At 40.8% G+C, this 118,461-nt stretch overlaps 2 protein-coding genes and 1 pseudogene across 3 annotated transcripts; 2 read left to right on the top strand and 1 right to left on the bottom strand.

Moving 5' to 3' along the window:
* The first annotated feature begins 29,652 nt into the window (after positions 1–29,652).
* ERMAP (erythroblast membrane associated protein (Scianna blood group)) lies at positions 29,653–65,881 on the top strand. 2 transcript variants are annotated; one of them, XM_012519207.3, is made up of 14 exons: positions 29,653–29,790; positions 50,036–50,210; positions 52,237–52,298; positions 53,188–53,277; positions 53,477–53,815; positions 54,888–55,169; positions 56,633–56,749; positions 57,292–57,324; positions 58,371–58,403; positions 60,809–60,829; positions 61,633–61,653; positions 61,750–61,776; positions 61,867–61,893; positions 63,964–65,881. In XM_012519207.3, the coding sequence occupies exons 2-14, from the start codon at positions 50,206–50,208 to the stop codon at positions 64,686–64,688; spliced, it is 1,782 nt and encodes a 593-aa protein (XP_012374661.1). In that variant the 5' UTR covers positions 29,653–29,790; positions 50,036–50,205; the 3' UTR covers positions 64,689–65,881. The 2 variants fall into 2 exon arrangements, with proteins under 2 accessions (XP_012374661.1, XP_004477452.1); XM_004477395.3 differs by lacking the exon at positions 52,237–52,298.
* Positions 65,882–67,062: 1,181 nt separating this feature from the next.
* On the top strand, positions 67,063–72,792 carry ZNF691 (zinc finger protein 691). The gene is made up of 2 exons (XM_004477390.5): positions 67,063–67,208; positions 71,273–72,792. Exons 1-2 carry the CDS (start codon positions 67,080–67,082, stop codon positions 72,134–72,136), a joined length of 993 nt encoding a protein of 330 aa, XP_004477447.2. The 5' UTR covers positions 67,063–67,079; the 3' UTR covers positions 72,137–72,792.
* A 7,147-nt stretch (positions 72,793–79,939) lies between these two features.
* LOC111760226 (peroxiredoxin-6 pseudogene) lies at positions 79,940–80,446 on the bottom strand (annotated as a pseudogene).
* Between the last annotated feature and the right edge of the window lie 38,015 nt (positions 80,447–118,461).

Here is a 118,461-nt window from a genome sequence, read left to right as displayed (position 1 = left end):
ACTTGAGAGAGCAGGGGTTAGCTAGAGACATTCCCATCCCAATAGGGAAGATATAGTAATTTCCAACTTGGAACAGTAAAGGAGGTGGTAGTGTTTGGCTCTTTTGCTCTCTGTGAGTGATGTACCTTATTTCTATATTTATTTAGCTCTCTGAAATCCTTCTCCTACCCAAGGAATACCAAGGAAAATGATATATACTGAAAAAACAATCTTTCCTTTTTCTCAGCATTAAAATAATTTTGCTAGTAAGGTTTAGGTATGAATAACCATTCTTGATACAAACGCCTAAAAAAGAAACTTTACATTTCTAAAAAATGGCAGGTGGATGGGTGGGGGGCTGGTTCCTGAGGGATCAGTCTGAATATTTCCCTCACAAGTCCATTTCTAGGCCTGATAAAGTAGCCCCCAAAATTAGGGGAGGAAGGACCTGCAATCCCCTTTCTGTCATTGCAAACCTATTGCCAGCTATCCACAATCATGAATGAGGGGAATCCTAGCGCCAAGCTGTAACCTTGACCAGTGACTCATCTGGGAGTAAAGGGTCATATATTTATATCTTTGTGGCTAAAAACTTATGATCAGCATGGGCTGCAGAACTTTAGCCCCAGGAAATGAAACCTTGAAGCAGCCATGTTCTTTCTCTTCTCCCCACCAACCTCCTGAAGTTTCCCTCTGCTCACCTCAACTTTTCTTACTTAGTACATTCCTTTTTTACTCCTCATTCTATGGCTAGGCATCCCTAAGCTAAAGCATGGACAAATAAACATTTTATTAGTATTTTATTTGTATTTTTGGAGAAGATACAGTTTCATAAGCAATAGAAAAATGTTCTGTTTTGTTTTTAAAAAAGAATCTATTGTCTTAGAAGAAGAAAACAAGACTCTTCAGCAAGGATTGGGCCAATTCAGACTGAAGGAACCAGTGAAGCAGAAGTTATTATAGGAAATCAGTTCAGATTTATCCAGTTTTAAGGAAAACACAAATGTCTTCTTGTCTAGTTCTGCAGGGCTCCAAATGAGCCATCTCAGCTTAAAACTGGTAACAAGGCTCACAAAGCAAGCCTCCAGGATCCCATCTAGTTTGAACACAGGGGTGGCTCACTCTCCAGGAGGTTGCATCTGTTTACAGAATTCATCAAATTGCTGTTGCTCCAGTTCTGTCATGACTCTGTTGAGGGCATAGATCTAAATGGGAGAAAAAGAAACGTTAACAATGGAAGCAGGTGCCCAACATATCTTCAGACACAACAGGTTGTGTCATCTGACAGTTCCAGAACTAAGCCAGTAATGCAGGGGAAGTGAGGTGGGAATAGGAAAGGTAGATATTAATTTCATTTAAGGAGTCAGGAAAGAAGCAGTAAGGCAGGTGCTTTGATCTGGCCTTTAAAGGATCAGTAGTATTTAAACAGATAGAGGGAAACGGACTTGGCCCAGTGGTTAGGGCGTCTGTCTACCACATGGGAGGTCCGCGGTTCAAACCCCAGGCCTCCTTGACCTGTGCGGAGCTGGCCCATGCGCAGTGCTGATGTGCGCAAGGATTGCCCTGCCATGCTCCCCGGTGTAGGGGAGCCCCACGCGCAAGGAGTGCACCCGTAAGGAGAGCCGCCCAGCGTGAAAGTGCAGCCTGCCTAAGAATGGCGCCACCCACATGGGGAGCTGACACAAGATGATGATGCAACAAAAAGAGACACAGATTCCCGTGCTGCTGACAACAACAGAAGCGGACAAAGAAACAAGACACAGCAAATAGATACAGAGAACAGACAACCGGGGTGGGGTGGGGGTGTAGGGGAGAGAAATAAATAAATAAATAAATCTTTAAAAAAAAAAATAGAGATTGAGGATGAGACATGATGGGCAATACAGGGAGGATAGTATGAGTAAATAAATATACAGTAATAGAAAAGTATAGAATCAGTTCTGGAAAGTTAAGTAAGCTAATATGAAGGCTATTATAGAATGGGGGTTGGAAATCTGGAGAAAGCAAGAGAAGTATTACTGGGGCCTTAAATGCCATGCTATGAAATCTGGACTTTATGTGGCAGACCATAAAGAGCCAGCAAAGATAAATGAGCAGGGGAGCAACTTGATTATATCCATGCTTTGAGAAAGATAACTGGAGGCAGTGCAAGGAATAGAGTGGGGGATGAGAGATTATAAATCAGCTAGGAGGCATCTATTACAATAGTCCACGGAGGAGACAGTGGGAATATGACCCAGGGTAGACAATGGGAGTGGAAAGAAGATGGCAAGAGACATTCTATGGCAAAAGGCAGAGTATCTACCTTATTTCTCAGCTATGTTTTTATTTTTATTAGAGAAGTTGTGGGTTTAGAGAACAGTCATTCACGAAATACAGGATTCCCATACACTACCCACCACTACCACCTTGCATTAGTGTGGAACATTTGTTAGAATTGATGATAGCACATTTTTATAACTGTCCTAGTAATTAAGGTCTATGGTTTAACTTAGGGTTCCCTGTTTGTGTTGTGTAGTGTAGTTCATGAAACACCATGAAACTTCCCAACTTGTAGAAGAAAAAAATGAAGCTGGAGGAATATAATTCAATTAATTGAAAAGACAAGATAGGGGAAAAAAGAAACTGAGAAGTATGACAAACAAAAAATACAATATAGTAGTAATTAATGAAATAGCAATCAAACAAAACAAAGAGGACCATCCAAACTGCAAGATGGTTCTTTGAAAATTCTAAAAAAAACTTCTAAAAACCATACAAACCTCTGATATGACTGACCAAGATAAAGAGAAGGTAGGCAGGGGATGTGGTGGGTAGTGGGGACTATGGGAACCTCTTATATTTTTTAATGTAACATTTTGTGTGATCTATGTATCTTAAAAAAAAAAAAAAAAAGATAAAGCAAAATAAAAGAGGATAGGCACAAACATTATTAGTAATTAAAAAGAGGAAAAACTACTGATATAAATGAGATGAAAACAAAACATTATGAACTTTGTGCCAATAAATTTGAAAATTTAAAGGAAATAAATTCCTAGAAAAAGAAAATGATCAAAACTGACTAGAACAAGTAGAAAGTTTGAATGATGCTATGATCTCTAGGGAAAATGGAATTTCACACAGTGATAAAAACAATTAGTTACAAACAAAACAAATAATTCTCAAAAAACATAACCTGGCAGAGCAGGTTTAGCTCCATGGTTGAGTGCATGCTTTGCATGCACGAGGTCCTGGGTTCAATCCCTGGAACCTCCTGAAAAACAAACAAAAATTTATAATTCTGTGGGAAGGGAGAATATAGTAACATATGTAAAATTTTAAAACATGCAAAACTAGACAATATACTGTTACATTATTGAGGTACACCTACAGAGGTGATGAACTATCACAGAACAGCCGAGGAATAATTAGCACCAAATTAAAGAGGTTACTTGTATTTGGAAGAGTTGGGGTATGCAGAGCTTTGAAGTTGGTTGTTATGTTCCATTTCTTTAATTGGGTAGTAGGTACAAGGATTGTCCAAGGTCACACTGGCAGAACTGGGATTAGTGCTTTATTATTTTTCTTTAAACTGTGCATACACATTATGTATACTTAAAATATATGTTTTTAAAACTCTGCTTCATTCATTCAATAACTATACAATAACTATACAATGTTGTGCAATTACTGTGTTAGAGACTGAAAAGGGATATTAAATTGCTTCTCAGATACATCCAGGTGAAGAAGGTAGGATGGCAAGAGAAGGGGAAAAATGCTGCTAAAACTGTCAAATGTGCTTTCAGTTCCCATTATCCCTCACATCTCTCCTTCACATCTAATTTTCTGGAATGTGGTATCTTTGCAGAACTGAATGGAAACTGTCTCTTCTTCCCTGCCAGGGGTCTTGTCACATTCCTATTTTAGGTGATTACTTGTCAGGAAATACAGATAAAAAAAAATAGTCTCAGGCAGCTGGAGGGCAATGGAAATAGCAGTAGATAAGGGGCAGAAGATCTATGTTTAGATCTTGGTTCTGCTCCTCTTAACTATGGGACTCTAGACACCTCTGCTCACTATAAAATGAGGATATGAATTAACCCCTACCTCACAGGGTCACATATTTTACTATTTATATCCCTATCTTATTCCAAGAAGGATTTAAGGTTTATAAAGATACATTACAATTCAGCCAGTCAGCATAAACATGATCAGTTGTTCAATTTAGAGTACAAGAAATAAAGGCAAGCTACCTACTTCTGGAAGCACAGTGATTCTTGATGACAACTGCTACCATTTATGGAGTGCTTTCTTTATGCCAAGACACTATGCTAAGTGCCTTACATATAATATTTCTATTCCTTATAGCAATCTTGTGAGGTAGATAATATCATCCTCATTTTACAAAGAAGGAATTAAGGAACTTAGGTTCAGGGAGGTTATGCATCTTGTCTAAGGTCACATTGGCAGAATGAGGATTTGAAGTCAGCCAAATAAATTTGATGTGTAGAACCTTATAGGAAGGCCACAGAGACATGAACAATGTCCTCAACAACATCTGCCTTAACAATATGCATAAAAGATATTTCATAGGGCTGTTTCCCATAGCAGCTCTCAAGCTGTTCACTAAAATGCAACTCAGTATGGGAAACGGACTTTGGCCCAGTGGTTAGGGCGTCCGTCTACCATATGGGAGGTCCGCGGTTCAAACCCCGGGCCTCCTTGACCCGTGTGGAGCTGGCCATGCGCAGTGCTGATGCGCGCAAGGAGTGCCCTGCCACGCAAGGGTGTCCCCCGCGTGGGGGAGCCCCACGCGCAAGGAGTGCGCCCGTGAGGAAAGCCGCCCAGCGTGAAAAGAAAGAGCAGCCTGCCCAGGAATGGCGCCGCCCACACTTCCCGTGCCGCTGACGACAACAGAAGCGGACAAAGAAACAAGACGCAGCAAATGGACACCAAGAACAGACAACCAGGGGAGGGGGGGAAATTAAATAAATAAATAAATCTTTAAAAAAAAAAAAATGCAACTCAGTAAAATCATCTGGGGGCCTGGGTCAGGTGGGATTGGGGCTGTGAAGGAAAGGGGAAATCAATCTTAGAATTCAGGCTCACAGTTCTCAGATAGTTTGCCTTAATCCAAATGTAGATTTCAGCATATAGAGTAACTTCTAACACACTATTAAATTTATTTATTATGTTTATTTTCTGCCTCCCCTGACTAGAAAGCACAGTCTACGAAAGCAGGGATTTTTTTCTGCTTTGCCCAGTCAGGTGTCTCAAGTTCCTAGAACAGTGCCTGGAAAATAGCAGCAGCTCAACATTTGTTTAATGAATGGCTGAAGGTGGCAAAAATTTCTAGTCTGACCATATCAAGTGTTAGAAAGGACATGAGGATTGAGAACCCGCATATACTATTAGTGGAGGTACAATTTGGGAATATCTACTAAAATTGAAAATGTATATATATATATACTATAACCCAATAATTCGACTTTTAATTATATACACTACAGAAAATTTTAGCCCAGCTGCCAAAGGACATCTAAAGAGTTTTTTATTGCAACAGAGTAACAACAAAACAAACAAACAAACAAATCTAAAAGCCCATCACTGGAGGAATGGGTAAGTAAATTAAATAAAGTGTATTCACAATATAGACTACTATAAGCAGTTAGGAAGAATAAACTAGATTCCCCAGTTTAACATGAATAGTTCTTAAAAAAAAACAATGTAAGCAAAATACAGAATAATACATATGAAATTTTATTAATGTCAACTTTTAAAAGAATACTGTATATTGTTCAAGGATATCTGTTAATATATTTGAACGTAAAAGTGTTAAAAAAAAATGGCTGCCCATGGGGAGGGGGAAAAGGATATAAGACAAGAAATGGACAAAGGGGACTTTAAATGTATGTATAATGTTTTACCTTATTTTTAAAAGACTCCAAGCAAGTAAGACAAAATGCTAATCACTACCAATCTGGGGTGCAGAATACTCAGGTATTGGCTATAATATGCTATTTTACAGGGGGATTGAACCCAGGACCTCATGCATGTGAAGACACTGCTCACCTATTTTTTTTCTTTTAATTTCTTGAAGAACATAAAAGGGAGAAATAGATCAGAAACCTTTTCCCTGACATTAAATACTAAAATTAAAATAAAATACATGTTTGGAGGAGGCTCAACATAGGCATTGTAATGGTTTTTTATTCTAATTGATTTTAAGTGTTGTGAGAACAAGGAACATTTTGGTGGGTTCAGAGTTTAGGCTTTTACTTCCTAGTTATAAACAGCTACCTTCCAGGTCAAATCCAGGATATCTGTGTGCAGGAATGTCTGGCACTTGCTTTCTCCCTACAACATCCACTTCCCTTACAAACCTCTCCCTTTCTTCCTTCTCTCAGGTCCCTACCACAAAAGCTCTGCATTAGGTGACCTGGTAGTGGTTGGGGTTCTGAACTAATTTGGCATGTGACTGTAGGTTGCCTCCTCACCAGCAATCTTCTCTCTAAACCTAGGAGAATACGTCCCATCAGCAGGCAAGGAAGACTTTCCATCAGTTTTCTCCACAATTTCTCTAATCCAGCAGACTATAGGTACATAGACGTTCCCCTCCTTAATCTCACCTCTGCTCTTTGTCTTTGTTTCAGCTCCTGCTGGGCTGATTTTTGCTTGGCCTTCTCAACTCTGCTGACAGGTTCTTTAACTTTAGATTTTTCTTTTCGTGCTGGTGGGTCCATGGTTTGTCTTCTGAATACCTGTCAGCTCTGACCTGGATGGTACAGAAAGAGGCTGAACTTTCAAACAGAAAACAAAAATGCCAGTCACTTGCCTATCTAATCCCTAGCCCAGCCCTTTCCTTTGACAGATTAGGCAGAAACAAAGTAGCCTGGTGGAAAGGGACCTAGATTTGGAGAAGACCCGAGTGTCACCGCCACGGCCTTGATGGGCGGCGCTGGGCAGTTGCTTTTCCCACTCTGCGCCTCACTTTTGTCTGTGGGCACAATGGGACAATAGCCCCTTCTCCGACCTTTCTCCAAGAGCGGCTATGTAAGCACCAACTGAAAAAACCAGTGTGGAAGCGTTTCATACACTGTTGAGTACTGTCCCCGGTGAGGGGCTGTTACTATGAGGACACTCCGGTCCAGATTTGCAGCGGGCAGGCGCGAGCCTCGCAAGCGCTTTCCGGCCTTCGGGCGAGAACTTTCCCACCACTGTCGGAACTGAGAGTTACCGACCCTGCTCTTCCCGCACGGCGCCCCGCCCGGATGCCGTCCACTCCCCCAGCCTCCTGGCTAGTCCCGCAGCCCGCCGGGGCCCGCCTGCCGCCTCCCGACCCCGCCCCGGCTCGCCCGGGGCCGCTGGGCCGCAAGAGCCAGCTCCCACCTCCCGCCCTCTTCAGGTGCAAAATGGCGCGGGAGGCGGGTGGCGTGGAGCCGCCGATCGAGGGTCTCGGGAATCGATGGCTTTCCCTACCCGGTCTCTGGCCTGCGCGGCCTTCGCGGCTTCGCGGACACCGCCCCACGCGGATCTTCAATCCGAAGTTCGGAAATCTATGCCTTTGTCCTACCTCTGGATCTAGCTTCCGGAGCCTCGGGCTCCCAGGATTGGACGGGACCCCGGGCAGGCTGGACTCCTCACTGGGGAGGCAGAGGACGGTCCGCGCTCGGAGCACTCACATCCCCGCCCCCCCGCCCCCCGCGGGGATGGCTGCGCGTGCGCAGACAGGCTGCGTGGAACCCTGTGTTGCGGGTGGGGCTAGGAACGTTTCCTCTAACAAAAGCTTTTTCCCGCAAGAATTTTCAGGGACAGCTGCTAGTCGTTGAAGGATGAGGTCTGAAACCTCGGACTAGAATGTAATCTTTCTAAGCCCCGGTTTTTTAATTCAAAATTGGAGATGGCGAGTGCGACCTTCTTAATTCAGTTTAGGAGGATCTTGTTTGCCACAGTTCTTTGAAAGAGGAAATGGTGACAAAAGTACAAATGGCCATTAGATACAGAAAAACGTTCACGTTCCACTGGCAGTCAAGGAGAAGTAAATTTAAATAATTGGCTACCTTTTTTTTCATTTATTAGATTAGCAATGCTGGGAAAAAATGATGAACACTTTGACAACAGAAATCCTATTCAATGTTCTACTGCTGCTAATAATAGCTAATGCTCATCTGGCCTTACTATGTTTTAGGCATTGCTGATTGTTATCTCATTCCTCACAGTAACTGCATGAGGTGTATATTATGATTATACACATTTTACAGATAAGGAAAAAGAGGCACTGAGAAGGTAAGTAGTGACTTGTCCAAGGTCATGCAATAGTTGCTGGAGCAACTATTTCAACCGGGATTTGCAGGACAATGGCCTGTAAAAAGGAAAGCATACTCAGGTTCACTACCTTTGTTTCTCATCAGCTTTGACTCAGTAATTCCACTTCTAAGAAGTAACACAGAGAAAATAATTACAGATGGCCATAACACTTTCTAAGAGTAAAAATCTGGAACAATGGAAATACACATCATAGGGATTGATTACATAAATGATAAGATAGCTATAATAGAATTCATAAAGAATATTTATTAACATGATAAAATGTTCTTAGTATGTTAAATTAAAAGGCTACAAGAGAGGAGATGGTGTAGCTCAGTGGTTGAGCGCCAGCTTCCCACCACATACAGAGTCCTGGGGTCAGTCCTGGTATCTCCAAAAAATAAAAAAAGCTTACTATGTTTCCAAAGATGATTACTGGGGAGTGGCTGTGGGTCAAGCTTTTGAGCGTCTGCTTCCCACATGTCAAGTCCTAGGTTCAGTTACCCATGCCTCCTATAAACGACAACAACAAGCAAAACAAATGAAAAAACCAACTTGGGAGCTGATGTGGCTCAAGTTGTAAGAAACAAAGATTAGTTTAGTTTTCACATAAAGGAAGAAAATATTGAATAATGTAACCTGGCAGCCTACTGCCTCAGTCTTCCACTCCCAGGTTAAATAGCAACAAAGGAAACCAGCTTAAGCCAGTCCTATAGGCAATAAAAAGGATGCCCAAGAAAGAGCTAAGTCAATACCAATTCAGCACTAAATTCCATTCCTTATTTGACAAAGGGAGCAGGTAAAAACTAAAATGGTTGGAATGTGATGGGGGAAGCAGTTAATCACAAACTTTCGCGCTGGAAAGTTAGATATTCTCCGATAGGCTGTAACTTCTGAAATATCCAGTCTATGGAGAAACAAAGGAAGGGCTTGCGTGCTAGGCTTAGGGGTATAAATTGTGTCATTTTTCTTTGTTCAGGGCGCCAGCCATGTTTTCTGGTTGTGCGCCCCTTCTTGCAAGATTGAAAATAAATTCTTTTCTTCTCCACAATTGGGTGAGCCTCATTTTCTTCCAGAAGAAGATTTCTTTCTAACAAAGTTGAGTGCCAGCTCCCCACATTTGAGGTCCTGGTTTCAATCCCCAGCCCTGGTATCTGAAAAAAAAAGACTTACCACACATGAAAAGAAAGTGGATGAAAACATGCCAAAATGTTAGTCCAGGTTTCTGTAAGAGTAGGGGTTATTTTTATCTTCTTTGTACTTTTCTGTATTTTCCAAAATTTCTACAATGAGCATTTATGCTTATGTAATCAGAAGAAAGTACAATAAATGTTATGTTTGAATTGCTAGACACAAGTTAATTAGATTATTATTATTAATAAAAGGCAAGCCAGAGGTGATTCCAGAAATTTTGACATAATCATAGTATTTTACAATTGTGTCACATTGTTCAGTTTATAAAAATATGTCATATAAACTCTGAACTAGATTACAGATGGAGATGGACAGGGACCTTTGGAAGGTTTTAAAAAGTCAGTTAAACATGCTCGATATAGGGAATGCAGGAGTGAAAAAAGTCAATCTGGAAGTCTGGAAAAATAGCTGTCCCTGATAAAAGTAGAGAAATTGTGAAGAGTTGGCTTGGGAAGGGGTGTGGAAGAGAATAAATTAGGTGTGTGTGTGTGTAAGAGAGAGTTTATAGTAGGAATGGCGTACAAGCATGAGGAGTTGTCCTGTAAGCAACCAGAGGTATAGGACTCCAGAGAGCAATAGCTGAGAATGGGAATACTGGTCTGAGTTTTTTAGCAAGAAGGTGAAGGTTGGAACCAGAAGGGAATGAGTGCATAGTGTGAACACTACCTATGAAAGTTCCCTCCATCAGTTTATGCCCACAAGGAGAACTATCAGTGGACTCCTGGCCAGGTTTCAGAATTCTGATTGGTTGAATTACTAGTTAGTGCTTATATTAATACAACTATGGAATATTTTTACAGTTGTGGTATATATTGTACTAAGTAAGATTCACTTTCATAACTCTTTTTGGGGGGAGGAGTAAAAAATTGCCTATTTTTTCCATTCATTTATTTATTTATGTACCTATTGCTAATTCTTCCACAAATTCCCCATCAGGACTAGAAGACATTTCTTAATCTCATCACACGAATCAGATGATCTGTGTTCCAGTCCAGCTCCTGGAGGGCATGGGTCAGGGAGGCCACAAGATCAAAGAATGCACACAGCATTGAGTCAGACATAATCTTTATTGGGACTTACGGACAGGAGAGGGTCTCTGGTGACAGCAGGCTGGAAAATGAAAGTAGCATTCTGCAACGAGGTGGGAAAACGAGGGGTAATATAAAGGGTCTCAGAACAAAGATATTTCATAACAGAGTTTATTTCTGCTAGGGTCACATGAAGCATGTAAATGAGATTTGGTGATGTTATTGTAGGAAGGAAGTGTACAGCCTGGAGAAAATTGTGGTTTACGATACCATCTCTATGTTCTTTTCCCTCTGGGGAGAGTTATTAATCTTTAGTGTATGTCCGGATCTGCATGTAGCTACATGCTACAGGCTCTGTTTCATTTAAGGAGGGGGAGCCCAGGCCCACCCTCACGTAGCAACTTACGCTGACCATAGGACATGCGTTGCATCCACATTCCACAGCAACAGTATAAGAGACGGCAGAATAATAAGAGCCCTCCACTAAAAGCTAGCAGACCTATAAAGACATGTCACCACGATCAAGAAGGGGAATTAAACAGTTAGATAAGGCATCAATAGCTAATTTATGAATGTGCTATATGCACTCTTGCATATGATTTAAAGCTTGTGAAATATTATGGGAGTGATCAGGAATATATACACAACATTGAACATTAATGAGTTTCATTATAAGACAGAAAAGATCATGTTCCAAACTTGTTGATGGGTCGTACTCTGCCCTGTCAGCAAGGTGTTCCACATTGTCCAATTCGCAGGAGTGACAGTCTGAGGACGGCCAGTAGCACCTGAGGATGGTAGGTCTGTGCAAATTCAACATTGGGTTTGATTGTGAGCGTGGGTTACTGTCAAAGCCCACTGTAAAGGTATCGGCTAGGGTGCTATGGGCGAAAAGAAAGATGTTTATGGGGAACAATAACGGGGTGATTGTGCTGGTCTAACTGTATATAAGCAACACTTCCATTAGTATATAACAAAGTACCAGGTGGGGGAGTCCTATGAGGAGGCTTCTAATACCATACATTTTCCCCTTCTAAAAAGTCTGAGTTTTCTACAGTGACATCAAAGCTAATTTAGCACTTCCGGAAAGAATGGCAGATTAGAATGGCATGGGACTCTCTTCTCTCCCAGAAAGTAGCTAGAGGACAGTAAGAAATGGCCTGGAAAAAAAAATTTCTGGGGTTTAGAACACCCAGGGAAGGCTGGACATCACCCAGAAGAGAGAGAAGGAAAAAAGGAAAAGAATCAGGGCAGCAGAACTACAAGCTAAAGCAGCAGCTGCCTGCAGGCATCCTCTTCCACATTTAAGACGCTTTTGAATACTCAGGCCTCTAGGCTGGCTACAGACAACGGGGGACCCAGGCATCCACCTCTCCAGGAAAGGGGAGAGAGAGGCACACAGCCTAAAGCTGACTCCGTTTTTGAACCACAGATTTGGTCTGCTGTGTCCCAAGAGCCCTTCTGGGCAGGATGGGGTAGCACCACCATTTGCCTTGGGAGCAAGCTGGAGACTAAAGAGATCCGACCCTCTCAATCTCCCTCCCTACGAACCAGGACTCGTTGTTGAGGGCGCAGAGGGGAGTGGAATTATTTCCTACCTGGGAAAAGGCAGGAAGCTGTCAGCAAAGGTTGGAGAACTGTCTCTGAGAAAGCTTGAACTAAAAGGCTCTAAGCCACCAGGCAGGAACCTATACCACACTGATCCAGTCTGAGTTCCAGCAAATACAGGCAAGCGTTGAAGTGAGAGTGCTGTCAATGAGCGCCATCTGCTGGAAGACTAAGGAAGTGCATATGAGGAAATTAAAAGTAAATAAGTGACACTTTTCCTGACCTTTATAGTTTCCCTCCCCAAGGCCCTATGAAGCTGGTCTGTAACCCATTATTGGGTCCAGAGACCAGTTTTGAGCAACTAACCAGAACAATCATAAAAAACTAGGTTGAGGGAAGCAGACTTGGCCCAATGGATAGGGCCTCCATCTACCACATGGGAGGTCCACGGTTCAAACCCCGGGCCTCCTTGACCCATGTGGAGCTGGCCCATGCACAGTGCTGATGCGCGCAAGGAGTGCCCTGCCATGCAGGGGTGTCCCCCGCGTAGGGGAGCCCCATGCGCAAGGAGTGTGCCCCGTAAGGAGAGCCACCCAGCGCGAAAGGAAGAGCAGCCTGCCCAGGAATGGCGCCGCCCACACTTCCTGTGCTGCTGACGACAACAGAAGCGGACAAAGAAACAAGATGCAGCAAATAGACACAGAGAACAGACAACCCGGGGGGGGGGGGGAGGGGAATTAAATAAATAAATAAATCTTTTTTAAAAAATCATAAAAAAAAGTACTAGGTTGAACAAAGAATCAAAGAACAGTAATAACACACAGCCTCCTGCCACTAAATCCCTATGAAAGAAAAATAGAGCATCCAAATAAACTCACCATTCTAATCAGATGCGTAGACATCAGCAAAAAAATTACTAAGCTTACTAAGAAATAGAAAACATGGCCCAAAGAAAGGAATATATCAAAACCCAAGAAAAGACACAAGATTTGAGACAACTAATTAAGATGCACACAAACTTCTGAAATAAAATAATGAGTTGAAAGACAATATGGCTAAAGAGATAAATGATAGCAAGAAGATATTGAGTGAGCACAAAGAAGAATTTGAAAACCTGAATAGAAAAGTAACAGCTCATGGGACTGAAAGACAGGATTAGTGAGGCAAAAAACACACTAGATGCATAGAACAGCAAACTCGAAATAATAGAAGAGTAAGTGATACCAAAGACAGAACAGCTAAAATTGAAGGGAGAAAAGAACAGAGAGAGAAAAGAATGGAAGTAATTGAGCCAGGGCTAAAGGGGGTTGAATGACGACATGAAATAAAACAACATATGTGTCATGAGAGTTCCAGAAGGAGAAGGAAAGCGAAAAGGGGCAGGAAGGGTATTTGAGGAAATAATAGCTGTAAATTTCCCAATTCTCATGAAAGAAATGAATTTATGTGCCCAAGAAGCTCACTGAACCCCAATTAGAATAAATCTGAATAGACCTACTCCAAGACACATACTACTCAGAATGTCCAAGGTCAAAGATAAAGAGAAAATTCTGAGGGTATCAAGGGAGAAGAAAACCATCACATACAAGGGGTACCCAGTAAGACTTAGTGTGAATTTCTCATCAGAAACCATGGAGGCAAGAAGACAGTGGTATGATACAATTAGGATACTGAAAGAAAAAAACTGCCATCCAAGAATTCTTTATCCAGCAAGATTGTCCTTCAAATACGAAAGTGAGTACAAAATATTCACAAACAACAAAGAGAGTTCATGAAAAAGAATCCACCTTTGAAGGAAATATTAAAGGAAACCTTAGACCCTAAGAGAAAAAGACAGGAGAGAGAGAGGCTTAGAGGAGAGTATAGAAGAAAGAATAGCAGAAAGGATAACCGAAAGAATAAGAAGACAGATAAAACTATTATATGACCTACGAAAAACAAAGAATAAAATGGTGGAAGTAAATAATGCATTTACAGTAGTATCATTGAATGTGAATGGAGTAAACTCCTAATCAAAAGACACAGGCTGACAGAAAGAATTAAAAAAAATGAGCCATCTATATGCTGCTTACAAGAGATTCACCATAGAACCAGGGATAAAAAAAAACTGAAAATGAAAGGCTGAAAAAGATACTACATGCAAACAATAACCAAAAAAGAGCAGGGGTAGCTATACTAACATTGGACAAAAGAGACTTTAAATGCAAAAAAATTATAAGAGACAGAAGGCCATTATATATTAATAAAAGGGACAATACACCAGGAAGATATAACAGTTATAAATATCTATGCACCTAACCAGGGTGTCTCAAAATACATGAGACCACCTCTGGCAAAATTGAAGGGAGAAACAGACATCTCTACAATAATCGTTGGTGACGTCAACACACCACTCATATCATTAGATAGAACCACCAGACAGAAGATCAACAAGGAAACAGAGAACTTGAACAATATCATAAACGAGTTAGACCTTACAGACTTATACAGAACATTACGTCCGAACTCAATGGGTTACACATTCTTCTCAAGTGCCCATGGATCTTTCTCCAGGATAGACCACATATTAGGGCACAATGCATCTCTCAATAAATATAAAAAGTCTGAAATTATACAAAGCACCTTCTCAGATCATAATGGAATGAAACTGAACATCAGTAATAGATAAGAAAGGTAAATTCGCAAATGTGTGGCAGCTAAACAACACACTCCTAAATAATCAGTGGGTCAAAGAAGAAATTGCAAGTGCAATCAGTAAATCTATTGAGACTAACGAAAATGAGAACACAACTTACCAAAACTTAGGCAGTTTATAGCCCTAAATGGGTATATTAAAAAAAGAAGGAAGCGCTAAAATCAAAGATCTAACTGAACAACCCGGAGATACTAAAAAGAATTGCAAACCAATCCCAAAGCAATTAGAAGGAAAGAAATAAAGATTAGAGCAGAAATAAATGAAATCGAGAACAACAACAACAAAAAAAAATAGAGAAAATCAGCAAAACCAAAAGCTGGTTCCTTGAGAAGATCAATAAAATTAACAACTCCCTAGCTAGACAAGCAAAGAAAAAAGAGAGAAGAAGCAAATAAATATAATCAGAAATGAAAGGTGGGAAGTTACAACTGACCCCACAGATATAAAAATGATCATGAGGGAAGCGGACTTGGCCCAGTGGTTAGGGCGTCCATCTACCACATGGGAGGTCCACGGTTCAAACCCTGGGTCTCCTTGACCCATGTGGAGCTAGCTGATGTGTGCAAGGAGTGCCCTGCCACGCAGGGGTGTCCCCTACGTAGGGGAGCCCCACACGCAAGGAGTGTGCCCTGTAAGGAGAGCCACCCAGCGCCAAAGAAAGTGCAGGCTGCCTAAGAATGGCGCCACACACACGGAGAGCTGACACAACAAGATGACGCAGCAAAAATAAACACAGATTCCCGTGCCGCTGACAACAACAGAAGCGGACAAAGAAGACACAGCAAATAGACACAGAGAACAGACAACCAGGATGGGAGGGAGGGGAGAGAAATGAATAAATAAATCTTTTTTTAAAAAATGATCATGAGAGGATATTATGAGAATCTGTATGCCAAAAAACTAGATAACCTAGATAAAATGGACAAATTCCTAGAAATACACAACCAACCTACACTGATGCTACAAGAAACACAAGAACTTAACAAACCAATCACTTTATTAATTTTTCTAACATGTTCTTTCAATTTTATTCAAATCATCAATGTCCCAGAAGCATTTACCATTTTAAAAACCAATTTAAGGAAAGTGGACTTGGTCCAGTGGATAGGGCGTCCGTCTACCACATGGGAGGTCCGCAGTAGAAGTGGTCGTAGAAGAACACACAGCAAATGGACACAGAGCAGACATCTGGGGGGAGGGGGCTGGGGGGAGGGGAGGGAGAGAAATAAATCTTTTTTTTTAAAAAAAACAATTTAATATTATCAAAAGGTGATAGTCACTTTAATCCTGTTTACCTTCCTGCCACTGTCGTGAGCCTTCATTCTGGGCCATGTACACAAAGAAGGCCAGCACCACATGGACAGCTACCACTGCAACGATAGCAGCATAAAAATAGCTGTCCCTATTGGACATCCCCAAGGCACCTTCAAATAGGTAAGATTTAGTTGTGAAATATAACCCACTTGGAACAGTGATCATTAAAGCAGTGAAGAACAGGAGCGTCTTCAGTGTAGATGCTAATGAACTTTTCAGTACTGAATTTGGTCGCGCTCACCGCCGCCTTATCAAAACGCTCCCTGACATCGCTGCTCTGGCAGCAGGAGCTCGGCGGCACCGGACTGAGCTGGGCGCGGCGGGGCCAGGCTCCCAATCACTTAGAATCCATCATCAGAAATCTCCCAACAAAGAGAAGTCCAGGACCAGATGGCTTCACAGGTGAACTCCACCAAGCATTTTTTTTTTTGAACATTTATTTTGTTTATTTATCCCTCCCCCCTTCGTTGTTTGTGTCCTTTTGCTGTGTGCTGTTTCTGCTGTCTTCTCTTTAGGAGGCACGGGGATTTCCTGTGTGGAAGGGAGGTGCTCAATCACCTGAGCTACCTCAGTTCCCACCAAGCCTTTTGAAAAGAATTAACAGCAATCCTGTTAAAACTCTTCCAAAAAAATTGAAAAGGAGGGAAAATTACCCAACACATTTTATGAGGCCAACATCCTCCTAATTCCAAAGCAAGATAAAAACACTATAAGAAAAGAAAATTACAGATCAATCTCTCTAATAAACATAGATAGAAAAATTCTCAACAAAATACTTGCAAATTGAGTCCAACTGCATATTTAAAAAACACTGACATCATGACCAAGTAGAATACATTTGTGGTATGCAAGGCTAGTGCAACACAGGAAGATCAATCAATGCAATATACTGCATTAACAAATGAGAGGGAAAAAACCACATGATCATCTCAATCAACACAGAAAAAGCATTTATCAAAATCCAGCATCCTTTCTTGATAAAAACACTTTGAAAGATAGGAATAGAAGGAAAATTTCACAATATGATAAAGGACATATATATGATAAACCCACAGCCAACATCGTACTCAATGGAGAAAGACTGAAAGCTTTCCCTCTAAGATTGAGAACAAGACAAGGATGTCCACCATCACCATTGTTATTCAACATTATACTAGAAGTTCTAGCTAAAACAAATAGAAAAGAAAAAAAAAAAATTAGAAGCATCCAAATAGGAAAAGAGGAAGTAAAACTCTCACTATTTGTAGATGACATGATCCTATATTTAGAAAATTCTGAAATGCCTGCAACAAAGCTACCCGAGCTAATAAATGAGTTCAGCAAAGTGGCAGGATACAAGATCAACATGCCAAAATCAGTAATGTTTTTGTACCCTAGTATTGAACAATCTGATAAGGAAATCAGGGAAAAAATTCCATTTACAAAAGTAACAAAAAGACTCAAATACCTAGGAATCAATTAATCAAAGAAATACAGGACCTATATGCAGAAAACTATAAAAAATGCTAAAAGAAATCAATGAAGACCTAAACAAATGGAAAGTCATTCCGTGTTCATGGATTGGAAGGCTAAATATTGTGAAGATGCCTATCCTACCCAACTGATTTATTGATTCAGGGCAATACCAATCAAAATTCCAACAGCCTACTTTACAGAAATAGAAAAGGCAATTACCAAATTCATTTGGAGGGGAAAGTGCACCCAAATAACTAAAAGCATTCCTAAAAGAACGACATAGGAGGAATTTCACTGACTGATCTTGAAATATGTTATAAAGTTACAGTGGTCAAAACAGTATGGTACTGGCATAAAGGTAGACACATTGGATCAGTGGAATAGAATTGAGAGCCCAGAAATAAACCCTCACTTCTATGGCACCTGGTTTTTGACACTTACCAAGTCCATGTTAACATGACAAAAAGGTCTCTTAAACAAATGGCGCTGAGAGAACTGGATATCTATAACCAAAAGAAGGAAGGACGACCTCTATCTCACTCCCTATACAAGAATCAACTCAAAATGGATCAAAGACCTAACTGTAAAAGTTAGAACCTTAAAACTACTAGAAGAAAATTGTAGGAAGACATCTTAAAGACATCTTAAAGTTGGTTTCTTGGACCTTACATCTAAAGTATGCATAACCAAAGAAAAAATAGATAAATGGGACCTCCTCAAAATTAAACATTTTTGCACTTCACAGGACTTTGTCAAAAGGATGAAATTGCAGCCAACTCAATGGGAGAAAATATTTGAAAATCACATGTCCAAGAAAGGTTTAATATTATAATATATAAAGAGGTGTTACAACTCAACAATAAAAAGACAAATAACCTGATTTAAAAATGGGCTAATGACTTGAATAGATATTTGTCTAAAGAAGAAATAAATGGCAAAAGAAAACACATGCAATAATGTTCAACAGCACTAATGATTAGGGAAATTCAAGTCAAAACTACAGTGAGATATCATTTCATACCTATCAGAATGGCCAATATTAAAAACAAAGAGAACTGCAAGTGTTGGAGAGGATGTGAAGAGATAGGAACATTTATTCACTGTTGGTGGAAATGTAGAATGGTACAGACATTGTGGAGGACTGTTTGGCAGTTCCTAAAGAAGCTGAAGAAGATTTGCCATGTGACCCTGCAATACCGCTACTGGGTATATACCCAGAGGATGTGAGGGCAGTAACATAAACAGACATCTGCTCACCAATGTTCATAGAAGTGTTATTCACGACTGCCAAAAGTCGGAAACAACCCAGGTGTCCACCAACCAATGAATGGATAAACAAACTGTGGTGCATTCCAGTGATGGAATATTATGCAGCTGAAAGGAGAAATGAAGTCATAAAACATATGACAACATGGATGAACCTGGAGAACATTATGTTGAGTGAAGCAAGCCAGACTCAAAAGGACAAATACTGTATGATTGTGCTACTATGAACTAAATACATTGTATAACATATTGTATGATTCTATTTATATAAAATGTAAATATAAATGAATTTATAAAGATGAAGTTAATTAGTGGTTATGTAGGGCTGGGGAAGGCATGAGAAGGGGTGTGGAGTTTTTTCTTTTTGGAGTAATGAAATGGTTCTAAAAATTTTTGTTGTGAAGATTGCACAACATTGTGCCATTGATTATGCACTTTGGATAGAACATATGGAATTTGGATATATCTCAACAGAACTGCTTAATAAATAAATAAATAAATATGCAAGAATAGCCAGAAATAACAGCTATGCACAGCAGGGGAAACATAAAAAGAATGAGAGGTAAAGAATTTTCTTATTTGTTTGTCTGGTTTTTGTTTATCCGGAAAATGCTCTAATAATGATTGAGTGGATTAATGCACAACATTGTGATTATACCAGACACCGCTGATTGTACATTTTGGATGAATTGTATGCTTTATTAATATGTACCAATAAAATTGATTTGTTTAAAAAAAAAGTAGTTTAGGCATAAGGAGAGTTCACATAGACACACATAGTGCCCAAGCTATTTGTTGTCCTGATTGGTTGTATTTTACTTTTACCTGTCAGCTTTCAGGGAACCAGTGTGGAGACTTTCTGTTTGGAGTTATCCAGGGCTTCTTTTGATTCCTGGACTTTCAATATGGACCTTGTGACCAGGGTCTTTGGCAGGCTTTATTCTGACCAGCTGCCCTCCCTATTTCCTATACTAACCTGCCTCAACAAACCCTTAGAGAGTTTATATTCTTTTTTATTTATTTATTTATTTCTCTCCCCTCCCCCCCTCCCCCCTCCCCAATTGTTTGCTTTCTGTGTCCATTCGTTGTGTGTTCTTCTGTGTCTACTTGTATTCTCATCAGGCAGCACTGGGGATCTATGTCTCTTTTTGTTGCATCATCTTGCTGCGTCAGCTCTCCATGTGTGTGGCACCCCTCCTGGGCAGGCTGCGGTTTCATGCAGTACAGCTCTCCTTTGTGCAGGGGTCACTCCTTGGGTGGGAGCACCCTTACACAGGGGCATCCCTGCATGGGCCGGCACTCCTTGCGTGCAGCAGCACTGCGCATGGGCTGGCTCATCAGAGCCAGGAGGCCCTGGGTATCAATCCCTTGGACCTCCTATATGGTAGGCGGACCGCTCTATCTGTTGAGCCCCATCTGCTTCCCAACACCCTTACTCTTAATGGGGGCCCATCCTCCTCTCACTCTAAACTGGCTTCTTGGCCTTGCTCTGCAGCCATTGTCCTAGAACTTCCCTAACAACATTCTGGGGGTTCCCTTCTCTTCTCTTCTGAGCCAAATCCCCTGGACCTTATGTCCCCTTATCTTAAATCTTCCCATTCTTAGTTTATTCTCTCATTTTGGTGAAACCATCCTCCAGTAGCTTCCTCAAAAGGAGGTAATGGGAACTAAATTACTGAGAACTTAGTTGTCTAAAAATGGTTTTAATTTGCTCTCACACTTGGTTGATGGTTTGGTGGGATATCATTTGAAAGCATTATGGAATAAAGACATTTAAGAAACTTAACAACAAAATACAATGTATGGACCTTGTTTGGATCCTGAGTTGAAGAAATAACTATAAAAGCATATGTTTGACACCATTGAAAACATGAATACTGATTAGATATTAAATAAATATAAAATAATTATTAATTTGGATGGTATCAGTTAGAGATGAATTCTGAAGTACCTCCAATTTCAATTATATAATGGCTGGAATTTGCTTGCTTTAAAATATTCCAGTAAAAAAATGTTGGAAGGAGTATCAGTAAACAAAACCTAAAGATACATGTATATATAAATATTAAGAGGTTTATTAAAGGAATTGGCTCACACAACATGGGGTTTGGCAAAACCAAATTACACTGGGCAGGCCACAAGCTGGGAACTCTGAAGAAGGTGTCTGTGGATTCTCCTGGAGAAGTTGCCTGGCTGAAGTAGAGAGAAATGCTTTTCGATTGCTGAAATCACCAATTCTCACTGTGAGGCCCTCAAATGATTGGATGAGTCTCCTCTCATTGCTGAAGGCAATCTCCTTTGTTGGTTGTAGATGTAATTAACCTTAGATGTAATCAAATAACTAATGATTTAAAGCCACAAAATACCTCACAGCAACAATCAGGCCAGGGCTTGCTTGACCCAACAACCGGACACCATAATCTAGCCAACTTGAAATATGAACCTGACCATCACAATCAATCCTTTGTCACTTTGGCACCCATAAACATCTCCTTAAATCATAATTACTCTCTAAATAAAAACAATAAGACATATTTTCACCTAATATAATTCAACTGTCCTGTGTACAACTGGACACAAGAACCATTTTCCCAGAATATGATGCAAGTGTTTTAGTAATAGCCACTCTTAATCTTGACATCCTGTGAATCACATACTATGACATAAAATTAGTACAACTTAAATTATATGATAAAGGGATAAGATAGAGAAGAAAGCAAAGATACTTGCTTTATGTATATATACAAACACATTCATAACAAAACAAAGAAGAAATATTCCTAATCATTATAATCCTCATTTCTATAATTGGTTACATGGTCATAGCTCATATTTATAATGACCTTCTTTCACTACCCATTCCATATTCTCTTCCCCCTCAGAAAGCACCTCAGCTGTTTTGATTCTTTGCCTGATAAGGTGACCCAAACTTTCATTCTTGAATGTTTTAGGTCATTAATAGTCCTGCCTGGATTGGATGTGTTACAGATTTCCATTGACTTTAATCACAGGGCATGGCAATACTGAGACACTCAAGGGATCTCCTCTATTACAGGCAAACTCTTCTTTGCCTCCACTGTGTAGTAGCACTCCTTTTTCCCTTTGATAATCAGGGACAATCACCCCAACCAGTACAGTAATTCCCTTCTTTCCTTGTTGATTCAGAGGCATGAGGAGACTAAAGTGGCCAGGTGGAAGTCTTAACTTCCAGTTCAATGAAATTGTTGCTGGGTTTCCAGACAGAAGCCTTCCCTTTTTTGAAACTAAGATCTTTAGATCAGCACAGGTTAATATTGCAGGGACAGGAAGCAAACACTTTTCTTGTGGACTACTAGGAGTAATAGTAAATGGCCACTCCAATTTCCATCCCTTGATTCCTGGACCTGTGTAACTGACTATGGGAGAAACAGCTCCATAGAATGAATGCTGATTTAGAGCATATACAGCCTCCTGGAGAACATTGCCCTAGCCCTGCAAGGTATTGCCATGCAGATGACATTGTAACTGAGTCTTCAAAAGGCCATTACACCATTTCATCAATCCATCTGTTTCATAATAATCGGAAACTTGGTAAGAGCAGTGAATTCCATGAGTCTATACCCACTCAGAAAAGTCTATCTTCATCCTTCTCCCACAGACATTTTTGTCACCATTTTCCAATGATGTTCCTTCCAAGTCCCTGCCTATCAGCCAAACCATTGGCCAAAGCCCAAGAATCAGTATATAAACACACCTCTAAGCATTTCTCCTTCCAAGCAAAATGAACAGTCAGGGGCACGGCTCAAAGTTCTTCCCATGGCGGGGATTTCTCTTAACCACTGTCCTTCAGGGACGTCCCAGAAAGGGTCTGTAAAGCTGCAACTGTCCACTGTCTGGTGATTTCTGAATATTGTGCAGAATCATCTGTAAACCAGGCCCAAATTTTCTCTTCCTAAGTCAACTGATTGTAGGGAATTCCCCAAAAGGCCATAGCCTTAGGCTAAGAAAGAGAATGCAAAGTGGCAGGAAAGAGGCCATGGGCATTTGGGTCACTTCCTTGTGCCTGAAGGTCCTGCCCCAGCCCAATCTTGGATATAACACTTCCACTTTATGATAGAGTGCTGATGGGCAAGCCCAACTTTATGGTTTGGTGGGTCAGCCAACACCCAGCTCATGCTAGGCAATTCAGATTTTATGGTACCTTAGTGGCCCACTGTTTTTCAAAAGGAGTAGTTATCTTCAGGTCTTTGCATTATGATTCTCCTATAGGGGTCTGTTCAGGCTCCAAACAGCATTTCTACTTGCTACTGAGATTCCCAGCACCATTGGATCCGCTGGATCACATGGCCCAAGTGGCAGAGCAGATTTCATAGCAGCCTGGACCTATTGCAGAGCATCCTCTTGTTCCAGTCCCCATTCAAAACTAGCAGTATTTTGGGTCACTTGGTAAATGGACTGGAATAGCATATTCCAAAGAGGAATATGTTTCCTCTAAAATCTAAAGAGGCCAACTAGGCATTGGGCCTCTTTTTTGGTTGTAAGTGGGGCCATATGCAATAGCTTATCCTTCACCTTAGAAGGTATATCTCAACATACTCCACATCACTGGATCCCTAGAAATTTTACTGAGAAGAAAGGCCCCTGAATTTTTGTTGGATTTACCTTCAATTTTTGGATGCACAAATTATTTACCAATAAGACTCATTGCTTCTTCTTATTCACTAGGTCCAATAAACATAATGTCATCAATATAATGGAATAATGTGATACCTTATAGAAGAGAAAGGTGATCAAGATCCCTGCAGATTAGATTATGACATACCCCTGAACAGGATAGTGAAAGTATATTGCCGGCCTTTCCAGCTAAAAGCAAACCGTTCCTGGTGCTCTTTACTAACAGGCATTGAGAAAAAAGCATTTGCCAAATGTAGAGTTTGATATGGTTATGAATTTCAAAAATAGATATTGGATTATGTTTGTAATCTGGTCTGTACCTGGGGGTGATTAAGTTATGATTAGGGCTTTGATTGGGCCATGTCATTAGGGCGTTGAGTCCCCACCCACCAAGGGTGGGTTCCATAAAAGACATGGCAAAAAACAGTCTTGGAGGGTTTTTGATTGTTGGAGTTTGATGCTGAAGCATTAAGTTGGAGCCCCAGGAAGTAAGCTCACAGAGGAAAGAGAAGCAAGCCCCAGGAAGAGAGAAACTCTAGGCCTAGGAAGAAGCAAGCCCTGGGAAGAAAGTAACTCTGAATCCAGAGAGAAGTAAGACCCTGGAAGAGAGCAACCCAGGAAGCCTGAACCCTTGCAGACATTGGCAGCCATCTTGCTCCAACGCAATGAAAATAGACTTTGGTGAGGGAAGTAACTTATGCTTTATGGCCTGGTATCTGTAAGCTCCTACCCCAAATAAATACCCTTTATAAAAACTAACTAGTTTTTGGTATTTTGCATTAGCACCCCTTTGGCTGACTAAGACACCAAATCAATAGCTCATACCAGGTAGCAAGTGATGTGCTGATTTCTCAAGCAATGATACAACATTTAGAACAACAGCTGCAATTGGGATTATCACCTGGTTATGTTTACAATAATCCACTGTCATCCTCTAAGATCCATCTGTTTCTGAACAGGCCAAATAGGAGAATCAAATGGGGATGTTGTGGGAATCACCCATCCCTCCACTCTTCAGGTTGTTAAGGGTAGTGCTAATCTCTGCTATCCCTCCAGGAATGGGGTATTGCTTTTGGTATACTAGTTTGCTAGGTAGAAGCAGTTCTAGTAGCTTCCAGTTGGCCTTTCCTACCATATAGCCCTTACTCTACAAGTCAGGGAACCAGTGTGGGGATTCTGCTAGTTGTTGAGCACATCTATCCTAGTTATGCATTCTGGAACTGGGGAAATAACCACCAAATGGATTTGGGGACCCACTAGACCCACTGTGAGGTGGACCTGAGCTAAAAGTCCATTGATTACTTGACTTCTGACTAGTGGACAAAAGTGATATTTTGGGTCTCCTTCAATTAATGTCAGTTCAGAGCCAGTGTCTAATAATTTCTCAAATGTCTGATCATTTTCTTTCCCCCAATGCACAGTAACCCCCGTAAAGGACTGTAGGCCACTTTGGGGAAGGCTTGGAGGAAGATTAACAGTATAAATTTTTGGCATTGTAGCAGAGTCCTTCCCCAAGCATATATGGCTTTCCCTTCATTCAAGGGGTTCTGGATCTACAAACTGTATCAAATATGGGAATTGATTGAAGGGTTGTGACTCTTTCTTTGTGATTGAAGTCAGATTTTTGTTCACTTAGCCTAGAACTCTTCTGCTTAACAGTTCAAGTAAGAATTTAGTACACTACTTGTTTTAGTTTCCTAGGCTACTTAAGCAAATACCACAAAATAGGTTGGCTTAAAAAATGGGAATTTATTTATTCATGATTTTGTGGCCAGGAAAATGTCCAAATCAAGGAATCATCAAGGTGGTGTCTTCTCCCCAAAGACGGTGGTGTTCTGGGCTGGTGATCTTGGTTCTTCTGTCACATGACAAAGCACATGGCAGCATCTCTTCCTTCTCTTCCAAGGTTCTCTTTCAGCTTTTTGCTTCCTATGGCTTTCTCTCTCTTTGTTTGAATTTAATATTTTTATAGAGGACTCCAGTAATAGGATTAAGATTCACCCTGACTGAGATGGGTCACACCTTAACTGAAGTAGCCTCATCCAAAGGTCCTACTTACAATATGAGTTCACACCCACAGGAATGGATTAAATTTAAAAACTTGTTTTTCTGGGTAGATACAGTTTCAAACCTCCACACTATCCATCTGTTTCACTTCTAGGTACCCCATGATCAACCAGCCAATACATAGTTCTCTGCAAGTCAGACTATCCTGATTTCTGTTTTGCTCTGCCCTCCATTGTGGTAGCCACACCCACCTTGTCTTTGGCGATTAAGTGTTGCTCCTTGGCTCCTGCCAGCCCCAGATCCAATCAACGCTATTGTGTTTAAAGATTCAAGTTCAGTGACAGTTCTCATAGTAATATCTGACCTACAGAGAAGAACCACAGAGCTCTTCAGGAGTGATGGAGCTGCTCTCATAAATTTATTCCTTGCAGTCCTGCTGGAAGTTATGTCCTGTGGACATTCCTGGGGTGGGTGAGCAGGTCTTACATGATAAATCCACTCTAACATTCCAAGCTCTCTAAGCCTTTGGTTTCCCTCATCTACATTATACCAGGACAGTCCTGGGATTTCAATTTCAGGCAATATAGGCCACCTTTTAGTCCACGTGTCAGCCAACAGCCTGAACAACTGTTAGAACCCTTTCTAATCCTTCAAGCCACAACATTGAATCCAGAATCTCTGTTTCATGGGCTCATATCAACAAATTCAGACTGATCCACTATTATCCGAAACCCTTAACACCCATCCCACATAGTCCCCTGATTTCTATCTATATAAATTGGAAAAATCATGCAGTTCTTTTAGAGTGTAGCATACCTCCTCATGGGTCACACTTCGCATCTCACTTTTTCAGGGTCTGTTGGGACTTCAGTCTTGTTATAGGTCTGGAAGAAAAGAGGGGTGGTGGGAGTGGGTCATGAGAGAAATTAGCAGTGTCTTACTAGTCAAATACCTCAGGGCATCACATTGCAGTTTCACCTGGTGAAGGAGAGTTAATCTCTTCAGATGGAGGTATGAGGGCTGTTTCCTTGGGTGAGGTAATTACAGGTTTGTCAGCCAGAGCAGGATCAATTTCTTCAGGTGGAGGTTGGATGATTGATTCCTCAAGACAGATTGGAAGTTGAGTGACTGATTTCTAGGGCAGACTGTTACAGGATTATTTGGCAAAGAAGACTTAGCAGAATTTAGGGGTTCAGTGTCCCTTCCATCATCATGATCAGCCCATATGTCCCCATTCCAATTTTCAGGAGCCATTTCCTTCCCACTCCAGGCTCTCACATTAACAGCAGACAATGTAAATTGAACTTCATTTAATTTCAATTTACACTGTAGTTCAACTATCGCACAATGAGACTCTGGGTAGAAATCTCAAGTCAGTGACAACAAGAAATAAGAGCTCCTTTCAGGGCACACAGAGAAAATTTTATATCCTTCATGCAACACTTAAGCTGGGAATTTGAAGCCTTGAGCCCATCCTTTTCTTTAACAACTGTATCCAAAATGTTAAGAAACAACCAGCCAAGATCATTATACTTTTTACCTCCACAAAACTCGGTTAAGGTATCAAATACCCTGTCACCCAGAGCCTTGCTTCTTATAAGCATTTTAATAGCAGTATTCAAATGGTGATATTTTGTGTATCTCTATGGACAAGTCATGCCATGGACTATTAGTGCCATCTTGATCAGTGGAACTAGAGTCATTGCATCTTTTAATCTAATCAGGTTAGAGAACCAATTCCCAATACCCCAGAACCAACTTAGAAATCTCATCCTTAAAATTTTGTTTCTCAAGTACCACTCTTGGTACCAAAATCTGTATTAATCAGAGTTCTCCAGAGAAAGAGAATGCACAGGATATATATATATATATATATAAATATTAAGTGATTTATTATAGGAATTGGCTCACACACCATGGAGATTGACCTGTGGTTAATGAATAAGGGATTACAGATATCCCCTAAAAGTAAATTTAAAAATCTAAGGACAAAATTAAATAATAACAATTATTGAAACTGAAACTATTATTAAAATACTTAAGTAAAAATATAGGTTTTCATTATTATGCTTGGAAAACATGTATTATTTGGGAAAAATCTTATACTGGGAAAATCACTATATTTGAGGGAAAAAGCTGAAAGCATGTAGAGCAAAATATTAATAGAGGTTATTACAAGATTCTGGGATTATGAGTGATATCTATATCTATCTAACTAATGGTATTAGAGATCCAAATACAAAATTTGAGAGAAGAAACCCATTTTATAATGTGATTTAGATTATCTGATAAAGTTAAAATGCTTCTTGAGGAAGAAGTATAAATATTAATAATAAAAATTGTCATTAATCTACACAATCACTTTTTTAAAAATTATTTATTTATTATTATTATTTTTTAATTACATTAAAAAAAAATGAGGTCCCATTCAACCCCACCGCCCCCACCCCCCACTCCCCCCACAGCAACACTCTCTCCCATCATCATGACACATCCATTGCACCTGGTAAGTTCATCTCTGAGCATCACTGCACCCCATAGTCAATGGTCCACATCATAGCCCACACTCTCTCACGCTCCATCCAGTGGGCCCTGGGGGGATCTACAGTGTCCCGTAATTGTCCGTGAAGCACTATCCAGGACAACTCCATGTCCCGAAAACACCTCCACATCTCATCTCTTCCTCCCGTTCCCCAAACCCAGCAGCCCCCATGGCTACCGTTCCCACACCCATTCCACATTTTCTCTGTGGACATTGGATTGGTTGTGTCCATTGCACACCTATGTCAAGTGAGGGCTTAGATTCCACATGGGTACTGGATGCACTCCTTCCGCTTCTAGTTGTAGACACTCTGGGCTCCATGTTGTGGTGGTTGACTTTCTTCAACTCCATGTTAGCTGAGTGGAGTAAGTCCAATAAATCAAAGTGTAGGAGCTGAAGTCTCTATACAATCACTTTAGAAAACAATTTGACAACCCTTATTTCTTGCAATAAGGGGCTGGACAAACTGTTGATATTCATACAATGGTCTACTATAAGCAGTAAATGAATGTACTAGAGCTCTCTGATTCAACCTGGATGAATTTCAATATCTTAACTTATATTCCCCCAAAAGCAGAGTATGAGATAAGCACTTTGGTGCAAGAGTTTATTTAAGAGGTGATACCAGGAAGCAGAAGCAGGGAGTGGAGGAATAGGCAAAAAGAATTAAAAAACTAATAAAATGTACATTATTGAGGATTTACCCCTGTTGGCAACTAGGTCAACAGTTGGGGATTCTCTGAGGAATCATAGCTGTATTCTACTGTGCTTTCTGACAAGTAAACCTACTTACTGTCAGAATAAGCTTCCGCTTAGAATATAGCTCAGAATTGTGAGGCAGACGTCTTTTCCACTGACTTTCGGCATCATGGTTGATGCCCCTGGGGTATTAATTTTCCTGAACTTCTTCCTGGGCTGAATGAATAACATTCCCAGACTTTGTAGACAGCCCTGAGACAGAGAGCAAAGCCATGCTAAGGCCTTTGCGGTGGCATGCTGGCCGCTTGCCTGCAGGTGCGCACTTCATCTGCGCTGAAATCAGGTGGGCTGAGCGAGCAGGGTGTGCGCCGCCACAGGGGGCTGCTAGATTCAGACAACTTTTCACTCGAGTGGAAAAAAGGAAGTCACAGAGAATTATGTACAAAGTTCTGACATCTTTATAAAGTTTAAAGCACATCACAGTATATACCGTATTGTTAAGGATACAATTAATGGATATCGTGGAAATACAATTAAGGATATTAGGGAAAGCCAGACAGGCACAAAAGGGAGAGTAAGCAGGTTTGCTTGCCAGAAAGCACAAGCCTGGGTGTAGCTGGAGATAAAGGCAGTGAGTTAAAGCCGGGAGAAAATTGAAGGGTGTCCTTGAAAGCAATTTTCAAATTTACTTGATTTTAAAAGGAAAGGGAGCACACTTTTCAGAAAAGGTATAATAAGATCAAAACATACCACAGGGTTATAGATAGCACTAGAGGGAGAGGTAGCTGAGGGGCAAAAGTCTCTCACCCGCGGTGGCTCTCGGTGGCTCCTTTGCTTTTTAGGAAGCCTCCTCTTTGCTCGGTTCCTTTATCGGGGGCAGTTTTGCTCGGTTCCTTTATCGGGGGCAGACAGGCAGGGCGTGGCTTGTTGGTTTACAGGGACAGATAAAGAGAGTCAGTGGGCAGAAGGCGTCCCTAGATGAGGGTTCGTGCTGTAGAATAAAATGTGAATTTTCCTGGCCGCTCCTTCTGAGTCCTTCCTACTTACTGCTCCTGCCTGCATGGGAGTAAGGCGAGTTCTCAGCTCCACCTGTGAGGGACAATTGGCTCTGGCGTCCTTTGGTTGTGAGTACCACTCTCTCCTCTTCCTCATTTTAGTCATTTAACTTTCTCAGTGGAGAAACGGTCACCTTTCTCATTACTCACAAGAACATTTTAAAGGATGAAGTGGGGAAATAGCTGTTCCTTGAGAAGCCCAAAAGGGGACGAGTGACAAGGAGGTTAAATGGGTTTTGTCTAAAGACTCTCATTTAACTACTATTGTCATCATTATTAATTATTACAGCTGATATTTATTTAGCCTTTACTATTTTCCAACTCTTGTGCTTTCAGACTGATGATCTGCAGGATCTTCTTAAGCTGTTTGGGGATACCAAGGGAACTTTTGCTGCAATGCTTTTTCTCATTTAGAAGTTTTGGAAACTAAACTTCTCCAAGCTTAAAATGTAAAGGACGGTCCAGGGGAAAAATATTCAACATGTGTAGCAGAAAAAACATCTGTAACTATATGAAGTAGTTTACAAACATTAAAAAAAAAGACAAATGCCTTAATAGAAAAATGGACAAAGTGTGTAGACAGGTAATTGACAAAATTTCAGATAACAAATGAGCAATCAAATACAAATTAAATGAAACCATGTTAATTATTTTTTAAAGATACCATTTTGTCACTCATAATATTGACAAAGATTTTAAAAAATGATAATACTCAGTGATGGTAAGGTTTTGGGGAAACAAGCAATTTCGTATACTTCTGTAAATTGATAGGATCTTTCTGAAGGGCAATTTGCCAGTGCAAATTAAGTCTTCCCATGTTAAAGATATGGAATTCAGGGCCTAAGAGTTTATGTGACTTGCTCAAAGCTACAAAGTCACACAGCTAGGTAGTGACCAAGTCAAAAGAAGGACCAAACCTTCTGATACTAGCCTTCAATTCATTATCATTTTCAGCAATTTTTATAATAGCAATGCTATGGAAAACAACCCAGTGTCCTACAACATGGAATTAGTTTTTAAATTCTCATACATCCATATAATGAAATACTGTGAAGTTATTGGAAGAATATTTTATGGAAAGATAAAAAGAAGTGCTTGGTAAAACAGTATACACAGTATGTTCCTTTTTTTTCCTAAGTCCTTTTTATTTCTTTGTTTCTCCCCTCTCCCTCCATTGTCTGCTGTGTCCATTCACTGTGTTCTTCTTTTTTTTTAATTTTTAATTTTTTAATTATCTTTTTTTAAAGTTAATAGCTCACACAAAACGTTACATTAAAAATGTGTGTTCTTCTGTGTTTGCTTGTCTTTTCATTAGGCAGGTCCAGGAACCAATCCTGGCACCTTCCAGAGTGGAAGAGAGGTGATCATTCTCTTGCACCACCTCAGCTCCCTGATCTACTGTATCTCTTAATATCTCTCCTCTGTGTTTCTTTTTGTTGCGTCATCTTGCTGCGCCAGCTCTCCATGGAGGCCAGCTCACCACACGAGCCAGTGTGTCTTCACAAGGAGGCCCTGGGCATTGAACCCTGGACCTCCTACATGGGAGCCCAATTGCTTGAGCCACAACTGTTTCCCGCCTTTTTTTTTTTTTAAGGCATCTATATATACATGGAAAAAGTATTTTAAGAGAAATATTATCTCTGGGTGGAGGAATTATAAATGATTTTTAAAATTTTGTCCTTTTTTTGTGGTTTCCAGATTTTCTTTAATAAGTCCATAAATCTTTTGTACATAGGGTAGAGAAAACAATAAATTTGATTTAATAAAAACTGTAAATTCACTGAAGTGCCATGGGGCTATCCTGTCTGACTGATGGGTGACTGTCAGGGCAAGGAGAGCCCATTCCAGAGGGTAATGTGAGGGACTGGTAGAATCTGGTAGAATTTGAGATCAAAGACCACAGGAGATAGTGAGGACAGAGGTCTTTGTGTTTCTTGAAGTTGGATGGGTACAAAGAAAGAGTTAAAATTTTAGATATAGAAATAGACAAATATATATTTATACATAACAATGTATTTTGGGGGTTCTGGTGTACTACAGGTGAACTACAGCTATTGATTTCTATGACTCTCCTTTGCTTTTACCATTGTTCTGCCCTCTGTAGGTTCTCTGAAAAAGAATCTAACTAACCCTGCTCCTAACTCAATATTTTTGTAATTTTAAGCATCAGGTTTCCCAATGAAGTTATTGCTAGCAAAGAACTGAAAGATAAACATTCTTGAAATTTAATGTCATTTTTCCTTTTCATGAAGCATATTAGAGCTGGAAAGGAACTTAAAGCTCCATAAAATCAAAATTCCTCAACAAAATGAATTTGCTTTTTGCTATATTTAGTTTTGTGTTACATTTTTAAATTTAAATATTATACGTGATTAATAAATTAGAAAATATAGATGAGGGGAAAATGCTTATATTTCTACCTCCTTAGCTATTAACAACTATTCATATTTTATGGGACTCCCTTTTAGTTCCTTTCTAGCACATTCTTTTATATATGTATTTTTTTTTTGTTACAGAAACTTGAACTTACAAAACAATCATGCACATGTGTGGAATTCCTATACAACACCCCTTCACCAACACACCACACCATTGTGGAACATTTATAACGGATGATGGGATAATATCATGTGTCTATTACCACTAACAATGGTCCATAGTGTACATTTGGCACATTTTTTCCATGCCCCCTTATTATTAACACAGTACATCTTTGGTATTGATGCAAAAATATTACAGTATTGCTGTTAAGTATAGTCCATAGATTACATTAATTGTATTTTTACCATGCTTCTCCACATTCCCACCACCCTGCAATAGTGACATACCTCTGTTCTAGTTCACAGAAGACATTCTTACATTTGTACCATCAACCACAAATCTCATCCACCTCTGGGTTCACTGTGTTACTCAGTCCCTAGATTATTCTCTAGCTTTCTTTCAATTAACATTTATATCTCTAGAGTACCCTTGTCAACCACAATCCCATTTATAAACCAGCTGCTACTCACTACAATGTTTTACCATCAACTCTATCCATTTCCGCACTATTACAGTCAAGTTAATTAAAATTTCTACATATATTAATCATCAGTACTCCTTCACAGCCCTCTTCTTATCCCTTAATAATCTATATTCTAGGTTTTAACTCCCCACATTTATTCTTTGTATTTAGTTCATATTAATGAGACCATGCAATATTTGTCCTTTTGTGTCTGGCTTACTTCACTTAGCATAATATCTTCAATATTCATCCATGTTATCATATCTGTCCCAATTTCATTTCTTCTTACTGAAGCATAGTATTCCATCATACGTATATGCCATATTTTGTTTATCTATTCATTTGTTGATGGACACTTGAGCACATTCTTTAATGTAGCTATAATCATTGTAAATGCACTATTTTGCATTTTGCTTTTAATATATCACTAGTAGTTTTTCATTTGAAACATAGACTAGATGATCCATAATTTACTTAGTCTTTTCTTTACTAATTTACCTCTAGATAGTCCAGTTTTCCACTATTATAAAAATGCTACTAAGATAATATGACTTTTTACATTTCACATTTTTTCCTTAGGGTTAGAATAGTTTTTATTGGATCATAGAGCAAGAATATTTCTTTACTCTTGTTACTTTCCTCCTTATAATAAACTCAGCAATGTAAGTGAATCCTCCAGTTTAAGGATGGGAAATTCAGAGTCTAAGAGTTTAAAGTTACAAAGTTACAAAGTCGCACAATTCATGAGGAACCAAATCAAGATTAGGACCAAACTCTGACTCTGGCCCTCAATCCACAAGGGATACAAGCCTTTCTTTTACCATTTGGTTTTATTTAGCCTAGATTCTTGGGGGAATTTTCCCATAAATTCTCTCTTTGCTCTTTTCACATAGGATTATGATGGCAATTCACACCTTTAATAAAAAAAACTAAGATATCACATCAGTCACATTCTACCCAATGACAGCAGAAAACACATTTATTCCAAAGAACACATGAAGCATTTACCAAAATAAACCACATGTTGGGAAATAAAACAACTTTCAATAAATTTAAAAGGATGCGAATAACACAAAGTATGTTTTCTAACCACAATGGAGTTAAATTAGAAATCAGTAGCAGAAAGCCATCTGGAAAATTCCCAAATATTCAGAAACTAGATAACACACTTCTAAAGAACTCATAGGTCAGGGGGTGGGGGGTATATGGGGACCTCATATTTTTTTAATGTAGCATTTCAAAAAAAAATAAAGAAGGAAAAAGAAGATACTACTGCCTACCATAAAATCTTGAAGAAAAAAAAAAAGAACTCATGCAACAAAGAAGAAATCCATAAGGAAAATTAGGAAATATATTTTTTAAAAGATTTATTTATTTATTTATTTCTCTCCCCTCCCCTAACCCCAGTTGTCTGTTCTCTGTGTCTATTTGCTGTGTGTTCTTCTTTGTCCGCTTCTGTTACTGTCAGTGGCTCGGAAATCCGTGTTTCTTTTTGCTGCGTCATCTTGTTGTGTCAGCTCTCTGTGTGGGTGACACCATTCTTGGGCAGGCCGCACTTTCTTTCATGCTGGGTGGCTCTCCTTACGGGGCACACTCCTTGCACGTGGGTCTACCCTACACGGGGGACACCCCTGCGTGGCACAGCACTCCTTGCGTGCATCAGCACTGCGCGTGGGCCAGCTCCACACGGGGTCAAGGAGGCCCGGGGCTTGAACCGCGGACCTCCCATGTGGTAGACGGACGCCCTAACCACTGGGCCAAGTCTACTTCCCTTAGGGAGTATTTTGAACTCTTACAAAGCAGAACCTACAACCTTATTCCTGGACTAGGAGGTGATTGTGTAAACCATGGTTCTTAACATTGTTTGTTTTAGACCCCTGTGAGAATCTGAAAACGATTGTCCCTTTAGTGAAATAAAATGTATATCATTACCAAATTTTTCTTAAAATGGCAGGAAGTTCACGAATACCCTTTAAGGTTCATCAAGACAACTAATTTTAAGAATCTCTGGTGTGTGTATCATATTTCTGGTTCAATTAATGGTTAGGATTACATTGTAGCTTGAAAGGAGAAACAAAAATATAGTAAAATCTCATAATTTTGTACTCTAATAATTTGGAGTTTGCAATAATTGAGGTGTAATTTTTATGCTTCTTATTGGATAAATGTCAGAACCGTATGAATTTTCAGGGCTTGATTCACAATTAAGGGGGACTAATCTAAAATAACCCTTCAAACCAGCTGTTCAAGAAATTAAGGATCCTTTAAGAATTTCATGTTCAACAATTACATTTTAAATGTAAAGAAAGTTTTCAATCTTAAAAGATATTTGTACAGTATTATATGAAATAATTGGATTTTAAAATTTCCTTATCAGGTTCTTACATTTACATTAAGAGGCATGAAATTGCAGGAAGATACACTGTAGTAAGTTAAAGATGTATACCATAAACCCTAAAGCAACCACTAAAATAACAAAACAAAGAGCTAGCTAATAAGTCAAAAAAGGAGATAAAATGGAATTTAAAAACTCAATCAACACAAAGTACCACATATCGTATAATTCCATTTGTATAAAATGTAAATATAAATCAATTTATAAAGATGGAATTAGATTAGAGGTGATGTAGGGCTGGGGAAGGATAGAGGGATTGAGAGGTGACTGCTAAGGGGTGTGGAGGTTTTCTCTTTGGAGTAATGAAATTGTTCTAAAAATTTTTGTGGTGATAAATGCAAAACACTGTGATTATATTAAAAGCTATTGATTGTACACTTTGGATAGATTGTATGATATGTGACTATATCTCAATAAAACTTCTTTAAAATTTCAAACAAAAGGAAGACAGAAAACAAGGGAGAAGGGGAACAACATACAAATAGAAAACAAAGAGCAAGAAAGCAGATTAATTTTATTTTTTTAAAAGATTTATTTATTTATTTCTCTCCCCCCGCCCCCACCCCAGCCTCCGCCCCAGGTGTCTGTTCTCTGTGTCTATTTGTTGGGTGTTTTCCTTTGTTTGCTTCTGTTGTTGTCAGCGGCACAGGAATCTGTATTTCTTTTTGTTGCGTCATTTTGTCGTGTCACCTCTCCTGGGCCAGCTCCACACGGGTCAAGCAGGCTGGGGTTTGAACCGCAGACCTCCCATGTGGAAGACAGACGCCCTAACCACTGGGCCAAGTCCGCTTCCCCAGATTAGTTTTAAACCTAAGCAAATCACTAATCATATTTAATGTAAGTAGTCTAAGTATCCTAATTAAAAAAGAGAGCTTGTCAGACTGAATGAACAAACAAGATCCAACTATGTTCTGTGTATAAGAGGCCAACTTTAATTTAAATATAAGGACACAAAGAGGTTAAAAGTAAAATAATAGAAGTAAAAAATAAAATAACTCTAATCAAAAGAAAGCTGGTATAGGACTTCCGGGAAGATGGCAGATTAGACAGACACAGGACTCATTTTTCTCCCAGAAAAATTAGTGGTAGGACAGACAGAAATGGCCTAGAAAAAGGATGTGCTAGGGTTTAGGACACAAGGGGGAGGCTGGACATCACGCAGGAGAGAGAGAGGGAAAAGAAAAGAATCTTGCTGGGAGAACTGTAAGTAAAAGCTGCAGCTACAGTTACCAATGCACATCCCCCCCACCCTTGGGGCAGATTGCTTTGAATTCTCTGGCCTCTGGTCAGTGACTACAGACAGAGGGGCCAGTCCACCTCCCCAGAAAAGGGGAGAGAAAAGGATCCAGCCTAAGGCTGATTCAGCTTTTGGCCAACAAATTTTGTTGGCTGTGTTCTACAAGCCCTTCCAGACGGAATAGGGGAGAACCATTGTTTGCCCTGGGAGCCAGCATGGGACTAAAAAGATCCAACCCTCTGAATCACCATCACCCTTCCTACTGACTGGGACTGGTTGTTGAAGATTCAGAGGAGAGAAGTCTGCCAGTAAAGATTGGAGAATATCCTCTGAGAAAGTTTGATATGCAAGGCTCTGAATAGCCTTGCAGTAGGATTTTGTCACATTGCTGTGGTTGGTGTTGCAGGGAACACACTAGGATCTGGATTCAAATTGAGACGGCTGTTGAAGAGTGCCATCTGCTAGAGGACCAAGGAAGTGCATGTGAAGAAATTAAAAGTTAATAAATGAGAGGCCTTTTCTGGCTTTTACAACCTCCCTGCCAAAAACTCTTGGAATTGGATCTGCAACCCATTCCTGGTCCATGGCCTGGATTTGAGCAACTACACGAGAAAAATTCTAAAGACCTAGAACAGGTTGAACCAAGTATCAAAAAATGGCAGCAACACACAGCCTCTTCCACTAAATCCCTAAGAAAGAGAGAGAAATTGAGCATCACAGTAGACTCATCATCATAATCAGATGCCTAGACAACAGCAAAAAATTACAAGCCATAATAGAAAATGGAAGAAATGGCTGAAGCAAAGGAATGTATCAACACCCCAGATGAGAGACAGGATTTGAGAGAACTAATCTATGAGGCTCATATAAATCTCCTAAATAAAATCAATAAGCTGAAAGACAATATGACTAAAGAGATAAAAGACATCAAGAAGACGCTGAGCAAACGCAAAGAAGACTTTGAAAACCTAAATAAAAAAATCACAGAGCTTATGGGAATGAAAGACACAATAGGTGAGATAAAAACAGAAATTACATGCATACAATAGCAGACTCAAAATGATAGAAGAAAGAATAAGTGATGCAGAAGAAGAGCTGAAATTGAAGAGAGAGAAGAACAGAGAGATAAAGAATGGGAAAAAAATTGAACGTGGGCTCAGGGAGTTGAAGGATAACCCAAAAACACAACATACATGTCATGGGAGTCCCGGGAGAGGAAAAGGAAAAAGGGGCAGAAAGAATATTTGAGGAAAGAATGGCTGAAAGAAATGAATCTACATGTCCAAGAAGCATAGCACACACCATCAGAATAAACCAAATAGACCTACTCCAAGATACATGTTACTCAGAATGTCAGTCACCAATGATAAAAAGAAAATTCTGAGGGCAGCAAGGGGGAAGCAAACCATTACCTACAAGGGACGCCTAGTATGACTTAGTGCAGATTTCTCATAAGAAACCATGGAGGTGATAAGAGGTGGTATGATATAAGTAGTGTACTGAAAGAGAACAATCGTCAGCTGAGAATTCTTTATCCAGCAAAACTGCCCTTCAAGTATAGAGATGAGTTTAAAATATTCACAAATGAACAGAAACTAAGAGAATTTGTAAATAAGAACCCACCTTTACAGGTAAATTAAAGGAGCCTTACAGTCCCCCCTCCAAAAAAAGAGAGAGAGAGAGATGGTAGAGGATTGTGGGAGAATTTAGAAGGCAAGACTAGCAGAAAGAATAATCAAAAGAGTAAAAAGACAAAAAAATAAAAAATAAAAAGACAGATGAAAATAAGATATGACATATGAAAGCCAAAGAATAAAATTGTAGAAGTAAAGAATACATTTACAGTAATATCATTGAATGTGAACAGATTAAACTCCCAATCAAAAGATACAGGCTGATAGAACGCATGAAAAAAAATGAGCCATTCATATGCTGCCTACAAGAGACTCACCTTAGACCCAGGCATACAAATTGACTGAAAGTAAAAACTTAGAAAAAGGTACTCCAGGCAAACAGTAATAAAAAAAAAAAGTAGGGTGTGGAGCAGGTGGAGCTCAGTGGTTGAGCCCACACTTCAAATGGATGAGGTCTCAATTTCAATCCCCTTGTACCACCTAAAAAAAAAAAAAAAAGAGCAGAGGTAGCTATACTAACATTGGACAAAACAGGCTTTAAATGTAAAAAAGTTATAAGAGATACAGAAGGCTATTATGTATAATAAAAGACACAATCTGCCAGGAAGAAATAACAGTCATAAATATCTATGCACCTAACTAGGGTGCCCTAAAATACGTGAGGCAAACTGGCAAAACAGAAGGGATAAACAGACTTTTCTACAACAGTAGTTGGAGACGTCAACACATTACTCACACCATTAGATAAAACAATTAGACAGATGATCAACAAGGAAACAGAGAACTTGAACAATATGATAAAAGAGCTAGACCAAACAGATGTATACAGAACATTGCATCCCAGATCAGTGGGTTATACATTCTTCTCAAATGCTCATGGATCTTTCTCCAGGGTAGACCACATGTTGGGTCACAAAGCTGGCCTCAATAAATATAAAAAGACTGAAATTATACAAAGCACCTTCTCAGATAATAATGGAATAAAGCTCAAAATCAATAATAGGTGGGAAAGGGGGAAGTTGCAAATGTGTAGAGGCTAAATAACACACTCCTAAACAATCAGTGGGTCAAAAAAGAAATTGTAGGAGAAATTAGTAAATATATTGAGACGAATGGAAATGAGAACAGGACTTATCAAAAGCAGCTGGTGTGGATCAATGGTTGAGCACCTGCTTCACATGTACAATGTCCCAGGTTCAATCCCTGGTACCTCAAAAACAAACAAACGAACAAATAACTTATGGGATACAGTGAAGGCAATGCTGAAAGGAAAGCTTATAGCCTTAAATGCCTATATTACAAAAAGAAGAAGAAACTAAAATCAAAGATCTAACTGAACACTTGGAAGAACCAGAAAAAGAACAGCAAACCAATCCCAAAGAAAGCAGAAGGAAAGAAATAATAAAGATTAGAGCATAAAAAATGAAATTGAGAACAAAAATTAGAGACAATCAACAAAACCAAAAGCTGGTTCTTTGAGAAGATAACTAAAATTAATAAACCCTTAGCTAGACTAACAAAGAAAAAAAAAGATGATGCAAATAAATAAAATCAGAAGTGAAGGGGGAAAGTTACAACTGACCCAGAAGAAACAAAAAAAAATCAGGAAAGTTACAACTGACCCAGAAGAAACAAAAAAAAATCATGAGAGGATATTATAAGAAGCTGTATGCCAACAAATTAAACAATCTAAATGAGAGACAGAAATAACTAGAAACATATGAACAAACTACTATACTCTAGAAGAAATACAAGAACTCAACAAACTAACCACAATTTAAAAAAATTGAAAGTTATCCAAAATCTCCCAACAAAGAAAAGTCCAGGACCAGATGGCTTAACAGGTGAATTCTACCAAGCATTTTGAAAAGAATGAACACTTACCATGTTTAAACTCTTCCAAAAAATTGAAAAGGAGGGAAAATTACCCAACATGTTTTATAAAGCCAACATCACCCTAATATGAAAGCCAGACTAAGATGTTATGAGAAAAGAAAATTACAGAACAATCTCTCTAATGAATATAGATGCAAAAATCCTCAACAAAATAATTGCAAATAGAATCCAATAGCACATTAAAAGAATTATACATCATGACTAAGTGAGATTTATTCCTGGTATGCAAAGTTCAACACAAGAAAATCAATTGATATAATACACCAGATTAACAAATTGAAGGGTAAAAGACACATAATCATCTCGATCAAAGCGGAAAAGGCATTCAACAAAACCCAGCGTCCTTTCTTGATAAAAACACTTTGAAAGAAGAATAGAAGGAAAATTTCTCACTATGATAAAAGGCATATATGAAATACCCACAGCCAACATCTTACTCAATGGAGAAAGTCTGAAAGCTTTCCTTCTAAGATTGGGAGCAAGACAAGGATGCCCACTGTCACTACTGTTATATAGTATTGGGCTAGAAGTTCTAGCTAGAGCAGTCAGACAAGAAAAAAAAAAAAAAAAGGAAAAGAGGAAGTGAAACTATCACTAGTTACAGATGACATGATCCTATATTTAGAAAATTCTGAATGGGCTATGACAAACCTACCTGAGCTAAAAAACAAGTTCAGCAAAGTGACAAGATAAAATATCAACACGCAAAAATCAATGTTTCTGTACACTTGTGTTGAACAATCTGAGGAGGAAATCAGGAAAAAACTCCATTTATAATAGCAACAAAAAGACTCAAATACCTAGGAATCAATTTAACCAAAGAAGTATAGGTCCTATATGCAGAAAACAACAAAACTATGCTAAAAAAAATCAAGAAGACTTAAGCAAATGGAAAGACATTTGGTGTTCCTGGATTGGAAGAATAAATATCATGGAATGTGGAATCTAGCCCCCTCTTGATATAGATGTGGAGTGGACACAACCATTCTAAGGTCCACAGGATGGAGGAACAGAGTATGGATTAGAGTGAACTTACTGATATTCTATTCATGAACTATTGTGGTTCGTAGTAATTGAAGAAAATGTGGCATTGGTGTGGAGAAAGTGGCCATGGTGGCTGCTGGGGGTAGGGAGTGGGAGGAAGAGATGTGATGTGGGGACATTTTCGGGGGCTGGAGTTGTCCTGGGCGGTGCTGCAGGGACAGTTACCAGACATTGTATGTCCTCCCATGGCCCACTGGGTGGACTGTGGGCGAGTGTGGGCTATTGGTGTGGACCATTGACCATGAGGTGCAGCGGTGCTCAGAGATGTATTCACCAAGTACAATGAATGTCTCATGATGATGGAGGAGATTGTTGTTATGGGGGGAGGAGTGGGGTGAGGGGGGTGGGGGGTATATGGGGACCTCATATTTTTTTAATGTAACATTAAAATAAGCAAATAAAGACCAAAAAGAAAAAAAAAACAAAAAACACTGGGGAAGCATAGAGAAATTGAGAGGTGATGAATTTTTTGTTTGTTATTATTAGAATTTTTTGTTTGTTATTATTATTGAAATAATGAAAGTGCTCTAGTAATGATTAAAGTGTTGAATGCACAACTATGTGATTTGCCAAATACCATTGATTGTACACTTTGAATGGATTGTATGCTTTACTAATATGCATCAATAAAATTGATTTGTTCATAAAAAAGACAGAAAATAACAAGTGTTGGTGAGGAAGTGGGTAAATTAGAATCCTCACACATTGCTGGTGGGAATGTAAACTGACATGGCAATTTTGGAAAACAGTCTGATGCTTCCTCAAAAAGTTAAACATGGAGTTACCAAACGACCCAGCAAGTCCATTCCTAGATCTGTAGCCAAGAGAAATGAAACATACATCTACACAAAAACCTCCACATGAATAGTCACAGCAGCAATATTCAAAATAGCCAAAAAAATGGAAACAAATGTCCATCAACTGACGAACAGATAAACAAATTGTGGTATATCCACACAACAAAAAATTATTCCTCTGCTAAAAGGAGTGAAGTACGGATCAAGCTACATCTTGGATGAACCTCAAAAACAGTACATCAAGTGAAAGAGGCCAGTCACCCCCAACCACATGGCGTGTGACTCCACTGATACGAAATGTGCAGGCCAGGCAAATCTGGAGAGCTCGGAAGTGGAGTGGCGCTGGCTGGGCTGGGGAGTGAGGTGGCTGCTAATGGGGTGGGATTTTTTGGGTGGTGATGAGATGTTGTGTGCATCGGTTGTGGTGATGGTTGCAAAGCTCTGTGAATATATTAAAAACACTGAATTGTACACTTAAAAAAATATCACGGAAAATGTCAGTCCTATTCAAACTGATTTATAGATTCAATGTAATACCAATCAAAATTCCAACAGCCTACTTTACAGAAATAGAAAACACAAAAACTAAACATAGGGAAGCGGACTTGGCCCAGTGGTTAGGGCGTCCATCTACCACATGGGAGGTCCGTGGTTCAAACCCCGGGCCTCCTTGACCCGTGTGGAGCTGGCCCATGCTCATTGCTGTTGTGCGCAAGGAGTGCCCTGCCATGCAGGGATGTCCCCCGTGTAGGGGAGCCCCATGCACAAGGAGTGCGCCCTGTAAGGAGAGCCGCCCAGCGTGAAAGAAAGTGCAGCCTGTCTAAGAATGGTGCCGCACACACGGAAAGCTAACACAGCAAGATGACGCAACAAAAAGAAACACAGATTTCCAGTGCTGCTGATAAGGATAGAAGCGGTCACAGAAGAACACCCAGCAAATGGACACAGAGAGCAGACAACGGTTGGGGGGGTGGGATGGGGAGAGAAATAAAAAAATAAATCTTTAAACAGAACAAAACCAAAACTAAATGTATTTGGAAGGGAAGTGCACCTGAATAGCCAAAAGCATTCTAAAAAGAAGAGCAGTGTGAGAGGACTTTTACTGCCTGACCTTGAAACATATTACAAAGCTACAGTGATCAAAACAGCAAGGTGTTGACATAAAGATAGACACATCAATCAGTGGAATAGAATTTGAGTCCAGAAATAAACCCTCACCTCTATGGTCAACTGATTTTTGCAAAACCTGCCAAAGCCATGCCAACAGGACAATACAGTCTTTTCAACAAATGGTACTGGAAGAATAGGATATCCATAACCAAAAGAATGAAAGAGGATCTCCATCTCACTACCTATACAAGAATCAACTCAAAATGGATCAAAGACCTAAATATAAAAGCCAAGACCATAAAACTACCAGAAGAAAATATGGGGAAACATCTTCAAGATCTTGCGTTAAGTGATGGTTTCTTGGATCTTACACTAAAGCATGAGCAACAAAAGAAAAAATAGATAAATTGGACCTCCTCAAAATTAAACACTTTTGCACTTCAATGGACTTTGTCAAAAGGGTGAGAAGACAGCCAGCTCCATGGGAGAAAATATTTGGAAATACATATCTGATAAGGGTTTAATATCCATGATATATAAGGAAGTGCTACAACTCAACTATAAAAAGACAGATGACTCAATTGAAAAATGGGCAAAAGACTTAATAGAAATTTGTCCAAAGAAGAAATAAAAATGGTGAAAAAAACATATACAAAAATGTTCAACATCACTAGCTATTGGGGAAATACAAATCAAAACAATGAGATGTCATTTCACACCTATTAGAATGGCCACTATTAAAAAGAAGAAAACTACAAGTGTTGGAGAGGATGTGGAGAGATAGGAACACTTATTCTCTGTTGGTGGGAATGTAGAATGGTATAGCCACTGTGGAGGACAGTTTGGCTGTTCCTAAAGAAGTTGGATATAGATTTGCCATGTGACCCGCCATACCACTACTAAGTATATACTCAGAAGAATTGAGAGCAATGACATGAACAGACATCTTCACATTGATATTTATAGTGGCATTATTCACAATTACCAAAAGATGGAAACAAGCCAGGTGTCCATCAGCCAATGAATGGATAAACAGATTGTGTTGTATATACACAGAATGTTATGCAGCTGTAGAAGAGATGATGTCATAAGGCATATAACAACATAGATAAACCTGGGGGACATTATATTGAGTGAAGCAAGCCAGATACAAAAGGACAAATACTGTGTGATTGCACTATTATGAACTACATATATTGTATAAACTAAAAAATGGAGTTAATAACTAGAATATAGGTCACCAGAAAAGAGAATGATGTTAAAGATTTGAAAACGGAGGGTTAATCTGTGCAGAACTGGTAAAAAGGTTTTTTGTTAATCTTTGCAAATGAATAGAAAAGGTGAAAGCACATCATAGTGTTCGTAACTATCAGTGCTGATATATGGGTATGACAGTGGTCTAAGGTCATGTATATGACTAGAAGGAAAACTAAGAAATGTAAAATGGGATTGTATGGAATAGTGAAACCTCATGTGAAACATATATACAGTAATATTGCATATATAAGACTGTTTTTCTTTGAAACTGAACAAATTTACATTACTGTTACAAGATGTTAATATCAGGCAAAAATATAATTAAAACAAATTAGGGACAGTACTACATAGGAATATATTAATAATCTTCCATTAAGGGAAAAGTATATGAAATAAACTAAGGCAAAGAAACTAGACACAAGGTACTAGTTATTGCTTGACTACATCTATACAAAATATAAATACAAATAAACTAGAGAGACAGAAACAGAATAGTAGATATATATGGTGGGACATAGAAAGATTGAAAGGTGATGAGTTTTTTTGTTTTTTATTGTTATTGGAATAATAAAAATGCTCTAATAATGGTAGAAATGATGAATGCACAATTATGTGATTATACTAAATACCATTGATTGTGCAATTTCAATGGTTTGTATGCTTTATTAATAGGTATCAATAAAATTGATTTGTTTAAAAAAAAAAAGGAAAGCTGGTGTAGCAATATTATTATCAGACAAAAGAGAATTCAGAGTTTTACCAGGGCTAAAGAAGGACATTTCATAATGATAAATGAGTCAATTCATCAAGAGGACGTAACAATCCTAAACACTTATATATCTAATAGCAGAGCTTTAAAATACTTGCAAGGAAGCAGGTGTGGCTCAAGTGATTGGGCTCCTGCCTACATCATGGGAGGTACCTGGTTCTGTTCCCAGTGCCTCCTGGGGAAGACAGAGAGCTGGTGCAAAAGTCAGGTGCAGCAAGCTGATGCAACAAGATAATGCAGCAAGAGACACAAGGGAAAAAACATAATGAGAGACACAACAAAGCAGGGAACAGAAGTGGCTCTAGTGATTAGGTACTTCCCTCCCACATTGGAGGTCCTGGGTTTGGTTCCTGGTGCCTCCTGGGGAAACAAAGAAGATGAACAGACACACCAGGTGCAAACAATGAGGGGGTGGGGAGAAATAAATAAATAAAATCTTAAAAAAAATACTTGCAACAAAAACTGATAGAATAGCATAGAAAACTAGACCAATCCACAGTTATAGTTAGAGATTTACTGCCCTTCCCTCAATATTTGATAGAACAAGTAATATAGTAGGCTTGAATAACACTATCAGCCAACTTAACCTAGTTGACATTTATAAGATACCCTACCTAACAACAGCAGAATACACATTTTTTTTTCCCAAGAGCACATGAAACATTTAGCAAACTAGACCGTATGCTGGGTTACTGAATGCATCTCAATAAGTTTAAGAGGACTCAAGTCATCCAAAGTATGTTTTCTAATCACAATGGAATTAAATTAGAAATCAATAACAAAGTCATCTAGAAAATTACTAAATGGGGAGTGGTGTAGCTCTGTGGGTTGAGTGCTTGTATGGAGGTCCCATTACCTCCTTTAAAAAAAAATGAAAAAACTTACTAAATATTTGGAAACTAGATGACACACTTCTAGATAACCCACAGATAAATAAGAAATCAAAGGGAATTAGAAAATATTTTGAACTGAATGAAACTGATAACAGTATATATCAAAACTTGTGGGATGCCACAAAAACAGTACCTAGAGAGAAATTTATAACACTAAATGACTATATTAGAAAAGAAAGACCTCAAATCAATGACCTCAGCTTCACTTTTAAGCAATAGAAAAAGAACCCAAAGTAAGCAGAAGAAAGGAAGTAATAAAGATCAGAATAAAGAGCAGACGTCAATAACATAGAAAACAGGAAAACATTAGAGAAAATCAATGAATCCAAAAGCCGGTTCTTTGAGAAAAACAAATAAAATTGATAAACCTCTATCTTTACTGATCAAGAAAAAGAAACCAGTATCCGGACTGAGAGAGGTGACATAACTACAGATTCTACATATATTAAAAGGATTACAAGGGAATATTATGAACAAACTTATGCCAATTAATTGAACAAATTCTTTAAAACACACAAACTATCAAATCTTACTCAAGAAAATATAGATAACCTGAATAGCCCTATGTTTATTACCTAATTACCAAAACCAGAAAAAGATATTATAAGAAAATACTGACCCATAACTCTTATGAACATAGAGGCAAAATTTCTTAAATTTTTAACAAATTGTATCCAAAGATACATGAAAAAGATAATACATCATGATTGACTGAAGTTTATCCCCAGAATACAAGGTTAGTATAATATTAAAAAGTCAATCAATTTGATTCACTATATGTATTAATCAGCCAAAGGGGAGCTGATGCAAAATACCAGAAATCGGTTGGCTTTTATAAAGGGTATTTATTTGGGGTAGAAGCTTACAGTTACCAGTCCATAAAGCGTAAGTTACTTCCCTTATCAAAGTCTGTTGCCATGTGTTGGAGCAAGACGGCTGCCAACATCTGTCAAGAGTTCAGGCTTCCTGGGTTCCTCTCTTCCTGGGTCTTGTTTCTCTCCAGGCTCAACTGCCCTGCTCTCTCCACAAGGCCAGCTGTAGACTATCAAGCAACTGGCTCTATTTCTCTCCCCAGGGATAGATTCTCTTTGGGCTCAGCTGCTCTGCCTCTCTGTCTGCTTACTTCGTGGCCTCCAGCTCAAAACTCCAGTTTACTCCTGTGCCTTGTCATTTTCTCTTGGGGGTGGGGACTCAACATCCTCCTGATGTGGCCCAATCAAAACCCTAATTATAATTTAATCATGCCCAGAGGAAAAGACCAGCTTACAAATATAATCCAATATTTCTTTTTGGAATTCATCAATAATACCAAACTGCTACACTATATTAACAAACTTAAAAATAAAAACCATATAATCATCTCAACAGATGCAGAAAGAGCATTTGGCAAAATTTAACATCCATTCCTATTAAAAACTGTCAGAAAACTAAGAATAGATGTGAAATTTCCTCAACTTGATAAAGGGCATCTATGAAAATCCTACAGTTTACAGTTAACATCATATTCAATGGTGAAAGACAAAATGTCTTCCCCTAAGATCAGGAACAAGGGAAGAAGATTCTATCCAGTGTATAAGACAAGATAAAGAAATGAAAGACATCCAGATTAGAAAGGAAGATAGATGACTGTTTTTATTCACAGATAATGAGATCATCTATGTAGAAAGTCCTATGGAATCTACTGAAATGCACTAGAACTAAATTAATGAGTTTATCAAAATCACAAGACATAAGATCAATATACAACAATCAATTGTATTTTTATATGCTAGCAACAATCAGAAATTGAAGTTAAATTAATACCATTTATAATAGCATCATACTATTAAATACTTAGGAATAAATATGACAAAAGATGTGCAAGACCTATACACTGAAAATTTAAAAGTATTGCTGAGATAAATTAAAGGAGATATAAATAAGTAGAGAGCCATACCATGCCTATTAGATGAAAAAACTCAATATTTATTGTTAAGGTGTCAATTGTCCCCAAATTGTGGCATGTACATTGAACTTTACAAGTGAAATCATGTGATCTGTGTATCTTTTTAAAAATAAATAAAAAATATATTTTAAAAAGAAGTAAAATCATATTTTATATTTGTTAGGGAAACTTTCTTCATGAAGACATTCCATAATCACTCTGTAAAGTGAAGAAGTCATTTGCCCATTTATGTAATTCATGACACAGAGCTATGCATTTATTTATTCATTCATTTATTCATTCACCTACTTATTAATGTTTTACATTCTACCTACTTCTGGAAATGGTCCTGCCAGTTTACTTGCATGATACTTTGATAAGTGCATGATTACCTTTCCTGTTCTAAGGGTAAAATGAGGAAAATAATATCTACTTTTCAGGATCGTTGTCCGTATGGAAGACAATATATGTAGAGTACCTACATATGTAATAAAGATGATCTACTATTAATATAGAAGAATATTAATTAAAATATATTGGTGATTTAGTGTTAATTCAATCAGATATTAATGTAAAGTTATTGCAATAGTGATAAATGTTAGCTGAGATGATGGAGAAAGAGGTCAACTAGGTCAGAAGAATAAATTCTAGAGATCAGTAAGATGACCAGATGGTTCTTATGTCCATATAATAAATTGTGAAATAAAAGACCTGGCAGCACTTTGCAATTTTCAACTCAAAGGAGAGTAGCCCCTGCTGAGCAGCTATTATTACAACTTCTGTTTGATAGAAAACCTAGAGGCTTTCAGGGCCTCTTCTTCTTCCTCCTCCTCCTCCATATAATATATTTGTTTTCTATTGCCAAAACTATACATGCTCAAGGTAGAAAATTTGGAAATACAGAAAAACCACAAAGATGGCCAACAATCACCCACCAAAGTAGCTGCTGTTAATGTTTTTTTAAAAGATTTATTTATTTCTCCCCCCTCCCTCCATTGTCTGCTTTCCGTGTCCATTCATTGTGTGTTCTTCTGTGTCTGCTTATGTTCTCATCAGGTAGCTCCAGGAACAAATCCTGGGACCTTCCGGAATAGGAGAGAGGCAATCATTCTCTTGTGTCACCTCATCTCCCCGGTCTGTTGCATCTCTTATTATCTCTTCCTCTGTGTCTCTTTTTGTTATGTCATCTTGCTGTGCCAGCTCTCCATGTGGGCTAGCACTCCTGCACATACTCCACGTAGGCCAGTACTCTGAGCAGGCCGGCTCGCCACATGGGCCAACTTGCCTTCACCAGGAGGCCCTGGGCATCAAACCCTGGACCTCCTATATATTAGACAGGAGTCCACTTGCTTGAGCCATACCTGCTTCCCTGCTGTTGATATTTTCATATCTAAATTCCCACCTTTTCTTCTAAGCACTTTTCCTCCAAAATTGTATCATAACATACATAGTTTTTTTAAACTTATTGTTTGATTTATAGTGAACATTTCTCAATGATATTAAAGTTTTTTTTCAAAGATTTATTTGTTTATTCCCCAACCTGTTTGTTTGTGTTCCCTGTCTGCTCTGTGTCTGTACATTATGTACTCTCTGTGTCTGTTCATTGTGTGCTCTCTGTGTCTGCTCATCTTCTTTTAGGAGGTACTAGGGGACCAAACCTGGGAACTCCCATATGGGAGGGAGGAACCCAATAACTTGAGCCATATCCACTCCTTGCTTGTTGTGTGTCTTGTTGTGTTTCCTTGTTGCATCAGCTCACTGTGCCTGCTGGTCATGTCAGCTTACTGTCTTGCTTGTCTTTTTTAGGATGCACTAGGAACCGAACCCAGGACCTCCCATGTGGCACCCAACTGCTTAAGCCACATCTGCTCCATCAATGCTATTAAAGTTTGATCTACCTCATGATTATGAAATGCTGAATAGTATTCCATTGTAAGAATGCAGCATTCCTATTTTAACCATTCCTATTTTAATGGACTTTTTTAGGTTGTTTCGATTTTTCCTTTTTATAAATAACTGTGATGGATATCTTCTCTATCAAATACTGTGCCCAGTCTATTTATTTCCTTAGAATTATTTTCTAGGAGTGCAATTACTTTTATTATAGCTTTTGCATATTTGTAAACTGTTTGGGACTTATTGCTAAATTGCCCTTGTGAAAGTTGTTCAGCAATGGACAAGAGAGTTAGTTTACTCATATCTCTAATGACACTGGAGATTATAGATATTAAAATACTTTTTCTCCTAATCTTTGATAATTTGAAGGGAGACAAATGCTATCTAACTGTGGTTTTAACTTGCATTTCTCTGATTACAGAATGTGACAATGTCCTATTTCTGATATCCTCTCCTAGGTTAGTCTGCTCCTACAGCTGCTTTCCATTGATTCTCCTCTTGAAGTCACGTCAATTGCCTGACTACAGAGAGTGACAATCTGATGGAAGGACTTCATTTTTTTATTCCTAGCATCTGGTGCAAATCCTTTCATATGTATTTTCTATGAATCCTCACTATAGTCCTATTGATGAGGTAGGTACTACTAATAACTTATTCATGTGTTGGGAAAAAGGAGGCTTAGAGAAGTAAATTAACCTAAGGTTTAGAGCTAGGAAATGGCAGGGCCAGGGCTTGATGGCTGGCTGACTCTAGAGCCCACTCCCTTGTCATAAACAGTCAGAATCTAGGAAGTTGGGGCTATGAAGGTCTCCTTTTCTTTTAATTTCAGACAGTCCTAGGTCACCTTGAAGTTCTATATCCCTCTGGACATGTCTTTACAATTATCTTCTAGTTGAGGGTCTTTGGGGTTGGGGGTAACTCCATGGGATCCTGGGCCCTATCTACTTCCACCTTCAACCATAACTGATAAAATAGGGACGTTTTTTCATTTATGTAATTTCTCTTGTTCAGTTCCTGAGTAACTGGTAACCTGTCGGAAGGTGGATGTGATAGAGGCAGAAAAATACGTCCTGAGTGTAATTGTAACCCCACTCCATCCGAGTGGTCTGTTGCCATTTACAATACTGGAGGATTAGAGGGATGTGTGGTAGGCATTACAATTAAAAAGACAAAAAACAAAGAACTAAACTGCACTTTTTTTGCCACGATAAAAACAGAACTGGAAATTTGTTCAAAGCTGAAGTTAATCGTCGATTTCCTAATCTCTCCTTGATACCTCCGTGCCCTCTACTGCCCATCTTTGCCCTATTCCAAGATCTTCAGCACCCTAGGCCTGATGGCTTCTTGGGGGGGGGGGGGGGTGGGGTGGTATGTGGAACCTCTTATATTTATTTATTTATTTATAAAGATTTATTTATTTATTTCTCTCTCACCCCAGTTGTCTGTTCTCTGTGTCTATTTGCTGCGCTTCTTTGTCCACTTCTGTTGTGGTCAGTGGCACAGGAATCTGTGTTTCTTTTCGCTGCGTCATCTTGCTGTGTCAGCTCTCCGTGTGTGCGGCACCATTCCTGGGCAGGCTGCACTTTCTTTCGCGCTGGGTGGCTCTCCTTACGGGGCGCACTCCTTGCGTGTGGGGCTCCCCTACTCAGGGGACACCCCTGCGTGGCAGGGCACTCCTTGCGTGCATCAGCACTGCGCATGGGCCAGCTCCACACGGGTCAAGGAGGCCTGGGATTTGAACCGCGGACCTCCCATGTGGTAGACGGATGCCCTAACCACTGGGCCAAGTCCACCGCCCTCTTATATTTTTTAATGTAACGTTTTTTATGATTTATGTATCTTAAAAAAGAAGACATTTTAATTGAAAAAAAAATTTTTTTTAATGTAAGGTATGTGTAACCTACCAAGAACCATAGGGAACACATGAAGTGTCTGTAGGAAAGCACATAGAACTGTCTAATTTGATATTAACCATAACTGTTAGTTCTTCTTTGTGAAGAAAAAAATGTAATGCTCACTTGATCTATTATCTTTATCACCAAGAGAATTAGAGACCCCAGGATTATTATGTTGATGCTAACAAGAGAAGAACACTAGAGAAACTCCCCAGCCCATTCACAGAGAGCTCAAATAAATGATTAACTTTCAAAAACAAAAACAAAAACAAAACCTCTTCTTTGGAAAAGATGGGAAACCTTGGAGAGAGTTTAAGAGATGTGTTATCTTTTCCTGGTGTGTTTACATTTTAAACTTTATCATCAATTGTGACAAGAGAAATTCTTTTCCTGCTAAAGGAATTTCAGGCATTGCATGTAGGTAGGGAAATAAATTTATAGTAGGGACTCTTTTAGGGTGTCCCTGTGGTTAACGCACACAGTGACCTATACCTGCCAGGGATAACTGTCCTCATTTAGTTTAATAATAATAACAACAAACCATTTATTGAGCACTTGCTCTGCCAGGCATTTGTGGCAAGTACCTGATACGCATTATCTCTTTGAATGTTCATATCACCCTGTGGGAAAGGTTTCCTCTTTATAGATTAAGTAACTGAGGTCCAGAGAAATTGTATAACAGTCCCAGGGGCACAGAGCTTAGTAAATAGGTGGAACTAAAATATGAATCCAGGTTTTTCTAACTGCAGATATTGAATTTATAGGATTAGCGCCTTCAAGGTGAAATGGAGGGAATTACCACATGGCCCAGACACTTTACTCCAAGGTATTTACCCAAAAGAATTATGTGTCCATACAAAAACCTGTACATTAATGTTTATAGCAGCATAATTCATAGCCAAAAAATGGAAACAACTCAGTGTCCAATAACTGATGAATGGATAAACAAAAATGGTATATCCAATCAATGGAACATAAAAAGGAATGAAATACTGTACAAGCTATGTGAATGAACATTGAAAACGTTATGCTAAGTGAAAGAAGTCAGACACAGAAGACCACATATTTACACAAAATGACTAGCAAATCCATAGAAACAGAAAATAGATTAGTGGTTTCCAGGGGCTGGCGGAGAGAGTGGGGGAGATGAAATGAAGAGACCTATTGCTGAGTTTGTTATTTCTCAAGAGTAAAAGTGGAAGGGCTGTCAGGGAAGAGCTCCAGGGACACTGTGTGTCTGGGAATAGCTTGAAACATGCACTTCCAAAGCCTGGCCGTGGACACTCTAGTTGTGAAACGAGAGCAGTATTCTGGTATGTACTTGGATAGTTCTGGGTGCAAGCTCTCATCTTCTACACTACTCCTTGTGTCTTCTAAATCACACTCAGTGTTTCATTCTTGGATCCTCATCCACGTTATTTATAGAGACTTAACCATGGTGACAGCCTCTGACTTGAGCACTTATTTCCTCCAATCTTCTCAACAATCCTGCAAGAGGCACCATTATTATACCCATTTCAAAGATGAAGAAACAGTCTCATTGAGGTTTTCAGCAAAGTTACAAAGTGATAGGTAACAAAGCTGGGTTTCCGAATGTCTGGTCCCAGAGCATATACTCCATGGTCTCCATCACACCACCCCCCTCTCAGGTTGTACCTTCTCTCACATCAGGTCACTAACCCTTTTCCCACACCTCCCTGTCCCTGTCTTTCTAGTCTGGACGGAAATGGCAAGTTTCTCTGGCTCCTGGCTTTGCAGCTGCCTCATTACATTTGTCTTCCTCCAGCTGCCCACTCACGGGTCAGGTAGGAATTTCTGAACCTCTTTCTCTGCCCAGGACATCTGATGGTGTAGGTTGGCCTGAGGCTTTATTTTTTCTTGGGTTCTGTTCTTCCCCTATTCCTTTCTACTGGCCTTCCCAGGCTTTATCCTTCCTTATCCGTTTTCAAGCCCTCCTTCTCCCATCCCTCCCAGATCTCCTTGTCTCTTTTTTTGACTGCACAGGGGATGCCAGCAAGTTTCACCTGGTCCCGCTAGGGGGCACAGCCAAGCTGCTCTGCCCTCTCACCCTCTGGCCAGTCACGGTGCCCACCGAAGTGAAGTGGTTGCGGTCCTCACAGCCCCAGCGCTCCCAGGCCATTCACGTGTTCCGGAATGGGAAAGACTGGGACGAAGATCTGATGCCAGAATATAAGGGGAGGACAGCACTGGTGAGAGATGCCCAAGAAGGAAGTGTCATTCTGGAGATTCGCAAGGTCCGGTTTGAGGACCGAGGGCAGTATCGATGTCAGATCCAGATTGGCAACCTCAGTCGAGAGGACAGCGTGACCCTGCGGGTTGCAGGTTAGGATGGGCACCTGGGGTCATTGTGGAAACTGGATGAGTTTAGTCAGGATCTACTTTGTCCCCCCATGTACAGAATTTTCTTTCAACTCCAAGTTTTGCCCTGATGGTTCAGCTTTACCCACTAGTGTCCATTTGTCTCATCTGAAGCTGAGACCTTGTCCAGGTGTTTCTGCTGAAGAAGGAACCTGGGCTTTGGAAAACACTGTATAATGCAGATTCTGGTTATACAGTTAGTGACCCCTAGAGCTTGGTGACTCAATCAATAGCTCTTCCATCTCTGGATCATCTTTCTTTGCTCCATTATCTGGGAATTCATAACCATGGCTGTAAGGAGATGTCCTCAAAGACCAGAATACTGAGCTGTGACAAGTATTTGTTTATTGGGTCCTATCCCGGAGTCCCTGAGCACTTAAAAGTCTAAGAAGGTAAACATAGGGTTTCTCCAATATTTTTTCAAAACTCCAGTCTACACAAAAACAAAAGCAAAACAAAACAAAACATAGAAACAACAAAAAAAAAAGCATACCTTTTTATTTGCTTGCAATGAGACCAGTTCCTTGGTCACAATGACTCTTTTTGGTTGTAACTTAGAGTTGCATACCAAAAACTGGGACTAAATCGATTACTTTAAAATAAACATTGTTTGGCAGACAGACTTTCTAAACATGGCTTCGTTTGGGGTGGGGGAAGTAGTTGTTAAAAGGGGGCTAAAGGGAGCAGGTGTAGCTCAGTGGTTGAGCCCGTGTTCAATCCTGATAACTTCTAAAAATAAAACAAAATAAAAATTTTAAAAGGGGGGCTGAGATGCACAAGAGAATCTGAATCATATGATACAGTAACTCGTATGGGAAGATTTTGAAAGGTATTAGGATGAAGCTAGAGACTGTTTTACCCCATTGTGGAGAGCATGGGGGAGAAGGAGGCAACTTTTGAAGTTACATTAACAGTTGCCCTTGTTCATCAGAGAAAGCTGTGAGAGGAAGGAGGCTTCTGGCTCCTGGCTCCTGGAGACCAAGGCCCTGTTAATCTGCTTCTGGGCTGGTTCAGCCAGGCAATCTCTCCTCTCCAGTTCTAGGCTCTGACCCTTATATTCATGTGAAGAGCTATGATGCTGGATGGATCTACCTGGTGTGCAGGTCCGTGGGATGGTTCCCAGAGCCCTGGGCCGAGTGGAGAGACCCTCAGGGCGGGTTGCTTCTATTCCTGTCCGAGGCCCACTCCCTGGATGAAGCTGGCCTCTTCCAAACAGCAGTGACCTGCAGAGTCAGGGACAGCACACTGGGGAATGTGTCCTGCACTGTTCGGAACGAGGCCCTTGGCCAAGAAAAGACGGCTGCCATGCTCATAACAGGTAAAAGTTGAGGCAGAAAATGGGTTTGAAGCACCTGATGGTCTCAGATTAAATACTTACTTTATAAACAATTTTTTGAATTTCTTAAATTCTAAGAATGACACATTTATTGTAGAAAACTTGAAAAATTACCAAAAAAATTTTAAAGAAAATTAAAAATGACCTGTAAACTCATCAATGGGAAAGAACTTTGCTAACATTTAGGTGTCTTTCCTTCAGGACTTTCTTGGATATATGCATCTCTCTGTGTACATATGTTTATATGTATGTATTCTTGTGCCTGGGTGTTTTTTTCCTCCACTTATGATGTCATGAGCATTTGCCCATGTCCTTAAGCAATTCTGTGCAACATGATTTTTAAGAGCTCTCTAGTATTTCATTGTGAGGCTATACCATAAAAAATTAATTAATGTCCTATTTCTGGACATTTGGATGGTTTCCAGTTTTTCTTCATATTATAGCTAAGGGGGGCAATGAGCATCTTTGCCGATATTCTGGAAAGCAGTTCTGATTACTTTCTTAGGATATCTTTCTAGAAGTGAAATTAATAGGTCAACAGGTATGAACCTTTTAAAGACTCTTGAAACATAGAGCCATATGGCAGAGAGGGGTGGTTTTAGAGCCAAAAAAGATAGACTGTGGCCTGGAATCTGAAGGTGGAGACGAGTCATAAACCTCTACTAATCCCTTTCTTCTTTTCTCTGCCAGTCCTCCACCCTTTTTCCACTACTGGCAACGCTGTTCACAAAGCACTAAGTGCTTTACATGCCTGATTTTTAAATCTCCCAGCAACCCAATGGGACTATTATTATTCCCATTTTACAGACCAGGCAAACCAGTCTTGCAGAGGCTCAATCCCTTACCCAGGTCCCAGCTAGAACCCAACTTAGGTTCTTGAATGCTTGTCATAACACCACTTCTACTATTTTTTTCTTTTATATTTCTTGTTTTCTTTCTCCTTTCTCTCCTTCCTGGCTTAGGCCTGCTGCTGCAGCACCATAGAAACTGTTTTACCCTGCTGTTAGGGATAAGGACAGAAGTTGCTGGCTGCTGTTCCAGGGTAGAGTGAGGATTTGAAGGTGGAAGCAGGGGGGCTCATGAGAAGACTGTGGGTGATTACTGAGGAGAGCACCTCCAGTTCTTTGAAGTTCCTGGATTATTTTTCCATTGAATTAGAGGGCAGGGTGAGGTTGTGGTTGAGCAGCTGCATTTAACCCACTGTCTGCAGGCAGGATCTTCTAATCCATTCCTAAAAGAAGAACATCTCGCTTATCTTTTAGTCAGCCAGGGTTTGAGTTGCTAAGTGTAGCAAAGAGTCTCATCAGTCTTGGCCAAAGGTCTTTCCTAAAGGTGATGGACACGGTTTGGATGTGCCTGAGTCATCTGTCATCTGAGGTGGGACCCTTGGTGTGGAAGAAGATCTCAGACATCTCTCTGAGGGTGGTCGGTGGTTTCTCTTCCAGCCCCATCTTCAGGGAGGGTCTCCTCCTCAATGGTGGCTCTTGCTGTGATCCTGCCTGTCTTGGGACTTCTCATTATTGTGGGTATTTGTCTCATCTGGAAGCAAAGAAGATCAAAAGGTAACAAAGTGGTAAGGGAACCCAGACTGGCAGGGGGTGGTACTGCACCTTCTTTGGGAAAAACCAGGAAGGAAGCAGAGATAGACATGGTGCTTCTCCATAGGTTAGAGACCCCTCAAGTTGTTGGGAGAAGACTGGTGATTCCATGCCCTGCTGACTTGCATTGTGGAGGGGATTAAATAAACTGTGCCCATGGGCAGAGTTGTGAGTTCTCATCCTTTGAGAAATGAGAAAATAACATTCTTACCATGCCAGTCTTCTAATTAATCAAGAAATCCAAACACATCTAGTTAATTAAGAAACCCAATCACATCAGAAGTTTCATAAAGATCTTGGGTTTGGAAAGGACATTTAAAGTCTCGTAATTCAATACTCCTGCCCTCATCTGACGGTTGGAAGGACCTTTTAATTCTTTTGAATGGTCACACACCCACAATGACAAGGAGCTAAGTGCTACTCATGCAGCTTAAACCATTTGGGGCAACTCTTAGAAAAAGCCTTGCTTAAGTGGAGTGAAATCTATCTTCTTCTTTTCCTTCTAGAGAAGCTACTTTATGACCAGGTGATGGAGGTAGGTAAGTGTCCTCAGCTAGGTGGGGATGTTTATCTGTACTTCTCAGGCCTGTGTCCCCAGTGCCCACTAATCTAAATCTGTACCCCAAAACCCCCACATCTGCTGTCCTTTGTGGCGGTGGAAGTCTCCATTGGTTTTGTTTGCAATTTTTGCTGACTCTCACTTGTAATAGCTTGCCTTCCAGTTTGGTTTGGTGGTTATTGTCTGTAAACTAATTACTTGACCTTATTCTGTGAGAGCTATGTAGGTTTAAAGTGAGGGAAGCTTTAATTCATTCAACAAATAATTGATAATTGTCTACTAAATGACCAGGACTCTACTAGGTGCTGGGGACACAATGGTGAGTAAAAGCAGACACAGTCTTTGCCCTGCTGAAGCTTTCAGTCTCATCAGGGAGGTATACATTAATTAAATAATTACCCAAACAAATGTAATACTGAAACTATGATAAATGCCATGGACAAAAATTCACAGTGCAGGGAAAACTATGACCAGGAGGAAGCAACTAAGTTTGAACTAGAGAGAACTCCCCAGAGGAAGTGATGTTTGATATGAAGGTTGGGCAGCCATGAATGAGGAGGCAATGGAAAACCATCCACAGCAGAAAGCAGAGCCTGAGTAAAGAAATGTGGTCAGGAGAGAGCAGAGTTCATATAAGGTTGTGAAAAGGTGCAGAAGTGATGAAACTGGGGAGTTAGGCAGGGGTCAGGCAGTGTGAGGTCTTGTAGATCTTTTTAGAGATTTTATATTTTACCCTAAGAGTAGTCCTAAAGAAGTGAAGGAAATCTCCCTGTCAGAATCATGATTTGAGAAGTTGTTTGTCTGCAGTGTTGAGAAGAGACCAGAGGGAATAAGATAGGATGTGGGGGACAATTTGGTATGCTATTTCTGCCATCCAGGTGAGAAATGATGAGGGTCTGGATCAAGAAGGTGGATGTGGAGAAAGACAGAGGTGGACAGGTTCAAGAGCAGGGAAAATCAGTAGTAATTAGGGGTCTTCAAAGTAAGATGCAAAATCTCATTTTCTTTTTTCTTTCCTTTCTCTAGAAAATCTTCTCTCAGACCATGCAAAAGAAAAAGGTAATTTCTTGTACAAGAGTAAGGAGTAGGGGACAAATAACATATTCTTTCTCCTCCTAGATAAATGCTGACAGTCTATTTTTATATATACATCGTATATATTCCATTAATATTATTGGAATTTAGTTCCCAATGTTAAGGGGCTTTAGGGTTGAGTTATCACGAGTTCTCCTCATTAGCCTTTCCACCAATATTTTTTAAAAAGGGGGAGGGGGAATCTATTTTAAAATATACTAATTTGGTCATATGGTATGCATGAGAATCTCATGGATCTATATAAGCTTTGCACCAAGAGAGGCAATATGGTGTAAGGGAAGGGACACAGGCTCTGGAATCAGTGACCCCTGGCTCAGATCATTGGTCTACCACTTACTAGCCTGGAGTAAGTTACTTCACTACTCTGAGCCTTGTTGTCCTCTTCTGTGAAATGAGGATAATAAATTCCTTCATGATTATTTTGAGTATTAAAAGAGACAAACTTTTAAGAATTCCTGTCACAGTGCATGGAACACAGAGTGGCTCCATTCCCTTATTCCACTTCATCTTCATTGACTGAATGCGCTCTGGGCTATTGAGAGTGCAGAGTTAGACACCAAGGGTACAGAGACACAGGCTCTGCTCTTTGAAGTCTAGCAGGGAAGACAAATGCCTCGACATGCAATGATTTCAGTGACTCCTCTCTTCCCTCCTTACGTCTCCTCCAGACTGGTGAGTGTAGGTTAGCACACCACAGGGACACTGTGGCTGTTCTGCTCAAGAGCAGAAGGAAACAGTGTAGTGTAGGGGTGAGGGCATCCTCAGCCAGTTACCAGCTGGATGACCTTAGGCCCATTTCCTTGTCTCTCTGAGTCTTGGACTCCCCTTTTTTAAAAAAATGGGAATAATAACTAAACACTCCTCATCTTTTTGAGAGGATTTGGTGCCTAGCTCATTATAAGAACAGTGCACAATAAATGGAGACTATTAGTAGTGGCAATGATAAAAATAAACCATAAGCTCCTTAGGGGCTATATCATATTCCATTTCATGGCTCCTTTGCCTAATGCCTAGCACATGCCCGGCCACGAAAAAGCCCTAAGCACAGCATCTGGCAGTGGAATCACGTGTTTAACTTCAATTCTCTGGCAAGGCCAATGCAAGGGGAAAATGTGGGCCAGATGTTCCCTTCAAAGAAGTCACATATGGGGCAAATGAAGCATACATATATGCCCCCAAACCTTCTGGAATCTCCAAATTTGTGACTCTCGCCACAGGACTTGAGGGAAGTTACTGTGGAAAATAGTAAAGCCATGCCAACAAGTCAATTCCCAACCTGAAGTTAGGTATGAGTTTCTTTCTTTCAAGGCTTGAAACTTATTACTCAAATTTATGGTTCTGCTGAGGGTGCCAGGGGATGTCACACTTTCTTAAAACAAAGATTTTATTGGGGGAAGGGGGAATTGTCATTTAACATTGCTTTATACAAAAGCAAACAATAGTATGTTATGAAGCCGAATTTTTAATCTGCAGGACTTTTTAAGATAAAACAAGACTGTAAAGAAAGTCATTATTTCCCTGTGTGGTCAAGCTACCCTCCTAGATCCGCCTCTTCCCCTCCTTCCTGCCTCCCCCCACCCCCCACCCCCAACACATTCATTCTCATTGTTAGGGGTTCTTGGGAGAAAAAGTTTGAAAAATTTAATTGGAAATTAGAAAAGGGCAGCAAGGGAAGCAGATGTGGCTCAAGTGGTTGGGCTCCCATCCACCATATGGGAGGTCCAGGTTTCAATTCCTGGGACCTCGTGGTGAAGGGAAGCTGGCTGGCGTGGCCAACTGGCCCAAGCAGAGTGCTGTCCTGTTCAGGAATGCTGGTCTGTGCAGCAAGCTAGCCCAAGCAGAGAGCTGGCGCAGGAAGATAACGTAACAAAAAGAGACACAGAGGAGAGACAATAAGAGACACAGAAGACCAGGGAGCTGAGGTGACACAAGAGATTGAGCACCTCTTTCCCAATCCAGAAGGTCCCAGGATCTGTTCCCAGTGCCACCTAAAGAGAAGACAAGCAGACACAGAGCAGACAATGTGTGTGTGTATGTGTGTGTGTGTGTGTAAATAAATAAATAAATCTTAAAAAAAAAAACAACAACAAGAGGGAAATGCCCTCATCTGGAAGAGCAGAAATGAAACCAGACAGGTCAAAGGCAAGAAGAAGGAGGGACCAGAGTCTTGGGCAAGCTCGGTCACTGGGAAAGTGGGGCAAGCACTATCTGATTCCTGAGGTCTTATCTCTTGGAAGTGTGCTTGGAATAAAGGATTGAGAGAACTGCCATCATCCTTTGGTCATGGTAGGCTGGAGTGATGAGCCTTCCAGATCTCTGGCATATAGCAGCAAGATCTCCTCATCTAAGCCTCTCTTTCTGTCTTGCAGGAAGACTCCACAAAGCCCTCAGTAAGTTCTGCTCATCATCAATGGCACAAACCAGCTTCTTCTGACATCGCTGCCTTGGAATAAGTGTCTCAGTTCCACTTCCTGGGGTAGAAGGGAGGGGGCAAGTGTAACTCAAGCCATGAGAATGGGGATTTCTTGGCCCTCAAAGGTACCTTTTCTTAAGTATTCCCTTCTCCTTTTTCCTGCATAACTGTTACATAGGCTCTAAACAGGAAACATTTTACCAAGGAAAGAAAGGAACCCCCAATAGATGAGGTCATCTGGAAGTATCTTTTATCACCCAGCTATGACATTCCTTTAGATGAGTCCCAAGGTAGATGGATCCTCACTTAATTGAATATAGTGAGACAGTGCTTCTCTACCATTTGACATGAGAACTTCTTTTTTAACTTAAAAAAAAAATCCACAGACATGTGACATGTCTATTTGATTTTACATTAAGAAAATATACATAATAACACACTTAGTAGGAATTCAATGATTGTTTTAAGCAGACTTGTATTTTATTCTTCCCCACAGCATCTACATACATTTATGGGGTTATTACTATGTATGTAAGACATATTATTTATTCAGTCTGCAGGCAATGTTTGAGTGCATATAGGCATTTACTGACCCTCTGCAGTATCTCTGGAGACTCAAGGCCCACAGCTCAGAGCCATTGCCATTGCAAAACCTGTTATGGGAGAGTTGCAGGGTATCGCTAGTGCTCTGGGAACATAGTTTGGATGAGATTGTCACATCGGGGGAATGCAGAAGCCTACATTCTGATTTCTTAAGCTGTTTTATTTTTATTTTTTCAGAAAAACTCCGGCATGAACTGAGTAAGTTTCCTGTGTTCTTGTAACTTCCATGCCAACTTACCATCTCTTGATCTGTATTTCCAGTAATAGCTCATCCCCTTGTTTTCTCTTTTATAGAGTTGAAAAGAGCTGCAGCAAACTCAGGTGAGATGCACTTTCTCCTGTGCTTGACCCCACTGCCTGGGAGGTCTCAAATTTTCCATTGCTTTAACAATCTCCATTTCTGTCTTCCAGGCTGGAGAAGGGCCCGGCTGCATTTCGGTAAGTTACACGAATCACATTGATCCACACATCCGAGCCCATCCTTAAGTCTCTATAGCCCATCCTTAAGTCCATCCTTAAGTCTCTTGCTCCATTCCTTTGGAATGCAGATTGCAATTTATTCAAAGTTTTTATCAAATCTGTAGCTATTTCCTTTTGTAATGTTTTGGGGGGTCACATTTGGATTTAGAAGCTCCCCCCCTTTTAGATCACTGATAAATGTTCAGTTTGATCTTCCTATGATTTTTCTATGACTTGATTTTTGAGTTTTATCTTAAATATACTGGTTATATATATTTCTTCTTTGTGTACTGTCTGCTCCCATCTTATTCAGGATACTTTTTTTTTTTAAGATTTATTTTTTATTTATTTGTCTCCTCTCCTCCCTTTCCCCCAAGTTGTCTGCTCTCTGTGTCCATTCCCTGTGTGTTCTTCTGTGTCTGCTTGTATTCTTGTCAGCGGCACCAGGAATCTGTGTCTCTTTTTGTCACATTATCTTGCTGCATCAGCTCTCCATGTGTGCGGCCCCACTCCTGGGCAGGCAGCACTTTTTTCGCATGGGGCAGCTCTCCTTATGGGGTGCACTCCTTGCTCGTGGGGCTCCCTATGCAGGGGACACCCCTGCATGGCATGGCACTCCTTGTGCGCACCAGCACTGTGCATGGGCCAGATTCACCACACGGGTCAGGAGGCCCTGGGTTTGAACCTTGGATCTCCCATGTGTTAGGTGGATGCACTATCCATTGAGCCAAATTCGCTTCCCTCAGGATACTTTTTGATTTGTAGGATTCTTTCTGTATAAAGTACATTAACTTTGCCATATTCATATTTGTGACAATTTTTTCCAAATTTTTCATTTACATTTTAATTTCTTTACAGTATCTTTGATATATGAAGTGTTTATTTTTTGTAGTCAAATTTTTTAAATGGTTCCTGTGTGGTCTCTTTAATGTTCAGGAAGTCATTCCTATAGCATTCTTTTTCTGGCTCTTTCTACACATCTGTCATATTCTTCTTTCTCTACAGAACAGTTTTCTTGGGGGACAGTGGTTGGGATTTTCAGAGAAGAAGGGAATGGGTCGAGCAGACAACTCAACAATGTAGATTACAAAAAGGTTTTGTACCTTTATTCTAAAAAATTTGCACATCTTTCACTCAATTTGTTCCTAAACAGTTGGTGTTTTTTGCTGCTGTTTGAATGGGATCTGTTATTTTCACTGGGTGGGGTCCTTATCAATTTTTCCAGGCTGTCCCCTTCCCCCCACAGGGTCTTCCTTCAGTCAGGGTATGATAGACTCGATTAGGTGGTCACTCAAGAGAACTCAGGTCACCTTGATTGGCATTTGGGACACTCATAAACCCTCTGAATTATAGTCACAGTCTATTTTATGCCTGTCACCTCCACAGAGCACAGATTTCATAGATTAAACTCTCTAGGATGAGCTCTCTCCAAGAGAAGCCTCAGAGTGACCCCCTAATCCGTAATTTTAAGGAATAATCTTTCTCTTTATAACAACATTTTAAAATGATACTGAAAATCAACAATTTTAGCAAACAAAATGAGCATCACACACTCATCATATGAACCATCTCATGCATCAGCCCATGAAATCTGCACAACAGGTCTACAACATAGGTGCTATTATTACTTTCATTTAACAAGTGAGGAAACCAAGGTTTAGAGAAGAATAACATGCCCAAGACCATGTAACTAGTGCTGGTAGAGCTGGGCCTGAAACCCAGGTCTAACATTAAAACCAGTGTTAATTATCGCTATGTTAGATTCCTTTGGAAAACTGAAGACAAAGGTAGCATTTCTTAAGAATTAAGACAGCTTCACAGACCAATGAAGAACTTCTTTTTCATGTTTTTCTTAATATCCTACCAGGAGGCTTAGAGGAATAAAAGATAGTTTTCTTTGATTCCAGTATATATGTAGGTGGGACCCAAGAACTTAAATGTGTCAAAGATGGTGGTTTCAGACACAGATTATTTTTCCCTCCAAAGCTACTCAAAGTTCCCTTTAGACCCAGCCTTCCCAAACCCCACCCCTTTTGTTACTCTCTGCAGTGGCTGTGACCCTGGATCCAGACACAGCGCATCCCAAACTTATCCTGTCTGAGGACCAGAGGTGTGTGAGGCTTGGAGACAGAAGGCAGCCTGTACCCGACAACCCAAAGAGATTTGATTTCGTTGTCAGTGTCCTGGGCTCTGAGTGCTTCACAGCTGGCTGTCATTACTGGGAAGTGTACGTGGGAGACAAGACCAAATGGATCCTTGGGGTGTGCAGTGAGTCAGTGGGCAGGAAGGGAAAGGTCACTGCCTCACCCTCCAATGGACACTGGCTTGTACGGCAGAGTCATGAGAATGCATATGAAGCTCTCACATCCCCACAGACCTCCTTCTGCCTGAAAGAGCCCCCACAGTGTGTGGGAATTTTCCTGGACTATGACGCAGGAGTCATCTCCTTCTACAATGTGACTGACAAATCCCACATCTTTACTTTCACCCACAGTTTTTCTGGCCCCCTTCGCCCTTTCTTTGAACCATGCCTTCATGATGGAGGGAAAAACACAGCACCTCTTATCATTTGTTCAGAACTCCAGAAATTGGAAGAACCAACTGTCCCCAAGCCAGAAGGAAAAGGCCAGGCTAATGGAGATGTGTCCCTGAGGGTGGACCCTTCCTTACACCCCCCTCAGGGACTGGAGCTTTTCCCACACAGTGATATGATTTTGTCCTGGCCCTCTGAGCTTGGCCCAGCCCTTCAGGGACTCAAAGCTCCTTACTTTTAGGGCTGGGGCTCCTTACCTGTTACCCTCACTGTCCAGTCCAGCACCTGTATTTGAGTCTCCTGGTCCAACACATGATTCTGTAATGTCTCATCTCCTTACCCCAAATCCAGACCCTTATTTATACCATCTTTTCCCTACGGCTTGGTTATAAGCCCTGCCTTTCTTTTGGGAACTTGAAGTTTCCATTGCTCTAGAAGGAGAATTCCTAAAAACTGAATGAAATTTAGGTTTAGGTGGAGATGCTGAAAGTGTGATGCAGTACAGGTTCAGCAGAAATGGTTCTCTACTTCAGGAGATACTTAGAAGAATTTCCCTCTATCTCATCATGTATTCTGAGTTTTAGTGATAGAAGTATGGACCACTGTTGGCAGAATTCCTGCTTCTTACTCATCCCTTCAAAGACTGCTTTTCTCTCTTTCTTTCTCATTTCAGGCCTTTAGCCCCTGAAACCAATTTCTTAAAAAAGTAAACTTTTTTTGGCCTACATACCCTTCCTTCTTTCTTCAGGAATTGGAGGAAATTGAAACATGCCATCCTTTTCAATTGTCTCGATGCTGCTTACAACATAGTTTGATGACATCCAAAGTCAATGTACATGTTTTCAAAAGCAAATCTATGCATTGATAATAACCAGGTACAGGAACTTTTAACTTGGTAACTATAGTCCTGAAAATTCTTAGGAGCACAATCAGGGAGCTGGGAAGGACAGCTTCAAACAGAGCAGCTTAGCTGTGTGTGGCCTTGAAAAGACAGCAATAGATGAGTCAGCCTGGCCTGCTGGCCCTTTTAAACACAGGCTTTGGGCCCCCTGAGATTCAGAGAGGGCCAGCCAGAAAATGTGACAGATTGAGCCACCAATGTAGGAGCTGTTTCCACAAGACCATTTACAGGAAGACTTAACTATTTGTGTATCACACAGCCTCTCAGGTCAGATAGTATTGGCTAATAGGAAGCGATGGACCACATGTGAGGATAGAATAATAAGCCTGGTTTTTGGTGTGGCTTCCAGAAAGAAGTCACACCACAAATATGATCTGGCCTGCTTGTGGAGCTATTGGCTATCAGTTTGCATATGGGAACACAGTTCTACCCAGTGGAATCTAGATCTTTCTGCCTGTCAGATGTTCTATTACTGTCTGAGTGGAATTTTTGTTTGCTTTTGTACAGTTCTTAAATAAAAGCTTGGTATTTCATTGTTTGGCATGCTGTTATCTTCATTGTGATTGGGAAGTTGTGAGGAAAGGCCTTGGGCTGGTAAGAGGAAAACACAATCTGGAATTGGTTTTCAAGCAGCTTTGTGGTCAACCAAGCAAACTTTAACCACAGTTAACAACTATAAAACCATAGTTTTATTCCTGCTTCTGCCTTCCAGTACTGTCCTTAAATCAATTTATAAGCTACCAATATATGACGGAAACATATATTTCACTCACACATATTCAGTTTCAACATACATTTCTGAATAGTTCAATCTCAGAACTAATTCACATTGTTAGCACTCCTCCCACGGAATAAGAAAACTTACCAGCAGGAAAGAGAATTAACATTTGTGGAGGCAGGAGTTTTATATATATATATTTTATATATGTTAACTCATTTAATCCTTACAAATATTTCTGTCAGGAAAATGGCCCTCCAAAAGGCTAGGTGATAGAGCTGGGATTATAAACCTGGTCTGTCTGGCCCCGAAGGCAACACTCTTTGCACTGAAATGGTAGACAGATATGAGAAACCTGTAGAATTTCAACCTACTTGTCCAATTAGCCTTTATTTTTAATTTTTAAGGTAAAACCTGAAAAAAATCCTAACCCTGGCTATACTTCAGGGGCTTTGTTATGTCTGGATTAACTAACGACTGTCAGGTTTAACCAGAGACGTACCTAAGACTAGGAAAAATCCCTGTGTATGGGCGTTGGGAGACCTGGAGATAGTTCTTAAACAGGGCACGTTTAGCGTCTCTAAATGGGTTAGCTCATCTTCAGACTCCCTTCCAATTCTACAATTTGATTTTAAATGATAAACCTAGAGCTAGGTGACAGACTCTAGGCTTCTCCGGATGCCTGTAGGATCATCATGGGTCGCAAGGCAAAGTAAAGAACAAACTTGAGTCCATGAGCCCTTGAAGGTCGGTAGTGCAGGTTAGCTTTACATATTCTGCAACTCTCCAGAGGGGCAGCCTCGCACGTGGGGCTGGAACACCGAAGAGCGGAGGGAAATCCGACGATGTTAGAGAACAACCCAGGCTCCAAGGCCAGCTTCAAAACTTCGCAGTTTCTTCTCCCAGCCCATTTCTTTCCTCAGGACTACGACTCCCAGAATGCCACGGCTATGGTGAAAGCTGGTTGGCAGTCGGGCCTGGGCCACTCGCGTTGTGGCAGCTCGCCAAAGCCAATGGGAAAGAAGAATGATACCAGGAGCCCAATCCTGGAGAAGCAGGGCGGATCCTTCATGGGTTCCGGCTCCGGCTCCTACCCCTGCAGAGAGAGGCGGCACTGTCCAGGACCGAGCGGCCGGAGTGAGGTGGGTCTGGGTTCCGCCGGAGATCGCGAGGGAGAGGCGGACACGGTTTCGCGGGGACTCTGTGGGCACGACCCTTTCCCTCTCACCTACAAGTTGGAGGGGGTTTCTGTGCTCCCCCAGAACCAATGGGGAGCAAGTGGGGCCCTGTGATCCCTCCGCCCCAACCCCTGTCCCCCTCCCCCGGCTTTCGTGGCCCCCTTGCTGTCCCTCGGCCCCAAATCTGCTGCCTTTCTGTTGACCTTTGAGTAATCCAGCCTCCCTGCCACTGCTTATACCTTTGGAATCCGCCCCTCCTCCACTTTGACCCCTCCTGCCCCAGACCCGCCAGCATCCTTGAACCCAACGTCTGTCCTCTAGAACGTTCATTCCCCACTCCGCCATCGGCTTCTCCCGGTCCCTCAACACACAACCCAGACTCTTTGGTCTTGGTCCTGAGACCTCTCATTGCAGCCTTTGCCCCCTGTTCCCCTGGACATCTCCTCAGACCTTCTGACTTTAATCCTCCCTCTCAGACCCGTCATCCCGCTCCTCAGAACAGTTTCCTGCCTTCAATACCTTGCCTCTGGTCTCTCCAGGTCCTTTCTCTCTCCCCGACACCCCCGGTCCTACACCCCGACTCCCACACCCCAACTCTTGACTTGGCTTCAAAGACCTGAATTTAGGCTCCATTCCATCTTGGCCCCTTGGACTCGCACTCAGTCCCTTTCGTCTAACCCAGGTTCCTGGACTTCATAATCTGTGATCACCAGCTCCATCTTCTTGGCTCTTCCTGGACCTGGTCCTTTCTCCACTGCCTCAGTCCCTTCCACCCTTGCCCCTCTGTGTGCCTCTGATCCTCCCGGGAAGACAATCCCAGTGGATCCCTTTCTCTCCCAAATTTCTGAAGTATGCTATGAAAATGCCTCTGTACTTAAGCTGCCACACTCCTCTCTGGATATGGGACTCCCCATCTCTGCAAATCCCAATTTTGCTCACTCATCCTGCCAGTTCCAGCTTAATCTCTTCAGGGAGATAAATGCCTCTGTCATCTGAAATCCAGGGCACTGGTTTTATTTCCTCCCTTTCTTCCCTTCTTCCTTTCCTCTTTCCCTCCTTTCTCCCCCCAATACTAGTGTAAGGGTTAAAAGCATTTACTTGCTATGTGCCCTTAGGCAAGTTACCTAATTTCTTTGAACCTCAGTTTTCTCATCTCTAAAAAAGAATTGTAGTTGTGAAGATGAAATGAGATGATTTGTATGTAGTGCTTAGTCCAGGGCCTAGCACTTGGTAAGAGCTTTAAAAATGTAAACTGTTATTATTGGTGCCTGTATAATGTGCCAGGCATTGTGCTAGGCACTGAAGAGTAGGTTACAAAGGTGACTCACACTAAGGCATAGTGTCTGTCCCCCTAGAACTTAACCTTCTACACTGAATGAAATGTTTGGAGTTCAGTTTATGGCTTGTTTCACTGTATGGTACCATAAACTGTGTGAAGGCATGGACCATAATCCTAAATCTTTTCGCTCTTATTTTCACCCAGCATTCAGCTGCGTAGAGTCAGAGCTTGGTAAATTATAGGTTCTCAGAATAGCAGGATTGGAAGTGAGTGGAGGCCATGTAGTTCATTGCTTAAAGAGAGATACTGGAGCCCTAGGTGGATTGGGGTATGAATTAAGATCTCATTGACTGACTGATTGATTGATTGATTGATTCATTCATTCATTTAACAAACATTTGAGCACCAGATGTTGTGTTGGGGAAAGAGGTGACTATGATCCAGTCCCTGCTCTAAGAGAAACAGGCATGTAAGCAGGCATTTGCAAATCACTATAAAAGCAAGCACAATATTCTGTGGATGCACAAAGGAGGAAGTGGTCAGAAATCAGAAGATTGCTGAAGAACATTGGATCAGAATAGCCACAAGTAAGCATGGGATGGGTTTTGGAGACAGAGGCCTAGCCTCATTATTGGACTCATTCAACAGATATTTATTAAACATCTACTATGTACACCTACCATGACTCTAGGAGTTTGGGTTACATTGTAAATAAAATAAAACAAAGATCCTTCATGGAACTTATATTTCAACAGAGGAAGGCAGACAATAATTAATTGGTATAATAAATAGAAATGTTAGAAGATGAGAAGTGCTGTGGGGCAGGAGGACTGGGAGTGAGAGGTGTAATTTAAAAGGAACGTCAGGGAACAATGAATTTAATTATCAAGGAATGTATTGTTTCTGATGCTTACTTGCATTTTTAAAAGCGAAGCAAGGCTATTATTTTTCACATTGCTTATTCTTCAAGAAACATTAACAGGGATTAGTGAACTACAATCCAGCTCCTGTTTTTTTTAAAATAAAGTTTTATTAGCACACAGCCATACTCATTTGTTTATGTATTGTCTATGGCTGCTTTCCCAATGCAATGACAAGGTTGAATAGTTGTGGCCAGATTGAGTACTTGTTGCAGAGGCCTTGTGGTCTGCAAAATCTAAAATATTTGCTCTCTGGCCCTTTACAGAAAAAGTTTGCCAATCCCTGTTCCTCAAAGATCTGAGACTATCACCTGTTGATATTTCACACATCAGAAGATTATATATAGTCTTACACGATGTTTTAATTAAAAAAATTTTTTTTTTTCTTAGGAAGATCATGTAAGGGACCTTTTTCATTCTTGAATTCTTCTTAACACATAGTGAGTTCAACAATTGTAATAGAAGCTGTCATTTGCTGAATGACTAGTACAGGCCATGCACTACACTGGGTGTATTATAGGCGTTTTCTCTAATATAAAGACTTGCAGTGGAGATAGGTATCACAATTTTAGTGATGAGGGAATTGAGGTTCAGAATGGTTAAATAATATGGCAGTTATAAAGATAGTATGTGTCACCACTGAAATTCAATCCTGAATCTGTATTAATCACTGCCCTTTTCATTAAAGCATGATGCTGGTTTCTGCTGATTTGAAGGAATTTTCATTGTCTATCATCAATGTCTTATTGTAGTCTATACTTCCCTCCCTCATCCTTTTGTTGACGTCACTCTGGGCAGCCATCTCCACCAGCCCACCCTGCCATTCAAAATGTTAATATTCTACAGGGTCTAGAGGAAAGGCCACCACTCTTCTCTCATTGGAAGTACTTTCTTTCCCTCATTCCCTGTCCTTGCAGTAGGAATCAAAAGTCTGTGCAGCTTAGCCAGCATTTATTAATGGTTTCATAAGGCAGGCCCTATCCTGGCCTTGGGTGTGTGTAGCTGTGTATGTGTGTGTATTGTTAGTGGAGGGGAGGGTAGTGTATGTCTGTGTTTATGTGTCTTTGTATATTTGTGAAAGTGTTGTGTGATGTGTATGATGTGAGATTGTGGTCATATGTATGTATGAATATATAGCTTCGTATGTGACTGTATTTGTGTGGCTCTGTGTGGTGTTTGAATGTGGAGGTGGGCACTGACCGTCCGAACAGACACCAACCCAGGCTCCCAACTTTGCCAGATGTTAAACCTTTAGTTGCTAGATTATGGGAGTCTGAGAAGGGGTAGGGTTAAAAGCTGGACCTGGTTCAGAATTAACTTTCAGAAAAATTAATGCAGGGAACCAGCAAAACCTCAAGTATTAGAAGTTCTATTATGTTCATTTTGAAAGCAGGCAAATAGATGGCTACTTCCAAGGAAGATTTTTCAAGAAGGATTGAAACAATAAAGGGAGTTTCAGTTAACCTACAATTAGGCGGAATATTGAACTCATCCCAAGGTGGAAGCTCCTTTATTTGCACATGAATTAGTCTAGATTGTCATTGGTTAGTGGATTAAGAAAAGTTATTCAAATTAAACAAATATCTGTTAGTGGTGGACAAAACTGGTGTCCCACCCCCTCTGGTGGGTAGCTTTAAATATTTGTAAAAGTTTGTCACTTGAAAGTTAGTAAGTGACGGCATTCTCTCTAAATCTTCTAGTTAATTGAAGTTATTTCTGGTGGATGGTTCCATGGGGAAGGTGTACATACCCCTTCAACGTGAATGAGATTCCTGTGGTCTGGACCTTTCCAAAGAATAAAGTTGTTGTCCATTTGTGTTCATTCTTAGGGTTCAGAGATGGGCAGTGAGCAGGAGCAGAATCCAGAACAGCACCTGCCTGAGGAAGGGGAACTGGGTAAGCCTTGGACAGTGGATGACTCAGGGGATTTTCGGGTCCCAGGAGGTGAGACAGAGCACGAGCAGGAGAGCCTATCCAAGGGAGCAAAAGGAACCTACCCACAAAAATCATGGAAGAAAGTCACTGCTCCAGCTGGAGAGCCAGGGGACCCCATTGGTCATGCAAAGCTGGAGGCAGACGAGAAACCCTTTATTTGTGCCCAGTGTGGCAAAACCTTCAATAATACCTCCAATCTGAGAACACACCAGAGGATCCACACTGGTGAGAAACCTTACAAGTGTTCTGAATGTGGCAAGAGCTTCTCAAGGAGCTCCAACCGTATCCGGCATGAACGGATCCATCTAGAAGAGAAGCACTACAAATGTCCCAAGTGTCAGGAGAGCTTCCGGCGCCGCTCAGACCTCACTACACACCAGCAAGATCACCTGGGCAAACGGCCATACCGCTGTGAGATCTGTGGCAAGAGCTTCAGCCAGAGCGCCACGCTGGCTGTGCATCACCGGACCCACCTCGAGCCAGCGCCCTATATCTGTTGTGAGTGTGGAAAGAGCTTCAGCAACAGCTCCAGCTTTGGCGTGCACCACCGCACCCACACAGGCGAAAGGCCTTATGAATGCACCGAGTGTGGACGGACCTTTAGTGATATTTCCAACTTTGGAGCACATCAGAGGACCCATAGAGGGGAGAAGCCCTACAGGTGCACTTTGTGTGGGAAGCACTTCTCCCGGAGCTCAAATCTTATCCGACACCAGAAAACGCACATGGGGGAGCAGATGGGGAAAGATTCCAGCTGAAGGAGACTCATTCAGAGAGTAAGGGAGAGAGCCCAAGAGACCCCAACATAGTGTAGGAGACAGATCGTTAGGATCTGCTGCTGTCCCCTTGACTTATAGCCCTTCATCCTGCTTTGGAGAATGGGTTCCTATTGTCTGCAAAGTCAAACTCTTCAGAAAGAACTGAGAAGGGACTCCTAGCTAGTAAAAATCCTTCTTTCCAAAGCTCTTTTCTTGTTTTGGAAAGCCAGAGGACTCAGTCTTGGTTTTACCTCCTCAGGGTGAAAGAGAAATAGGCAGCCTCAGAACATGCTTTTGTCATTAGGGCAGCAGTCTCCTGGCCTTTGAGGAAATACCTGTGAGATGGGCAGCACTATCTGATGGTCCTCCAAATTGTATATGAACTGCTTAAGATTAGGGCACACTGCAGTGGCCTGTTAATTAGCAGCTGCTTTGCTCCCAACTTTGTCTCTGGGCTGGGAGGATAGGCCTTCTCAATGGAAGGGGCCTCCTTGACCTGGAGAAGAGATCTGAGGTCCTGCCTTAGGAATTAAAGAGAAGACCTCAGGGAGCCATGAACCAGGGGCCTTCATACTCCATGTTTGTACTTATTATTCCCCACCCCAACCTGCATCTGTTTCTGCAGAGTGATGAACAGTAAAGCCTGTCAATGAAAACCACCTGTGTACTTCTTTGGGGCATCAAAGAAGTGGGGGCTGGGGAGATGGTCCCACTGCAACCACTTTGGGAGGGAATTGAGCTCCAAAAAAGCCAGAATGGGATGGCTACTCTGAAAAGCAAAAGAAAGCAGGAGTGTTTAGGACGAAGGAGAAAGGAAAGGAGCTAACATTAACTGAGCTTTCACTAGTTGACATTTATATCTTTCACCTCAGAAAGGAGTCACACCATGGCCTGTCACTAGCTTCTCCTCTCTCCTCCCATCTGTCCTTACTTCCTCCTGGATTGCCCTGGAAACTCCAGATTGTTTTATCCTATTATAAAAAACTATTTAGCTTTCCTCAGCCCTGCTGCCAGTTTGGACTCCCCAAAACATCAAATAGCCCAGCAGAACAAAAACCTTACCATTTAACAGCTCTGTCCACCCCTGAAAACGTCGGAGGTTATAAGTTGCAAAAACAAATAATCCCCTTGGAGATTCACTAAGCATGTAAACATATTAAAGGTCAAGAAAGCAGTCTGAACACAAATGATTTTTTCCTCTTCCTTCTGAGACCCCATTAAAATAAAAGAATAGGAATATGAACACTTAACAGCAAAGAGAATGGCACAGAAGAGGGTTAGCAGGCTGTCATTAGCAGACCAGAAACTTCTACAGATTTCTAGTAGTAGGCAACAGACATTGATGGCTCAAGAGAGTGGAGGAAGCCACAGCCGAGAACACAGGCAGCAGAGGGGCTGGGGGGGGGGGGGGGCGGGTTGCGCATTGTTCTTGGCAAAACCCTCCTGAGGCTCTGGGCTCAAAATTGGCAAGTCTGTCATGAGGACAGACATGAAAATTGGGCCCCAAAAAGGAGGTTTATAGAAGAAATGGTATAGCGGCTGCATCAGTTGACTCCTCTTAAATCTAGCATGGACTTGTACTTATGGCTAGGCGAAACCAAACAAAAAAACCAAAAGGCTCATTGTATAGAAATCTCGTTAATCTCCAGGCGTAAGCTAGTGTGTTTTGTGTTTAGTGTGGTGTTGACATCCCAGAGTAAAACCTTTCTCATTCTGACATTTATAAATTCCCACCCTCCCTAGCAATGACCCAGCCACTCAGCTTCAACCTATAGTGAAACCTGACGGAAGACCTCACTCAATCTTGCTCAGAAGGGTGGCCTCAGGGAAGCAGGCTTAAAAACAGCAACCGAGGAAACCAACTCAATTACTGAGATTAATAACCTGATCTGTCATTCCACAAACGGAACCAGAATTATAAAAGCAGCTAGCAGTATGAAAGAAAAGATAAAAAGCATGATAAAATAAGTGAAAATAAGTGAAAGCAAAAAGTTGTCTTGGAACAATAGAATCTTTTAAAAATCTAATTGTATCTTCAGAAAGATCTGAGAAGATACTACCACATCCATAGAACAGGAATGGTTATCAGTGGAAAGGAGCAATTACAGAATAAGAAATAGCTTTTAGAAATTAAACATGACAGCTAAAATTAGATATTCAAGGGACACTTGGAAGATAAAAATCAGGAAAAGCCCCCAGAATCTAGAGGGGTAAAAAAAAAAGACGTGGAAAAATATTAGAGAAGAGATAAAGGACACACAGGAGGTTCTTGTGATAGAGAGAGCTGATTGACCTCCCAAATCTGTTTACCCATTCTTTCTGGGCACTTAGTTAAACTACATTTTCCAGGCTCCCTAGCAGTTTGGGTGAGGTCACATGACTTACTTTCTTGCCAATGTCAAATGAAGGGAAATATAATGTGCTATTTCTGGGCCTAGGCCTTTGGAAAGTAGGCATATTCCTTCACTTTCTCCTTTCCACCAACTATAACCTGCAGGAACTCAGTTTTGATGGTTGGAGACTACACAATGCCCTACTGTAGTGTTACCAGATAAAATATGGGATGCCCAGTTAAATTTGAATTTCAGATAAACATTGACTTAATTTTTCAGTCTATCCCAAATATTGCCCCCTAGTGTATGGCAGAGGAACAGGATAGAAGGAACGGAGTTCCTAAATTTAGTGTGTAGTAAAGCTGTTCCACTGACCTACGTGCTCACCTCACAACTATTAATGAGAGAGAAAAACACTTTGTTCTTTAAGCCACTGTCTTGTTCTTTATAGCATCTGAGCCTTTGGCCTTAACTAATATTTAGAAGCGAGTCTGCCATAACAAGACTGTGGCACATCTTAACTATAGATGGTGTCTTATAATTGCCAATAGTTTTTTTTTACGTTTTTTCATCTTCAAAATTGGAGTGTGTCTTATAATTGATATTGTTTTGATTAAATGAAATATCACATTATAAGAAAGAGATGACCTAAGTCAAGTTCTGGCCAGTTTATACCCTAAAATAAACAGATTTGGAAGGGACTGGAGAGAGTACAAGGTTAGGGACCTTATGGGATTGGAAAAGTTACCCCAAGCAGCAAAACTAAGACTCCTTGGTAACTTTTTAAAAGTTCCCTTTAAATTTTTTTTAATACATAAAGAGAAATAAATATCTGGCAAAGATCAGTCCAAAGGTATTGCCTTCCTACCCAAGCTTGTTTCATTTATCCTCAAGATAGCAGCTGCTAAGCTGAGGAAGACAGGAATGGGCTAGAGGGTACAAAGAAATTAGAAATGTTCCCTGTTGTTCAGATAATTAAAGAGCATTTCAAAAATATGCCCTTAACAATATAGAGTTAAAATTCCAGATGATTCCAAAAAACTAGGGAGGTAATGGTCAGAGAGACCAGAGAGGTAAAAGTAGGCTAAATTGCATGGGGTGCAATACTTAAATTGCACGGGGTGAAGATTCCGATACTGTGAGTTTTACACATTCATAAGAAATATAGGTCTAAATTAGGGGCAGCCTCTAGAAGATTAAGAGTATAAAAAATAACAGTTTTCAAGCCAGCTATGAATAAAAAGTTAAACACAGAAAAACATTTCTAATGTAAAGTAAAAAGAAGAAAAATAAACTTAGAAAAATGAACTTCCATTTCTGGTAATCCAGTGAACTAAAAATCTTTCTGTTATAAAACACCTACAACTGTGACTACCCCAAATCCAGCAAATATCCATCCAAATGCATTACCAAGTTGCACACACAAAAAATAAGGGAAATCCCTAGAGGCCAAAAGTAAAAGGAAACGGAAAACCAGGTTGGTACTGACACTTTGGATTTTCTGAGGACATTGACTGATCTTGTAACCTAGGGGCTTGGGTCTAGTAACCACACAGTGACAAGAGGATAGAGACTTGGTGAAGCAAGCAAGCTCCTAAGCAAGGTGATGATTTGTTAACTAAAACCCCGTCATAAAAGTGAAGGATTACACACTTAATGGAAAAGTGAACTAGGAGAAAACATGCTTTGTTTATAAATGGAGAAAGTCTTGATCTGAGTTCTGTATTGTAAAGATTGGGAGGGGGTGTTTGCAGTAAAGCATTTTAAGTTCTGTAACTTCTGGTGGAGGGAAGCTATATTAATTTTTGAGATTAAGTGTGCATGTTAAAATATTCAGGGCAAGTGGCTGAGATGGGAAAGTTTATGTTATATATATATGTTTCCACAACTAAAAATAAAAGCAACTAAAGAGGCAATGACAATTAAATGCAATACATGATGGTGGACTGGATCTAATAATGGAGGAGAAAAGGCCCAAAAGGATGTTCTTGGGACATATGAAAAAATTGGAGTATAGACTGAAAGTTTTATGTCAATATCAAATTCTTAAACTACTTAAGGTGGTTTCATAAGTGAATAATACTTGTTCTTAGGAAATGTACATGAAAGTATTGTGTGTTCAAGGAGCATGATGTGTACAAATGTTTAGAAAATTGGTAGATATATGGATGGATAGATAGAATAATACAGCAAATGTGGGAAAATTTTTAAATTGGTAGATCTGGATATCTGGATGTGGGAGGGTGTGTTGGAGTTCTCTGTATAGGTTTTACATTATTTTTGCAACTGTCTTGTAACTTGAAATTATTTCAAGATAAAAAGTTAAAGAAAAAAAACATATCAAGAGTAGCCACTAAATTGGGAGCTGATGTGGCTCAGTGGCTGTGCTGGCTTCTCACATTCAAGGTCCAGGGTACCTCCAAAAAAAAAAAAAGTAGCCACTAAAGCAATAAAAACTGAATTTATAACTTCTAATTAGCAAAGGGGGAATAACACCAATTAACTCCCCCCAAAAAGTAGGACCAATAGAAATATTTGTCTAAATAAATGTAAAATGAAATAAACTCATCAGTTAAAAGACAAAGATTTTTCAGATCCTTTAAGAAAACCCAAATCCAGCTATAAGCTCTTTTCAAGGGACATAATTAAAACAGAAGCACATCCTTTATGAGTGTGTGCTCATACTCAATATAGTGTAGGGGGGAAGCCAAGGGAGGGTCTCTACTAGATAGATTCTTCTCTGGGGGTTTGAGGGAAGGGAGGTTGGGGGAGGATTTTGATATTAATAAACTGTTCTTGGGGAGCAGATATGGCTCAAGCAGTTGACCACCTTCTTTCCACATGGGAGACCCTGGGTTTGGTTCCTGGTGCCTCCTGAAAACAACAACAACAAGCAAACAAATGAAAAAACCAACTCAAGGGAGGCTATATGGGTCAATGTTTGAGCACCGACTCCCCACATACAGGGTCCCAGGTTCAATCCCCAGCCCCAGTACCTCAAACAAACAAACAGCAAACAATCCAAAACAGTTCAGTTCTTCCCATGGGGAGAGAATGCTGGTATATGACTGTACGATTTTCTACCCCCCCACCCATGTTACCTCAACTTTCTTTTTTCCTACCTTATTCAGTGGCCCCAGGATCAAGGTGGCACTGTGGGTACCACAAAGTGTGGGTGATCCTTAAGAAAGAAAGTGTAACTATACTTTTAAACATTTATGTCAGAATTCTTAAGGGTAGACTGTGCCTTCACCCTATCTGGCAAAATTGGGGTTTTGCCAGATAGAGCTACAGTGAATGTGGTTGAGATAGCCCACTAGTTCTGTATGTGTGTAATGCTACACTGTATGAATGGGAGTGGACTAATGTGAGGCACTTGCTAGGCTGGTATTGCTCCTGGAAATCTGCCAGTGCAATGGCTGAATCTAGCGTCCCTTCCAAATGTGGAAAAGTTTAAATAAAATGATAAATGGAGAAGAGGAATAGTAGCTGAGGGTAAAGGAATGAATAAATGAATAAATGGGTTATGCAATGAGAGAAGTCCAGTATTACATTAGTGCCTCAAGAGAGGCTCAGAGCAAGAGATGATATTGGAGGAGTGGGTGTAGCTCAAGCTGTTGAATGTCAGCTTCCCACAAGGGAGGTCCTGGGTTCTGTCCCCAGTGCCTCCTAAAAACAAAAAACAAACAAAAAAACAAGCAAAACAAAATGAAAAAACCAACTCAGGGGAGACAATGTGGCTCAGTGGTTGAGGGCAGGCATCCCACATGCAAGGTCTCGGGTTCACTCCCCTGCCCTGGTACCAAGGGGAAAAAAAGAGAGAGAGAGGAAGGGATGATATGCTCCTTTGCTTAATTATGCCAGATGGCTGAAAGGGTAAAGCTGTATTTTGCCAGTACCACTCCTGCTTTTGCAACCTGACAACGTCAAATGGAAGCCAGCAAATCTAAGTGGCACTGCTCTGGGAGACATTTTTGTCACACAATATGATGATGAACTGGACCAATTGTTAATGACTGAGTGGGTATCTAGTAATAATGCCAGTATAATTATTTTTAAGCAAAGGATTTCATTTGCTATTCCCCAAAAAAGCAAAATTCAGAAAATAGTCACCCACTGCAAAAAGAATTCTATAATAAAACATTTAAATCATCCTCTCCTCTCTTCCCAAGGTGTGCTTTTTCAGTATACCACATTTTAGAGCAGACTGATACACAAAAATACTCTGTGTGAAGGGCACATGGCGCTTGCTGTACGAGCTCCCACTTTCTGATATACCTCCCTGATAGTCAAAGGGAGCCTTTTTTCCCCTCCTGTAGTATCCCCCTTTTGACAGAAACTTATTGTAAAATTTCCTTTTCTTAAAACAAAATATTTTAGAAATCCCTCCTCCCATTCTTCCCACTTCAGTTGGAAAAGTACAGAATTGAAAAGTTTCCCCCTCCGGCTGTGGTTAAAACACTAACTGTTGAAGAATACCCGGATTACTCTAAGTTCTTGGGTTCTTAAATATTCAGGAACTTATAAAGTGTATTAGTCAGCCAAAGGGGTGCTGATACAAAATACCAGAAATTGGTTGGTTTTTATAAGGGGTATTTATCTGAGGTAGGAGCTTACAGATACCAGGCCATAAAGCATAAGTTGCTTCCCTCACCAAAATCTATTTAGAGCAAGATGGCTGCTGATGTCTGCAAGGGTTCAGGCTCCCTGAGTTCCTATGTTCCTGGGACTTGCTTTTCTCTGGCCTCAAGTTTCCTTTCTTCCTGGGGCTGGCTTCTCTTTCCTCTGCATTCTTACTTCCTGGGGCTCCAGCTTAAGTCTTCAGCATCAAACTCCAACATCAAAACCCCAACATCAGAAACCCTCAACTCTGTTCTTTGCCACGCCTTTTATCTGTGAGTCCCCATCCACCACAGGGTGGAGACTCAACACCCTAATCATAACTCAATCATGCTCAGGTACAGATCAGATTACAAACATAATCCAATATTTCTTTTTGGAATTCATCATTAATATCAAACTGTTACCCAAAGGAAGTAGAATCTCAAGTTCTATTGCTTCCCAAACTGGGTTACAGAAGAGAGGATTTGATTGGGACAGGTGAAAAACCGAACCGGTTCTATCATGGAGCAAAACAGACTTTCTCAACCATCAGTGATACTGAGACTTGTTGATCACAAATTCTGGAATGAGATTCCAGTCCCATATAGAGAATATATTTCAAAAAGGGTCAACAGAGTTACTGTGATATAGGAACAGAACAGAAGGTTGATAAAGGCATTAAAGAATTCCAAGAAATTTTTGGTGCCATTTTCATTTAATGAGCCAGTAGCATAGCAGCCTAAAGACCTTGGCTATGATCACACTAGAATGTTTTTATGAAATTACTGCACACATGATTGGCAGGTGGCATCCTCTGGCTCACTATGCTAAGCAAGCATCTCCAGCCCCAACCTGGAGAGACTTAAGGCTAAGGAGTGTAGCGGAGGTATTTCTTGCCAGATGGGAACTCTTTGGAGAAGACTCCTTTAGGGAAAAGTTTTTTGGCTTCCTCATCAGGGATGGTTGAAAGGACCATCACACTGTCTCCATCCTTCCAATCAACTGGGATTGCAAGCCTCTCTTCTGCTGTCAGTTAGAGAGAGAGAACTTAACTCTGAAAATATCATCAAAGTTCCTTCCAGTGGTAGCTGGATAGGAGATAGCTTCAGCTTCCTATCAAGACCAAAAACAAACACCATGCAAGCTGTCCTACACTGTCTATTAAAGTGCAATCATTTTCATATTCTTCTTGGCAAATTCTGGTGCCAGCTTTGCAGCTATCCAAGCTCTGTGGTACACACTGGAGTAAAATCCCAAAGGTGGGAGATGAGAATGCCCCATGAGTATCCCAAATAGTCATGGAACCAAGGCCGCTGATGATGGTATTGGCCTTGAAATTGGGGCCCTCATTCCTGAGAAGCTGACTTCTGGGCATGGCAGCAGTGGTAAGGTGGGAGGGTGAGGAGATGCAGCTGTCATTGCCACCAGTGGCTGGCTCTGGCAGAGCATACCAGTACCTTTTTATGTTGTGTGTGTGTGTGTGTATGCATGCCAGTAACTTTTTTTTAAACAAATCAATTTTATTGACACATATTTATAAAGCATAGAATTCATCCAAAGTGTACAAGCAATGGTATTTGGTACAATCACATAGTTGTGCATTCACCACTTTAATCATTATTAGAGCATGTTCATTATTTCAATAATAATAAAAAACAAAAAACAGACAAACAAGAAAATTCTTCACCTTTCAATCTCTCTATGTTTCCCTGGCTGCTATTTCTGGCTATTCTTGCACAATTATTTGTTCATTTATTAAGCAGTTTTATTGAGATATACTCACATACCATACGATCTCTCTAAAGTGTATAATCAATGGCTTTCAGTAAAATCACAATATTGTGCATTCATCATCACAAAAAATGTTAGATTTAATTATTACAAAAATAAAAACTCCATATCCTTTAGCTTGCCTTCCCCAGCCCTACATAATCACTAATGAAACTTCATCTTTCTAAATTGATTTCTATTTACATTTTATATAAATGGAATCATACAATATATTACATAATATATTTAATTCATACTAACACAATCATACAGTATTTATCCTTCTGTGCCTGGCGTGCTTCACTCAACATAATGTCCTCCAAGTTCATCCATGTTGTCATATGCTTTATGACTTCATTTCTTTTTACAACTGCATAATAGTCCACTATGTGAATATACCACAATTTGTTTATCCATTCAACGGTTGATGGACACCTGGGCTGTTTCCAGCTTTTGACAGTGGTGAATAATGCAGCTATGAACATTGGTGTGCAGATGTCTGTTCGTACTGCTGCTCTCAGTTCTTCTGGGTATATATCGAGTAGTGGTACTGCAAGGTCATGTGGCAAATCTATATTCAACTTCTTTAGGAACGGCCAAACAGTCCTCCGCAATGGCTATACCATTCTGCATTCCCAAAATAGGTGAATAAGTATTCCTGTCTCTCCACATCCTTACCAAAACTTGTAGTTTCCTGTCTTTTTAATAGTGGCCATTCTAATAGGTCTGAAATGATATCTCATTGTAGTTTTGATTTGCATTTCCCTAATCATTAGTGATGTTAAACATTTTTTCACGTTTTTTTTTCATTTGTATTTCTTTTTTGGAAAAATGTCTATTAAAGCTTTTGCACATTTTTTAATTGGGTCATTTCCCTTTTCATTGTTGAGTTGTCACATCTTTTTACATATCATGGATATTAAAATCCTTATCAGACATGCAATTTTCAAATATTTTCTCCCATCGGGTTGGGTGCCTTATCACCCTTTTGAAAAAGCCCTATGAAGCGCAAAAGTGTTTAATTTTGAGGACGTCCCTATCTTTTCTTTTGCTGTGTGTGTTTTGGGTATAAGGCCCAAGGAACCACCACCTACCACAAAGTCTTTAAGAACTTTCCCTACATTTTCTTGTAGTAGTTTTATGGTCCTGGCTTTTATGTATAGGACCTTGGTCCATTTACATTTGATTCTGTGTAGGGAGTGAGGTAGGGGTCCTCTCTCATTCTTTTGGTTATAGATATCCAGTTCTCCCACCACCATTTGTTGAAGAGACTGTTTTGTCCCTATAACATGGACTTGGTAGGTTTGCCAAAAACCAGTTGACCATAGAGGTGAGGGTTTATTTCTAGACTCTCAAATCTATCCACTGATCAATGTGTCTATCTTTATGCCAGGACCATGCTGTTTTGATGCTGTAGCTTTGTAATACGTTTCAAGATCAGGCAGTGGATTTCCTCCCACATAACTCTTCTTTTTTAGAATGCCCTTAGCTATTTGGGTGCACTTTCCCTTCAAAGTGAATTTAGTAATTGCCTTTTCTATATCTGTAAAGTAGGTTTTTGGAATTTTCATTGATATTGTATTGAATCTATAAATCAGTTTGGGTAGGAATGACATCTTCATGATATTTAATCTTTCAATCCATGAACACAGAATGTCTTTCCATTTGTTTAGGTCTTCTCTGATTTTTTTAAGCATTGTTTTGTAGTTTTCTGCATATAGGTCCTGTACTTCTTTCGTTAAATTGATTCCTAAGTATTTGAGGTTTTTTGTTGCTGTTGTAAATGGAATTTTTTTCCTGATTTCTACCTCAGGTTGTTCAATACTAGTGTACAAAAACATTACTGATTTTTGTGTGTTGATGCTGTATCCTGACACTTTGCTGAACTCATTTATTAGCTTAAGTAGCTTTGTTGCAAACATTTCAGAATTTTCTAAATATAGGATCATGTCCTTCACAAATAGTGAGAGTTTTACTTCCTCTTTTTCTATTTGAATGCCTTCTTTTCCTTATATAATTGCTCTAGCTAGAAGTTCTAGTACAATGTTGAATAACAATGGTAACAGTGGTGTTCCTGGTCTTACAGGGAAAGCTTTCCCCCTTGTGTACGATTGTTGTGTGTTTTTCATATATGCCTTTTATCATATTGAGGAGTTTTCCTTCTATTCCTATCTTTTGAAGTGTTTTTATTAAAAAAAAAAAGGATGCTGGATTTTGTTGAATGCCTTTTCTGTGTCAATTGAAATGATCATGTTGGTTTTTTCCTTCAATTTTTTAATGTGGTGTATTACATGATTGATTTCCTTATGTTGAACCAGCCTTGCATACCAGGAATAAATTTTACTTGGTCATGATGCATAAACTCCTGATATACTGCTGGATTCAATTTGCATGTATTTTGTTGAGAATTTTTGCATCTGTGTTTATTAGAGCGATTGGTCTGTAATTTTTTCTTCTTGTACTGCCTTTATCTGGCTTTGGTATTAGAGTCATGTCGACTTCATAAAATGTGTTGTGTAATTTTCCCTTCTCTTCAATTTTTTTGGAAGAGTTTAAACAGGATTGGTGTTAATTTTTTTTGGAAATGCTTCATAGAACTCACCAGTAAAGCCATCTGGTCCTGGATTTCTTCACTGGGAGATTTTTTAATGATGGATTCAATCTCTTTAAATAGATGTGATTGATTTGTTAAGTGCTTGTATTTCTTGTAGCATCAGTGTAGGTTGGATGTGCATTTTTAGTAATTTCTCCATTTCATCTAGGTTGTCTAGTTTGTTGGCATACAATTTCTCATAATATCCTCTTAAGATCCTTTTTATTTCTGTGGGGTTAGTTATAACTTCCCTCCTTTCATTTCTGGTTGTATTTATTTGCATTGTCTTTTTTTTTTCTTTGTTAATCTAGCTATGGTTTTTGTCAATTTTATTTATCTTCTCCAAGAATAAGCTTTTGGTTTTGTTGATTTTCTCTATTGTTTTGTTTGTTCTCAATTTTATTTATTTTTGCTCTAATCTTTGTTATTTCTTTCCTTCTAGTTGCTTTGGGATTGTTTGCTGTTCTTTTTCAAGTTTCTTTAGTTGTTCATTTAAATCTTTGAGTTTAGCTCTTTCTTCTTTTTTAATGTAGGTGTTTAGGGATATAAATTCCCATCTCAAGACTGCCTTCCCTGTATGCCATATTTTTTTTAAAAAGATTTATTTATTTATTTATTTATTTCTCTCCCCTCCCCCCCCCACCCCAGTTGTCTGTTCTCTGTGTCTATTTGCTGCGTCTTCTTTGTTCGCTTCTGTTGTTGTCAGCAGCACGGGAATCTGTGTTTCTTTTTGTTGTGTCATCTTGTTGTATCAGCTCTCCATGTGTGCAGCACCATTCCTGGGCAGGCTGCACTTTCTTTCGCGCTGGGCGGCTCTCCTTACTGGGCGCACTCATTGCGCGTGGGGCTCCCCTACACGGGGGACACCCCTACATGGCACGGCACTCCTTGCGCGCATCAGCACTGTGCATGGGCCATCTTCACACAGGTCAAGGAAGCCCGGGGTTTGAACTGTGGACCTCCCATGTGATAGATGGATGCCCTAACCACTGGGCCAAGTCCGCCACCAATCCCATATGTTTTGATAAGTTGTATTCTTATTTTCATTTGTCTCAATATGTTTACTGATTTTACTTCCAATTACTTCTTTGACCCCTGATTATTTAGAAGTGTGTTGTTCAGCCTCCACACATTTGCAAATTTGCTTTTCTCCTGTCTATTATTGATTTCCAGTTTCATTCCATTATGATCTGAAAAGGTGCTTTGTTAATTTCAATCTTTTTATATTTATTGAGAGCTGCATTGTGCCCTAATATGTGGTCTATCTTGGACAAAGATCCATGGGCACTTAAGAAGAATGTATAACCTGCTGAATTTGGATGCAGCCTTCTGTATATGTCTGTTAGTTCTAATTCATTTGTCATATTGTTCAAGTTCTCTGTTTCCTTGTTGATCTTCTATCTATTTGTTCTATCTAATAATGTGAGTGGGATGTTGAAGTCTTCAGAGATTATTGTAGCGATGTCTATTTCTCCATTCGGTTTTGCCAGAGTTTGTCTCATGTATTTTGAGGCACCCTGGTTAGGTGCGTGGATATTTATTTATTTTATTTTTTTCACATAATGCTACTTTATTTATTTTTTTAATGTTACATTAAAAAAATTAGGTCCCCACATACCCTCCACCGCCTCACTTCACTACTCCCCCCATAACAACAACCTCCTCCATCATCATGAGACATTCACTGCACTTAGTGGGCCATGCGAGGACACACAATGTCTGGTAACTGTCCCTGCAGCACCACCCAGGACAACCCCAAGTCCCGAAAACACCGCCACATCACATCTCTTCCTCCCACTCCCTACCCCCAGCAGCCACCATGGCCACTTTCTCCACACCAATGCCACATTTTCTTCGATTACTAATCATAGTAGTTCATGAATAGAATATCAGTAAGTCCACTCTAATCCATACTCTATTTCTCCATCCCATGGACCTTAGAATGGTTGTGTCCACTCCACATCTATATCATGAGGGGGCTTAGATTATACATGGATGCTGGATGCAATTCTCCTGCTTTCAGCTGTAGGCACTCTTGGCTCCCTAGTGTGGTGGTTGACCTTCTTCACCTCCATGTTAGTTGGGTGGGGTAAGTCCAATAAATCAGAGTGTAGGAGTTGCAAGTCTGTTGAGGCTCAGAGCCTGGCTATCACATGGTCAGTCCAGAGATTCAGGTTCCCTGGGTATACACTAAATCCCAGTGTGCATGGATATTTATGACCATTCTATCTTTCTGGTGGATTGTCCCTTTTATTAATATATAATGGCCTTCTGTATCTTCTTGAAATACAAAATGGCCTTTTTTGCATTTAAAGTATGTTTTGTCTACCACCACACCATGGAGCCTAGAGTGATTGCAACTGAAAGTGGGAGGATTGCATCCAGCATCCATGTGGAATCTGAGCCTCCTCTTGACATAGAGGTGCAATGGACACAACCAATCCAATGTCCACATAGAAGAGGTGGCATTGGATTGGGAAAAGTGGACATGGTGACTGATGGGTATGGGGAAAGGCAGGAAGAGATGAGAGGTGGAGGCGTCTTTGGGACATGTAGCTGCCCTGGATGGTGCTTCAGAGGCAATCACCGGACATTGTAAATCCTCACAGGGCCCACTGGATGGAATGGGGGAGAGTATGGGCCATGATGTGGACCATTGACTACGAGGTGCAGAGGTGCCCAAAGATGTACTTACCAAATCCAATGGATGTGTCATGATGATGGGAACGAGTGTTGCTGGGGGGGGGGGGAGAGGTGGGGTGGGGGTGGTGGGGTTGAATGGGACCTCACATATATATTTTTAATGTAATATTATTACAAAGTCAATAAAAAAAAAGAAAAAGAAAAAAATAATAAAGTATGTTTTGTCTGATATTAAATACAGCTACCTGTGATAGTTAGGCCACTGTGTCAACTTGGCCAGGTAATTGTGCCCAGTTGTTTGGTCAAGCAAGCACTGGGCTAACTGGGCATTTATGGACTTTAGTCACCATTGACTTTACTGCAGTGGTAAATCATAGATAGCTGATTATAATTGCATCAATCAGGGAGATTGCCATCAGCAAAGAGTGACACTTTATCTGGTCAGTTGAATGCCTTAAAAGGGAAAGTGATTCCAGCATTGAGTGAGAATTTCCCAGCTCGTCTTTGGACAGGCAGCATCTCCCAGAACTCGTCAAGAACTTTCAGTTGACTTTCATTGCGGTCCCAGAACTCATCAAGAACCGTCATTTGACTTTTATTGCAGACCCTTGTTGCAGCCTGCCTGCAGAACCTGGACTTGTGCATCCCCACAGCTGCGTGAAAGTCTCTTATAAAATCACATACTATTGACAGATATCTCTTATTGATTCTATTTCTCTAGAGAACCCTGACTAATATACTACCCCTGCTCTTTATTGGTTACTACACTAGTGAAGTATCTTTTTCCAGCTTTTCATTTTCAGCTGGTTTGTATCCTTGGGGCTAAATGAGTTTCTTATAAGCAGCATATGGATGGCTCATATATTTTCATTCATTCTGTCAGCCTGTATCTTTTGATGGGGGAGTTTAATCCATTCACATTCGATGATATTACTGTAAATGCATTATTTACTTCCACCATTTTCTTCTTTGGTTCATATATCAAATTATATTTTTGTCTTTTTATTCTTTTGGTTATCCATTCTGCTATTCTTTCATAGATACTCTCTCCCAGGCTTCTCTCTCCTGTCTTTGTATTGTAGGTTCCAAGGCTTCCTTTAATATTTTCTGCAAGAGTAGATTCTTTTTTTTTTTTGCCTTAATTCATTTTTTTAATATTACATTAAAAAAAATATGAGGTCCCCATATACCCCCCACTCCCCTCACCTCGCTACTCCCCCCATAGCAGTATTCTCCTCCATCATCATGAGACATTCATTGCATTTGGTGAATACATCTCTGAGCATCGTTGAACCTCATGGTCAATGTTCCACATCACAGCCCACACTCTCCCAAGTTCCATCCAGCGGGCCATGGGAGGACCTACAATATCCAGTAATTGTCCCTGCAGCACCACCCAGGACAACTCCAAGTCCCGAAAACACCTCCACATCTCTTCCTCCCATTCCCCACACCCAGCAGCCACCATGGCCACTTTCTCCACACCAATGCCACATTTTCTTTGATTCCTAATCACAAAAGTTCATGAATAGACTATCAGTAAGTCCACTCTCATTCATATTCTATTCCTCCATCCTGTGGACCTTGGATTGGTTGTGTCCATTCCACATCTATGTCAAGAGGGGGCTTAGATTCCACATGGATGCTGGATGCAATCCTGCTTTCAGTTGTAGGTACTCTTGGCTCCATGGTGTGTGGTTGACATTCTTCAACTCCATGTTAACTGAGTGGGGTAAGTCCAATAAACCAGAGTGTAGGAGCTGAAGTCTGTTGAGGCTCAGAGCCTGGCTATCATATGGTCAGTCCAGAGATTCAGATCCCCTGGGTATATCTTAAACCCCAGCACCAACTACAATTCTGGTTAAGTAACAGGAAAGGCTTGTGAAAAGAGATCACATCTGAGTCCAGCTCCATCACACAGAAACACCAACTCCAAAGAAGGGCCAACTGACATGGCACTGAACTCCATCTGCCATGACCATAAAACCTGTGGGTCTCTGTAGCCCTTAGAAGAACCAATACCTGGGGTTGTATCTACTTTATCTGTCTCTGCAAATCTGCTGAGGTGTGCATAAGGGCAACCCCTCTGATAACCTCCCAGTTCTTTTTGGAGACTCATAGCCATATAAACTCATTTGTCCTTTCCATTTCCCCCTTGATTTAGGTCAAAAAGCATTTTTAACCGCTGTTATTATATGTAGATAGAGATATTCTGCTGGTCCACGTTGAACCTTTTTATTAAAGGTCATTTTCTAGTTACATCATCAGCTGGTACTTGGTGGTGATCCCTCGGCGCCAGGGAGGCTCATCCCCGGGAGTCATGTCCCACACTGGGGGGAAGGCAACGAATTTACATGCTGAGTTTGGCTTTGAGACTGGCCACATTTGAGTAACATGGAGGCTCTCAGGAGGTAACTCTTAGGCACCCTACAGCTCTAGGCCTTGTTCTTATTTCAGGTGCACAGACTAACAAGCATAGTCATTAGTATCAAGGGCTCATTGTTGGACCTTCATTCTTTTTTGGTCTTTGCCGTTGCACTTGGGGGATTGTTGCTGTTCCTTTAGGGACTGTGAGAGAGTTCCCCTGGCTAGGAACTCAGCACTCCCTCAGTTGTTGTTTTTAATTGTTTCCACTATGAAAATATCCAAACATTTTTATGTACCCTGGATATATGCCCTGTAGAACTCCCTGCCAACCACGTGTCCACTGTGAATAACATCCCACACCAGTATTCCTTCACTGCCATTATCAAAACACTCTTGTGATCCAAAACTTCCTGAAAAGTGAAGCCCAATATATTGCCAGGTTCCCTTAATAGTAAAATGGAATATAGAGATGAGTTTAAAGGTTAGATATAGAATACATATTAATTTGGAAAAATTCTACATCCTATCTTTTTCTTTTCTTTTTTCTAATTATTAAGCTTATCTTCACAAGAGTTTTAGATCACAGTAATTCATATATACAATATACAGTACTCCCACATAACCGACATAAAAGCTTTTCCCTTCCACAGCAATAATCTTTTAACATATTCAAACCATATTTACTGAAATTGATGTTCAGATATTGAGACAATAGCTTTCAAACAAGGTAACATTTGTGTTTACATTGTGGTTTATATTTTAGGCTATACAATTTTCTAAATTTTTAGTTATCTTATGTTTTACATTATGATTTACATTTTAGACTATCAGCCCCTATATATTTTTGGTATAATTTTACATGTCTTATATCCATCCTTGTGTACTCTTGTGAAACACTTCTATTGCCCACACAGTTACATTGGTTCCATCTATTCAATACCTATTTCCCCCTCCCCTTAGGGCCCATAGTGACCGTCAATCTTCATTTCTTGAAGAGCCATGTTCAGAGATACTTGCAACAGTGTTGAGGCTTGACATGCTCAACTGCCCTAATGCCCTGGGAGCCACCATTTCTCTTGAGAGATACAGTTCTGCGGTCGCCCCTCGGGCTGAAGTGTGGTTTGCTGACCTGGCAGGGGGCGGCGGCCGCGGTAGGCCTATTCCAAACCGCTGCCCCTGTAATGGGGTGGTTGGTTGGGCCGACCGCCACCCCTGAAGGGAGCTCGGCATGGGCGCAGAGTGCCCTCGGGTCTCCCCTTCTTGGCAGCCATGCTTCCGTGGCCGCCCCTCCTCCCAGATAGCGCCACACGATGCCTTCTTTCTCCCTGCGCAGGCGCAGGGCGGAAAAATCCAGTCTGCCCTTTTCCCTCCCCTCGACAGCAGCAACAGCCAGGCGTGGGCGGGAAACTCCAGTCTGCCCTCTACCCCAGCAACAGCAGCCACCAATCACTAAACCCTGCCCCTTCCCCCAGCAACAGCAACAGCCAATCCCTAATCACCACCCCTCCCCCGTCCAGTACCGCCCACTGACCTTTCTCCGGCAACCAATCAGAACAGGGCGTGGCTTCGACCAATCAGCCTTCCCCAGCCCCTATAAAACTGTTGCCTCTCCCTCAATAAAGTGGACTTGCGTGTTTGCCTTGTCTCTGCGGTAGTTCTTCTGCCATGCGCCCTCCAGTCCTGAGAGCCCCCGACAAGGGCCTGGCCTCCCTTGTCCCCAGTTCGTCGCCTGCTTCTCTGGGCGACCCCTTCGTCACCGGCTTCGCCGGGCGACCCTGTCAGCCGAACCGCGCAACCCCTGTGAGACCGACCCCTCGTCTGCTGCCAGACCAACCGCTCGTCCCACGTGGGACCGGCCCCTTGTCCTAAGCTGGACCGACCCCTCGTCCGCAGCCAGACCCCACCTCTACCGACCGAGCAAGCTGCCGCACAGTTCCCTCTATTTGATGGCATCAGTCCTCCCCAGGATGTGGGTATGCCTTCACTCTCATTATATGGGTGTCTACCCAATGATATAACCCACTCTGGCAAAATGAGCATTCACATATTCCCTAGGAGTCTGTCCTGTGTCAGATTATCCCCTTTAAGTATCTTAAACAGGTAACTTTCCTTATTATATTTTTGAAAAGGTTTTCTCAGCATTATACTCTCAATGAACACCTGACAATCTCCTATGTTCATATGTTGCCCCACCCTCCCCCCAATTTCTTGGGCAATATTACCCATCCTCCCATACCTAGCCCCCTCAAGCCCACAAAGTCCCACCCAAAGATAACCCTATGCCCCCATTTTATCCCTTCCTTGTACACATACCTACCTCCAGTTTATTATAGATTTCACCCCATGTAGATGTCAGCTTACATCCTTCCTCTATCCCCCGATTTTCTGTAAGCCTATCATCCAGTCTCTAGCTCTCCGAGGCAGCTTGGTTTACTTATTTCATATCATTGAGGTCATGTAGTATTTGGCCTTCAATGCCTGGGTTGCTTCACTCAAAATAAGGTTCTCAAGATTCATCCATGTTATCATGTGTGTTTATTTGTTCTTAAAGCCGAGTAGTATTCCATTGTATGTATATACCACGTTTTGTTTATCCATTCATCTGTTGATGGGCATTTGGGTTGAATCCAACTTCTGGCGATAGTGAACAATGCTGCTATGAACACTGGTGTGCATATATTGGTTTGTGTCCTTGTTTTCAGTTCTTCTGGGTATATACCCAGCAGTGGAATTGCTGGAATTGCTGGGCCATATGGCAAATCTATGGTTAGTTTTTTGAGAAACTGCCAAACTGTCCTCCAGAATGGTTGGATCCTTCTGCATTCCCACCAGCAGTGGATGAGTGTTCCCATTCCTCCACATCCTCTCCAGTATTTGTAGTCTTCTGTTTTTTTCAAGCTGCCAATCTTATGGAAGTAAGAGGGTATCTCATTGTAGTTTTGATTTGCATTACCCTGATAGCTAGAGATTTGGAACATTTTTTTCATGTGCTTTTTAGCCATTTATATTTCTTCTTTGGAGAAGTGTCTGTTTAAATCTTTTTCCCATTTTTTAAATGGGTTGTTTATCTTTTTATTTTCAAGATATAGGAGTTCTTTATATATGCAAATTATAAGTCTCCTATCCAATATATGGTTACCAAATATTTTCTCCCATTGTGTAGGCTCTCTTTTCACTTTCTTGACAAACTCCGTTGAGGTGCAGAAGGCTTTAATTTTGAGGAGTTCCCATATATCTATTTGTTCTTTTGCTGCTCGTGCTTTTGGTGTGAAGTTCATGAAGCCATTTCCTATTACAAGGTCTTGTATATGCTTCCTTACACTGCTTTCCAAAGTCTTTATGGTCTTGGCTCTTATATTTAGGTTTTTGATCCATCTTGAGTTGATTTTTGTGTAAGGTGTGAGATGGTAATCCTCTTTCATTCTTTTACATATGGATAGCCAGTTCTCCAGGCACCGTTTGTTGAATAGGCCATTCTCTCCCAGTTGAGAGGGTTTGGTGGCTTTATCAAATATTATATAGCTATATATATGAGGATCTATATCAGAACTCTCAATTCGGTTCCATTGGTCTGTGTGTCTCTCCTTACACCAATACCATGCTGTTTTCACTACTGTAGCTTTGTAATATGTTTTGAAGTCAGGTAGTGTGATTCCTCCAATTTCATTTTTCTTTTTCAATATGTCTTTGGTTATTCAGGGCCTCAAGCCTTTCAAAATAAATTTCATAGTTAGTTTTTCTAGTTCCTTAAAGAAGGCTGTGTTGATTTTTATTGGGATTGCATTGAATGTGTAGATCAGTTTTGGTAGGATAGACATCTTAATAATATTTAGTCTTCCTATCCATGAACAGGGAATATTCTTCCATTTATGTAGGTCTTCTTTGATTTCCTTGAACAGTGTTGTGTAGTTCTCTGTGTATAAGTTTCTTACATCTTTAGTTAAGTTTATTCCTAGGTATTTGATTTTTTTATTGACTATTGTAAATGGTGTTTGTTTCTTGATTTCCTCCTGAGCTTGCTCATTACTGGTGTACAGAAATGCTACTGATTTTTGCACATTGATCTTATAACCTGCGACTTTACTAAACTCATTTATGAATTCTAGAAGCTTTGTTGTAGACCTCTCAGGGTTTTCTATGTATAGGATCATATCATCTGAAAAAACTGAAATTTTGACTTCTTCCTTTCCAATTTGAATGTCTTTTATATCTGGTTCTTGCCTCAGTGCTCGAGTAAGTACTTCTAAGACAATGTTAAATAGAAGGGGAAAGAGTGGGCAGCCTTCTCTTGTTCCTGATCCTAGAGGGAAGGATTTTAGGATTTCACCATTGTAAGCTATGTTGGCTGTGGGTTTTTCATATATACTCTTTATCATGTTCAAAAAATTCCCTTGTATTCCAATTTTTTGCAGTGTTTTTATCAAGAAAGGGTGCTATATTTTGTCAAATGCTTTTTCTGCATCTATAGATATAATCATGTGATTTTTTCCCTTCAATCTGTTTATGTGGTGTATTACATTGATTGATTTTCTTATGTTGAACCCTCCTTGCACACCTGGAATGAATCCCACTTGGTCATGATATATAGTTCATTTAATGTGTTGTTGAATACGCTTAGCAAGTATTTTGTTGAGGATTTTTGCATGTAGGTTCATTAGAGAAACTGGTCTGTAATTTTCCTTTCTTGTGGTGTCTTTGTTTGGCTTTGGTACTAGGGTAATGTTGGCATCATAGAAGGAGTTCGGTAATATTCCTTCTGTTTTGATTTTAACTTTTTAATTCATTTTGTAGAAATATTACATTAAAAAAAATGAGGTCCCATTCAACCCCACCACTCCCCCCCCAGAAACTCTCTCTCCCATCATCATGACATATCCATTGCATTTGGTAAGTATATCTCTGGGCATCGCTGCACCTCATGGTCAATGGTCCACATCACAGCCCACACTCTCCCACATTCCATCCAGTGGGCCCTGGGAGGATCTACAATGTCCAGTAATTGTCCCTGAAGCACCACCCAGGACAACTCCAAGTCCCAAAAACGCCTCCACATCTCATCTCTTCCTCCCATTCCCTGCACCCATCAGCCACCATGGCCACTTTTCCCACACCAATGCCACATTTTCTCTGTGGACCTTGGATTGGTTGTGTCCATTGCACCTCTATGTCAAGAGGAGGCTTAGATTCCACATGGATACTGGATGCAATCCTCCTGCTTTCAGATGTAGGCACTCTAGGCTCCATGGTGTGGTGGTTGACATTCTTCAACTCCCTGTTAGCTGAGTGGGGTAAGTCCAATAAATCAGAGTATAGGAGTTGAAGTCTGTTGAGGCTCAGGGTCTGGCTATTGTATGGTCAGTCCAGAGATTCAAATCCCCTAGATATATCTTAAACCCCAGCACCAGCTACAATTCCAGTAAAGTAGCATGAAAGCCTTGTGAAAAGAGATCCCATCTGTGTCCAGCTCCATCACGCAGAAACACCAGCTCCAAAGAAGGGACAACTGACATGGCAGTGAACCCCATCTGCCATGACCATAGAACTTGTGGGTCTCTTTAGCAGTTGGGAGGTTTTTAATGACTGATTCTATCTCTTTACTTGTGATTGGTTTGTTGAGATCCTCAATTTCTTCTTTCATCAATATAGGCTGTTTATGTGTTTCTAGGAATTTGTCCATTTCCTCTGAATTGTCATTTTTGTTGGAATATAGTTTTTCAAAGTATCCTCTTATGATAGTCTTTATTTCTGTGGGGTCAGTGGTGATATCTCCTTTCTCATTTCTTATTTTGTGTATTTGCATCTTCTCTCTTTTTTTCTTAGTCTTGCTAAGGGTTTGTCAATTTTATTGATCTTCTCAAAGAACCAGCTCTTGGTCTTGTTTATCTTTTCAAGTGCTTTCTTATTTTCTATTTCATTTAGTTCTGCTCTTATTTTTGTTCTTTCTTTCATTCTTCTTCCTGTGGGGTTACTTTGTCATTTTTTTTACTAATTCCTCCAAATGTGCAGTTAGTTCTTCAATTTTTACTCTTTCTTCTTTTTTGATGTATGAATTTATGGCTATAAATTTCCCACTCAGTACTGCTTTTGCTGCATCCCATAAGTTTTGGTATGTTATGTTATCATTATCATTAGTTTCAAGATAGTTATTAGTTTCTTTTGAGATTTCCTCTTTGACCCACTGTTTTTCTAAGAGTGTGCTGTTTAATTTTCATATCTTGGTGTGAAATCTGGGCCTCTGGCCCTTGTGGATATCCAGTTTCACTCCACTGTGGTCAGAGATATTATTTTGTATGATTTCAATCTTTCTGAATTCATAAAGCCTTTCTTTGTGGCCTAGCATATGGTCTATCTTGGTGAATGATCCATGTGCACTTGAGAAAAATGTATATCCTGCTGTGTTTGGGTGTGATGATCTGTATATGTCTATTAGATCCAGCTCCTCTAATATACTGTTCAAATATTTTGTTTCTTTAGTGATTCTCTTTTGAGATGTTCTGTCCAAAGTTGATAGTGGTGTATTAAAATCTCCCACTATAATTGTAGAGGCATCTATTCTTTCTTAGTTTTTCCAGTGTTTGCCTCACATATTTGGAGGCGCCCTTGTTAGGAGCATAAATTTTTATGATTGTTCGTTCTTCTTGAGAGATTGTCCCTTTCATTAATATGTAGTATTCTTCTTTTTCTCTCACAATTGTTTTGCCTTTAAAGTCTATTTTGTCTGATATTAATATAGCTATTTATGCCTTTTTTTGGTTATTGTTTGTTTGTAAGATTGTTTTCCAACCATTCACTTTCAGCCTCCATGAATCTTTGGGTCTAAGATGTGTTTCTTGTAGACAGCATATAGATGGGTCATATTTCCTTATCCAATGTCCCAGTCTGAATCTTCTGATAGGTGAGTTTAATCCATTGACATTAAGTGTTATTACTTTCAAGGAATTACTTATGTTAACCATATTTTGATTACACTTGTGTTTGTCATATTTTGTTTGTTTTTTTTCCTTCTCTTTTTATCTTTTTTGTTGCTCTTACACTCTCCTCCAACTCTGCCTGTCCTGTTTTTTCCTTTCTTCCTGCAGAACCCCCTTTAGTATTTCTTAAAGGGCAGGGTTCTTGTTGACATACTCTTTCAATTTCTGTTTATCTGTGAGTATTTTGAACTCTCCATCATTTTTGAATGCTAGTTTAGCTAGGTAGAGTATTCTTGGTTGGAAATTTTTTTCTTTTAGTACCTTGACTATATCATACCACTGCCTTCTTGCCTCCATGGTTTCAGATGAGAAATCAGCACTTAATCTTATGGAGCCTCCCTTGAATGTGATGGTTTTCTTTTCTCTTGCTGCTTTTAGAATTTTCTCTTTGTCTTGAGCATTGGATAATTTGACAAGTATATGTCCTGGGGTGGCCCCGTAGGGGTTTATGATGTTTGGGGTGCGTTGTGCTTCTTGGATATGTACATCTGTCTCTCTCAGTAGATTTGGGAAGTTTTCAGCCATTATTTCCTGCAACACTCCTTCTGTCCCCTTTCCCTTCTCTTCTCCTTCTGGGATGCCTATAACACATATGTTGGTACGTTTTGCATTGTCGTTCAGGTCCCTAAGTCCTATCTTGATTTTTTCTGTCTTTTTATCAATCAATTCTACTATCTGTTTGATTTCAGATGTACTGTCTTCCACGTCACTAATTCTCTCCTCTGCCTCTTCTAATCTGCTGCTATTTGCTGCGAGTGTATTTTTGATTTCTTGAACTGTGGTGTTCATGCCCATCATATCTGTTATCTTTTTACGTCTGTGCAATTTCCTCTCCTAGTGTTTTCATCATATTGTTAAATTCTTCCTTTACTTCATTAAGTTGGTCTCTAATATATGTTTTGAGATCTTTAATTACTTGTCTGATGTTCTGCTTCCCTTCCTGGTTTTTAGTTTGTTCATTGGATTCAGCCATGTTTTCCTGATTACTGGTTTGGTTTGTAATTTTTTGTTGCTGTCTGCTCATCATTTTATCTTGATGGGTTTAATCAGTTCCTTAGCTTCTTTGTCTAGTCTTGGGGATTAATTTGTTGTTGTTCTTGTGTAAATTTTATGTCTTCTCTTTGTCACTTTGTTCTTCTTACTCTAATTTCTTGTTGCTGGTTAAGTTCACTTTGAAGGAAAATATTAGGGCCAGGGAAAGGAAATTGTGTAAGAAAAGAAAATGTGTAAAGTAGTATTGGTAATAAATGTTAACAGAACAACAATGTGAGATCTGGGAGAATGGATATTAGACTCGTGTAAGTTGTGTAAAGTTATGGCAGTAAGTAGAGTACCTATAATGAGATAGTCAACTGAATATGGGGAGGAATATAGTATGAATTAAAAAGCCAGTGTTTTCATGAGAGAGGGAAAGAGAAGAGAAAGACAATAATATCAAGAGTGGATAAAAGACAGAAAGCACAACAAAGGTATTAGAAATTAAAAGTTAGACAATTTGGGGACCAAAGAAAAGGAGGTGGAATGTAAGAGAGACAGTAGATGATGGAGGATAGCAAGATGTGGGGGAAAGGGGATAGTGTAAGTGGCCAAAATCAATTCACACAGAAACGAGGAAATGGAGGATGGGGAAACACGGCAAATGTGAGGCGCTCCCCACAGCACCTATTGTATAAATAAAATAAAATAAAATAAAATAAGAAGAAAAAGAGAGAAAAGAAAAAAAAGAAGAAAAAAGGGGGATGGGCAAAGAATAGGGAGGGAAACAAGCAAGAAAAAGAAGAGAAAAAAAAAAACCCTAAATAAACAAAAAAGGACCTTGGGGGACACAATGGGAGAAAAGACCAGGAGATAATGCAATATAAGCAACCAAGACAATAAAAAAAAAAAGAAGAAAGAGAATAAGAAAAAAACCCACAAATGCCAAGGGCTAGGACAATCAAGGACCTCAGATGGACCTCAGGGTGTGGTAGATTCAGGGATGGGAAGTCTGTGATATTACAGACTCAAGAGGTGTGAGTCTCTGGAGTGTGGGCCTCCAGGGTTTAGGATACACAGACCTGGGAACCATGCATCTGGTTAACAGGGAGCCTGGGAGCACCGCATTGCAACACAACCTTCAGGGATCCCCGCAGCTGGGTGCCAGCCCTAGGGGAGGGGTCACACCCGCGAACTCTGACCTTGGTGTCAGAAACCCAAAGTTTCACCTCTCACAAGAGCCTCTTCTGTCACTGTCTCACCAAATCGACTTCAGGACACCTCCCGCCCTGCAAGCCCCTGAAACAGCCTGCTGGGGCACCGCTGCACTACAAACAATTCAGAGACCACTGCAGATGGGCCGCCAGTTCTAGGTGGAGGGGCTCCAGCCAGAAGCTCTGACCTCTGTGTCAGAAACCCAAAATTCCACGTCTCTCAAGAATCTCCTCCGTCACTGTCTCACCAAATCGACTTCCAGACACCTCCCACCCTGCAAGCCCCCGAATAGCCCGCTCAGGGCTTGGGAACTCCCCAGTGCAGCAAAGCCTCCAGGAATCGCCGCCGCTGGGCCACCAGCCCCAGGGGGAAGCGTCCCACATGCAGCCCCGATCTCCGTGAAAGAGACCCAAAATTCTACCTTTTACAAGAATCTTCTATGTCACTGTCTCACTAAATTTATGTCCAGACACCTCCTGCCCTGCAAACACCTGAAACAGTCCGGTCCAGCAGGATTCCAACCCTACTCAGCTGCTTCTTTGCAAGAGAGATTATAAGGTGCACCACTCAGACGCCATCTTGCCCCACCTCAGATTCTTTTTTTTTTTTTTTTTACAAACTCTCTTAGTTTCTGTTTGTTTGTGAATATTTTCTACTCACCTTCATATTTGAAGGACAATTTTGCTGGATACAGAAGTCTCAGCTGGCAGTTTTTCTCTTTCAGTCTCATAATTGTATCATACCACTGTCTTCTTGCCTCTATGGTTTCTGAAGGTAAATCTACTCTAAGTCTTACTGGGCATCCCTTGTATGTGATCTAATGTGTTTTTTATCTCACCTATTGTGTCTTTCATTCCTGTGAGTTCTGTTACTTTTCTCTTCAGGATTTCAAATTCTTCTTTGGGTTTGCTCAATGTCTTCTTGACGCCATTTGTCTCTTTAGCCATATTGTCTTTCAACTCATTAATTTAATTTTGGAAATCTGTGTGCATATTGTTAATTAGTTGTCTCAAATCCTGCATCTCTTCTGGACTTTGATATATTCCTTTTCCTGGGCCATGTCTTCCATTTTCTTAGTATGGCTCATAATTTTTTTGCTGACATCTAGGCATCTGAATAGGATGGTGGTTTACTCAGATGCTCAATTTCTTTCTCTTTTTAGGGATTTAGTGGTGAGAAGCTGAGTGTTACTGCTGCTCTTTGTTTCTTGTTTCAACCTGGATTTCTGGGATCATCATCCCTGTTAGTTGCTCAAAACTGGGCTCTGGACCCAGTAATGGGTTGCAAGCTGCTTCCGAGGGAGGTTATAAAGACTGGAAAAAGCCTCTCTTATTTACTTTTAGTTTTCTCATGGGCACTTCCTTAGTCCGCCAGCAGATGGTGCTCTTCGATCGCCCTCTCAGTTCAGCACCTAGTCAGAGTGTGTTTGCTGCAACACAGACTGGATTGATGTGGTAGAGCTACCTGCCTGGAAGCTAAGAGCCTTGTAATTCAAACTTTCTCTGAGACAGTTCTGCAGCCTCCTCTGGCAGCCCCCTCCCTATTCCCTCATAGGAAATAATTCCCCTCTTCTCAGCATCCTCAGTAATCAGTCCTGGTTAGTAGAGAGGGCGACTGGGAGGGTCGATCTCTTTAGTCCCAGATCTCTTTAATCCCTTGCCAGCTCCTGTGGCAAACAATGGTGCAGCCCCACCTGGTCTGGAAGGGGTCGTGGGACACAGCAAACCAAAGTTGTGGGTCAAAAGCTGAGTCAGCCTTAGGCTGTGTCCCTCTCTCCCCACTTTCCTGGGAGGTGATTCCTCAACAGCTAGTCCTGGTTAGAATAAGGGGAGATTGAGAGGACTGGATCTCTTCAGTCCCAAGCTGGCTCCTAAGGCAAACAATGGCACGGTCCCATCCTGATTGGAATGGCCGGTGGGACACAGAAGCCCAGATTTGTGGGTCAGAAGATGAGTCAGCCTTAGGCTGTGTCCCTCTCTCTCTTTGCTGGGGCGGTGGATCCCTGGAACCCCCTTTGTCTGTAGCCACAGCCCAGAGGCCCCAGAATTCTAAAGTGTCTTTAGTGTGAGGGATGGTGCCGGCAGCAGCAGCCGCTGGTTTCAGTTCGCAGTTCTGTAGACGAGGTTTTCCTCCTTTGTCCCTTTCCTCTGGGTGGTGCCCAACCTTCACCCAGTTTCCTAAACCCTAGAAGATCTTTTTCTGGGCTTTTCAGCCTGTCCCCTAGCTATTTTTTTTTTTTTTCAGAAGAGAGTTCCATGTCTTTCTAGTCTGCCATCTTCCTGAAAGTCCACCCATTTGATTATCAATATCAGTATTATCATAAGACATTTAAACAAGGTACTTGAATCTTACCAACAATACCACTATTACACCATATTGCATTTATGGCAGTTGGTGTAAACTAAAAAATAAGCATTAAAAGGTAATGGCATGTGTAAAATATTGTATGATTCAAAAACAAGTTAATATATATTCAGTACATTTAAATGAGAAATGTGTTTTTATTCAAATGTGATTTCTTTTTAGTTTTTAATTGTTTGTATTTTCAATTATTAAATGTACAAAATAAAGCAAAAAAAAAAAAAAACAGAACAAAAAATGAAAACAAAAATGAACAAAAAGATACTAGTGCTAGAAAGACATGGACTCTCTTCTCTCCCAGAAAAAGAACTACAAGACAGGCCATTAGAATGTCATACCTCAGGGTGTAGGCCACTGGACAATAATAATGTGATTTATGGTGGGGATTTTGGGTCATACAGGATCTACTCTACTTTCAGAGGGGCTGGAGACTAAGGGTTCTCCATGTGGGCAGTTGACCATGGAATCCAAAAGGAAAAAACTCTGGACACCAAGGCTCAGGTGAGGTTCCTTGAATGCTCACACTCCATGGGTATTGTCACACATCAACACCAAGAAGGTAACCCTGTCCTGATTCCATGGCAAAAAGAAAACTGGAAGCTCTGCATTTGGTATTTTTCCTGGTCTCTGTCCTACATACTTTTTCCCTTGGTTAATTTTATTCTGTATCATTTAGCTTTAGTAAACATACCTATGTATATAACAGCTTTCTGTGAGTTCTAGCAAATTATTGAAACTGAGAGTGATTTTGGAAATCCCCCCTGAACTTAGAGTTGGTATCAAGAGTGAGGGTAGTCTAATGGACGGTGCTCCCTCTAACCTCACAGCTGGATGACATTGCAGGCCAAGACATCCTGAAGAAAAAGAATAAAGCAGTTGGTATAGTGATGTCTCTTTGTAGTTTTGTTTGGATTTTCTTGATTAATTGGTTTAAGAAACTTTTCTTATATTTATCGACCATTTTGATATTCCTGCTCATTTTTATTTACTGTTTGTGTGTATGTGTAATGTGATAAATTGATTTGAATTTTATATGGAACAGCAAAGCTTCAAGAGTATCAAAAATTCTTTTTTTTTGTTAAAAAATTCTTTTATCTTGGAAAGCAGTGTAGGGAAACATCTACAGGACCTTGTAATAGGAAATGGCTTCATGAATATCACACCAAAAGCACGAGCAGCAAAAGAACAAATAGATAAATGGGACTTCCTCAAAATTAAAGCCTTCTGCACCTCAAAGGAGTTTGTCAAGAAAGTAAAAAGGGAACCCACACAATGGGAGAAAATATTTGGCAACCATATATCTGATGAGACTTATAACTTGCATATATAAAGAACTCATAAATCTTGAAAACAAAAAGATAAACAACCCATTTTAAAAATGGGAAAAAGATTTAAACAGACACTTCTCCATAGAAGAAATACAAATGGCTAAAAAGCACATGAAAAAATGCTCCAAATCTCTAGCTATCAGGGAAATGCAAATCAAAACTACAATGAGATACCATCTTACTCCCATAAGATTGGCAGCTATGAAAAAAACAGAGGAATACAAATGCTGGAGAGGATGTGAAGAAAGGGGAACACTCATCCACTGCTGGTGGGAATGCAGAAGGATCCAACCATTCTGGAGGACAGTTTGGCGGTTTCTCAAAAAACTAACCATAGATTTGCCATATGACCCAGCAATACCACTGCTGGGTATATACCCATCAGAACTGAAAACAAGGACACAAACAGATATATGTACACCAATGTTCATAGCAGCATTGTTTACTATCGCCAAAAGTTGGAATCAATCCAAATGTCCATCAACAGACGAGTGGATCAATAAAATGTGGTATATACACACAATGGAATACTACTCGGCTGTTAGAACAGATACACTACAATGACACGTGATAACATGGATGAACCTTGAGAATCTTATGTTGAGTGAAGCAACCCAGGCATTGAAGGACAAATACTACATGACCTCAATGATATGAAATAAGCAAACTGCCTCAGAGAGCTAGACTCCGGAAAAGAGGCTTACAGGAAATCGGGGGGGTGGAGGAAGGATGTGAGTTAACGTCTGTAGGGGTCGAATCTGTGATGAGCTGGCGGTAAGTATGAGCACAAAGAAGGGACAAAATGGGGGCAAGGGGTTACCTTTGGGTGGGGCTTTGTGGGTTTGAGGGGGGCTGGGGATGGGCAGAGGGGTAATATTGTCCAAAAATTGGGGGGAGGGAGGGGCAACATACGAACATGGGAGAGTGTCAGGTGTTCGTTGAGAACAAAATGTTGAGAAAATCGTATCAAAGTATAAGTAGGAGGGTTACCTGTTTAGGATGCTCAGGGGGTATGGTCTGATGCGGGACAGACTCTGGGCGAATAGCTGAAGGCTCATTTTGCCAAGGTGGGTTGTACCATTGGGAAGAGACCCAAGAAGTGAGAGTTGGGGTGGACCCACATCCTGGGGAGGACTAATGCCGTCAAATAGAGAGAACTGTATCTCTAGTGAGAAAGGATGGCTCCCAGGGCATTAGGGCAGTTGAGAAAGTCAGGCCCTGACTACTGCTGCAAGTATCTCTGGACATGGCTTCTTGGGAAATGGAGATTGGCTAGCGTTGTGGGCCCCAAGGGGAGGGGAAAATGGATGTGGAATGGATGGAACCAAGGTAAATATGGGGGCAAGAGAGGAGTTTTATGAGAGTACATGAAGATGAATATAAAACATGTAATATTACACCAAAAACATATAGGGGACGACAGAGTAATAATGTAAACCATAAGGCAAAACATAGGATAACTAAAAAATTTAGAAAACTGTACAACCTAAAATATGGACCACATAGTAAGCACAGATGTCATCTTGTTTGAAAGCTATTGTCTCGGAATCTGTACATCAGTTTCAGGAAATATGATATGAACAAGTTAAAAGATTAACGCTGTGGAAGGGAAAAGGTTTTATGGTGAATCTGGGGAAATACTGTATATTGTATATATGAGTCTTAACTCTTGTGAAGCTGACATTATGTTGGGATTCACTTTACAGGAAGTTTTGGATCACAGAGTGGTTCAACAATGGCAGCGGAGGAATACTGATATAGGATGTTATTGACAGGATATATATGGTTGACAGGGAGTTATACAGGGCATATGCCCAGGGTATATAGTAATGTCTAGATATACTCATAGTGGAAGCAATTAAAAACAACAGCTGGGGGGGGGGGGTACTGGGCCCCTGGCCGGGGGGTCACTGTCATGGACCCTGGGGGAACAGTGGCAGTCCCCCAGGTGCAACGGCAAGAACCAGGAAGGAAGGAGGGCCCAACAGTGGGCTCCTGATACTAATGGCTATTCTTTTGAGCCTATACACCTGCAATAAGAATAAGGCCTAGAGTAGCACTGTGCCTGGGAGTTTCCTCCTGACAGCCTTCATGTTACTCAAATGTGGCCACTCTCACAGCCAAACTCAGCATGTAGATGCAGTGCATTCCCCCCAGCGTGGGACATGACACCTGGGGATGAGCCTCCCTGGCACCGAGGGATCACTACCACATACCAGCTGAAGATGCAACTAGAAAAGGACCTTGAATTGAAGGTTCAACACGGATCAGCAGAATATCCATGTCTACATATAATAACATGACTTCAAAATGCTGTTTGACCTAATGTAAGGGGGAAATGGAAAGGAGAAATGAGAATATAAGGCTATGAGTCTCTAAAAAAGAGTCTGGAGGTTGTCAGAAGGAATGCCCTTATGCACAACTGAGCAGAGTCTGAGAGACAGATAAAGTAGATACAACCCCAGGTATTGGTTCTTTTGAGGAATAAAGAGACCCACGGGTTCTATGGTCATGGCAGAAGGGGTTCACTGCCATGGCAGATGGCCCTTCTTTGGAGCTGGTATTTCTGCATGATGGAATTGGACTCAGAGGGGTTCTCTTTTCACAAGACTTGCATGCTACTTTATTGGAATTGTAGTTGGTGCTGGGGTTTTAGATATATTTAGGGGATTTGAATCTCTGGACTGATAATATGACACCCAGGCCCAGAGCCTCAACAGACTTCAGCTCCTACACTTTGATTTATTGGACTTACCCCACTCAGCTAACATCGAGTTGAAGAAGGTCAACCACCACACCATGGAGCCTAGAGTGTCTACAACTGAAAGCAGGAGGAGCGCATCCAGTATCCATGTGGAATCTAAGCCCCCACTTGACATAGATGTGTAATGGACACAACCAATCCAATGCCCACAGAGAAAATGTGGAATGGGTGTGGGAAGGGTAGCCATGGTGGCTGCTGGGTTTGGGGAATGGGAGGAAGAGATGAGATGTGGAGGCGTTTTCGGGACGAGGAGATGTCCTGGGTGGTGCTTCACGGACAATTATGGGACACTGTAGATCCCCCCAGGGCCCACTGGATGGAACGTGGGAGAGTGTGGGCTATGATGTGGACCATTGACTATGGGGTGCAGTGATGCTCAGAGATGTACTTACCAGGTGCAATGGATGTGTCATGATGATGGGAGAGAGTGTTGCTGTGGGGGGGTGGGGGGTGGGGGCGGTGGGGTTGAATGGGACCTCATATTTTTTGAATGTAATTTTTAAAAATAAATAAATAATTTTAAAAAAAATTCTTTTATTTCTCTCCTCTTCCCTGCCCATCCAAGCCCCCCACCCGAGTTGTCTTCTGCTCTCTCTGTCCATTCACTGTGTGTTCTTTTTTTTTTTTTTTTAAAGATTTACTTATTTATTTTATTTATTTTTCTCCCCTTCCCCCTTGGCCCCAGTTGTCTGTTCTTTGTGTCTGTTCGCTGCATGTTCTTCTTTGTCCGCTTCTGTTGTTGTCAGCGGCACGGTAATCTATCTGTGTTTCTTTTTGCTGTGTCATCTTGTTGTGTCAGTTCTCCATGTGTGCAGCACCATTCCTGGGCAGGCTGCACTTTCTTCCATGCTGGGCGGCTCTCCTTACAGGGTGCACTCCTTGAGCATGGGGCTCCCCTATGCAGGGGACACCCCTGCGTGGCACGACACTCCTTGCACGCATCAGCACTGCACATGGGCCAGCTCCACACGGGTCAAGGAGGCCCGGGACTTGAACCGCGGACCTCCCATGTGGTAGACGGATGCCCTAACCACTGGGCCAAGTCCGCTTCCGCACTGTGTGTTCTTCTGTGTCCACTTGTATTCTTGTCAGCGGCACCGGGAATCTGTCTCTTCTTGTTGTGTCATCTTGCTGCTTCAGCTCTCCGTGCGTGCAGGACCACTCCTGGACAGGCTACACTTTTTTCGTGCTGGGTGGCTCTCCTTACAGGGCCACTCCTTATGCGTTGGGCTCCCCTACATGACAGACACCACTGCATGGCATGGCACACCTTGTACACATCAGCACTGCACATGGGCCAACAAGCCACATGGGTCAGGAGGCCCTGGGTTTGAACCCTGGACTTCCCATGTGGTAGGCGGATTCTCAATCTGTTGAGCCAGATCCGCTTCCCCAAAAACTCTTGAAGAATAAGAGAAAGGTAAATGGATTTGTCCTACTAGCTATCCAGATTTTAAAAATAAAGCTATTATAATTAAGAGCATATTATTAGAGATGAATTGACCAAGTGCAATGAATGTCTCATGATGATGGAGGAAGCTGTTGTTATGGGAGGAGGAGTGGGGTGAGGGAGGTGGGGGATATATGGGGCCCTCATATTTTTTTAATGTAACATTAAGAAAATAAATAAAGACCCCCCCCAAAAAAAAGAGCATATTATTGATACAGGAACAAAACAGAGCCCCAGAAATGGTATTGCAGATAAACTGGGAAAGGATAGACTGCTTAAAATAAATGGCCTGAGAGAAAGGGGCTGTAGCTCAGTGGTTGAGTACCTGCTTCCTATATATGAGGTCCTGGGTTCAATACCCTTTTCTTCCTAATGAATAAATAAATAAATAGCCACAGGGAAAAGTCAGAAGTCAGCAGAAACAGGAAGAGCAGACAAAGGAGAGAGGGATCCTTGTGTGACAGGAGGCAGAGATGCAAGCCAAGAAACCCTGAGGATTGCAGCAAGTCAACAGACTTTGGGGAGAAAGCATGGCTCTCCTGACACTGTGATTTTGTACTTCTAGCCGTCCAAACTGTGAGAGTCAATACATCTCTGTTGTTAAATCAACCCATTGTGTGGTATTTGTCATAGTAGCCTGGAAAACTAAGAAACTATTATAGGGTGTAGATGTGGATCAAGCGGTTGAGTGCCTGCTTCCCAAATGGGAGGTCTCAGGTTTGGTTCCCAGTGCCTCCTAAAACAAAAACGAACAATGAGCAAAACAAGGAAAAAATCCAACTCGGGAGAGTGGATGTGGCTCATGCAGTTGAGCACCCACTGCCCACATGAGACATTCTGGGTTCTGTTACTGGTGTCTCCTGAAAAAACAAAAACAAACAACAAGCAAAACAAATGATAAAACCAACTCAGGGTAGCCTATGTGACTCAGTGGTTGAGTGCTAGCTTCCTACATACAAGGTCCCAAGTTCAATCACTGGCCCCTGGTACCTCAAAAAAAAAAAAAAAAAAAAAAGAGCTAAAATTGAAGACCTAACTACACACCTGGAAGAACTAGGAAAAGAACAGCAAACTAAACCCAAACCAAGATAAAGGAAAGAAATATTAAAGATCAGAGCAGAAATAAATGATATTGAAAACATCAACAACAAAAAAACAATAGAGAATCAAAACAAAAAGTTGGTTCTTTGAGAAGATCAGCATAATTGATAAAGCCTTAGCTAGCCTGACAAAGGGAAAAAAAAGACACTATCCTAGATTAAAGATTAAGGGATGTTAAAGAGGCTTGACACTCAAATGTAGTGTGGCATCTTTGATTCAATTCTAGATCAAATAAGCCATCAAGAAAACTTTGGGGACAAGTGATGAAATTTTAATGTCTTTATATTAGATATTATCATATTAAAGTTAAACTTCTTGAATGTGATATTGGTATTGTGGTTATGTAGGAGATGTTCTTGTTCTTAAAGATGCATGCATGCTGAAGTATTCAGGCAGAAAACATCATGATGTCTGTAACTTTAAAATGATTCAGTAAGAAAAGAAAACAGTATATAGATAGATATTTAGAGACATAAATAAAATGTGGCAAAATGTCAATAATTGGGAAGCGGATGTGGCTCAACCAGTTGGGTGCCCACCTACCACACAGGAGGTCCCAGATTTGGGTCCCAGTGCCTCCTAAACAGACGACGAGTAGATGCTGCCCCCACTGCAATGAGCAGATGCCACAAGTCAGCAGACACTGCAGCCCACAGGAACAGATGTGGCTCAGGCTGTTGGGCACAGACCTCTTGTGTGGGAGGTCCTAGTGCCTCCTAGAGAAGGCAAGTAAGAATCTAGCTGATGGATAAACTATTAATTCATTATAATGTCATCTTCTCTGGAGAATTTTTTCAAAATAGGGAAGCAGTTGTGGCTCAAATGATTGAACTCGTGTATACCACCTGGGAGGTCTGGGTTCAGTTTCTGCTGCCTCCTAAAGAAGACGAATAAGACAGTGAGCTGATGCGATGGGCTGGCACGGCAAGTTGATGCAACAAGATGATACAACAAAGAGACACAAGGGGGAAAATAAACAGAGAAACAACAAAACAGGAGCGAAGGTGGCTCAAGGGATTTGGTGCCTCCCTCCCATGTGGGAGATCCCTGGTTTGGTTCCAGTGCCTCCTAAAAAGAAGATGTGCACACAACGAACAGACACAGCAAGCACAAACAATGGGGGTGGGTGGGAGGAGAAATAAATAAATCTTAAAAAAAAAAAAGTTGGGGAAGGAACAGAAACAAAAACAAACAAAAAGTATGTATTATTGTGATTAGGAAGAACAAAGGGTAGAGAATATACAGTATAGCCATTACTGAGACTTTTTTTTTTTTAAGATTCATTTTATTTATTTCTCTCCCCTTACCCCCATTGTCTGCTCTCTGTGTCCGTTCAATGTGTGTTCTTCTGTGTCCACTTCTATTCTTGTCATGCAGCACTGGGAAACTGTGTCGCTTTTTTTGTTGCATCACCTTGCTGCATCACCTTTCTGTGTGTGCAGCATCACTCCTGGGCAGGCTGAGCTTTTTTCACATGGGGCAGCTCTCCTTGCGGGGTACACTCTTGGTGCATGGGGTACCCCTACGTGGGGGACACCCCTGTGTGACACAGCCCTCCTTGTGCGCAGCAGCACTGCATGTGGGCCAGTTCACCACACAGGTCAGGAGACCCTAGGTTTGAACACTGGACCCTCCATATGGTAGGCAGACACTCTTTCAGTTGAGCCATAACCGCTTCCACATTACTGAGACTTTAATCCTGCTTGGTTAGTCACTCGCTGTATTTTTGAAACCTTGAACTTTGTGGTTACAAAAATGGAAATATTCCATACTTTTTGCTTGTTTCTCTCTTTTCATAAGGTCTGGATGGTCTGGATAGTTTCTCTGAATTTGCTGACTTAATTTGTTTTCTTCTAGTTAAACTTGATGTCTTTCCCTTCTCCTATACAATAAATTCCCCCTCTCAATTTCCCTCCTTTGATCAATGCTGTCCTTTCCACAAATGAAAATCACATTAATAGAATAAAGGAAGAAACCCATATGATCATCTCCCTTGATGCAAGAAAAGCATGCACTAAAATTCAGTGCCTCTTAAAAGATAAGAACTTCTTTTAATATGAAAAAGAGTATCTACAGCAAAGCCTCCACCAAACTTCATATTTTAATGTATGAGGTCTGCTTCTAAATCTTAGAAGAAGCATTTTCTTTAACATTAGTGACTAAATGGGGTACCTCTATTACCACTAATGCTCAATATGAAATTGGAGGTCCTGATCAATATAATAAGACCAGAAAAAAAAAAAGAGGAAATAAAAGGATTTGAAGAGGTTTACTATATGATCATTTATATAGAAAATGGTAAGAATAGCTAACATTTATTGAACACTGGATATGTGCTGGCTCTGTTCAATAAGCACAGAGAAGTAAGAAATTAAACCAAGGTCAAATCTAAGCAGTTTGATTCCAGGGCCTGTAGTTTTAACCAGTATTTTAACTTTACTGTCACCAACAAAATTTAGAGGCAGATGAAGGCTTGAGAAATATTCAAGATCTGATGGCATAAAATGAAGATGTCTTTAGAGCTAGAAGAGAAGGCACAACAGTGTTCTCAACTTGGCTGTGTATTATTAATAGAATCACTAGGGGTGCTTTGAAAAATCCTGATGTCCAGTCTGCAGTCCAGACCAATCACATCTGAATCTTGGAAGAGGGGTGACAAGGTCTTGGTAGATTTTTAAAAACATTGCCTTAAAATATCTTAAGAGTGTTCAAGAATCTGCTAAAATTGTGATGGAAGTAATCTTTCCTGTAACTTGAGTGAGGTTGCAAACTTGGATAAATTTCAGAACGGTGTAATTTGAACCTAGGAGAAGGATATGGACTAGAAGTCCTCTGTTGTCATGGTGACTATAAAAAGGGCTCACTGTGTCCACAGCTTAGGTAAAATCACCCTGGTGTCCTTTCAACAAATGAAAGCTTAGTTCCTGTTCGCCAGTGTCAAATCTCTGACCGAGGATGACCTTATTGGGTTAATAAACTGTCAGCTCAATAGCCTCAACTTGTTTAAGAGGTTAACCCCAGCGTTTCTGAGAAAGTAACCACATTACAGCCAGGAATTGTTGACCCAGTCATCTCAGCTCAGCACCCTGAGATGGTAACCCTATCATGGTTGTGAATTGTTGACCAAGTAATCTGAACTCCCCAGGATGCTAGAACTTCTTCCTCAATAAGAAATGTCTTTTCAAACCTGAGAGGCTTAGCATTAAATATACAGATGATAAATAAATAAAATCTATCATATTAATAGCTTTGTACTAAGTTCCTTGGTTGTGTGCCTTTGATATTAAAGATTAAAGTATAATTTTAAAATAATATGGCAAATTGAAGAATTTTATAGATTAGCCTAATTGGATAGATCAGACCTGTGAGGTGTAAGCAGATTTAATTAAGTTCATAAATAGTATTGAAATATTTGAGAACTAAATCTACTAGATTGATATGTTTAATATATATAACAAATTTTTGTTAAGTGTTGGAGAGGATTTACTCATTAGGGATAGAAACTTGATTCCATATGAATGGTGCAGAATGAAAAGAGAATACATGAAATCTATAAATTCAGTTTTAAAATGCTTAATGTTTATAAATGGGATTAATGGTTTAACAGAGTTGAGATGGTTCTACTTAAGGTACTTGAACAGTAGTAAATGATTCTCCTAAACCTAATTATTATTTTATATAAATACACTAGATTTATAAATGAAAGAGTATACTTAGTAAATTGAACTTTTAAAGCCTAAAAAAAGCAGTTTTGAATTTGTAGAGTAATAAATTTAGTATGAATTTAAAAGCCAAGATTCTGTAAATAGTTGTTTTGTGCTCACCAAATCTGTCCTCAGACAAGAAAAAAAGTCACATTGACACTGTGTTTTGGTGCATTTAACAGCTAGTGAAGCCCAGAAGGTTCAAGAAACCAGGCATCAAATCCATGCATGTCTGGCTCTGAAGCCTGTGCTGTCGACCACTGTGCTGGTAGCCTCCATGGCTAACCAACCCCCTGAAAAGTCAGGTGACTCGCATGTCTTATAGGCTTGGGAACAACTAAAAATTTTTTGAAATGACCCCATCTATGTCCGCTTATATGGATTATACATTGATTTTATAGCTAAGCAGTCAATTTCACATTAAGGAAAGATAATTTATTGGCTCATGTAACTGAAAAGTCTGGCTTCAGTCATGGTATCTATAGACACCTTGCTCCTGTCTGTCCATCTCTCTGTATTGACTCCATTCAGAGACAGATTTTCTTTCCCCTTGTTATACAAGATGGCTGCAACTATTCCTCCAGGATCAAGTTCAGCTTTTAAAATGTGGCTGCCTCTTTCCCAACTGTTCTTGTAAAAGAATCATTGCATCTCATTGACCCTGAGTAGGTCATGAGTCCATTCTGAAACCAGTTAACTGTGGCAAGGGGACTGTGATGCTTTAATTGGCCACGTCTGGGTCACAGGTTGACCCTTGAAGTTTGGGGTGGAGTCAACTCCACCACAAAAAGATGGACTAAGCATAGGGAAGGAGCGGTCCTTGAAAGGTGTGATCAGGTGACAGGGAGCAAAAACAGATGTTTACTACAGCAGACAACCTTACCTCTCTGAAAAGTTCTTGGGAGTACCTCACTAAATCATTCACACTTACTGCTGACATGTACAAGAATCACAATACAACATTATAGTTTAATTGTGTGGCCTTTATTTTTCCCACAACTCTTCTTCAAGGGCAGGGATATCTGTCTTACCTTTTTTCGGTGACCAGCATGAGGTCCTCTACATACAAGCTGGGCATACACTTGTCTAAATGAATAAGATTCAGATTATAGGAAAGATTCAGATTATAGGAGGCTGAACTGGTTACCTCACATAGCAATTTGATATGGTTTATGAATTCCAAAAATAGGTATTGGATTATGTTTGTAAACTGTCTGTACCTGGGCATGATTAAATTATGATTAGGACTTTGATTGGGCCACGTCAGTAGGATTGAATCCCATTGGTGGGGATTCAACGACACAGCAGAGCAGAGGAGCTAGTTGGAGTTTTGATGCTGTACTTTTGAGATGAGCCCACGAAATGAATACACAGGAGAACACAGAGGAATACAGACAACTCCTTATACACAGCAGAAGCCCCAGGGAAAGAGACAGAGCTGCCCAGATAGCCACCAAACAGCAGACATAGGGGACTGACTGGAGACAAATCAGGACCTGTGCCACTAGGCACCTGTGAAGTGGAGCACTGCCCAAAATGGTGGACATAGAAGAGGTACTGCTCAGTTCCAGAGAGAGTATGTGAGGGGTGCCTGGCCTTGAGATTTTTAAGAAGAGTTACTCACACTTCTCACTTTGTGCAGAAGGAGATCTTTAACCAACTCCATTCATTCAGAGAACCAACTGCGGTCATTCAGAAGTCAAGGCTTATTAGGGAGTGCTGGACAGCAGGAGCAGAGCTGGAGGAGTTATTCAGATCCTAGGAGAAAACAGCTCATTCCCTTTCTTCTCCCTCCCTGGTCAGAGGGACTAGTGATGGAAGGCAGCCCACCATGACATTCCTTCTCAGTGTGAGTCAGAGATAAATCTGGGGGGCTTCTTATGAAGGTAAAGGAGTAGCTGGGGAGTGGATGTAGCTTAGTGGTTAAGCACCTGCATCCCACGTACAAGGTCCCAGTTTCGATTCCTGGTACCTCCTAAAACAAACAAACAAACGAACATAAAAAACAACTCTCATTGGGGAGTGGATATAGCTCAGAACCCAGGAACTGCTTCCCACGTATGAGGCCCTGGGTTCATCCCCTTTACCTCCTTATAAAAAAAAAAAAAAGGAGTAGCCTAACTTCCTCATCAAATGTAAACCCTGATGCTGCTATATCTGCTATATGCTGCTGTATCTCAGAAGGGCTGCCTGTCCCCAGTCATTCAAGACCTTCCACAGACACTCTACTGAACCAGGTACCCCAAACCTGGAGGGAAGAGCCCCAGTATAGGGAGCTGGCACCTTGACAGCATGTCCAGCGCTAGCAAACCAAACCCCAAGGGGAGCCAGAGGGACCCTCTGCTCCCTCCGGAAAAGTGGTCTTCAAATTGGGTACCCATACCCCTGGGGGGTAACACAAAAACTTTCCATGGAGTATTTGAATATATTTAGTTTTAAAGGAATCAATTTCCAGATTCTCCGTTTCTATATGCATGCTTCAAAAATTAACCTGGCTGAGAATGATCCCATCTAGGTGTTTTAACAGTTTTCCTTTCCCACCTCCCCTTTCACAATCACCATTGCAGAAAAAAAGGCATGCCTTGTACCTATTTGGAATTTCATTATGGCATATTGTCCCCAAGTGTCAAAACCTCTGAGGTATTGAACAAAGGGAAGCTTCCTTTAATTGAGTCATCATAAATCCACAGAAGGCTTCTTGCCTTTCCCTTACTCATGTATCTGTCAAGGAGAGAACATGGCATGATAACAGTATTTGGGTCTATGTTGTGGTGTTCTGAATTCAGACGTATTATAAAATGGGGTGGAGGTTGGGGCTAAGAGCCTCATCCCTATCATCCTTTAGCTATTGTCAAAGAATGAATTGCTCCTGGGGGGAAAGGCCCCTGAGAGTAAAGCACAGAGTGAAATACCAAAGCAGTGTGGCACTGTTGCATGTTGTAGACATCTATTTATCTTAAGAAGTGGGATACTGTAGATTTTGAAAAGCTGCTGCCAATTGTGCCCTCTGCACTTTCACCATTCTCAGTAATGAAATAGAGCTTGGTGAGAACTCTCATTCACTTTATTTCACCTGGTCTTGGCCTGTGTCTAAGCTGCACAGTTCACAAGATTTCAAGAAGGAGGTGGTGAAAAGTTCCAAGTTTGCTTCCAACAGATCAGTATTACATGCTAAAGTAAAGGTAACATCTATCATAGGGAAATTTGTGTCATATCCTCTTGAACATTTACTCACATTTGTAATAGAAATGTTTTTATTAACTTTTGCCAAAATTTTTTTGCGAACTGTAAATCAACATTTTTCACTTGGAGTTCAAGTCTCTTGCTCACCATCATTTGTCAATCACTTTTTAAAAAAGATTTACTTCCCCCCCCCCCCAACCCCCATTGTCTTGAGCTTGCTATCTGCTCCTTGTGTGCTTCTTTTTTTTAGGAGGCACTGGGAACCGTGCCTCCCATGTGGTAGGCGGGCACAGAACTGCTTGAACCACATCTGCTTCCTGTCGTTCCAATCACTTTTTTGCTTATTTCTTCCTACCATATTCTTGTTTTTAGATTAAGTAAATTATTTTGTGCCTTCTACTGTAAATAATTCAGTTAACATAATAATTAATATCCTTTGGTAAGCCTGCATATATTCTAGCAATAAGAACCATTAATCCATGGATAGAGTAACCTTAAAATATTTTAAAAGCCCCACCTATTTAATTAGGAGTTGAATTTCTGATAATATTTAATTTTTATGTTTGGTGATTATTTATCAAAATTTATAATATACTGTTATTTTAAAAATGTAATAATAGTAATTAAAATAACATCTCCACAAAATAATTTTAAAATGTCAATGTATATACTTATATTTTGTGGCAGAGAAATACAATAGTGTTCAATAAAAGACTTTCGAGCGTTAAAATATCACATCAGGGAAGTACTATAAAGTGTGGTAATGGAATGGAAATATGAGTTCAAAGATAAAAAAGGAAAAATGTAAAATTTCTTACTGTTAAAGTGTTTGTTCATGTGCTTTTTTAAACGGACAAGGTGGGTATCATATCACTGTAGTATATTATTGAATATATTTACAAGACTAATATAACAGTTTTATTTTATTTTATTTTTTTTAAATCACTTGGCAACATATATTTTGTCTCTTTTATGTAATTTAGCTTTATTTATTTTATTTTTTTTAAAGATTTATTTATTTTTATTTATTTAATTCCCCTCCCCTCCCCCGGTTGTCTGTTTTCTGTGTCTTTTTGCTGCGTCTTGTTTCTTGTTTCTTTGTCCGCTTCTGTTGTCGTCAGCGGCACGGGAAGTGTGGGCGGCACCATTCCTCGGCAGGCTGCTCCCTCCTTTGCGCTGGGCGGCTCTCCTTATGGGTGCACTCCTTGCGCGTGGGGCTCCCCTACGCGGGGGACACTCTGCATGGCGCGGCACTCCTTGCGCGTATCAGCACTGCGCATGGGCCAGCTCCACACGGGTCAAGGAGGCCCGGGGCTTGAACCACGGGCCTCCCATGTGGTAGACGGACGCCCTAACCACTGGGCCAAAGTCCGTTTCCCAACAGTTTTATTTTTAAATGACATTCATCACATATCAGAAATATTTAATTTTAGGATGAAAAAATTTTGATATCAACATAAAAAAGTTGCAAAGAGATAGTTTTTCAAAACTCTTTTAGGGAGTATGTGAAGGAAAGTTTGAAGGATGACTATTTTAGGCAAAAGAGGATGTAGAATCTGTTTTGAGACAGTGGAGGAAGATGGAACAACTGATATCCTGGGGTAGGGGTCATTACCACTCTCCTCTTGAGCCTTAACTCAAAATCAATCCTTTTTTCAGGCCTTCCATCCATGGAGGGTGAAGAGGGTAACAGTAATAGTGCAACACATACCTCTTTTTGAATGGGATAGAAACAATGAGTCCAAGAAGGGGAAAATATGAAATCCACTACCACTTAACACTGTTATATCTCATTCACCCAATGCTCTATACAAAAATGCATGGGATAATTTTTGCAAGAGATTCCAAATATTTTATTAAGGGGGAAACGTGACTCTTTCACCCCAATAAAAAAATGGGTAAAAGACAGCCCAAGGACTTAAGTGGGCAGGTCCTTACTAGCTAACTTGTCAAAGCATCAGCCAAGGTCTTAGGTAAGCAAGAGTGAACTAGTTGGAGTTCTGAGCTACAAATAACAGAAATGCTTTAAGTATGAAAGTAGGAGAAACTTTTTTGTTCCCCAAAGGGAGGATGCAGAGAAGAGAGGAGGAAACAGAAACAAGGCAAAGGCCTGGAGCCTGAGCTGGAGTGCAGGGACAGGATTACTAGAAGGATTTGTTCCAATAATCCCTCCAAAGCAATCTATTCTCTGAACCCGAGAGGTTGAGGTTAAAACTTGACCTGCCTCAAGTACTCCCACAATAGCCACCAGTTGGCAGCAGTCCCCCAAGGAAGGATGAGCTAGGTCCCTAACTCCCCCAGTCAATTCCTTGGGCTGTGATAGGGTATTATGCCCTGGTGGAAAACAGAGTAGGTGTGAGGGCATTCCCTTTGGAGGGAATGCCATATGCATAGACCCAGAGAGGGAAAAGAGTATGCGCAGGTCAGAGGACAGAGTGGATCAATGGCTGGAGGATATGGGTGGGGTGGGGTGGTGGGATCAGTGGTGAGAGATGAGGCTGCATCTGAGAGCTACAGACTGATCATGAATGGCCTCAAATATCCAGGCTGAGGCTGGACAGTATCGTGAAAGGAAATGAGGACCCTGTGAAAGTTTTTAAAAAGAGAGACATGATCATTTCTGCATTTCAGAAAGATCACCAAGTTTGCAGTGTGCTAAGTGAGGGGAAAGAGACAGGTAGCAGAGAGAACAGGAGGAGGGGTGAGGAGGGGCCTGCACTAGGGCCAGCAATTGCAAGGGGCACGAGAGGTCAGATTTGTAGGAGATTTAAGAAATAAAAATCACTAGAACGAGGAAGATGGCAATTTAAAGAGTAATTTTGACAGAAGAGAATGAGTATTCTTTCCCTACTATAAAATACACATTATGTATTGCTGGATTTTCTGCCAAAAACCGTCCTGGAAGAATTCAGATTGCAATTTCTTTGAAATTCTAGCTCATTCAGTCATCAATCCTGATCAGGGCTTATGGTGGCAAGTGGGGACAAAGCAATGACTTAGGCCCTGGTTCCTCTCTAGCAGTTGCCTCCTCAAGTCTGGTGGGAAGACAGTCTTTTCCTGTACCGTGTGTTGAAGGCTGTGATGGAGACAACAGTGTGCGGCGTCAAAAGGGAACTTGACCCAGAAGGCTTCCGGGGAGAAGAGACTCTGTCTGGGATTTCAGATATCGGATCCCACAAGTTTGTCAGTGAACGATCCTATGCACTGGTGGGAAGAGAAGAGGGCGTGGGGAGCTGCGCCGTTACCTAGTCACCCCTTTTCGTTAGCAACTGCAGACGCGACAGGCATCCCAGGTGAGCTTCACTGCCCAGGATGTCCGGCGCGAGAAGATGCACTAAAAGAGCACTTCCGGCTTCCGACAACGCCTCCTGTTGGGCAACCAGCTGTGACTGGTGGCAGTTCGGAGCCCGCCCCTGGCCGGGGACTAACAATGAGGGTTGTGACTGGTGGAGACATCTCCTATCTCCGCCTCTTCCCATGCGCAAGTTTGAGCCCGGCTTGGAGCCTCAGGAGCTAGTGTGAGGAGGAGGGACATTTGCCCCTGGGAACAGGTGGTCGAATCCTCGCTCCAAATCTGCGCCCACGGGGGAATCGAGGTCCCAAAGAAAACGGCGTCCGGGAGCGGAGGCCGTGCCTGCCGGAGCGGCCTGGACCGCGGCTGGGGGCGGGCCCGGCCTCCCGCGCCTGCGTGTCAGGGCGCGTGTTCGGAAATGGCTGGTGTGCGCGGCCTTCGTGCTAGCCCAGTTCGGGGAGGGAAACGGGGAGTAGCTTTTTCGGGGCTTTTTAGATCCTAATCTGGCCTTCTGGGACGGGATGGAACATGGTCTAGGGGCACTGACAGGCGAGCTTTGGGGGCCGTCGGGTTCGTGGGGCGCGGGACCGAGCTCTGCGCGCCGTCTGCTTTGCTCTCCAAGCTTCGTCCACGAAAGGCTGGGGCTCCGAGGGCTGACCGTTTGACTGGCTCGCCGCCCAGCCGCTCCTCCTCCCTCCCTCTCCGTGACACGTTTTCTCTCCTATCCGAGATTAATAGCCGCTAGACAGGCGCTATAGATTCAAGCGCAACTCTGGCAGTCTGGACCCGACCCCTTTCTCTTCCGGGCGCCCCCTTGTACTTTCAACAAAACTGCTCACCAGAACACCCACTTAGCCTCTCACCTCGCCCCAGTCCTTCATGGGCTAGCCCCCAGGCTGAGGCAAGGTACATCCCTTATCTGAACCTCAGTGTCCTCACCTGTGAGATGGTGGAGAACTTCATAGTTTCTTTGTACCTAATACACAGAACTTCCCTTTACTATGCACCTGTTCTTACTCCACCCCTACAACTCCTCTTCATGCCAAGATTTTATACATTTGCCTGTTTGCAGTTATGCAGGTCTCTCAAGACAGGCAAATTCCTCCTAGGCTTTGCCAGCTGTCTCCAGGGGCAGATAAATCCTTGGTCCTTTATTTTATCACCTATGTTTTCTGAGGGCCTGCTGTGTGCTAGAAACTGTTTTGAATAGTGCTGAGGACCCAGATAAACCAAATCAGCTTCCTTCCATGAAATTCACATGAGTGGGAGAAAGTGACATTTATGACAAGGTGTAGAAAGATGCAGTGCTACAAGAAAAGAATTCTGGGATGGGTTGTAATTCAGTATTTATGGAGAAGGCAATAGCATATAAAATGGAACCCAGGGGAATATTTACAGAAAATGACGTGGGATAAGGCAGTTCACTGGACCCACACAGTGAACATGGGTTGTTTTGCTTTTGGTGGGGGAAGAGATGAGATGTGTTAGGGGCTGGAGAGTAGTACTTTTAGAAGGAGGGGTTTTAGCTTATAGTGAGACTTGAGGCACATACCCTCTGAGCCTGTCAAATGTGGATAAAAGTACCTCCATATGTAGTAATATGTATATATTAAGACCCATGCATCACACTTGGCACATGGTTATCATTTTTGGAACACCAACCATATTATATG

This window comes from Dasypus novemcinctus, chromosome 9 (genome assembly GCF_030445035.2).
Source record: "Dasypus novemcinctus isolate mDasNov1 chromosome 9, mDasNov1.1.hap2, whole genome shotgun sequence".
NCBI classification, from domain to species: Eukaryota; Metazoa; Chordata; class Mammalia; order Cingulata; family Dasypodidae; genus Dasypus; species Dasypus novemcinctus.
The sequence above is the reverse complement of the archived record's forward strand: the minus strand, read 5'-3'. Positions and strand labels throughout refer to the sequence as shown.

Excerpts from the sequence above, each read along its gene's own strand:
- ERMAP (XM_012519207.3), top strand. Across the intron at positions 52,299-53,187 it reads CCCAGACACTTTACTCCAAG|TCTGGACGGAAATGGCAAGT; the intron begins GTATTTACCCAA and ends CTGTCTTTCTAG. Across the intron at positions 56,750-57,291 it reads GAAGCAAAGAAGATCAAAAG|AGAAGCTACTTTATGACCAG; the intron begins GTAACAAAGTGG and ends TTTTCCTTCTAG.
- ZNF691 (XM_004477390.5), top strand. The coding sequence starts at position 67,080 with ATGGGAAAGAAGAATGATACCAGGAGCCCAATCCTGGAGAAGCAGGGC. Across the intron at positions 67,209-71,272 it reads GACCGAGCGGCCGGAGTGAG|GGTTCAGAGATGGGCAGTGA; the intron begins GTGGGTCTGGGT and ends GTTCATTCTTAG.